Source organism: Lontra canadensis, unplaced genomic scaffold (assembly GCF_010015895.1).
Source record: "Lontra canadensis isolate GAN:19392208 unplaced genomic scaffold, GSC_riverotter_1.0 scaffold56, whole genome shotgun sequence".
In the NCBI taxonomy this organism is placed as follows: Eukaryota; Metazoa; Chordata; class Mammalia; order Carnivora; family Mustelidae; genus Lontra; species Lontra canadensis.
In genome coordinates this window covers 11,938,242-12,082,420 of record NW_022631050.1, presented here as the reverse complement: position 1 = coordinate 12,082,420, position 144,179 = coordinate 11,938,242, and positions in this window count along the sequence as shown.

Sequence of the window (144,179 nt, the reverse complement as noted above, 5' to 3'; positions counted from 1 at the left end):
CTAGTTTATTTTTCCCTCTTTGTTGTACAATAATAATTCAGCATATATCCTTTATTGACGTGTAGCACATGCATGTCTGTGGTGCACTTATGAAAAAAAATACAGAAAGAATTGAAACAATATGAAGAAAATCCCCCATATAGCCTCCTTTTCTTCTTTCAGTTTCAATGTTATAAATCTTTCTTTCTTTCTTTCTTTCTTTCTTTCTTTCTTTCTTTCTTTCTTTCTCCCTCTCCCTCTTTCTTTCTTTTTCTTTTCTATTTTGGTTATCCTTTACTTATACACACAAACATTATTATTATTTTTTTAATAACAAAATCTAGGGTATCTATCTTCTTCCTAGGAAAACATTGATATCCTTAGAATAATTTAGCACTATCCATTCCTCCTTTGTTTTTTATTATTTTCTATATTTTTACCTATACATTTTAAATACAAAGTTAGAGTTAATTTTATTATTCTTTGATCAGTTGTTTGTTATTGTAACCAACAGGCACTAATGATCATTTTGGTTTATCATCATTTCATGATTTTTAAAACATCTCTCTCAAGGGGCGCCTTGGTGGCTCAGTTGTTTGAGCATCCAACTCCTGATTTTGACTAAGGTCATGATCTCAGGGTTGTGGGACCGAGCCCCACACTGAGAAGGAAGTCTGCTTGAGATTCTCTCTCTTCTTCTCCATCTGCACCCCACCTCTTGTGCATGCTCTCTCTCTCAACCTAATTATTTAAAAAATAAAACATGTCAGTTTACTATTTTTTAGGCATTACATAATAATGATAATCATTCTTATATTTTTGTATGTCTAGAGATATTTATTTTGGAGGCCTAATTCTTGATTGATTGTTTAACATGAACAAAATGAAAAGATTTGGAATAGTTTCTCCACAAAAGTTGCAAATTTTACCTCAGTTTTTTTTTATATGAATAAGGTGAAATACATAATTCTAGATTTGCAGTGATTTTCTTCAATAGCACTGAGGCAATATTTCTGGGATTAATCAAATTTTACCATGATTTATTATGGTTTTTTTTTTCCCCATACATTCTCCACCTCTGTTAGCCAGAATCACAGCTAATAATTTTATGTGTTCATGCATGATTAAGAACGGGCTGTTACTGCACTTTCCTGTTGTCTTAGTCCATTTGGGCTGTTGTAACAGAATACCACAGACTGGTACTTGCAATTTTATAAACAGCAGAAACATATTTCTCCCAGTTCTGCAAACTGGGAAGTTCAAGAACAAATTGCTAACAGACCCAGTGTCTGGTGAGGACCTGCTTCTGGTTCACAAACAACTATCTTCCCACTATGTCCTCCCATGGTGAAAGGAATGAGGGAATTCTCTGGGGTCTCTTTCATAAGGGCACCAATCTCATTCATGGGGGCTCCACCCTCATGACCTATCAATTTGGTCTTCCACTTAGAAGGCTATGGATTAGAAGCTTTAAGATACTCTTCTTTGGGGCCATGAACTGTGGAGACGATTTGTAGCTGCTGATTGAACTATCTGGGTCACTCATGGATGGCCCCAAAAAAGCCCAGTTTTAGAGAAGGACTAGATCAAGCTGCTGAATGAATTTCCCTGCCCAGATTGCTATCTGGATCCATCATTTTATTAGACATGACAACACATTTACCCTCATAGACTGAGCACACATTACAGGAATCAGTATTTCTTTTTTTTTCTTTTTTTAAATAAAAATATTCTATTTTTATTTTATTTTTTTCATTATGATAAGCATACTCTTTAAATCCCCATCACCTATTTCCCTTATCCCCCCAACCCACCTCCTCTCTGGTAATCATCAGTGTTCTCTATAGTTAACTTGGTTTGTTACTTGGTTTGTCTTTCTCTCTTTCTTTCCTTTGCTGGGTTCTTTGTTTCTTAAATTCCACATATGAGTGAAATCCTATGGTATTTGTCTCTTATTTCACTTAACATTAAACTCTCTAGCTTTGTCTATGTTGTTGCAAGTGGCAAAATTTCGTTCTTTTTAATGGCTGAGTAATATTCCATTATATATGTGTGTATATGTGTGTATGTATAAAGTATATATGTGTGTGTGTGTGTGTCTTTATATATACAGATACACACACACACACAATATTCATCTGTTGATGGACATTTGGGCTGCTTCCATAGTTTGGCTATTGTAAATAATAATGAACATCAGGGTGCATGAATCCCTTTGAATGAGTGTTTTTATATTTTTGGAGTAAATACCCAGTAGTGCAATTACTGGATCATAGGGATCCAGTATTTCTAATGCAGAAGATCTCACTGCATGTGTTAGTTTTACCTGATCTCTCCATTTGATTTGTGGTTAAGAGAGGCAACCTTGCAGTAAAAGTGGCCCTTTCCTGGTTTCAAAAGACTGACTACATCATACCACTGATACTTTCTCAGGGCAGTGGGCAGTGCCTCACTGCGATACATCTTGCTGCTCCAGTTTGATCAGCTGATTCTAGCAATACTATTATGACCCTTGAAATTAGTCATTGTCAGATTTCTGGTTCTTCTACAGTCTGGCCATCTGTACCTTAAATTGCAAAAGCCACTCAAAAATGAACCTATACTAAGGGGAATTGATGTACCTTCCATTCTACCTACTATCTACTCACAGCCATCTGCTATGAATGAACATTGGAAGACCTTCCTCAAATGTAGACTAAAAAACATTTCTGATTGTGTCTTTCTCAACTGCTTATGATCAGTTTGGATCACTAAATATGGCTATTTCTCAGTGATCATTTATAGATCACTAAATATGGATCATTTCTTAGGGATCATCTTTTGCTCACTTTTTATTTTGAAAATTCTAGACCCTACCTGATCTATTCTTGGGCATAATGTTTCTTTCTTTCACCCAACAGCAATGCAGGCCAGATTGTCTAGTACAACCTTCAAGTGGCCATCCAACCAAAAGGGGGTTTAAGAATTCAAACCTAATTGTGGTTCAACCACTTATAACCTTTTGTTGGATTGACATGGGCCTAAATTAGAAGGATAATTACTATTTGGTTGCATAAGATGCTCACTTAAATATCCCTAAGTAACATAAGAGCCAAAGTAAGGGACATAATGGATCTCTGCTATGTTTTATAAAAATGCATTTGTCCTTCTCCACTTGACCTTTCTAGAAGTCTCATGCTCTATCAACAGACCTAGTTAGGGAGTTACGTACTTGACCTTTTTGGATGTCAGGTCTTAGGGTAAGCAGGGAATTGTTGGAAAGAAAAATTAGTGATTTACACCAATTTTGTGGCAATAGAGGTAGAATAATAACCCAGGCACCTGTGGAAGGAACAATGTAAACCCTCAGGGGTTCACCAGAAAGAGGTATATTAATGACCCTTTATCTTGAAGACCTACCTCTAGAGTATACCTCATAAAGAAAAATGGCCTCATATGACTCTTCCAAATTTCAATTCAATTGGAAGTGCTGATAAGAAATTTGTTCCTGACCTAAGCTGAAGTGATTGATGATGCCTCCTGTGGTCCATCTTTCTGCCTTTTACAGTGAGCAGAGGAAGTCAGACATATACAGGATGCACTGTATGATTTCATTTATATGAAGTTCAAGGACAAGCAAAACTAATCTATAATGCTAGAAGCCAGAATAATAGTTATCCCAGGAATAGGGGCTATATTAATTGAAAAGGACCACAAAGTTATTTTTGGGGGGTCATGGAAATGTTCTGTATTCTTATCTCTGCTGTGGTCAAATGCAAAATTCAAATATCTGTATGCTTTAGTTTTGTGAACTTGAATATATATAAGTTACCCTCAATTAAAAATATTTCTAAAAGATTTCAGGTGGAGAGCACTATTTTTCTCCCTTTTTACAAAGTGCCAAAAATAAGAAAGTCATTGTGATGTGTTTTTCATTCATCGTTACTCTCTGTAGAGTCCATTGAGGTCCCAGTTTTTATCAGATGGTTGCCAACTTGGGAGTTTCTCAAACTTCATCTTTTGCCCTTGCCTATATCACACATAGTCATCGAAGTGTTTTCTTAAAAGTGAGACAACACCCTCAGAGTGAAGACTGGCTGTGCAACCTTATGTTTCTCAGGGTTACTATTTTGTTTAGTCTACTCAACATACCCCTATTTTCATGTCACCTTAAAATCATCTTAGGAAATGTGTATGTACATGTGTGTGAGTGCACATGCATTTCAAACACCTTTTATCAAGCCTTATTATAGTTTTAATCAAGAGGGTAGCTGGCTATCTACTAGACTATAGGGAGGAAGTGACTCTCTTAGTTTCAATTTTGCTCTATGCTTTAGACATTTTTTTTAAGGCTAATTTTGAGGGAGAGGTTTGTGTCTGTGGTTTATTTTTCTCTTGCTCTTTGTACTCATTGTAACCAGTATAGTTATTTTGCAGGTGCACTCCTAGATCCTCATCTCTCAATCTAGAACCAGACATAATACTTAAAACTGGGTGCTGTTCTCCTGTGACAAAACTATGGAAAGACTTGTTCATTGAATGAATCCCTCCTGGCCTGACCCAGGTACTGTGTATATGGCTTTGTATTCTTTCTCTCACCATCTCAGATGCACAATTCCACTTAAGGAGTAATCCCAACAATTAGTCATAAATTCTAATCTTCTTTTACAGGTTAGAACAACCAATCTGGCTTCTGACTTAATATAATAAATATGTCACCTACCATGCATACATACCTATCCTCTAGTAGAGAAACTGATTGTCTCAGTCTGCTTCTGGTATCAGAATCTAGAAGTCTTTAGCTGAAACCAACAGTTGCCTCTACAAATTTTTGTTCTGGTTAAACATGAAGATGTTTCTGTCTGAAATGATATTTTCAAAAATCTGTCTTATCTGTCATTGCATTATTTAGAGAGAAGGGTGCAGCCAAAAGTATAATCTGACAATCTGTTACCTGAATTAAAATATCTGCCTCTGGATTTTTGTAACTGCTGATTCCTTTAATGAAATTCACAATAAACTGTGACTTATTCTTCAACACCCAAATTGAAACCTGTTTTGTGAAGCTTTTCTCCTCTCAATTTCCTAGGATGAATGAATAAGCCTTACCCTTAAGTCCTCACCACATTTTCCATGAGTCTTATTTAGAGCTGTCATATTATATTATTTCTTCAGACCTTCTCCCTATGAAATTTGAGCTCCCTGAGAGCAGGTATTATACCTTGTTCAAATCTGAATTATCAGTACATAACAATGTCCCTGCTAAATTAAGGGCTTAATGAATTATTAGAACTAAACAATTAATTAAACACCTCAGTTTAATTTCCAGGATTTTATAATCTGATTCCCAGAAGTCCTACTGCCTTTTTCCCCTTATTTTTTATACACCAGCTAAGCACATTCCCTCACGTTTCCCAAACATGCTGTGACATGCTCACTCTTGCTTTTGGGCTTTTCTCTTACTTGGAATGTTAGCTCCCTGCTTTGAAAATTGGCAGTGTACCTGTGGTATATTTAGCAAATCTCTATTTACAGCAGTATTTTTAAATCATGAAATACAAGGATCCATGTATATATTTTTAAAAGACATATCGACGAAAAACCTCAGAAAAAACTGCAAGGGCATCTAGGGGAAATGAAGCAAACCTAGGTGACGTTAAACACAAGTTCAAGTTTCATTTTGATTGCATTGGCCCTGATTTCACTGAACTGATATATGCCAGCGTTTTAATGAGCAACAGAGAAATGTGATGTTTGATGTGTATCATGTTGAAGTTTGTTTTCCAGAGGCTCCAGGCCTGATGATTTTATTTGGACTTTGTTGTTGTAAAACCACACAAATATGCTGATGGCAAAGCCTACAATTTGACTAAACTGAGCATTTAAAATACCATGTATATGTTCCATCCAAATATATTAAACAAATAGCACAAGTGCAACCCTGCATGTGTTAAGAGGAAATCATTGTGGTGTTTGGACTCATCCCATGCAGTTTTCAATTCACATCTTAGAAGTGTAGCAGGATACAACCCAAAATGGAATTTTGAAAGCTGAATCTCTTATTATTATGTGTTTTTCTGAATGACAGCCTTCAGATAGAGGAGGAATGGTCTCCTTTTCCTTTAGATATATCACATAGGAAATTCAGAGTGATCAAATTTATTTCTCATATTAATTTTAGCAGTTAAATTTATGAAAACCACACAAGAAATAAGATCATTTCTTTTTATTTATTTTAAGCTTGGCTTAAAATAATGGCTAGTAGGACATGTCTTAAAAGACAGGAAGATATGTGAATAAGATATGTGCTTAAATGACTGTTAATTATATACTTATAATTTAACTCACTATTAACTATCTATGTGTAAATGGGACATAATAGTTTAAGCCTACAAATTTTGGATATGTTTACCTGTATTTAAACTCCATCTTTATCAGTCAAGCCAAATTATTTAAGTATTCTCTGCCTCTGAAACCTCTTGCATAAAATCGATAGTTCATAGTATTTTTAAGTAAACACAGTATAGAATATATAAACTAATTGTATTCTCATACATATTCTCTAACAATACTATATAGGTGCATAAAATATTTACACATATATAATGTTGTTAGAAAATGAAATTGGTTAATTTATATAAATATAATATATATGAATTTATATACAATTTAACATAAAAATGTATACCGACATATACAGGAGTTCACATATATACATATACACAGTGCTTTGAACACCTTCTACTTGGTGAGTACCTGGTATATAGAGTAACTTGTTCATGATAAATGAACAGTAAGTACCTGGTTCATGATAAATAATGTATTGCCAATTGTCATCACTAGTATTGGTATTATTAATGATTGTCTATGCATTTAACCAAGGCCACCATCTTTTTGGACTGAATTTCATCCACAGTAGCCTATCCCAGTTCATGGTCTGCTTTTTCCCACTTCATCAGTTTTTCCTCCTCCCCCTCCCCCTCCCCTTCCTTCTTCTTCTTCTTCTTCTTCTTCTTCTTCTTCTTCTTCTTCTTCTTCTTCTTCTTTTTTAATTAATTTATTTATTTTAGAGAGGTAGAGAGGGTGTGAATGGGAGAAGGGGCAAAGGGAGAGGGAAAGAATCTCAAGCAGATTCCCCGTGAGCATGGAGCCTGAATCAGGGCTCCACTTGGGGTTCCATCCCATGACTCTGAGATCACCACCTGATCTGAAACCAAGAGTTAGACTCTTAACTGACTGAGCTACCCAGGCTCCCCATCCATTGTTTCTTCTCTCCTGAATTTTCCTAAAAACATTCAGACTGGCTGAGATTTGGCCCACCTTAACAAATCTTTCTTGACCCAGCCCTGGGGACAAGGTGTTTTTTTGTTCATTTTTTCCCCCCAATAAGTGATGTTGGGTCAGTTGGGTATCGATTTAGAAGTAATTTTGACCTGTATCTTATACTTTATATTTACCAATTCCAAATGGATTGTAGAAACAAATGTGAAAGATAAAAAAAACATATAATAGAGGAAAACAGGAGAATATCTTCATTATTTCAGGATAAAGGTCTTTTAAATAGGACACAATAAAGTTCCAGCCATTAAAGGAAACATTTAAAAATTGGACTTTGTTAAAATTTAAGGCTTCTGCTCATGAAAAGATACTACTAGAGTGAAAAGGAAAGCCATGAAGTCGGATAAGATATTTGAAATTCATATAACAAAGTTTATATTCAGAATATATTAAAAATTCCTGCCATTCAGTAAGAAAAAGACAGGACTGCCCAATACAAATCCTGGGCAAGCACTTTAGAGAAGGATTTTAAAATAGTTAGTAAAGTACTCAACTTAAAGAGTCATCCGAAAAATATAAATTAGAGTCAAAATAAAATACTACTCTACACTGACCAAAATGGATAAAAAGAAAAAGATAGATAATATCAACTGTTGGACAAGGGTGTGGAGCAACTGGAATTCTTATGAATGTGGGAGCATATGGTGATAACTACTTTCACAACTCTGGTAGTCTCAGCTGAAGCTGAACTTTATATATAGCGAATGTCTAGTGATTTACATACTGATTGCCATATATATTTTTCTAAAATTTAAACATGATAACAGAGGATTTTACCTGTTTTGTTCGCTTCTGAAACTTAAGTGCCTAGAGCATGATTTGGCTCATTATAAATGTTTAATGAACAACTTTCAATTCCTTTAGTAACATTGTAGGGAATTTTCTGAATGGAAGTGTTTTATTTGGTACACATTCTTTTTGCATTTATTATTAATTTTTCTTGTGATTGGTCAGGACAAAGAGGTTAATTCTATCCAAAAATATAATAAAGTTATAACAGTATAAAAAAGTACCATAAAATTTTATTTTAATTTTATTTTAAATAACTTCTTGGTCTCTCAAAATAAAAATAATAAAACAGCATTTTCAATCTGAAGTCTTTAACTCTGGGTCATAATTTTATTTTTATGGCACCTCAGTAACATGAAGTGGACAATGACAATTGTTTATTATCATTGAATCCAACTGTGACCTAAGTAGTTGATTCTGGAGACATTTAAAACAGAGCAGATTAAAATTATTATATAGATGGCAGAGAGGTAAATTAGTTGATGAATTTGGTAGGCTCAGAGAGAAAATGCTAACACTAGGAACACAAGATTTATATCAGAAATTAGAAAGTTCTAAAGCAATTAAGCCCTAAAATAGATTTTTGTTATGAAGAAGAAAACTTCCCTTAGAATTTTTAAGAAAACAGATAATAACAAATATTTGTAGAAGAGCAACAATATAGGTGGCTTAAAATGTAACCCCCCCCCTTAGATTGGGGTTAGAAAATGAGAATTTTGGAGTTTCCTTGGTTTAGAATTCTGATTTTATATCTGGCATGGCACATGGCCCTTAATACCAGTTGAATGGGAAATTTATCTAAACAATTTTCACAGTCTAGCACAAATCATGAATACTTCTTCAGATTTTGGAATTACCCAAATGCAAGTGTGCTTGGTATTAACTTAATTGTGAATTTAATTTTTGACATATAATCCTCTGTATTTTAAGATGTAACTACGTTCAATAATTTGGTAACTCTAAATTTCATGAAATATTTCCAGCCTTCTGAAGTAGTAGATAATCATTAGACAAATATACTTATTATTTAGAGACCTTATGAGGCCATTTATATCTCCTTAAGCCTTAACTTCTGGATCAAGATAATATGGAAAATGGCAATAACTATCTTGTAGTGTAGATCATATTTGTATAGATTTGGTTCTCAGCCTGGTATATGTAGCGTAGGATAAAAGTATATATTTAGATAATAATATATGTAAATATTATTATTGCAAATATTTATAGTCAGTATTTTAAATATTTTCTTAATGACCAGGGAAACCTTATAAAACAGTCCTTAAAAATAGTCCTGTTTTTAAAGAAAAATTTATAAAACCTAAAAAAGAAATAAATGAAAATATCATATATCAATGGATTTATAGTGACTACCCTAAGCACACCAAGAACACATGATTAAAAAAAAAAAAAGTGTTCTCTTTTCCCCAGGAAGCATTTTGGGCTAAATTAAACAGATATTTTAATATATTTATCTAAAATTTGTTGCTAGGGTCATGGACTGAAATAATTATAAATTAAATTGAGGGCATGCATTGTTATAAAATGTCCCTATTACCCACAACAACCTACAGATTTAATGCAATCTCTATCAAAATACCAACAGCATTTTTTCACAGAACTAGAACAAATAATTATTAAATTTGTATGGAACCATAAAAGACCCTGAATAGCCAAAGCAATCTTGAGAAAGAAAAACAAAGCTGGAGATATCACAGTCCCAGAATTCAAGATATACTACAAAGCTATACTAATCGCAAAAGAATGGTACAGGCACAAAAATATACTCATAGATCATGGAGCAGAATAGAAAACCCAGAAATAAACCCACACATATATGGTCAATTAATCCATGTCAGAGGAAGCAAGAATATGTAATGGAGAAAAAAAAATCTCTTCAACAAATGATGCTGAGAAAGCATGCAAAAGAATGATATTGGACCACCTTCTCATACCACACACAAAAATAAACTCAAAATGGATTTAAAATCTAAATGTGAGACCTGAAAGCCTAAAACCCCTAGAAAAAAACATAGGCAATCAATTTCTTTGACATCTGCCAAAGAAACTTTTTTCTAGATATGTCTCCTGAGGCAAGGGAAACAAAAGCAAAACTAAACTATTGGTACTACAGCAAAATAAAAAAGCTTTTGCACAGTGATGGAAACCATTAGAAAAATGACAAAGCAATCTACTGAATGGGAAAAGATATTGTCAAATGATTCATCTGATAAGGGGCTTATATCCAAAATATATAAAGAATTTATACAAGCGAACACTAACCCCCCCAAATAATCCAATTAAAAATGGGCAGAAGACATAAATAGAAATTTCTCCAAAGAATACACACAAATGCCAATAGACTCATGAAAAGATGTTCAATATCACTAATTATCAGGCAACTGCAAATCAAAACCAAAAGCTATCCTTTCCTACCTGTCAGAATGGCTAAAATCAAAACCACAAAAAGTAAGTGTGGGTGAGGATGTGGATAAAAAAAGAACCCTGTGTACTGTTAGTGGAAATGCAAACTAGCATAGCCACTGTAGAAAACAATATGGAATTTCCTCAAAAAATAAAATACAGAAATACCATATGTTCCAGTAATTCCACTACTGGATATTTACCCAAAGGAAATGAAAACAGTAAATTGAAAAGATACATGCACCCCTTCGTTTATTGCATCATTATTTACAAGAGCCAAGATATGGAGGCAGCCCAAGCATTCATTAAGAAATAAATGCATAAAGAAGATGTAGTATGTATATAAGATGAAATATTACTCAGCCATAAAAAGAATGAAACCTTGCCATTTGCAACAACACAGATGGAGCTAAAGGGTATATTGATAAGCGAAATAAGCCAGTCAGAGAAAAACAAATACCATATGATTTCACTCATGTATGGAATTTAAGAAACAAAACAAAAAAACAAACAAAAAAGCCCCTAGACTCTTAAATAGAGAGAACTGGTGGTTACCAGATAAAAGGTGGGTGAGACGATGGCTGAAATAGATAAAAGAGGTTACAAGTACACTTACGGTGATGAGCACTGGATATTGTCTAGGATTGTTGAGTCATTATATTGTACACCTGAAATTAATATAACACCGTATGTTAGTTATGCTTCAATGACAAATTGAGACTGCACAATAGAAAAAAATATTCATTTTCTAGAAGAATAGATAATATATCTTGTTAAGATCAAATTTTGGGGGAACCTGGGTGGCTCAATCAGTTAAGTGGCTTACTCTTGATTTGGGCTCAGGTCATATTTCAGGGTTGTGATATGGAGCCCTGTGTAGGGCTCTGCACTGGGCATGGAGCCTGCTTAAGATTCTTTTTCTCCCTCTCCCTCCCCTTACCTCTCTTCTTCTCTTCCCCTCTTAAAAAAAAAAAAAAATCAAATTTTGAAAACAAACTCTCAAGGACACAACAATTATAAGCATAAACTTTAAAAAGTGTTTTTATAATAAAAAATGTACTTGTATCTATTGTAAAAAGTGACATATTTAATAAGCAAAACGAACTAAAAGTTGTTGTATTATTTGTTTAATTTGCTTTGAATTGTTTTCAGATCAGCTAAAGATATTTAACTACTGATATTAAAAACAAATAACATAATAGAGCCATTTGAAAACTTCATTCGATTCTCTCAATTAAAAAGCAAAGTTTCCCTCACTTTTAAAATTTGCATTACTTTAACTTGGAGAAAATATAATGTCAAAGATTCTGCATCATCTGATCTATAGCAGACTACCCATTTCCTAGGAAAAAAGATATGAGCCTCTCATAAAAAAAAACTGACGGACATAATTGCAGTTCCTTAGTTATTCCTGGGAATGGTCACAGAGAGGGAAATTACTTGAACTGAAATCATATTTAGTTTTTAAGACTGTATTTATGACTTAGAGAAGAGCCAAGAAAAGGCAAAAAAAAAAAAAAATTAAACAGCTCTAAGGGGTTTTATGGAACCCAAATAAATAAATGGTTTCAATGGGAAGCCAAGTGTAAGCCCTCTGTTTCCTTGAAATAATACATTAAAAATGAAGACAACCATTATTGAAATACAATGACAAAGCAAATAAAAAATGATTTCCCAATTCTGAGGCCCTTCCAGAATTAGAGCATTATTTGTCTACTTGCTTTTTGATTGAATCCTTAATTTGACATTCAACTTTACATGAGGCTGTTAGTTCTCATATACCATTCTATGTTCTACTTTTATTATTGAACATGGTTCAAAATGTTACATATCCAGTAGCTCCTTTTCTCTACAAATTATATTCTAATAATCTACAATGATCTTATTTTGTTTGATTTCTTTAAATAATAAATTATTCAGTGTCTACATGTCAGATATTTATTAGGTTCTGTGAAAAATAGAATAATTAGATTTAGTCACTTTCCTGAAGGAAACTTACAACCAAACGGGAAGAAATAAATATAAAGATAAATTACATATATATAAATAGCTCAGTATGCAGGCATATAAAATACATGAATATCTGCATACTCTAGATAGAGATGGGAGAAAAAAAATTAAGTTGAAAAAAGTTATTAAGGAATAGAACTTCAAACAGTATCCTCTAAAACAGAAAGAAGGTGAAGAGAAAGAATTCTGAGGGATTTCTTGAACTCAGGATAAGAGATCTTATTACTAAGCTGGGATAGTAAAAGATGTGAGGCATGAGGAGAAGGTCTGTGCTTGTGCAAAACTATCTGAAGGATGCATACAATTCACTAAGGAATGGCAGAGGAAAAGAAACTTCTGGTAAACAGAATAGTGGGAGAAAAACATGGTTTCCCCCAAGAAAATGAACACATAAAAAAAACTTACTATACAATTGTAAATTGTATGTAAATGTAAAAAAAAAACATACTATACAATTGTTTTACATTCTAAAAACTTCAAAAATTGTAAGCGAACACTATTAGAAGAGCAGGGATTGAATATTTTTAAGAGTTACACATTTAAAAAACCTTTTTGAGTTTTTCAGTGAAATGTGTAGATGGAAGGAGGCTTTCCCTAACATTTGCAGGGTCTGGGGCAAATGTGCAAATGATTCTCAGATGCCATATATGGAAATATCCCATTACACTGATCTCGAAGGCAAGGTCGAAGCTTAGAATTATCTAATTGTTAGAAAATTGGCAATTCATGAAGAACTAGCCCTGGCTCAAGAAGAGTACACCCTGCCATTCTGTCCCTAATTCCATTGACCTGTACTGTGAGGGGCCATTTGCAAATGTGGACACCCCAGTCCACATATTCAGGTTATCTTTTTATATCCACCAAAAAGGCATCTAGTGGTGTGGTTCATTTTGGGAGGAAGGACTGCAAGGAGTCCCAGGTTCAATCAGGCAGTTTGAGCAAAGAATCCCAAGATCTTGAGTCCCCAGTCTATGGTCTGGAAGTTGGGCTGTGGTTCTGGTTAGTCATGTCTCTTAGCTTACTCAGATTCCTCACCTAGTAGGAGGAACACAGCCAGAGGAGGGCCAGAGTGGAGAACTTCTAAAGCATTGCTACTCTGAGAGTGGTACACCAACTAACACCATGAACTACTTATTATTGGTCCGTGATGAAAAAAGAACTAAACCAGATAGTAAATAAACAAGATCATTAAGCATGCTATTTTAGCTGATAGTTTTCTTCTTTCCCTGGAATGACTTGCTGAAGAAATCAATGTTAGCTTACACCCTGATGCAAGCTTTTTATCTTGCCCTGGATTCATTCATGAAGTGGTACTGATCTACAATATATGGCTAAAACCAGGGCCACTCCTGACCAAGTCCAGAAGTTAGAGTTACATAAGACCAATAAAAACAAACAATAAGAATCAAACATGCTTGATTTACAACATTTACTCAAACAGGTATTTTCGACATAGGGTTAAATATCTCCATTGTTCAAGATAGTCCCATCAGAGGTAGTAAATTCACATTATATTCTTCCTAGTGATAGCATCATGTAACTGTGGGATGTAAAAGACAAAATATGAAGACTCTAGATATTAAATACTTCAAAAAAATCCATAAGATATGTTCTTCAGATGTATCCTAACCATGTATTCTGTTTTCATTCTAGGCTACTGTTACTAGTCCTAATAAATTTCAATGACTTTATGAAAATAATCTTGATAATCTAATATAAAATCAGAGATTTGAAAAAAATTGACAGTTTTCAACTCAGTTTAATTAACTTACAGCTAAATGACAAAAAGTGATGCATTTTAAGAATATTTTAGACACTGCCTGAACTCTGCAACCAGAAGTTTTCTCTTTTTTAAAGTAGGCTCCAAGCCCAGCATGAAGCCCAACACAAGGCTTGAACTCATTACCCTGAGATCAAGACCTGAGCTGAGATTAAGAGTCAGATTTTAATGGACTGAACCACCCAGGTGCCCCTGAGACCAAATATTTTTATTTCACGATCGTAGAGAAGATTCATTCAGAGCAATTATAACAGATGTTCTAATAGCTTCTACTTTAAAGATGTCAGAAATATCAACATTCAAATTTATAGAGTTGATTACTTAGGAGTTGCCTCCCAATAATGAGAGATTTTCCCTTAAGAATTATTCTAAGGAAAGATGTTTAAAGATGTTTAATATATTTGCCTCTTTGTTTTAACAGATGTAACTACTTCACAGAGAGGCTGGCTATCAAAGAAACTTTGGCTTCAAAAATATTTCCCTTGAATATTAATCAGTAATAAAATGATCTAATCTTGAAAATTGCAATGTGATCCATTAGAAAATGGATTTAATTTATATACATTTATTTTGCACACTTTAGGACAGTTTTTTTATTTTACAGTAGCAGGATGCCACTGAAATATTAAATCTAGTAGACATTAAAAAAGAAAAATCATCAGGGTGAATGTAAGGAGATCATTTCAAAAAAAGTTAATTTGAGCTCAACAGCTGTAGAGTGCAATTTCTTCTTACATGGGCTCAAGTGTGCAGATCCAGGAAAGAGCAATTGAGACCTCTTTAAATCTAATCTAGTTCCTGGCTCTAAATCTCATTTGGCTCCAGGGATGATCCAGATGTTCAGGTTCCTTTTAGGTCAAGACTGAATGAAATCTAAGAATGGAATTAAAAAATGCCCTAACTACAAGAGGTCAGGAAGATTGGCTTGTCGATCACTTTCTTTTTATAGATATGGAAACTGAGTTCTGGAAAGGGAAAGTGACTTTTCATGAACTTCAGGGTAAGTAACTTCAGAATCACGGAAAAATGAAATTATTTTCCTCTATAAATCAGGATGCACCTTCTACCACTTCTGCCTCTGAAACCTATCTTATTAATTACCTTCTCTTAGTCATTCAAGCTTCCTAAGAATTATTTGTGATTTGTAAGAAGCACATTTTTTCTAGGATGGGCCATCCAATTTTTGATACATAGCCACATCATTTATTCTTTCAGCCAAATATATGCTGAGCAACTTCTATGTCCAAAGTACAGCTGGGCGTGATGAATCACAGAGGGATGGTTAAAATGTGTTTACCACCCTTAATTATCATCAAAAGTTCATCATCTAGTAAGAGGAGATAAGAAATAGATACAAATATCTGATGTGATATTTATGCTACAATTTTTGAAGGATCCATTTTATAGGTAATTAGTATAGATTATATCTCATGGAGTATATGGGAGTTTGAAGATCAAGCTTCGAAGATAAAATACTGGCTGGGATTCAAAGTGTCTCCCTGGGAAGGAGTAGAAACAGCAAGTTGCCAAGGCAAGCCGGCAGTTCAAGGATGGCGCGGAAGCGATTATAAGAAGCAGATACCAGAGCCTAGCTGAGAAAGACAGTTGACAAAGTACCTAACTAAGAGAAGGAAAAGGAAAAGAACCAGTTCACCACAGCTACAACCCAGGAATGTTACAGCTGAGATAGTGTCAGAATAAAAAACTTGATCCCAACCTTCTTTATTTGAAAATAAGTGACAGGCTCTATACCCTATTCTGGGTACTTATATTTGAAGTGGGGAGGCAGCATTCAGGGATCATCAAAGAAGTCTATACTTCTTTTTTCCATGATACAACAGACACACTGTACCATGCCTATCAAATCCAACTAATAATGAGGACAGACAGGTCCCATTTGGGCCCTATTTATTTGAGATTTTTTTTTCTAATGAAGTTTTCAAATTGAGAACAAATCACTGAGATATGATCCTAAGAATGAATTCTAAGGACAGCAATATTCTATCATATAATTTTTGTTCATTAAAGGTTTATTTATTTGAAAGAGAGGGAGAGAGAGTAGGGGTGGGGGCAGAGGGAGAGAGAGAATACTGAACCAGACTCCCCACTGATCCCCATGTGAAGCTTGATACCAAGACCTAGAGATCATGACCTGAGTCAAAATCAAGAGTTGGCTGCTAACCAGCTCAGCCACCCAGGCACCCCTATTGTATAATTTTATATAATCATCTTAATCATAGAGAATTTTTAGAAATATGTAAGAAATAATACAAGTAATAATCACTCATAACTTACCAACAAGGACCCAAATTGACTATTGCTAGAATTCTGGTTTTATGTGTAAACATATGTGTATATAGACATATAAATGTGATATGTGTATATGTTAGTGGTGATTAAATGCCCACTTTAAAAAAATATTTTTATTTTATGCCTTGGAAACTCATGAAAATAAACCTGTTAATAATAAAAAAATACATTTAAAAAGATGAAATTTTTCAACAAATTAGAAATGACACAGCTACATACAGAAGAATGAAACATGCCAATTCTCCTACACCATACACAAAGATAAACTCTAAATGGATGAAAGACCTCAATGTGAGACAGGAATCCATCAAAATTCTAAAGGACAACATAGGCAGTAATCTCTTTGACATCAGTTACAGTGACTTATTTAAAGACACATCTCCAAAGGCAAGGAAAACAAAAGTAAAATGAGTTTTTGGGACTTCATCAAGATAAAAAGTTTTTGCACAACAAAGGAAACAATCAACAAAACAAGAGGCAACCCATGGAATGGGAGAAGATATTTATAAATGACATCACAGATAAAGGGCAGGTATCTAAGACCTATAAAGAACTTCTCAAACTCAACACCCAAAAGACAAATAATGAAGTCAAAAAATGGGCAGAAGACATGAACAGACACTTCTCCAAAGATACAAATGGCTAACAGACATGAAAAAATGTTGAACATCATTAGCCATCAGGGAAATTCCAATCAAAACTTCATTGAAATACCAATTTACACCAGTTAGAATGGCAAAAATTAACAAGGCAGAAAACAACAAATGTTGGAGAGGTTGTGGAGAAAGGGGAACTCTCTTATACTGTTGGTAGGAATGCAAGTTGGTGCAGCCAGTTTGGAAAACAGTATGGATGTTCCTCAAAAAGTTAAAAATAGAGTACTCTATGACCCAGCAATTGTACTACTGAGTATTTACCACAAAGATACAGATGTAGTGAAAAGAAAGGCCATATGCACCCCAATGTTCATAATAACAATGTCCACAATAGCAAACTGTGGAGGGAGCTGAGATGCCCTTTAACAGATGAATGGGTGAAGAATATGTGGTCCATATATACAATGGAATATTACTCAGCCATTGGAAAGGATGGATACCCAGAATTTGCATCAACATGGATGGAAATGGAGGGGATTATTATTATTTTTTAAGATTTTATTTATTTATTTGGCAGAGAATGAGAGATCACAAGTAGGCAGAGGAGGCAGAGAGAGAAGAGGAAGCAGGCTCCCCGCCCAGCAGAGAGCCTAATATAGGGCTCAATCCCAGGACCCCGGGATCATGACCTGAGCTGAATGCAGAGGCCTAATCCACTGAGCCACCCAGGTACCCCTGGAGGGGATTATGTTAAATAAAATAAGTCGAGCAGAGAAAGACAATTATCATATGGCTTCAGTTATTTGTGGAACATAAGGAATAGCACAGAGGATATTAGGGGAAGGAAGGGAAAACTGAAGGGAGGGAAATCAGAGAGGGAGACAAACCATGAGAGACTATGGACTCCAGGAAACTATCTGAGGGTTTGGAGTGAGGAGGGGATGGGTTAGCCTGGTGATGGGTATTAAAGAGGGCATGTATTGTAATGAGAACTGGGTGTAATATACAGATAATGAATCATGGAACACTACATCTAAAATTAATAATGTACTGTATGGTAACTAACATAACATAACATGAAAAAAAATTGACACAATTAGTTTTCTAGTTGAACTGATGTTCTAGATAAAAGCAATTGAGAAAGGACCTACCTGTCACCATGTGGAAGTAAGCTGTCCCCAGGATCCTCAAATATCTTACTCACAAAGGAAAGAAATGATTGTTATTTTAAGCCACCAACCTTTGAGTTAATTATGCAGCATAGTTAACAGAAACAAGATTACCTCCCATGTAGTATGAAACATTAGTACCTCATAAGCTAGTTTTGAACTAGGGAATTAGTATCTAGAAACATAATTCAGTACCTAGAACTGGTCACTGAGAAAGGTCACTCTTTCAAAGGCAGATTCTCTAGACATGTAATGAAATGTCATTTTCTATATGTGTTATTTCTATATACACTACTTCTTAAAAGATTTTGACCATAAACTATTGTCTTATGTGCTATTTCTTATAACATTTTGCTTGTGTGGTATTGTCATGTTTATTAATAACATAATAGTGTGTTTTACTATTATGTTCTATTTCTGCACAGGATGTAAGGAGGGTCATTTAAAAAACTAAGTAAGCATTTGCAATGTATGGCAGTCTGGACACAAAGGTTTCCGGAGAAGAAATTTTGGACTGGAGGAAAAGATCCTAGTTCTCTCAATGATTTAAGGTTGTAGGCTAGTGCTTTGGCAAGTGTTGTACTCCTCTGAGTCCCTCATTCCTCATTTCCAAACAGAGAGGAGAGAGCTGTTGATGTGGAAATTGCCATCTAATCAAATCTTAAGAATCTGGACTTAAAGTACCAAACCACAATATTTAGACAATGTTTGTTGTAATTTAGCTCTTCAACATGTTCCATAACACAAAGAAGGATTATAAATAGGTCTTCGATTTCTAAAAGCTAATTGGTGTGATTTCAGATGATAGTTACTGGATAAAGCACTGTCATGACTGAGATCAGGTGATGAACTTCTTAGACCTAGAAATTAATTTTAAAGCCTAGAAATGAACCAGAGTTCTATGAATAAATCCACATTACAAGGCACCAAAATTCTGTTTTATTTTATACAAATATTTTAAGGCAACCTCGATAAAATATTCTTTAAAATTACAACAAGTATTTTAAAAAGATGAAAGTTAGGGTGCCTGGGTGTCTCAGTTGGTTAAGCATATGCCTTCGGCTCAGGTCATGATCCCAGGGTTCTGGGATGGAGCCCCATGTCTGGTTCCTTGCTCGGTGGGGAGTTTGCTTCTCCCTCTACCCTACCACTTGCTCACCACCTCTCTCTCTCTCACTCTCTGAAATAAATAAATGAAATCTTTAAAAAAAAAAGATGAAAATTAAACTGGGCACATGCAGGAAAGAATAATTAAGATGGTGAAGTACTTGACACCATGATGTTAGGTGAAAGAACTGGGATATTTATTCTGGGAAAGAGATTGAAGGAGGGTATGTAGCAAAGAAGATGGATTTTTCCTTGTGGCCCTTAGGGGAAGAACAAGAATGGATTAGTAGGACTAAAGAGAAGTATTTGACTCATTATCTGAAAGAACTTGTGAAACTGAATAGAGAAAATCTCATTTAAAATGGAGTCCAGAGGTCAGAAAGGGGAGTTCTCATGCCCTACAACCCTTCATCAGTTGCAGATGCAAACAGGAAGAGACATAACTTGCATTCCCAATCGGAAGAAACTTACTCTAGTACTCCAGCAAGAAGAAGGAAGAATTTCTCCTCACCCAGAAACAGCTCAGTCAATAATACGGCAACCCAGCCAGTGAGAAACTGGCATCACCCTGCTCTCACATTCCTCCAAATTCCAGCAGTTGTTCAAACAACTGCTGCCAATTCCACCCTCTTCTCTATAAAGCAATGCTCCCCTCCTTTGGTCTCCAAACTTGCTTATGGTTTGCCATAGCTTGCATGTCCCAAATTATAATTTCTCTGCTATTCCAAACTAACACATTTTTTTTTCACAAAACAAATGGCTGTTTTACAAGGTTGACATTCTTAAAATTCCCTCATAAAGGAGTCAAATAGATTATATTCACTTAAGAGAAATTCTTCCAAGTAAGCTCAAGAACTAGTTCCATTTTCTAGTTACTCCAAGAGCCTAGGTGATCAGTTAATATGATCAGTTAATATGCATAATATATGATTTAAAAAAGAAGTGTGGGCACAGACTATTCCTCCTGGACCTGGGGCAGGAGAAGGGCAAAGGCTCAAGGATGCCCTTTTGGGATAGTTAATATTGCAGATCTTTTCAGGGATGGTAGAATCAACTCCTAGGCAAATAGTCCCATCACAGGTCTGAAGCATTCCCAAGGTTAGCCGACCTTCAAAGACAAACACACATTTCTCTAAATGCTCCTGCACCAAAATTACATCAATGTGTTCTTTAATTCTTGTATTTTAAAACCCATGATTTTCTTGTGGTGAGTGCCTCAGAGCCATTGGAGACCTCGAGGATGAGGACTTGCCAAAGCCAGTTGTGGCCCGGGCACTTGTGCCAGCTGGATGGTCATGCTTAACTCTGGGTTTCTTATTTTCCTTCTTCTTGCAGCTTTGAGTAAAGGGCCTTTTCTTGGCTTTCTTGGGCCACAAATACTGGACTCTGGACTGAAGTCAGCTTTAGAACTAGCCTGTCATAGGGTACCTCTGAGGGTACCCAGAGAGAAAGTAAGCTTTATTTTCCTTTCTAAGGGATTTGACCAGAACCATTTTCCACCTGGGTGCTTCCACTAAAGAATTCAGAGCACCCTTTATCACTCTTCACATTTCTTAAAAGAAGAAAATCGTTTCCTTGCATATTTCATAGCTTGAATGCATGTCCTTATTAACACTATGGGCTCCTGCCATGTGCGTGTGCTTTCAGATTCCTGGATAAATTGCTGATCCACCGAAACACAAGCTACAATTATATGTAAGAAATGACCAGTATCAAAATGTTATTACCATTCTGGTTTTTCAGACTGGAATTTTATTACTATTGAGTTTTCTAGATTTCCCATCAAACAATGGTGGAGACAAGAGCTGACGAATGCAGTACAAATCCCCCAGTTTATAATTGAACAAATATTTCCCCTAAAATGTTGAGTGATTGATTGAACATACAAACAAGCCTCTTTATTCCTTGCCTGGGGCTCTACCAACCACACCCTGCTTATTCATAAGACATGTTCTCAGCTCCATGGAGTTCCAAAGGCCATGACTAAGTGTCTGGCTACTATAATAAAGGAGTCTCTTATAGAAGAAAGAGCCCAGAAATCAGAGTTAGTTGATTAAACTAGATACTAATACAAAGTTATATAGTAAATATTCCAATATAAGTTTCTTTCCTTCTAAAAATCTCAAATGGGAAAAATGCCAAAAAATTAAATTGTGTGTATTCATAGCATATAAGACAGGAAGACTAATTGCTTAAAGCATCTTGAAATATAGAAAAAATATAAGAAAATCTTGTTATATTCATTCTAAAGGTAGCATGGTAAGTGTGACTATGAGACATGAGGTCCCTCTTTATGGGTGCACATTATAAATCAGTTTGCATGCAAATGCATTAACTATGATTATCAGCTTCATTTTTTTGTTCTTAGATTTCTATATATTATGCATTGCTAACATTTAAGTGTTTAATAAGATTTTTGCTAGTTTTCTTTCAACTGATAGTGATATTGATCACTCTTTTGATTCACTTTCATGGCAAAAGTTGAATTGTTGATGGGGAATTTTAGCTCTTCATGACACCAACATGTGAGTTTAAGGAAATCTGCATTTCTTGTCTTTGGAAAACCAAGCCAATTCAATACACATTTATCTAGTGCTACTTTAGAATGTGCTACCTACACTTAGGGACAATTAAGGTTGTAAAGAAGAAAAATGCAGTAACATGTATGCAGATCATGTGTACGTGGCCTGGAAAATGCAAGAGGAGCTCAGGGATTTGTGACATCTTATGCCCAAAGTCTGTAAAGTGGTGGCAGGTGGTCTTATGTTAGAAGAGTGATTGAAGAGCTTGAATCTTATTCTATCCTATGAATCCTACTGCCTGTCTTCACCATCTTTAAAAATATATTAAAGGAGCTTTGGAAAAGATAAAACTCTGGAGGTAGATACCCTGGGTTCAAAATGTGATTTCTCTACTTCATATGTAACTTTGGACAAATACTTTTCTTACTATGCCTCTGGTTAGACAGTTGTCAAATGGGATAAAGATAATATAGGCTTCATTCAGTTCTTATGGGGAATATGTAATTAGTATGTTTATGTTGAGTAAGTGTTCTTACTCACATCATGGCTATTAACATAACATCTATTAGTACCAAATAAATTCATATTTTATTTTAGTGACTTTTAGTCTTATTTCTGGAAGAATTCTTTAATGTGAAACTTTTGATTTCAATACTATCATCTTTTGTGATTTAGTATTACTCTAAAGGAACTGGAGCTGTAGAGATAAGGTTATATTCTGAAAAGGAAAATAGGAACCAGCTTGATTAGGCCAGAATTTTGGCTCTACTAAGTATTTGACAACAAAGAAATAATTTAAATTCTCAGAGAATCATCTTCTTGTCTGTAGAGTGGGGATGATACTTGTCCTGCTTCACTGTTCTAGTTTCCTAGACTTTAGTCACTGTCATTGACTGAGACAAGAAAAGTAAGAAGGAAGCAGACCAGGTAAGGTCATGCAGATGGTGTTAAGATTTGGTCTTCATCCCACAGACAATGGAAAGCTATGTGAAGATTTTCCAGTAGGAGAGAGAATGACTAAATATTAGTTTTTCAAAGACCATGCTGACAAGCAATGTGGAGCATGTGTTGGAGGAAAGTAAAAGTAGATGAAGGATGCCATATCAGAGCCCATTACAGTAAACAACAACAGTGGCCTCATTAGAGGTACAGGCACTGGGAATTGAGCAATGTGTAGACTGAGAACTATCGTGGAGATAACACTAACTGGGGAAGCTGGTTAGGAGGAAAGAGAGTGGGAGGAGTCAAAGAGGATGAGTGAGTGTGGCTTTGAACAGGTGGTAGGAAGTGGAGTCAAAGGACTAAGCCACACTGAGCAGCACTAAATGAAGAGCAAGTGCTATTGGGAGAGGGGAAAGATACCAAGTGAGTTTTAAATGAGTATTGAGTTCATGGTGCCTATGAAGCATCTAAATATAGTTGTGAAATGGGTGGATAAATGGCCTAGGTCTTAAAAAAAAAAAAGAAAAAAAGTTTGGATTAGTGGTATAGATTTGTTATTCATTAAAATGTCAGTGGTCATTGAAACCAGAGGAGTGAAACTGGTGATACAGTCCTAGATAGAGGTTGGAGAATAGAGGATAGGAAGGCCTAGGACAGAGCCATAAAGAAATTTTACAGTTCAATAAAGAAAAATGAGACTTCAAGTAAGGCTACAATAGGCAGCCATGGAAAAGAAATCTAGAAGTTTCTAAGTTTTAGCAGCTAAAGGAACAAAATGTTTTCAGGAGGAGAAAGTGACCATTTTGGAGATGATGGAGTGATCTTAATAAGCTAAGGAATGAAAAGTTTCTCCTGGATTTGGTAAAATAGAAGACATTGAAAATAATGGTGAGGCAGTTTCGGTGGAACGTAAGGGGAGAATCAGACTGACAGGGGTGCGGTAATTCTCTGGCAGTGTTAAGACCGATGTTTGTGAATTTATAAGGAAATCCATCAGTCCAGCTGTGATTTTGTTTTATTCCTTCAATAGTGCATTGTACCTTGGGCACAGGCACAGAACAGTTGAGAATTCAAAAATCACATTGATCAGGGGATGCAGTTTGTTTGCAAAATGGAATGAAAGGGGAATGGACAGGGAATTTAGGAAAAAGAGTGGTGGCAGCAATGACCTAGTAGAAGGAGCATACAGAGCGGATAGATGGAAGCACGCAGGGGATTAGAATCAATAAATGATAACATTGAGGCTGAAGTTCAGCTGTTCTAAGGGTGAACGAACCAATAAGCTGGAATTTATAGGCAGAGACTGGTCAGAATCCGAGATTTCGTTATTATTTGTCTGACAGGCCGAATAGCTTAGGTGCTGACCAGAGAAGGTTTGCACGTTGGGAAATAGCTATTCATTTTCCTTGTTATGGACTGGCGGCCTGAGGCCTTGATGTCAAGTACCCATTTGTGCCTCCAAAAGTGACATAGTAGTATGACTGGTTGAGAGCTAATGTCTCAGGGGAGAATGCATAGCTGGAGAGCAGTGGGGCTAAACTCCAGGCAGGAAATTTGGAAAAATGGGTCTGGAGCTGAAAAGTGAGGTCTGAGTTGCCAGTACAGATGTGAGATCCATCCGAATATAGGAGATCAAATGAAATCTATGCAAGTTTCAAAATCTAATTTTTCAGATTTTGGAATAGTTTGCAGTTTAGGTCACAGAATGTAGTTTTCTGTTTATTTTGTTTTTTGTTTTACTATAAACAAAATATGTGTTAACAATGTTACAAATCATTAACAAGCCAAAAGGAGAAAATGAAAATAACATACAGTCCCACAACAGAATTAAACACTGTTACTATTTGACATCTATCTCAGGTCTCTCTCCTGGAGGCATTTGCATATCTCCTTAAGTTTTATAGAAACAAGCCAGGACGGCACATATTGTTTTATGGTATTTTTTTCATTAAGGTAGGTATCATTAATATTTTTGTCATTAAATATCTACAGTGTAGCTTCTCAGTCCCCAAAAGACAATATTTATCTGTCCAGCCCCAGATAGGATACAATATTCAAAGGACATATTCTAGTTTTCAATTCCACTTTGAAAGAGAGAAGTTTTCAAAGCACTGACTAGATGTGTGATTTGGGGTATGTCTCTTCTCTCTAAGCCAGGGTGTTGAAAGGATTGGATTAGTGGATCTGTAAAACATTTTACAGCTCTATAATTTCAGTTCTGTTCTATTTTATTCTCTTCTATTTTAAAACATTAACTGGTAACATCCTGCTAAATTCAGTATGTGGTTAATGTATTCATCTGATTATACTTAGAAGAAAACTGGGGCAGAGAACGTTAAGTGGCTAGCACTGATTTCTCAAGAGACTGAGAGCCAGGGCTGGGAACAGAGCCCCGAGTGCCTTGCTCCAGTATGTGGAGTTCGCTACTCAGCAGAACCCTGCTGGTCACCCCACCCTGCTACTCTGAAATACTGACTTACCCAGTTTGAACCTCCGAGGTTTCTGAGGTTTCAACATCATGAACAAGTTTCAACATCACTAATCCTCATGGGCCAAAGCCTGCTTTCCAATCCCAGTGTGGCTTCCTTCTGGACATCCCCCCCTTTCCAGGCCAGGATTCCAGCTCAGCATTTGCAATAAACCTCTGCATTCTGGATCCAGGAATTGTATCTTGCCTTGTTGTCAGATCCCATTTTAATCCTCAATGACTCTTCTGTTGGATCACGCTGCTGAAGCTGATTCCAATATTCTATTCATTTTAACGTTTCTTTTGGAGACAGTTTTTGCCACAGTGTAATTTGTTTGGGGGTAGATTGGAGTCTGTGATTACAGACTACCATTGCATTAGTCAGTGCAAACCTTGGCATTTACAGCAGTTTCTCTTTTGTGGTCCATTTTAAAGTTAACTTTTATTAAATTTTCATAAATATACAGTATTCATGTGCAGTCAATGATAAAGAAAGACAAATGGTTTATGGAATTCATGAGCAAAATAGAACTCAAATCAGGAAATCTAAGGTCAGTTTCCCTGATTAGCAGTTTATGTCAATATTAAGAATAAAAGGATATTAGGAGTCTACACTGAATGAATTTACTTGGGAAATTTTTTATATACATGTGCCATTCTTGATGCTAAACAGTCCTTATTTCAGAAAGTCCATCAAGGTAGCTATTTCACAGTCTCCCTGGATTATGGTGGAAATGGAGATATGTTTGAAAAAGTAGGATATCTTTAGGATCTGTTCTTTTATTTGTCCATGGGCAATATATACTCACATAGAAGCTGGACTTTTTATATAGAGTTGTCAAAATTTTTTAAAAATTTAAAAATTTTATTAAAAATTTAAAAATGTTAAAAGTTGCTTCAAAGTTGGGGGACTAAATTTATCCTCAATAAGCAATTGCCCTTAGAAGTTTCAATGATAGACATTCAAGAAGCCTGTTAGGAATAGTAAACATTCTACCTTCTAAAAATATGAGTAATATGGTAATAAACTAGTATTTATTTTTCTGGGGAAATTTTTTATTAAAGTTTTTTCTTAAATGATAAAGAAAATTCTTCAAATGCTCTCCTCAGCTGACACCCAATCTAATGTTCACACCTAAACTTCTTGAACATCTTTAGTCAGAGCACTTCAGTTACTTTACACTGAGTATATCTGAACCAAAATTTCATTTCCTCTCCTCAAAAATAAAATTATCTGTTTCCAGTCATAGTCAATGGTATCTCCCTTACTTTTTAAAAGTGTAAAGTTTTGACTTCTCTTAACAATTACATCTAATAAAAATCTGAGGAGGCCTCATCCCTCCACACCCCATAATTTTGCAAAAATTGATAACACATGTGTAAGACCTGTAAGATTCTTTGACATACCACAATTTTAAAGGAGTTATTTAGCCACACAGATTACTCCTTAGAAAGGACAGGGACAGGAAGACAGAGAGTGCTTTCCTCAAATTTTACACCTTATGCTTAAAAAATGGATATCCCTTGACCAACATCTGGGAATTTTCAAATATTGGTGCTATGTATAACATTCACAACATGAAGTGTTTTGTTTGTTATTCATTTTTCCCCAGGAGTTTTGATCTACCTATTACTTTATTGAAATATTTATCATAACTTTTTTGCATTATAAAAGCCCTTTTATTAAAAATTATTAAAACTTTTATTTTAAAGATTTATTCATATATTCTTAGAGAGAGAGTGCATGAGTGGGGGTTGGGCAGAGGAGGAGAGAGAGAAGGGAAGCAAACTCCCCTCTGAGCACAGAACCCAACATGGGGCTTGATCCCAGGACCCTGAGGTCATGACCTGAGCCAAAACCAAGAGTCTGATGCTTAACCTACACAGCCATGCAGGCACCACTTATTAAAACCATTTTAAAGTTAATATTCTGTTAAAAAGGATATAAGGAAATTAACTTGAAATATATCAAAATAACTTTTGAAAGAATGTTATGCTGAATGATAAAGGAAGTTTTCATATATGTTGTAGGGGCTGTGTTTGGGCGGGGGGAGTGCATAGGGAGTGCATAGGGAGAGTGAAAGAGACCGAATCTCAAGCAGACTCCCTGCTGGACCCAGAGCCTGATGCAGACCTCCATTATCAGGACCCTGAGATCATGACCTAAGCGAAAATCAAGAGTCAGATGCTTAACTGACTGAACCACCCAGGTGCTTCATTACCTGTATTTTAATATACAATAGAAAAAACCTATGAAACACTCAGAAGCAGTACTTCAATAAAGCCAATCAGGACTGGTTACATAGATAGGTATTATCTTAAGAATTAAAAATTATGCTAACAATGGATATTTGATGACATGAGAAAATGTTCATAATACAAAAGTTCATAAAAAATTATAATAATATGCACAAAACAGACTTGCTTTAACTAAAATAAATTTGTATGTGCTTCTTGGAAAAGACCTGAGAGATGTATGTCAAACAGCTTTACCAACAATACACCTAAAATTTTGTTATCTATCAGCTTATGTCTTTGCTCATATGTAATATAATTTCCAAGTAAGCTTCTGACTGATTTTGGTACCAGAGATATGCCAGTTCATAAAGAGAGATGGAAATGCACTCTATTTCTCTAGTTTCTAAAATTAAAAAAAAAAAGTGTATTCTAGGAATTTGTAATCAATGATAGAATTCACCAATGAAGTTATCTGGGCCTGGAGTTCTTTATATGGGAAATTTCATAATTATAAATTTAATTTATTTAACATATACAGGGTTATTCAGATTTTCTTATATTAGCTTTGGTAATTTGTTAACTAAAATAAAACATGCCTTGAGCAGAAGAGGGAGAAGAAAGAGAAGACAATTAAAAACACCCATATTCCTCTGACCAGTGATGGGAAGGGAGATAAAATAAGAGTCTAGAAATATGTATTTGCTATCATGTGTCATATAGTTTTTGTTTATTGAAAATTAAAAAAGCCATGAAAAATACCTAATCTGAAGTGAGCTAAATTATTCGCAATGTCTTAAACATTCAATTATTTCTGCATTTCTGATTTCCAGTATTGAATTAAACAACTGCAGTTCTTAAACATTAAAATGGAAATTAGCCTGTAAATAGTGGATTCTTATTACTTGCAACAAAGCACAATGAATCTACAAGTCATGCTATAAAACTGTAGAGAAAGGTTATTTTTATTGTCCACTTTTACTAAATTAAGTTGTATTTTAAAAATATATATGTCCTTCACAAATGTTACGTTTTACTTTTAAATATTGACACAAAAGACAAGTATATCTCCTTTTAAGAGACTTCCTTCTATATTAGAGTTCGTATAAATCCTACTAAGGATTAAGATGGATTAGAGAGAGAGAGATTTAAGAATCTAGATAAAACTGAAGAGAACATACTAGATTATATGTTAGTCCTAAAATTTAGATATAAACTAATGCAAAGGAAATTCACATATAAACATTTTTCATTAAAAAAATTCTCAATGCTCTGCAGTGCTGTAAGTGTTATAGGTGTTTTCACAAACACAACAAAAAATATGATAAATCAAACAAATGGAAAATGCAGGTCTGGATCAATACAGAAAATGAATGGGAGTCATAAAGCTTAGAAATGGCATTTATGGCAACATGATTGTCACAGTTTATGTGAACAATATATATCTTGGGTCCTAGAAGATAATCTTTGTAGTCTCCTCCAGCCTCAAGGTTCCTAGCTCAAAAATCAGCATTTTCATTGGAATAAAAGTTTGTCAATTTTGTGTTTATTAAGAGAAATAAAATCTAAAGTGATTATAAGAGAATGGTTTCCATGTTCTCATTTAACATTTATTGATCTCCACTATATGTAAATTACCAAGTCAGGGATGGGCAAGTAATCAGCCCAACAACTTTAGGCCCAGTTTTATAAATTGCCACACCTCTTGGCTCTGGCCATTGCTGTGACCATCAGATATATGCAGAAAGACCCTAACAGTGCCTCACTTCGGTGCACCATAGTCTCTTGGTGTTTGCCCTAGGGCTTCTCTGGTGTCTCCATGTAGTATGCTGTGGGAGCTGACACAGCCTTTCTCAAATAGCTAGAAAGGTCACATCCTGCTTAACTTGTGAGGAGGAGGAGTCAGGGGATAAGGGCCCCTCTTTTCAGTTTCTGGGGCTGACAGCTCTGGGACACATTTTTTGTGCTCTTCAGAAATTCTGCAGGGGAATTTAGTTCTGATTATAGCACAACGACTCAATGCACCTTTGGATTAGTCTTTCTTTCTTTTCCTACTTTGCTCTGTTCCTGTTCCCTGAGATCACTCCTACATGTAGAACTTCATCTAGAGCTCTGTTTTTTGGGAGAACCAAAACTAAACATTATTTAAGTATGTGTAAGGTACTCTTCCTACTACAAGAAACTCACGTTACATATAGTTTTAGTTTAACTACAAGAAATACTGTTAGAATTATATTATGCAAAATAATTTTGCATTAGTTTTGTCAGAAAACTTGTCCTTACAGCAAGTAAGTGGCAGAGCTGGAATTCAAAATTTGTTTATATCACCCTTTATGTCACAGTAAGAACAAAAGATCATGCTCAAATAAGGCAGTGCAGGAGATTTTAATAAATGAGACACTTCCCAAAGTGTAGATAGGGTTAAGAAAATTCAGAGAGGGATGGTAACCCTACCCTAGGATCAGGAACAGCAGGAAGCCATTACCACTCCTGAACTGAAGAGTGAGGGGAAGGAGTAACCAACAGGATCTGAGACTGTAGCTATAGGGAGAGAGCGACCTTTCAAAATCTGTGGCTTTGTGAACAGGGAAAAAGCTAAACCACCGCAGCCTAGCAGGGAGCAATCTAAGGGAAAGTTACCACACCACATACCATGCACAGGTGGGAGAAGTCCACTGGGTGAGGAAGTAAAGCCTGTCCTATCCAGAAGCCAGAGCTCCACCAGGCTAGAAGGTTGTTAATGGGAACAAATCCTGACAATGCTCCATTTACTAACCTGTAGTTGGGATTGGTGACGAAGGACAAGGGAACATTGTGGAGCTCAGCAGCAGCTGAAAAAGTCAAAAGAGGACTTTCCTACCTCACCTGAGTGACACTGAAGGAGTAGAAAAGAATGTGGGACAAGTGATGGGCAAAGGAATAATTTAATAGGGTCTACTCTATTAAATTGTTCTCTGGGACCCCTAGAGTCTGGGGTCCCAGAGAACAACAGACAGAAGAGTTCCCACCAGAGTAAAAAGAAAGCCCAGTTGATTCTGAGAATGCAAAGAACTTCCCCAATCTCCAGTGTGTGGGTAAAAATCTGCTTACATGGTCTTAATAGAGATAGTATTAATAGAGATACTATCTCTATTAGTATTAGTATTAGGACAGACCTTATTAAGACCATCTAAGTGGATTTTTGAATACAGAATAATGATTGTTGAATATCTCCTATTCTTTTCTTTTCTGAATCATAGCCTGTACAGTGATTATTATGTCCCTGGTTTTACACTATGCAAAACGTGTGGAGGGAACAGATGGCTAGTTTTATTACTAGGTAGGTTGTTGAAACAGGGGCCATGTTTGGATCTGAAGAAGACAGCAAGTCACCTGAAGATCTTGGGACTTTGAGTAGTAGATAGTGACAGGATAGGTCCTTGGGATGGTTTTCATGGGTATGTCGTCATAGAGGAGAAAATGGAAATTTGGTGGCTGTCACTATGGACTCTGGCACCACTAAGCCAATGCTAACCAATATCTGTGTTCTCTTTTTGGTTGGTCCATGGCTAGACTACATGCCCTAACCATGTAGCAGAGAGCTGTGACCAAGCAGTAGGTCCCATCAATGAAAGTGAATGGATATAATGAATGTCATCCCTGGGGAGTTAAGTACTTTTTACATCCTCTATTTTCTTTTAGCTAAAGCCTGGATACAAACATCCTGTGAGGACTCTGAAGCCTTATATTCTACATAATCAAAGGGGTTTGAGTATTGAAAATCAACTTACAGAATATAAGTTAATTAAATGTAAAGGGAGGGAAAAGTGGCCTTCTATACTGTGAATAGTTGACACACAGATTTTTTTATGGCATTATGACAGTCGTTCTTATATGATTAATATGAAGATAAAATATTTAAGTTGTATATTACATAAAATTGAAACAGGAAATTAAGAAATAGCAAAATAGAAAACAACTACAGAAAATGTAAGAGATTTCTTTGAGAGAAAATGAAATGTTTATGACAAGAAGAGAGACCCACTAAAAATATCAGGAATAAAAGGAGTAGAACTCTAGATTAAACATAGATAAAATAAGAGACACAATGAGCAACTGTATGTACCTGTTTTAAAATTTTAAACAAAATGAACACTTCTAGAGAATATAATTTACAAAAACTGAATCAAAAATAAAGAAAAAAATTAGTCATATTACCACTAAATAAACACACATGCACACTCTTAGATTATCCAGCTATTTTTAGAGTTCAAGTATGCCAAAGATTCAAGGAACAGAATTACAAACTTTTCCAGAGAACAAACTCTAAGTGATTTTGCCATACTTTTATGAGACTAGGATAACTTTAATGTCCAAACAAGATATGGAATAGGATAAACAATAATAACAAACTAATCTCACTTGTGAATATATATTCAAAAAAGAACAAATATGTAAAGCAATATATTTTTTAAAAATTTGATAAAATTATGTTTAATAATGTACATTGGATTCAATTTAGAAAAATCATTACAATAAATAAATCAAAAAACAAAAACTACATAATCATCTCCTTATATTTACAAATGTTTTGTTAAAACTAAATATTCATTAATGATGAAAACCACTGGTGTATTAGGACAGACCTTATTCTGAAAACAGAACACTATGAAATACTTTAAATTTCTAAAATACAGTCTTCATAGTAGGAGTAAGACAAAGATGCATACTATAACATTTATATTCAATATTGTAGTGGACACAAAAGACAAGAAAAAATATGGTATGTAGGTTGAAAAAAATATTTCATTAGCACAAATTAAACATTATTATTTCATGGAAATCCCCTCCTCCCTCCAAAAGAAACCCTGCATGTAAATTGTTAAAATTAATAGAGTGAAGGAAGGTAGCTGAATATAGGAATAAAATTCTGCTCCTGGGTATGCACTCCAAAGAAATTCTCAGAAGAATACAAGGATACAATGTTAGCAGATTATTGAATCAGTATTTGTGTCGGGTTTTGACACTTAACATGAGTTGTTACTCCTTAAGAGTAGAGTAAATAGTAAGATAGCAGAAGAGCATGTGGAGTGTTATGAGGCAATGCATAGACACAATATAACAAAATCTGGGAGATACAACTAATTTGGTGTTTTAAGAGAACTTTATAATCTTTAAATACTTATATTAATAAATAGGAGCATCTGAGTGGCTCAGTCAGTTAAACGTCTTCCTTTGGCTCAGGTCATGATCTCAGGGTCCTGGGATTGAGTCCTACTTCTGGCTCCCTACCCAATGGGGAATCTGCTTCTCCCTCTCTCTCCCTCTACCTCTCTTACCTGCTCCTTCCCTCTTTCACTCCAATAAATGAATAAAGTCTTTAAAAATAAATAAATAAAAATTTTAAATACTCTAAGCTCTTACCTTCAGAAGCAGGAAACCTAAATAGAAGAGGAGGAAAGTAATAAAGAGTAGAAATGAGAGAAATTGAAAATACACTAGCAAAAGAGAAACTTAGCAAAATCACATATTAGTTTTTTGAAAAGATAAAAAATTTGGATAAAATCATATCTATATAAATTAAGACAAAAAAGGAAAAATGCAGACTACCATGTTAGGAACAAAGGAGGGAACATCACTACTGATTCTACCTACAAATATTAAAATATAATAAGGCAATATTATGGACAATTCTCTACCACTAAATTTGAGAATTTAGATAGCAAATCTCTTGAAAGACCATGAACTATTAAAACAGATGCACAAAAGAATAGAAAATGTCAGTAACTTTATATCTATTAAACAATGCTAATTCATTGTTACAAATCTACTCACCATCAAAATTGTAGGCGCAGATAGCTTTGCTGATGGATCTTTTCAAATACTTAGGAAAGAGGTAATACCATTATTACAATACAAACTCATTCAGGAAACAACAGGGAAAGATTTTTCAACTTATTCTTGAAGACCTGACATCATGACAAGCACATTAAAGGAAAGGTTAATTATAGATCAATATCATTCATGAGCACAGACTTAAATAGCCTTAAAATTTTAGTAGAAACAACCCAGCAATAATTTTGATTAATTATGAAGAGATAATTGATAGTGATGGATTTAGGTACATCCCAAGAATTACAGCTGATTTGTGATGTGAAAATCAATTGGTATACTTGTGCTCATCAATAGGGGAAAAAAAAGACTAAAAATCACATGAGTACTTAAAAAAATGAAGATTATTTGTCAAAATTCAACACCCATTCAGGATAACAGCTCTCAACAAACCAGGAAGAGAAGGGAAATTTTTCAGCCCAGTAAAGGACATTTGTGAAAAATATCCAACTAGCATCTTAATTAATGGCAGAGGTCAGAATACTTTCCTCATAATTGGAACAATACAATGCTTGTTTTTAACCACTATTTTTATCCAGCATTTTAATGGAGATTCTGGCCAATTCAATAATAAAAGACAAAGACTGAAATGAAATTCACAGACAAGATGATTGTTTCTATAGAATAGCCTAATAAATTTGTAAAGAACTAGTAGAACATATGCCAAATTGAAGTCAGAAAGCTTGCTTTTGGGGGTGTTACTATGGAATGGTTGCTAGGATGCATGTAAGTGAATGTTGTGGAGGGATGGAAATGTTCCATATCTTGACAGGTGTGTGGGTTACTTAGTGTATGCATTTGTCAGAATACATTGAACTCTGTACTTAAGATCAGTGTATTTATAATGAAGGAAAAAGATAGTAATTTTACAGTGGAGAAACCTGGCAGACACTACCTTAACCAAGTGATAAATGTTAACATCAGTAAGAAAATATATTGATATGATACACTGAGAAGGACATAATATTACTTTTGTGTATTATTTTGTTAATGTGTAACTTCAATCTAATGATGAGAAAACATCAAACCTAAATTGAGAAATTATTTTTCAAAATAACTGAGCAGCACTCATTAAAATTTCAACATCATAAAAGACATGGAAAGATGAGAGAAGGGAGAAAGAGCCACAGACTAGAGAAGGTGGAGACACAACAAAGTACAATATGAGATCCTAAATGGGATCTGAAAATGAAAAGGACACTGAGGAGGGGGACTAGTTTAATATGAAAAAGGTCTGTTATTTAGTTAATAATGTCATAGCATTTTTAATTTCTTGTTTTGATCATTGTATTATGTTCATCAAAGATGTTATCATGGGAAACTGGCTGAAACATACATGAACTCTCTTCAACTCTTCTGCAAGTCTAGAATTATTTCAAAACAGAAAGCTTAAAAATCATTATGTATTTATTTATTTTATTTTATTTTTTTAAAGATTGTATTTATTTGACAGAGAGATCACAAGTAGGCAGAGAGGCAGGCAGAGAGAGAGGGAAACAGGCTCCCTGTTGATCAGAGAGCCTGATGTGAAGCTCAATCCCAGGGCCCTGAGATCATGACCTGAGCCGAAGGCAGAGGCCTAGCCCACTGAGCCACCCAGGTACCCCATTATGTATTTAAAAATAATTACAGTTCAGACTGTGTAAAATGGACACAAGGAAAGAATTCACAGACAAAAAACAGATCCAAGAATATAGGAGAAATTGATATAAGAAAAGAGCATTATTTCAGATCACTAGGGAAGTTATGAAAAATTTAATAAATGATTTGCCCATGTGCCTTTTAAGTGCAAACCAACCAACCCAGAGCCTACACCCAACTAACCTCTCCATTGGTTTCTCATACTCTGGGCCACTATTCACCTATAATAATCACACCAGGGTCAGGTACCAGACAACCAGAGAGATACCCCTGATCTCTCAGAGCCGTGGGAATTATTCAAACTAGCCAATCCTAAACCTGTTTAACCTGTCTTGCCGGCTCCTTCCTATGGAAACCACCAGAAAGGCTCTTGCCCACTATTGCCTCTTCTCTACCCCCTGACTGATGCTGGTGCTTCCTCCTGTGGCTTTGCACCGTGGTATGGTGTGCCCTTTCTCTTGGCATCTCTAAATAGCAAACTACCTTTTCAAGGGCAGCTCTCTCTGTTGGCCTTACTATAAATAATAACACATGTTAAAACAACATGATACTGCTAGACATATACATATAGGTATATATATACCTTCTCTGGTTTCTTACTTTAAGAAGGAGGAAAGTAATGAAATCTCCATATTTCATAGATAAAGACATGGGAATATACAGAGATGAAATAACTTTCCCAGAATTACAGAGCAGATAAGTGGCAACAATCCAAGAACTAAACTCAGATTTATGTAAAATTAAATTTCACATCCATTATTTAGGGGATATAAACAGGATTTGCCCCAAATTGTGTCAGTGCTCTTTTAGTTGACATTTATGTAATGTCATCAAATTTTAAAGATACTCTTCTAGCATTTCAACACTTCCACGTTTTTATGCTTAGTTTCTTGAATTACTATTGCTCTTTACTTCCTATCTATATTCTTTCAAGGGTATTTTAATGGAAATTTTGGAGAGAAGTTGGGGAAGGGGGCCTCAGGTTCTGTGAGTCAGTGTTTTACTTCTAAAATTTGTTTAATGTGCCTGTATTAAAACACACATGCACATCTAAATTAATTTGCTGGATTTTTAGTCTCCTAGCTAAGAACCCAAGAAAGGAATTATACACAGTTGTTTAATACATCTTGAAATCACTAGCTGTAGGGATTTAGACTACTTGTGGCCCAAAATCGGAGGTCTGTATTGAGTCAAAATTCTGATGTGCAGGCTATTCTGACCTGAATTTACTACTCCGTCAATCATAGCATCACTAAGAATAGATAACCAGACATTATAGATCTCCAAATATGATGCATGATAAAATAAGTAGCATCATTTAGAAGGTATTCTTTTAAAAAGAAATAAAATAATCCCAAATTTTACCGTATTTTTAGGGTCAAATTAATATATAAAAGATACTAGTAGTAGAGAAATTAAAATCACAAAATGAACAGCAAAGTAAGTTTAGAGGATAGGAAATATTAAATGACAACTGATCTGTGGTATCTTTATCAGATCTGCAGTTTGAAACAAATAGATAAAAGGAATGGATGACTGTTCTGGATACAAAGAGAGTTAAGCAACATAACAACCAATTGGAAGGTGTGGACCCTACTTGAAAAAATCAATTGGAAAAATAAATATTGTGAGACAATTGGGGGAATTTGGTTATATAGGAAAATATCCAGATTATTTTTTGAGAGGTATATATGTTGATGGATACAGGGGTAAAATAAAAAATCTGGGTTTTCCTTTAAAATAAGACAAAAAGGAAGAGTTAGTATAGATGAAATAAATGTCATAAGTCCTTAAAGAATCACATGTCATAGCATAAAGTCCCAAATAGATTCCCTTACAGAGATAAGGACAAGAGATTTAACCCAGGATTCACAGTTGGTGAATTATAATCTACTTCCTTTGCCACAATATGAAGGTAGAATATAGGGTTTTATTTTTAAGATTTATTTATTTATTTCAGAGAGAGAGAGAGAGGACATACACATGTGGGGGGAAGGCCAGAAGGAGAAAGAGAATCTCAAGCAGACTCCCTACTGAGCGGAGAGCCCCAGTGAGGCTAGATCTCAGGACCATGAGATCATGACCTGAGCTGAAAACTTAACCCACTGAGCCACTCAGGCATTCCAGGGAGAATACAGTTTTTAAAATTGTGCCCATTTTAAAGTTTTGTTACCCTTAAATTTGATGTATAATTCCTGAGGTTAGATTTTTTAAATTTTATTCCAGTTGGGAAACTGTAAACTTTAGAGAGAAAAATAATAATTTGATCAATTCCATGCATTTTTGTTCTTATAAATAATGTTTGGCTTTGGCAAGCACAGGGATCATGTAACAGATTGTCTTCCTGTAGTACAATAGTGAAATTTTATAATGTATGTGAATTAAAATGACATTCAAACATTTGAATGTTAATAAAATGATAGTCAAATATTAGCTTAAACTGTGTATAAAAATAAGCTGAATAAAAATGAAATAGTGTTTTCTACCTTAAACTCATTTCTTTTTCAGAACATCTCTCCAACTTTAGGAAATATCAGATCTCTAAATTCTTTATGTTTATGTTCTATATTTCTTTAATTACAGCATCTGTTATGGATAATAGTTTTTAGAGAGTTTAATGAGCAATTGTACAAATATATGCACAGAAAGTAATCTCAGATCTGCATCCTTCAAGCATTTGTAGCTAAGGACCTTCCAGTCCCACTGTCTTAACCTCATTTTGGAGAGAAGCAATGAGTTAAGGGATAAATGATTATGAGCCCCAGGTCCTGTGAATAGCTAATTGGTAGAATTTTTGTGTTCTGTTTAGCACAGTTCTCCTAGAATGTAGAGGATGTATGAGATATGGACATAGGTGCACTAGATTAACAATGGAATAGAATAGAATAAGGCTTTCCAGGAAGAAGAGATATTAAAAAACAATGTGAGTAGATTATTGACATGTTCTTTGAAGAATAGTTTTACTTGCATACCAGGTTTATATAGGAAAGCAGGAAATAATAATTTTGAAAAATATGACATAGCCATACGGGGCAGACCTCAAATTTTTTATTAACATATATAATCTCCAATTTAGAAATACCATGCACTCATTGGAAAGAAACTGGAGGAGGTGTTGCTTCTAGAAATATGCAACTGAAATTTGACTTGGTAAGAAACCTCATGCAATGGGGGAAAGGGGAAGTTGACATGACTAAGCTTTTGAAGCAGTGGCAATAGGAAAAAAAAATCACAGCTTATAACTAAGTTTAAGAATAGGTTTTCTCTGTTTATTCAAGTATAATTGTGCTAGATACCCTCTCATTTAAAAATGTAAATATTGATGACATGTCATATTTTTCCTGTACAATAAACTGTGATGTTCTGAAAAGAAATGTATTTCTCTAAACGGGTTCAAAATTGAATTTAACTAACATGGAAATTTAGTTCATGATCTGTGACCATCCAGAACACTCAGAATTTCTCTTCTGTGGTAGGCTACACCTGATAGGTCTAGAAAATTCATTAATTTGTCCATCCATGCATGCATGTATACATTCAACTGAATATAGGCATGGCTAGGTATTAGAGATATGGAAGTAACACATACTTCAGTATACCAAAATAAATTTCCTGAATAACTGGTTTCAGGAAATAAGGTCGCTGTTCATCTAGTTCCTTCTCAGTACTTTCTACTCAGTATTCAGTACTCCTGGGAATATATAAGTATAAACAATAAGCATAAAATGACTTTTTTCTTTAATTGCCTAGCATCCTTTTTTGTGATAACAGTAGTCTGGTTTTGCCTTGCTATAGGAATTGTTCCCCCACAGAACTGAGTCTGGTGAGAATATCAAAGTGTCCCATGCTTACTCACTCAGGATATAGGCATACAACTCAAAGTATACTGAATACTTTCTCTGGAATATGTCTCTTGAACAGAGGGCTCAAGTGCCTGAAAATTTTGGAACTGAACTACTGGCCTGTGTTTTCTACAAAAATTGTTCATCAGTTTCTACTAGCTAGACCACTGGGGCTGCCTTGGTTTTGTGCTTTGAGTCTCATTCTTAAGTTTTCCTTTTAGTTCATCTGTATAGAAATTCCCTTTCTTCTGTAGATGACCAGAGTCAATATCCAACAATGAAAAAAGTTTAAGAAATACAATGTGATGGTAACTATTCCACAAAATTGCCTTAATAGCAATTTAATTTATATTGAAGAATGTCATTTAATAAATAACTCATACTTCTTAAATTGTCCATTAATGACTATTTGTCTTTCTCTTTTTCAACCACAGAACTTAAAAATCAAACTATTTTCCTCTCTCCAAGAATCTCATTTGTGAACATTTCCTCCGGTCTTCTTTTGTTTTTTCTTTTCTCTTTTTTTTATTTTATTTCTTTTCAGTGTTCCAGAATTCATTGTTTACACCCCACACCCAGAGTTCCATGCAATACGAGCCCTCCATAATACCCACCACCAGGCTCACTCAACCCCCTTCAACTCATATAATACTGCTGTTTTCTACCATATGTGTTCAGTTTTATGCTTGACTTCCTGAACTGGTCTGAAATCTATGTGATGATAGATATCTAGGGAAATTGAAAAGAAAAAGCACAGTTCATATTTTCTTGCTGTCTTGTTCTCTGTTTTTGTTTGTTTTGCTTTGTTTTGTTTGGGGCCTGTTTCCCCTCACCCAAATAACTTTTAAAAGAATATTTAAAATCCTGGAATATCACCTATCCTGGTTGAGTGTAGACAGAGGAGAAGGTAGTTTTGTTTCTTCCAATATGATGAAATAACACTAAATATGATGTTTGTGTCTGTCATTCATCTAATAAATGTCTTTAAGAAAATTAAAATCTGTAAGATTCACTTATTATCTATAAACTGGGGCAAATAATAGCTGAAGTTTACTGAAGGAGTAGTGAGGTTTTATATATACATGGCACCAGTCAAAGTGGCTCAGAGTCCAAGCCACAGTACGCATAGCCTTTCAGCCCATAGTAGATGCTCTGCTAATGATCAGTAACAGGAAGATTAATGTGAGAAAAGGTAAATGAAGTCAAAGATAGGGAAGTGACTATTCTTTTAGGAATCAAGCATAGTAGCAAGATGGCTTTCATGCTAATAATCAGGAAGGCTGGGGCTACTGGGTGGCTCAGTGGGTTAAGCCTCTGCCTTTGGCTCAGGTCGTGGTCTCAGGGTCCTGGAATCGAGCCCCGCATTGGGCTGTCTGCTCAGCGGGGAGCCTGCTTCCTCCTCTTACTCTGCCTGCCTCTCTGCCTACTTGTGATCTGTCTGTCAGATAAATAAATAAAAATCTTTAAAAAAAATCAAGAAGGCTTTTGCTGGATACTCTCTTTTCCAGAAAAAGAAATAAGTTAATCTTTAAGGTCTTGAGCAACAGAAATGGAAATGATTAAATGAAAACAATATCATTATAATCAACTGAAAAAGAGAAAGAACACAAAGAGGTGGGAAAGTGGAGCCCAAACGAGGGAAATAGAATGACAAGAATTATTTCACAAAATTCTCCAGGAAGACCTGGAATTCCACATTTAATACATCTCTCCATAAACATTTTCTTTCTCCATTCAAGAGCAAACTTGGATGGGGCAGGGTGGGATGGGGAGAAAGAAACAACTCCAAAACCTATGAAGCTCCTGATGTGTTTTCCATTGCAAATGCCCTGAAATTTACCTACTTGTCAACATTTATATCAGTGCCTTTTCACAAAAAGAAAGACCAAAAACTAAACTCATTTGCAGTGTAGTCTGGCTTTTCCATTGACCATTGAGAACTATCACTAAAGAAAACAAACCTGACAGTGAAGCTCATTATTGTTCATTAGTATGCATTTCATCAGAAATGATCTCAGTTTACCTAAGCTCTTTCTTCTGAACCTTCTTTCCAATGGGTTAGGCAGTTAATTTACTCTGCAAGTCTGAGTAATCATTTTAAAAACACCAGGGACTTCAAATGTCATATATTAAATCTAAAGCAATTTTAAATGGCAAGCCAGAAGTTCTTTCAAATCCAAATATCACTAGGGTACACATTTGGGATCAATAGCTTGGAGACCTTTTTGCTATACATTTATATAAATATCTGAGTAGCAACTGCTTAATTGTCACAAATTTTTGTCAATGAGAAATAATCGGAAGAGAGTACAAATGAACAATAGTTACACTGTAGCTTTATCACAGTAGGCTTTAATGGAATTATTTTTAAAATGAAGACAATTAATTTATGTAGTTGAAACTTAAGAGTATCAAAATAAACTCCTTCCTTACCTATGTGTAATAGATTTAGATACTACTATTGGATTTAGATCTATTTATATAATTCGGAAGCAGAAACTAGGGAGAAGACAAACATAAAAATAAATTGCCTGCGTTAATAATATTACATTACATAAATTTTGGGAGTAGGAGTTTGAGGCATGTCAAAAAGCTAAAACTGTTGATTAGAAATTATTTTGCTCACTTACTGTCTTTTGGAAAGGGTTAACAACAGACATTACATTGTTCCAAGCCAAGGAGTTGATAGCAGAGACCAGACATTCAGATTCAGAATCCAGTAGTCTTACCACTTGTGAATTAAATCAAATTCTTTAACTTCAAATGGACCTTTCATTCAATTAGATAAGATGGGGATCTGTGGTCTGCAAGGCAGGGGCTGCTGTATTTCCTTAGTCATTCACAGGACTTCTGGACCTGCTGCTTAAATACCAACTCCTCATTTTATCTTTGATACTTGCAAAAGTAATCCTGCCTCAAACTCATTTAGAAAGTGTGCTAAGTTCATAAATTATTTTTATCCTTATTATATTAAATACTCCTTATAACTGCTCTATGAGGAAAGCAAGGAAGATTATCATTCCTGGTTCACTGAGGTTAAGTGATCTTCTCCATGTTGCAAAGAAACCAAGTTTCTTGTCTCTAATTCTGTGGTGTTTTCCAAAACCCCAAACTGCTGCAGGGACATCAAGATGGATGACCTGCTGCCACCAAGCTGACACATAGCCTATCTACCTCCACAAACTGGCACAGATGACAGAAAAGTTGGCAGCCTGAAATATACAGTGCCTTCTCTAAAGAATATAAACTGAATTACATAATAAATTACACGCTCATTTAAAATCTCATTAAAGTGTTTTGAATAATTTTGCTATTTCCAAAGAATATCAGTTTTAGCTGAGGAGAAGAAAGGAGAGAGATGATAAGAGTAATAGAGTCTGGCTCTTGGGTTCTGTGTCAGACAAATTCATCATAGAAGAATCAGATACACCCCTTACCCCTTTAGGGCCTCCTTATCCATCAAATGAAGCTAATCAAACTTGACTAATAACTTCATTCTCAAAGCACATTGATGAAGAATGGCAGACATCAACAAAGAGTCGGAGAGAACACATGTTGCTTTTTCCTGCGAAATAAGTGTCTTAACTATGTTAACCATATTCTCAGTAACTTGTCTTTCAGAAAAACTCCAATTTTATTTTTTAATGCATTCAGATTCATAACGCGTTTTACCTTATTTTTTAAGGTCCTAAAAGTATATTTCTAACATATCAGCTAAAATTTGAAAATATGTATTGTTCTATAAAAAGAATTCCACTTTTCTATTGATTTTGACTATTCCAGAAAGGCTGCTTCTGCATTTATTATGAAACAAAAATTGTCAGGGGGCTTCTGTGTCATATATTGTAATCTTCACTGAGCTTTCCCTTCTGAGAGATATGCTTATCTCAACTCAAACCTCAAAATAAAGTGAAAAGACAATTTGGGTAAAAAGAACAAGAATATGAATACACGTGATCTGCCAGATCGCCTTGATTTTTTATTTTTATTTTTCAAGTAATCTCTACACCCAACATGGGGTTCAAATTTACAACCCCAAGATCAAGGATTGCATGCCCTACTGACTGAGCCAGCCAGGTGCTCCTAAAAGGACAGTATTTTTTTTTTTTTAAGATTTTATTTATTCTTTTGAGAGAGAGAGAGAGAGAGAGCATGAGAGCTGAGAAGGTCAGAGGGAGAAGTGGACTCTCCATGGAGCTGGGAGCCTGATGTGGGACTCTGAGATCATGACCTGAGATAAAGGCAGTCGCTTAACCAACTGAACCACCCAAGTGCCTTTCTTTCTTTCTTTCTTTCTCTCTCTCTCTCTCTCTCTCCCTTCCTTCCTTCCTTCCTTCCTTCCTTCCTTCCTTCCTTTCTTTCTTTCTTTCTTTCTTTCTTTCTTTCTTTCTTTCTTTCTTTCTTTTTCTTTCTTTCTGTAGGGCTAGAACTCACAACCCTGAGATCAAGAGTCTAATGCTCTATTGACTGAGTCAGCCAGGAACCCCTCCTTGATTTTCAATGTAAGACTTATTATAGGTCAGGTTTTCTAAAGCAGCATCCTCCCCAAGAGTCTATTGGCAGAAGTTATAAAAAAAACAAAAGTAAGTACATTGTTTCAAAGATGCCATTTATTATGAATATAAGACTTGCTGAGGTTGGGTCACCCTATTTATATTTCAATATACATTTGATCTTTATTGTATTAATTTGGAAATATCATGATATAAGAGTTTTTCTTTTTCTTTCTTTCTCTCTTTTTTCTTTCTTTCTTTCTTTTTTTCTTTTTTTTTTTTTTTAGAGTTCTTCAATAGACTCCTGATACTTATTATTGAGCACCCAACAAATTCTCAGTAGGATAAATGAATGACTGAATAAAATCTTTTCATTTTTTTCTTAAAGAAGTGCCTTCTTACTCTGAGGGAGAAAATATGTTTTATGTCTCTTATTATATTTGCTTTCCGAAATAAATAAATACAAGTTATTTCATAGGTCCAGATGTCTGGATTTATGTTAGTGAGTGGACTCTAAAGACATTATAGCATTTCTGTTTCCTATTTCTCAAATTAGTAAAACAATACACTGTTTCAAGTCCATCAGGTATATTTCAGATACACAACGGAGGCCCAAAATACATGTAGAATTAATTCATCTCTAGGATCCATGGCAACATGGAAAAACATAGTTAAAAACAGTGCCATATTTAACAATATCTTCAGATATGAATCAACTTGAATTTTAAGATGACACTTTTTAAAAAGAACTCATTTATTTCAAATCTCCCTTTATTCAAAAGCAAATTTATGAAAACAGATGTTTCCCCTCAGCATTGCCTTTTTTTTTTTTTTTTTTAATCCTTTAACTCCTTATGACCAGTGCAGGGGATACATTATATCACCAGTAAATTCAAGTAGACTCCAAGATCAAATAAGGAGATTAGAGACCAATGCAAACTGCCAAACAGGGCATGTCACAGTGTTCCGTGAGCCTGCGATGGTGATAAAGCATATACTTGTCAACAAATAAACATTCTTACATCTGTAAAATGAGACAGGCATACCTTGTTCTCTCAGCTCTGTGTTCTCTCTACTCAAAGAAATTTTCCTGGCCAAGCAAAGACCTGGGTTCAAAGTCAAAGCCATGAATAAATTGTGGACACATTCTTTCTCAATATAGAGATACATAGTTCTAAACTATAAAATGTTATGATAAGGTCTTTTTCAGGTCTTAGATTCTGTGAGTCAGTGAATTAGAAATTAGATATTTTGAAGATCTACTGAAAAATATACCTAAATGAACCATAGTTTAAAACCTCAGGAAAGGAGCACCTGGGTGGCTCAGCCCTTAGGCATCTGCCTTCAGCTCAGGTCATGATCCCAGGGTCTTGGAATGGAGCCCCACATCAGGATCACTGTTCGACGGGAGGCCTGCTTCTCCCTCTCCCACTCCATCTGCTTGTATTCCATCTCCTGCTGTCTCTCTCTCTCTGTGTCAAATAAGTTAATAGTCTTTAAAATAAATAAATAAATAAATAAATAAATAAATAAATAAAAATTTTTAAAAAATCTAAAGAAATTGTTTGCTGGGCTCTCAAGATTTCAGACAATCTTACAAATACTATAGAATCTATGCAAGAAGATTTGACATTGGTCTTCCGTGATTATTTCATATATATCACCTTTCCCAAGTGGAAAGTTCTATTTTGTTTTTTTAACAAGAGCTGGACTTTCGGATTTTCAATAACTATTCCAACAAAACTAGGTTATGTACTCTTAATAAGGACCACTAGCTGGGAAATGCTCCTTTTTATTTATTTATTTATTTTTAAAATATTTTATTTTTTTATATGACAGAGAGAGAGAGGTCACAAGTAGGCAGAGAGGCAGGCAGAGAAAGAGGGGGAAGCAGGCTCCCTGCTTGATTCCAGGACTCTGAGATCATGACCTGAGCCGAAGTGAGAGGCTTAACCCACTGAGCCACCCAGGTGCCCAGAAATGCTCCTTTTTAAAGATAATAAAAAACTAAAATCTTTTCATATGGCAGAATTTTCTCAGTGTTCTTGAATGGGTAGAATGATTTCTCCAGGCTAACGATGTACTGATGTACCCAAGGAACCAAGACTTTAATAACAAAGGACCTGGCAGTCTAACTAATATTCTCATGTACATGGCCAGACTTAAGCAGTTGGGGGAAAGTTTTGTGTCCTGATCTTTTATAGATGAAAGTTGATGAAAAGTCTCCATCAGCTGTTTGTTGTTGTTGTTATAAATCTTATTTACTAGTAGCTGCATTTGCTTGCTAGCATTTTCAGAAATGGTTGTGTTTTACCCTATTAAATCTTTATCTTTATGAAGGACATTTGTGGTGTGCCTAAATCATTATAGGTTTCTTCCTAGTTCTCTTCTGAAAATCATTAAATCAATTGTGGAAGTTTAGATGTGATAATAGACCTATTTATTCAAGTAAGTATTCTTGGATATCATGTTTTAAATTAGAAGAATTGAAATAAGGTCTACCAACTATTCCCTGTGACATGTAATTTATTTGTTGACATCCAAAAATAATTACATAACATCCATTGTATTTAGTATTACGAATATGCTTGCTCTCAAGAAGCTCACATAGTATGGGAAATGAAGAAAAAATTATAAGAGTAAAATAAACGGAATGGCATGAAATTCCAAGGGAAGGATGAATATATTCTGCTACTTATGAATCACTGTACTATGGAGTCTTACTCAGAGCAATGTCTTCCACTTTATTTGTTACATTTCCTGTCTATAATAATTTTAGGATCAGCTAGTTGGTCCAAATCTGAATAGAGGGTTTTTCGTTTGAATGGTAAAATCTTACTTTGACCACTAACTTTTCTAACAGCCCAAGTGTGGGAAAAGATTGAAATTAGAGCCATATAGGGCCACATAGAAATGTGGCCGTACTAAAAAAGAGAAATGCCCAGTGCAGAGACAAAAGCCCTGGGCTAGGCGTCAGGAAACTTGGATTCTGCTCTTTATCTGGCAATAAGTCAATCTTAGGTAAATCATTCCTTAACTTTTGGGGTTAGTAGCAGTTTATATTCCATAAAAGGAGTCCTACCAAGATTATCTTAAGGATACTTTGAGCTCTACAACTATGAAATATCTTCTATAAGTCATAATACTCATGTTAAAAGGCCCATACCCTAAGTATAATTAATGATAGTATAATCAATATGTTTACTGAATGTCAGAAAATAAAACTCAATATCCTCAGTATTGTCAAGAGTTTCACACCTAGACAAAATTTTTTACAGTAACTTTTACAGTGGGTAAGAAAATGTCACGAAAATTAAACCATGCCACTATTATCATCCAGTGTGAACTATGATGTCCTGTTTCTCCAAGAGGAATTAGAAGCAACCCATCCTCACAGAGCCTCATCTGCATTACCTCCTTGTTTAGAAGAAAAGCATCTCCTCAGAAAAAGAAGAGACTGAGCTCCAACAGTCTGGCACTCAGAGGCTGAATAACCTCTCTCTGCTCTCCCTACCACCTGGGAGCTTCACAGATATTTGCACTTGACTGATGCATTAGGACAGCCCTGAAGAAGGACGAATTCAAGGTGGAACAACAGAATTGGAATTCTCTATAGAGGAAAAGCGCATGGCTAATGAACACTGGCCAGAAGGATCAAGAAGGAGTAACAGTCTTGTGCTCAAGAGAATGCTGACAGATAATGTCTGTCTCCGATGTCTTTGGAGAGTTTTTCCTGAATAATTCTATTTAATTCCTAAATAATAGTCATGTAGTAATTTCAAAGACTTACACCAGAGAAAGCTATAATACATAAGTACCCAAACACTTGTCCAAGCTTTGCTGGAAGACATTCAGGCAGATAAAAGGGTGAAATGTTTTCCTGTCACAAGAGCAACACAGGCTTCGCCACACTGGTAAGTATTTGCACTGCGAAAGCAAATCAGCCTGACAGACATTATGTAACCAGAATTGCTGGGATCGCATGTGGGCAGTTGATCAGTGTTTGAAACTTAGCTGTTCAACTCAACTCAAGGCTATCAGAGGAGAGGAGTACCGAATTCAGAGGCCAGTAGCATCTCACTAACAGTGAGAGATGACCAATACAGACATAAGCAACCTTGAATTTCATGGAATACTCACCAAGTCTAAATCCGTAGAACACTGGATTTCCTGAATGTAAAGTAGAAGGAAGCAAAGAGTCATAGCAAAATGGGCATTAATATAAGTGAGGTTATATTAGTAGTAGTGAAGCATGATCCATTCAGATTATATAGTGATTAGAATAAATGGGAAGTGGCAAAGAAGAATTATCATACATTAGATACCTAAAAAAAGACTGTAGGTAAAGATGGCATTGGACCAAGAAACTTAAAAAAAAAAAGGTAGGAAATTGACAGGAAGAAAGAAAGGAGACATAATAAGATAAAAGTCTTAAATAAGCAAAGGCTTAGACATGAAAAGCAGAAAAGACATTTGAGAATATCTGGAAGCCTCTTTGATTGTCAAAACTCATGGGTGGGATACATAGGGGTGGGGAGTATGCTATTGGTGTCCAATGGATAAAGACCTGTAATGCTGCTCAACATCCTACAATGCATAGGACAGTCCTCCACAGTAAATAAATATCTGGCCCAAAACATCAGTAGTGCTGATGTTGGGAAATCTGGCGCTAATGCATTCCCTTCCACTGGTATAATATACTAGTAGATGAGGGGGCAGTTTTAACAATTACACTGCTACTGTATGTCAGGGCTCCCTGTGTACTACCGACCACCAAGGATGGCATCATCATTACTATCTCGGCAGTGAGTCGTTGTATCCAGCTTTAAGATCCTACACCTAAGCCTGCTTTCTCAGATCACTTCTGATATTAACAGTCGCACCTTGGGTTCCCTGGGACACATGCTCTGATACTGAGATTAGTATGTGGGAGGCTCACTAGGAAGTGTTCCTGAGATCAACCTCCTAGATGGAAAGGAGAAGTAGGATTGAGCAGAGGGAGAAGATGAACTTTGATAGTCTCAACAGAAACAATAGCCAATGCTCAATTCTGAAGCTGGGATGAACATTCAGTTGTCCTGAGATGGATGTAAGGGAGGCAGAATTTGATACTCAACTGTTGACTGGTTATTGAAAAAACTATGCAAAGAAGGGCTCAGGACTTTGGGCTGGTTGACACTTTTCAGCCTAGGCAATCTCTTTAAGGTCTAGAGAATTTCTCCTGGCAGTATTTCCAGAAGTTGGAGGAATAAGTGCAACTTTCTTGAAGGGACATCAAGGCTGTGAATCATTATATTTATTGCAGTCATTGTCTTAGGTACCTTAGTAAGTAATGATACTATTTCCCTTTAAACTTGTTCTGAGACAAAGGAAAAATATTAAAACAACTTTTGTGATACTTAAGATGACATCATTGTCTTTCCTCAGTCTTTTTCCTTTCTTAAAGGCAGATCCTGTTCAACATGCCCTTCCTGCCTTCTATTTATTTTTCTCTCTCTTCCTCAGGCCAGGAAGGGGCCCACTTGGAGATTCCAGCCCTGTGCTGATTAATCATGTATTTCTGTTTCCATCTTTGAACCGTATCTTTGGTTCAAATTGACAAGCGGGTATCTCCAACTGTGTTGAGCTTTTTCATATTGGTGAAAGAAAGAAAGGAAGGAAGGAAGAAGAAAAGGAAAGAACGAAAGGAAGGAAGGAAGGAAGAAAGGAAGGAAGGAAGAAAGAAAAGAAAAGAAGAGAAGAAGAGGAAGGAAGGAAGGAAGGAAGGAAGGAAGGAAGGGAGGGAGGGACAGGGTGCCTGGGTTAAGTGGCTGATATGGAGGCTCCCCACTAACCATGCTATTCTCCTGTTAAATATAAGCAGTTTCACAGAATACAAATCCCAGAGAAGGGCACACTGAAACCATGATGGAATGAGAAAAAGCAAATTTACTTCATAATTTTGTACAAGTGCAAATAAAAATAAGGTCACTGTGCCACCTACAAAATGCCAACCTCTCCCTTTCTTGGTCTAAACGAATAACTGCTGCTGCTTTTCCCAGTCACAGTTTTATCAGTCTAGTTTCCTCTCCATGTAGATAAGATTTATTAAGATACACAATCCTAGAAGTATCCTGCTTTCCAGATGTTGTGGAGAATAAAAAGCAGACTGGTGAGAAACTAAGGGCACCTGGAGAAGTGGGAGAACTCAAGTTTATTTTAAGCCTCTGGACCCAAAAGAGCTCTTACTGGAAATTCTGGGCCTAGGGCACGGGATTATGGAGGTGTTACAGGGGATTTCAGGGGTCAGGTTACAAGGGCTAGTCTGTTACCAGCAGACTGCTGGTAGCTGGGTTTAAACTGGGTGGGGTGGGGGTGTTGCTTTAGGTGGAGAGCCTCTTTACAGAAGCAGAAACTGGCTGGCTCTCTCTCTCTTTTTTCCATTTTACTTTCTCAGTGTTCCAAGTGTCATTGTTTATGCACCACACCCAGTGCTCCATGCAATACGTGCCCTCCTTAATACCCACCATCAGGCTCACCTGACCCCCTCCCCCTCCCCTACAAAACTCTCAGTTTGCATCTCTTGCTCCCATTGGGGCTTCTGGTTATTTCTACCTATTGTTAGTAACTTCCCATCTACTGGGGTCTGAGGTCCTGGGCCTGCTATGGGTAATTTTCCTTTTAACTAAAACTCACACTTCTTCCAACTATTCCCCCAAATTCTCCTCCAAACCATACCCTAAACCCCATAATTTAAGATTTTTTCTACCACCATGGAAAATCATGGTGTGTATTCCCCTTCATGATAATTAATAATAAAAAACAATTTGTTCAATAAAAATATGTTCCTGGTAGCCTTTGTGTGAAGAGGGCGGATAATAAGTAATTTCCTTATGTCTACTAATGCCTAAATCTAAACTGATAATATGTGTCTTTAGAAGAGAGACTTTTGTATGATAGAAAGACCAGTGAAATTAAATTAGAAATTCTGGCTTTATGTCATTTGTCCAGTATTTTAGCCAGTTGTTAATTTTCTTTCATCGTTAGTACCTTAATCTATTCAAGGGTATAATATTACATGGAGAATAATGTGGTTAATCCATTATTCACTCAAGATTTATTGAGTCTACTATACGCCAGATTTTGTTCTAAATATTTGTGATAACATGGAGGAAAAAATAGATATGGATCTTCTTCCCCAAAGAATAAAATCTAATAGAAGAGACAGACATAACTTAATCACCAAAATCATGTGCAAAATTCCAGTTATGGTAGCTGGGTAGGTGAAGGAAAGACCAAAAAGGAATAAAATGTCTAATACAGAAACCCAACATGTAGACTGTTTCCCTGAAAAGAAATCTGACCTGGTATCCTATAGGTAATTAGGAGTTTACTGATGAAATGAGGTAGTGAAGAGGACTTTATTACAGTGAGGGAATAAAACATCTAAAGACCATACAGTGAGAGGAATTTGAGAAAGAAAAAAAAATGCCATTATTACTAAGGTTGAGAGCAATGTGGTGGGATCCAAAATGATGTCTGAAGAGTAGACAGCAGGGGAGGAATATGTAGACCATGTTAAAATTTTTGACCTCTACTATAATAAGTTTTAGGAGTTTCAAGTCATTGTGGGATACATAGTAGGTATTCAATAAATTATTACATTCTTTATTATGCAATCTATGCTTTCTAATTCAATTCAGTTCTGGAATGTATGCAGCAGTTGATAATCACACGCAAAGTCAACCTCTGAGAACACTACTTGGTAACGTTTCCACGAGCCTTTCCTCTGACTTATAAGGGCTTTTGAGTATGTGGTTCAACCAGAAAACCCCCAGCCATTGTATGCAAATGTTGAAATGGAATAATTTTCCTATCCATTCATGTTCATGAATTTAGAACAGTAAACTGGAATGAGTAATTTTATCCCTTACCATCCCACTCTCAATGTTAGAGTTGATAAATTCAATCTGAATATTCTGAATGTTTTCTGAAAGTGAGCTTAGCATTCTGCCACTGATTCACTGCTGGAAAGAAATGCATTGACCTTTAAGTGTATTTCAGATTCTCCTCTATTCTAGTAACTGTATAGATATCTACCATGAAGTCTTGGAAATTTGTACCACATGAAATGGCTAAAAAAATTTCAACAATGAAATAATAGAGGACTGTCCATACAAGGAGAAAGGGTGTGGCTGGCATTTTACCATATTCTCTTCCTTCCATCTTGACCATTTTTCATCAGTTCAACTTTGGTGTTTGTGGAGACAATTCTGCAATTCACTTTGGATCTCCTGTTCTTTTCCACAGCTAATTCGGTCCGTTACAGTAATGTGATATGCTTTTTTTCAGAGTAGCAAAAAGTAGCTTAGATGTTTTGCTCTTAACGTTCACAGCTTGTTCTCTCAGGATCTTAAATGTATATTGCATGCAACAAAGACTAAACTGTGTTAGAGTTGGCTGCTCTAATTATTTTGTTAAGAAGAAAACTTGAATGTTCCAAGTCCTTCAAACGTCCCAGCTGTTTACCTACTGTCTTCTGTCTTCCTTTCTCTTTTTATGTTGCTAGTTACGAACTCATCAAAACAGTAAACATGAACTTACCAAAAATTATCTTTCCCATATACTTTAATATGAACAACTAATACCTGTTATTTTTAACCTAGTATGTATCTTGGTAATTCCAAAAATGTTGTGTATCTGGAACTATCTAAATGGGTTAGTGGTTCTTAAATCTGGGGGCATTACTCTAGGGTGAAACCTACAGTGTTTTATGCTCCTGATGTGATTCTGATGTACAGAAAGTCATGGGAACCAATAGGCTGGAATACTTTTAGGTTCCTTTCCAGTTCTAAGTTTTTATGATCTTAAACTCTTAGCCTATGATAAAGTTTATTTTAAGATGTAAAATTATTCTCTGTGATATACCAGTTTGTGAGGTCCCTTTCAACAGGGGATAGCAAGCTTTTCTGGGTATTAAAGTATTTTGAAAGAAGTATTTCACAGTACTTATAAAGTATAAGTTTGAAAATACTAATTGGAAAGCTGTTCTGAAGTTTTTAGTCACTGTATCTAGTTAATGCTGTGATGGTTCATTTTAGTGAATACTTTCAAGGTTCATGTTCTTTATATTCATGGTGTTACACATTAGGAATGAGATGGGATAACCTGAAAAAGGACAAAAACAAAGTAATTTTCAGAATTTAGGGTTATTTTTTATATTTCTAATAATATGCAGATGTCTTAATCCAGCCACTGTAAATCAGTCTTCACCTGAATTTAATTTGTCCCTTTACAATAGTTATTTTATCTCACTGAAAATCCTGTACAATTAGGCATTTGAAAAAAAGCTTTTAAAGTATAATTCCAGTTCTGTCTGGAAACCACCGCTAATGTCCCCAGGGATGTGATTTCTCACTCAAAACTCTGGCAAGCCATAGTCTATACTTTTCTTTTGACACACTTACCACACCACAGTGCTTTACTGATACTGGTATAAATGATTTGAATTCTTCTACAGAATCAGTTCTTTAAATACTGAGATGAGGGGGGGTTATTTGTTTGTTTTTTAATCCCTGGGTTCAGTTACATTAAGTAGGAGCCAGGTTCTCATCTGAGTATCTGATTTCTATGAATCATAGAAGTTCATTTAATGTATCTCTGAGGCTCTCAGAAGTTCTTTTAATGTATCATTCCATGTGCTTTGTAAGCAACAGAAATTAAATAGGACTAATTTAGACTGAAAAAGGAAATGATAACAAGGTATTTTACAGCTCCAAGAAGACTGAAGATACAGTGATAGGCTTAAGGTGCTAAAACAAGCCTGAATTATGTTCTAGAATGGTTTTCATGAATATACTGAGAGAGACCACAGATTCTAAGATTAACTACCTTCAATACTGGACAAAGCATGTACTGTTGGAAGAATACGTCCCTTGCAAAAATGGATTCCTTATCTTTTAAAAACAATTAGTTCTTAAGTCTAGACTTGAATCAGTGTACAAGGTCAGGTACACATATTTTCATTTCTTTAATAAAAAGAAGCTGAGGAAATCAGTATTTGAGATTTTTTTGGCTTCTATGGCAGAACATCTCCATGTTATAAGAGGGAGGAAATAAGACTGGAAGGGATATATAATTCTGAGTAGAAAAAAAATAGTAAATATCCACTTTAGATATCCTTTTTTAATTGTCCAAAGTCAGTGTACATCCTTTTCCAAAACAATAAAAATATCCCATCTACCTTAATGTATCTATTCCTTATACAACAAACAATGGACTTATGCTCTATCATCAATCTAAATTACATTTTAAGTTAGGTTTCTTTTGGCTATGAACAACAAAGAACAGGACTCAATTGGCAAAAAAAAATAGGAATTTATAAATTTATACAATAATAAGTCTGGAGATAAAGTTGTTTGTTAATTAAGTAACACAATGATTTGGGAAAAAGAGAAAAGAGGACAGTTTCATGGCACTTATCTTCTTACCTCTTATTGGAAGAAAATTATTTTGTAGAACATTCCAACAGACTTTCCTTATAAATCATTGACCAGGACTATGTCTTCTGTATATATCCAAATAAATCATTGGCAAAGGAAATGGAATTATAAGGATTCCTATAGACCCACAGTCCCTCCTTGGGGCAGTAGAGAGGCTCATCTTTTCCCAGCATGTTGCTATCTGGTAAATGGGGGAAAAACAAGCAAAACAAAACAAAAACAGTTTGAAAGATAGAATTGCTGCTTTGTAGGCAGTATCTGCCACTTTTGAAATTTCATTTTTTAAAGTTTCTTACTTTAGTAAAGAAAAACCTGGTTTAAATTATCTCTAAGGCCTCTTAAATACTAATCTAAATAGACTAACTTAAGAAAAATACATAGATATTTTCTTTAAAGATCATTGAAATCTCTAACTCTAAGTCAAGGCAGAATAAATTAATTTATAGAGATACAAACTGCAATGGAATCATACCAAAGTGATATATTTCTTATATGTAGTAATTAATAAATATGGAACAAAAGTGAAAATTTATAGACAAAATATATTTCCATTAACAATAAAATATGAAAACCTTACAGGATACTAAAAATTATTGACTTGATTGATATTGAAAAAATGTTTTTATATATTCTGTATTTTGAATTTATATTTTGAATTTATAGAATAACAACAGATGGCAAGAATGATTTTTTTTTTTTGGACATAAGTCTTTTCCTTAAAATTTACATTTACACTGTCAAGAAATTCTTACCCATGTGACAGACTATTTACAATAAATTTGCCTTTACAGAGGTATATCATTTTTCATTTGCGTGTCAAAAAATTGCTAGAACTGATATAGGAATTCAGCAAAGTCACAGGAAATAAAATCAATGCACAGAAGTCTGCTGCATTTTTATATACCAACAACTAAGCTGCAAAAAGAGAAATCAAGGAATTGACCCTTTTACAATTGCACCGAAGGCCATAAGATACCTATGAATAAACTTAACCAAAAAGGTAAAAGATCTGTACTCTTAAAATGATAGAACACTTCTGGAAGAAATTGAAGAAGCCACAAAGAAATGGGAGACCATTCCACACTCACGGATTGGAAAAACAAATATTGTTAAAATGTCGATATTCCTGAAAGCAATCTACATGTTTAATTCAATCCCTACCAAATAACACCAGCATTTTTCATAGGGCTGGAATGAAAAATTCTAAAATTTGTATGGAACCAGAAGAGACCCCAAATAGCCAGAAGAATGTTGAAAAAGAAAACCAAACCTGGAGGCATCACAATTCCAGACTTCCAGCTTTATTACAAAGCTGTAATCATCAAGACAGTACTGCCACCAAAACAGACACATAGATCAGTGAAACAGAATAGAGAACCCAGAAATGGACCCCTAACGCTATGGTCAAGTAATCTTCAAAAAAGCAGAAAAGAATATCCAATGGGGAGGCAACAGTCTCTTCAATAAATGGTGCTGGGAAAATAGGACAGTCACATGCAGAATAATAAAACTTGACCACTTTCTTATACTACACACAAAAATAGACACAAAATGGATGAAGGACCTAAATGTGAGACAGGAATCCATAAAATTCCTTGAGGAGAAAACAGGTAGCAACTTCTTTGACCTTGGCCATGGCAGTTTTTTGCTAGACATGTCTCCAGAGGCAAGGGAAACAAAAGCAAAAAATGAACTATTGAGAATTCATCAGGATAAAAAGCTTTTGCTCAGCAAGGGAAACAATCGACAAAACTAAAAGGCAACCTACAGAATGGAAGAATATATTTGCAAATGACTTATCAGATTAAGGGCTAGTATCCAAAATCTATAAAGAACTTATCAAACTCAACACTCATAAAACAAATAATCCAGTAAAGAAATGGGCAGAAGACATGAACAGACATTTCAGCAAGGAAGACATGCAAATGGCTAACAGATATGAAAAAAATGCTCAATATCACCTGGCATCAGGGAAATAAACTTCAAAATCACAATGAGATAACACCTCACACTGGTCAGAATGGCTAAAATTAACAACTCAGGAATGAAAAGATGTTGGCAAGAATGCAGAGAAAGGGGATCCTCCCACACTGTTGGTGAGAATGCAAACTGGTGTAATTACTCTGGAAAACAGTATGGAAATTCCTCAAAATGTTAAAGATAAAACTACCCTACCCCCCAGCAACTGCACTACTAGGTATTTATCCAAAGGATATAAAAATAGTGGGCGGCTCAGTTAGTTGAGTATCTGCCTTCAGCTCAGGTCATGATCTCTGGGTCCTCAGATCAAGTCCTGTGTTGGGGGTTCCTGCTCAGTGCGGAGTCCACTTCACTCTCTCCCTCTCTCTCTTTCTCTCCCCCTGCCACTTTCTCCTGCGGATGAATCTAAAAAAAAAAAAAAAAAAAAAAAAGTGATTCAGAGCGGCATATGCATGCCAATGTTTATAGCAGCAATGTCCACAACAGCCAAACTACAGAAAAAGCCCAGGTGTCCATTGACAGAGGAATGGAGAAAGAAGATGTTGTGTGTACACATACACACAGATATTATTCAGCCATCAAAAAGAATGAAGTCTTGCCATTTTCAATGACATGAAATGAATCTAGATTGTATTATGCTAAGCAAAATAAGTCAAAGAAAGACAAATATCATAGGATTTCGTTCATATGTGGAATTTAAGAAATAAAACTGATGAATATAGGGGAAGGGAAGGAAAACTAAAATAGGATAAAAATAGAGAGGGAGACAAGGCATAAGAGATGCTGAACTCTAGGGAACAAAGAGGGTTGCTGGGGGAGAGGGGTGTGGGTGGGGTAACTGGGTGATGGACATTAAGGAGGGCATGTGATATAATGAGCACTGGGTGTTATATGCAACTGATGAATCACTAAATTCTACCCCCAAATTAATAATATACTATATGTTAACTTTGAAAATAAAATAAAAATATCAAATGGTTTCTAAGACTTTGGTTTAATTTCAAAAAAAATGACTTTATTCCTGAAAATTTTTCTAAAAGACTTCAGAGTTTAAAAATTGCTTTCCCATTTACTATATCATATAAGGCCCATAAGGTAACTCCTCCTTTGCCCTCCCTCTATTTATGAAGAGAGGACACTACAAATGAAGCCTAAGTTCAAATAACTGATAACTCACGTATCTCAATGATTAGAACCAAGCTCCACTGACTCTAAGTCTAATGCTTATTGTGCCTCATAAGTTGGATTTTTCCAAAAAGAAAGTGTGTTTAATTCCAAAGGCTTATATTCAATTAAACATTCAGAAACAGCTGCAATTGGATCGGACTTTGTCTTTCCTAATACAGTGTCCAAAAAATCAATTATCTATGTTTCACTTTAAAAATAAAGTAACCTTATAGACAATTTCCCTTGAAGGGAATGTTAAATGAGTTAAAATCTCGTTTAATGAAATATAACCTCTAAAACTAACCAAAGTGATTACTGGGATGGTTCTGTACTAGGAAAGAAAAATCTTGGTCTGGTTGGTAAAAGAATGGGGTTCATGCCAGATTCCTTCCTCTTACCATGTGACCCTCACAGAGGTAATTTTCTCTCCTTAGTTCTAGACAAGATTACCTTTTTGTTTTGTTTTGTTTTGTTTTAAGATTTTATTTATTTATTTGACAGAGAAAGACACAGCAAGAGAGGAAACACAAGCAGGGGGAGTAGAAGAGGAAGTAGGCTTCCTGTCAAACAGGGAGCCTGATGAGGGGCTTGATCCCAGGATCCTGGGATCATGACCTGAGATGAAGGCAGATGCTTAATGACTGAACCACCCAGGCACCCCTAGACAAGATTATCTTTAAGGTCTCTTCTAACCCTCATACACTGTTTCCTTACTATAAATTAAATAAAATGGATCAAACAGCCATAGATTCTTAAAACAGAAAGAGGTTTCCAAGATAATTTATTCTAATCATCTCTTTTGAAGATATTAGTCTGGAGAGGGGAAGTGGTTGACCCATAGTCACATGCAAAATTAAATTTATTCATCTTTTAATAGTTGGCAGAAGTAGTTGTTTCATAGGACTACTGGTTCTTCTAACTAGAGTAGATACCAAAGAGAGCAAAAACTTATCTAAAAGTTATTAACCTCATAGTTAGTGTTTACTCCTAGGAATAAGAGGCATAGATTTTATTTCAAAACAACTAACCAAGAGTATGGCCTTAATTACCTTGACTCCAACATCTTCATTTGTAAGAGAAGAGATTAAAATAGATGCACACATATTAAAATAATTTTATAAGAACTATATTTATTTATCTACTTATTTAATAAGAATATGAGTGCCTGAAACATGCCTCCACTGTTTTTACCTCTGTTCTAAGTATTGTGTTTGCAAAAGCAAACAAAATACACAAGTTTCTTGTCCACAAGGAAGATACAGTCTCCTCTAAAAGGAGAAGAATGACTTAAAGAAAACCAAAGGCAAATAAATAAGTAAATAATTTCAGAGCCTTATGCCAGATATTATGAGGGGCATCAAATGCATAAGCCAAAGATCTGTGACCTTGAAGATTTAAAATCTAGAGAAGAGAAGCTAAAAGCATGTTTTGCATGGCTTTTGTGGAACATTGCACTGTAGCCATCTAACATAGGCCTACAAATAGTAAGTACCAAATAAGAGTTTAACAAATGAATAAATGAAAGAGACAATAATATTTTAAATGTTTATGATCAAAGTTGTTATCTCTGTATTTATGATTCTTTTTATAAAAAGTGTGAAATTTGTGATGTGAAAGCATTAATAAGTCTATAAAAAAAGTTATTCTCATTGCTTGAGAAGTTGAAGTAGAAAAGTAGAAGTAAAATTTTTCATGTTCTTCTTTTAGATTCATATCAAGCTCCACATTTTATTCACCCCTTTCATCAGAAATATTAATGTTTTAGGAAAGGTAATTTGTTTTGTTGTTCCATGCCATTCTGTTTTGTCTTGGCAGAGGGGTAAGTGCCTTATGATGATTAAAGATATTAACTCAAAGCAAGAGTGAATCATTCACTCAAAGACCGTGATATTAACAGTTTAGGATATTTGTCATGCATATTTGCAAGGCAAAACATAGTTTCCTTTGTGAAAACCAAGAGTGCTATAGAGAAAACATTCTCTGCCATGGGATTATAAAAGTTTTGCATATGTGAAAAGTTTAAATGAGAACAATAAAGAGTTTTAAAAAATGGTAAAATGTAAGCACATAGCTATACTTGTTCTTTGGATTATGTGTAAATTACAAACCTCAAAACCAGAGATCAAGTAGCTCATAAGAAGGGGATATTTCAGAGATTTGCCATTGATATTTATCATTTAATACTTAATAATCTGAAGCATGTAAACTAAGACATGTATTTCCTAAGTACTATGCCTCTCACATTTTTATCAAAATGCAAAGTTCCTTCTATGAGTTTAAAGAATGTAAGTATCATAATTAGAATTTTTCAAAACACATACTTTTGATCAAATGCTAGCAAAGCATTTTAAAACAAGCTATAAGTGTGAACAATCTAATTTCATTCCTAATAAGACATGATTATCATCCCCATTTTAAAACATTTATTAAAATCATGGAACTCTTGGCCTAATTCTCTCAAGATCATAAATAGATATTTTTCCATATTTTAATTCAGTTTGATCATCTGTTACACAAAAGCATTATGGTAGGCAATGTGAAGGACATAGAATTAGTTTTCTGCTTTTCCTTACCTCACAGTATATTATTTCATACCTACATCTTTATCTCCTAAGCTGTCTCTTCTTTTTCTATTTCAACAGTTAATTTCATTGTATCTCCCTATTCTTTCAACTGGAAAAACAAGAATGTCTGTTACTCAACCCCAGGTTGAGAAAGATGTATCTTTGGACTTTGTTTTCTGTGTTGTGTTGTTTCGTGTTTATAACAAGATAAAACAAAACATAATACACATACACACACACAAACACAAAAGAGCCCTAAAGCTCAATACAGAGTGGGATTGCACACCCTTACAAAATTACAAGTAAACTGACCAGTACCGAGCAAACTCTATGAATTTAAAAATAAGGAAAAATCCATAAATAAAACATTAAAACTGTTTAGTATTTTTAAAAGTTCATAAAGTATTAATGGAAACTTCCACTTGAGCTATGATAGAACAACAGGGAACAGATTTATCTTTATACTTAAACAATAAACAATTGAACAGATTTTGTGAAGCAGCACAAGACTGTGATCCCTGAAAGAAGGGATCCAAGGTAAGCCATAAAATTTCACCAGCTTAATGCCTAGGCTAAATTCAAGAATAACTAAACAGACCCAGTGTTCCTAATGAATTAGGGACAGAATTCCATTTTCAAATGGAAGTCAAAGTTTAAAATGGTCAAAATTGTTAGACTTTGGGGGCAGAGTACCAGAGAAAGGGGAACGGCAAAAATGCACAGCTCAAGAGATTTTTTGAGAGGTCCTTTAAGTCTTCAGCTGAGTATTCTTTGTACACACGAAAGGAAACAACCAGAAGTTAGGAGAAAACCAACAGAAAAAACACAACAATAACAAGATCCCATAAATGGCTGGGAATAATTCAGTAATTCATCCTCCCACCAGACTGACACAAAGATTTTATACATGGAAATGGATAGTATCCTCAGGAGGGTGTCACCTTAGTAGTACAGCTAGGTACATTCAGACTAAAACCTTCTCTGGATCTCCCCCCAAGAAGGTTAAAAGTAAACATCAAAAAGTTTCCAATTTATTTCTAGTAACTTAACTAAGTGTCTGAAAAATCCAAGTTTTTAAAGGAATGGAGAAAAGTACAACCAACAACATATATAATGTCAGACATTGAACTGAAACTTAGCTGACATGCACAAAGTATGAAAATATTACTAAAATCACAATAAAAATAAATCAATAGAAAAAATTCAGAAATAGGCTTAATGAAATTCACAAACAAGGATGTTAAGATAGTGGTTATAAATATGCTCCAAATGTTTACACATGTAAAAGAACATAACTGTGGTTAGAAGAAAAAGTAAAGTTATCTTTAAAAACACAAAAGGAAACTACTGGAGAAGAAAAAAATATCTGATGTGACAGTTTATTAGACAGAATTAATAACAGCTTAAATATTATAAAAAATTGTTACACATACATATGCACATGGACATATGCACAGACAAAGCTGTCAAAGATAACACACACTCAGGATAAAAATATTTAAAAAAAAGAGGAAAAAAAAAGAGGAAAACAATGATTTTATGATTTATATAATATCATGTATTTCCCACTTACATCAATGGATAGATCATTCAGACAAAAACTGATAAAGGAAACTTTGGTCATAAACAACACATTAGACCAGATGGACTTAACAGATATTTACAGAAATTTCACCAAAATTCAAGAGAATATAATTTTTCTCAAGTGTACATGGAATATTCTCTTGGATAGCTCATATATCAGGTGACTAGTCTTAATAAATTTAAGAGGGCTAAAATAATATCAAGAATATTTCCTGACCATGATGTTATGAAGTTAGAATTACATGAAAAAAAACTGGAAAATTCACAAATATATGAAGATTAAAAACCAGACTGAACAACTGATTGGTCAAAGAAGAAATCAAAAGAGAAATAAAATACCTTGAAACCAATGAAAATGGAAATGTAACACACCACTAACATACCAAAATTTATGGGATGCAACAAAAGGGGTTCTAAGGGAGAAGTCCATGGTGATAAATGTCTATTTTAAGAAACAAGACAAGTCTCAAATAAGCAGCCTAACTTTATACCTCAAGTAACTAGAAAAAGAACAAAGGCCAAAGTTAGAAGGAGGAAAGAAATAACAAAGATTATTGTGGAAATAAATTAAATAGAGATTAAAAGGACAATAGGAAAATATCAATGAAACTAAGAGCTGATAAACAAAATTGACAAGCTTTTAGCTAGACTCACCAAGAAAAAAAAAAAAGAGCTCAAATAAAATCAGAAATTAAAGAGGTGATGTTACAACTGGTACCACAGAAATACAGAGGATCCTAAGTCACTGCTACATACAATATACAATTATGTCAACTAATTGGACACTCTTGAAGAAAAGATAAATTCTATAAACAAATATAAACAATTATAAACTACAAACAATTAAGTCAACAAATTGGACATTCTTGAAGAAATAATAAATTCCTAGAAACATACAATCTACCAATCTGAACAGCCTGAATACTAGAAAGGAAATTTCTGGGAGGTTTTTGATTATTGACCAAACTCTAGGAGCACGTGGCTTCACTATTGAATTCTACTGAACATTCAAAGAAAAATTAATATAAATCTTTTTCAAACTCTTCTGAAAAATAGAAGAGGAGGGAACTCTTCCAAATTAAGTTTACAAGGCCAGAATTACCCTGACACCAAAACCAAAGATACCACAAGAAAAGAAAATTATAGGCCAATATCCCTAATGAGCATAGTAGCAAAAAAATCCTCATTAAAATATCAGCAAACCAATTTCAACACACATTAAGAGGATCATGCATCATGATCAAGTAGGATTTATTCCAGGAATGCAAGGATGGTTCAACATCCACAAATCAGTCAATATTATGCACCACAATAATGAAATGAAGAATAGAAACATGATCATTTCAAATAAATGCAGTAAGTTCATTTAACAAAATTCAACATCTGTTTTTGATTAAAAAGTCTCAACAAAGCAGGAGTAGAGGGAATGTGTTTCAACATAATAAAGACAATGTATGACAAACCCACAGCTAACATTATACTCTATGATGAAAAGCAGAAAGCTTTTCCTACAAGATCAGGAATAGGACAAGGATGTCCATTCTTGCCACTTTTATTCAACATAGTGTTGGAATTCCTATCCAGAACAATTATAAAAGAAAAAGAAATGAAATGTATCCAAATTGAAAAGGAAGTATAATTGTCATTATTTCTAGATGATACAATATTATATATAGAAAACCCTAAAGATGCCATCAAAACTATTAGAATAAATAAATTTAATAAAGCTGCAAGACATAAAAATCAATATAAAATATATTTTGCATTTTTAAAAAGATCTTATTTATTTATTTGACAGAGGAAGAGACAGAGAGTGCACAAGCAGGGGGGAGTGGCAGGCAGACAGAGAGGAAGAAGCAGACTACCCACTGAGCAGGGATCCCAATGCTCTGCTCAATCCCAGGGTCCTGGATCATGCATGATCTGAGCCAAAGGCAGAGGGTTAACCAACTTAGCCATGTATGCACCCTATCTTTTGCATTTCTATACACTAATGATATATTATCCGAATGAGAATTTAAGAAAAGAATCCTATTTTCAATGGATTCAAAAAGAATAAAATATCTAGGAATAAATTTAGCCAAGGAGGTGAAAGACTTATAGTCTGAAATCTATAAGGCATTAAAGACACAAGTAAATGGAAATATATTCTGTGTTTGTAGATTGAAAGAAAATTGTTAAAATGTCCATATTATCCAAAATGATATATAGACTCAATGCTATACTTAACCAAAGTCCAATATAATTTTTCACAGAAATAAACAATCCCAAAATTTGTATGGAACTATAAAAGACCCAGAGTATCCAACAGAATCTTGAGAAAAACCAAGCTGAAGGCATCATGCTTCCTAATTTCAAACTATATTACAAAGATATAGTAACTAAAACATATAATACCAGCATAAAAACAGACATATAGATTGATAGAACAGAATAGAGAGCTCAGAAATAAACCCATGCATATATGGTCAATTAATTTATGACAAAGGAGCCTAGAATATACAATGGGGAAAGGAGAATGTTTCCAATAAAAAGTATTAGAAAAACTGGACAGCTGCATGCAAAAGAATGAAACTAAACCACTATCTGACACTATACATGAGAATCAACTAAAATAGATTAAAGAACTGAATGTAATACCAGAAACCATAAAACTCTTAGGAAAAAACACAGATGGTGAGCTCTTTGACATAGGTATTTTGTATCTGACACCAAAAGCAAAGCAACAAAATAAAAATAAATAGGTGGTACTATATCAAACTACAAAGGAAACCAACAAAATGCACATCAGAGGAAACCAACATGATCTGCCACTGAATAAGAGAAAATATTTGCAAGTCATACCTGATAAAGGACTAATATACAAAACTATAAAGAACTAATGAAAACTCAGTAGAAAATTTTGATTAAAAAATGGGCAGAAGATATGCATAGACATTTTTCCAAAGAAGATATAGAGATGGCAAACTGGTATGAAAAGATGGTCTACATCATTAATCATCAAGTAAATGCAAATCAAAATCAAAATGAAACATTACCTCACACCTGTTAGAATGGCTTTTATCACAAAGAAGAAATGACAAGAGTTGGCAAGGATGAGAAATAAAAGGAACCCTTGTGCGCTATTGGTGGGTTTGTAAGTTGGTGTAACCACTATGGAAATCAGTATGAAATTTCCGCAAAAAATTAAAACTAGAACTGTCATAGGATCTAACAATTTTACTTCTGAATATTTGTCTGAAGAAAACTAAAACACTAACTCATAAAGATACATGTGCCTTCACGTTTATTGCAGCATTATTTATGATAGCCAATATATTGAAACAACTTAAGTGTCCATCAGTGGATGCATAATGAAATTGCAGTATATATTATTCAGCCATATCCACTCCAATATTTGGAGTATTGTTCAGTCATAAAAAATTATTCAGTGATAAAAAAGTATGAAATCTTGCCATTTACAACAACATAGATGGACCTTAAGGCCATTATGCTAAGTGTAGTAAGTTAGGCAAGAAGCAAAAATACTGTATGATAGATGTGGACTCTAAAAATAAATACATCTTTTTTAAAAGCTCACAGATACAGAGAAAAAATTGGTGATTTCTGGAGATAGGGAGTGGGGAGGGGCATGGGAGAAATGGGTGAAGTGTTTTTGTTCTTAGTTTAAATAAATCAAATATAAATAATAATAAAGACAATGTATTCAATCTTTGTTGATGCCTGACCCAAAGTAAGCATCCGATAAAGCCTGCTATTTTACTATTAATAAGAAAAAATTAAATAAATGAAATATAGCTAATTGGACACCCAGAAGTATAAGAGTGGGAGGGAAAGAAAAAGTATTTAAAGAAATATTGGCCCCAAGTCTTCCAAATTTAATGAAAACTATAAGCTCAGAGATCAGAGCAGTTCAAGTAATCCCAAGTAAAAATAAACACAAAGAAACTCACTCCAAGGCATATAATGGTTTGATAAAAACCAGTGATACAGAGAAAATCATAAATGCAGCCAGAGAAAATGCATTACATACAGAAGAACAAATATAAGAATGATAGATGACTTTCATAAGAACTATGAAAGCCAGAAGAAAATATAGATATATCTTTGGAGTAATAAAGGAAAAATAAAACAGTAAAATATTAAAACCCGTGGTGAAATAACTTTTTCAGACACTGAGATAATTGTCATTATACCTGAATAAGGAAAAAAAAAAAGTTAAAGGAAGTTTTCCAGACAGAAGTAAAATGATACCATACCAGCTGGAAATTTAGATCTGTGCACACACATACGTGCACAGACACACACAATGAAAGGCATCAGAAATGGTAAATATGTACATAAATGTAAAAGATATCTTAGAGATTCCAAGAGATGATTAATCTCTTGGAAACATATACCTACAACAACCTATAAAAAATAGTAACAAGGAATTGTGGAGATTTTAACAGAAGTAAATTTTGTAAAAACAATAGCATAAGGAACAGAGGCGAAAATGGAAACATACTGATAGAAAATGTTTATATTATACATGATATAAAATATTATTGACTATAGACTCTGAGAAGATAAAGATGAATATCTTAATCCACAGAGGAACTACTTAAAAATAAAACAGTTATAGATAATTAGCCTGTAATGGGGATGAAGAGGGATCATTAAAAATACTCAATCCTAAAGGGGGTAGGAAAAAGAATAAAAAGAATGAATAGGAAAAACAGAAAGCAAGCAGTACAATGGTTGATAGAAGATTTGAACAACTTGACCTAAACGTCCTTCATAGATCACACTGTCCAAACTTCATAGGATATCAGGAATTTCATGTGCACGTGGAACATTCACTGAGTCAGATTTATTTCTGGCTACAAAAAAAAACATAGTAAATTGATGAGGCTTAAGTGATACAAAATATATTCTCTAACCACAGTGAAACTGAAGTAGAAATCTTTATCAGAAAGATATCTAGGATAGCTCCCAAATATTTGGAGATTAAACAATGACATTCTATATAATCCAGGAGTCAAAAAAAATCATCATTGGCACTATTAGAAAATATTAAATAAAAATAAAACAAAAATTTAGAGCATGAAAATAAAGAAGTACAGGGAAAACTATAGCATTAAAATACACTAGTTTTTTTTTTTTAAGTCTAAAATCAATGGTCAAAGGGTAATGGAAATCTATGTTCACACAAAGATTTCATTGAAATTCTCATTGCAGCTTTATTCATAATAATCTTAGACTGGAAACAATCCATTTATCTTATGAACTCACAGATGTATAAACAAATTGTGGGGTATACATGTAATAAAATACCACTGAACTTGAAAATAGGTTACTGATACATGCAACACCCCTTACTTTTAAAAGCCTTATGCTAAGTGAAAGAACCCGAACACAAACTATTATGTACTATATGTTTCCATTTATATGAGATTCCAGAACACTCAAAACTATAGTGACTAAAAACATATCAGTAGTTGCCATAAGCCATATATGAGAAAAGGGTATGGCTGAAAACAACTATAAAGGAATGTTTGGAGAGACTCTATAATAATTTGGGTGGTGGTTACAGGACTGAGAACATTTATCAAAATTCACTGAATTATATACTTAAAATTTCTGAGTTTTATTATAAGTTAGACCCCAGTAAAGCTAATTTTAAATTATGAAAAGCAATGCCAGAGAAAATACCTACCTGTGAACCTGTTAGAGATTCCACTCAAGGAACCAAGAACCATTTAAAGAAATATGCAAGAGAACCTTCTTTTTCAGGAAAAGTCTTCTTTAATTCTTAGTAGTGGAAGGTAATTCAGAGTGTTTATTTTTCATTATGAGTTGTGTTGCTGCTCCTAGAGCAAGTGATAAGTGTTTGACTTGCTTGATGTGCTCTAAGAGTTAGGCTAGAAAATCTGTATCAGAAAGTACAGCTGGGATGCCTCCTGCAGGTGTCTTTTTAGTTTATTTTCATGATCTAAATATGTTACCTAATTTTTTTAGCTTAACTGAATTCCCTTAGAAGCATGTATAATATTTCATATTTCTTTATACATTATATACTGTACCCTATTCTCTACCCAAACGACTTATTATTGAGGCTAGATTTGAAAATAAAGATATACACACCTTTATGAATCTGCATCATCTAGCTGGATTTCTTCATTTAAATTTATAAGGCCATAATGAAGAACTTTAAATATAAATGAGAAACAGAAGAAGGAATTACACAAGTAGGAAAGATTAGAAAATTCTTTACAGAATAGATGTCAGTGTTTCATTGTGGAAGGAGTGTAGTCTTTGAAATTGGAATATTATAGCTTCAGGAGAGCAGATTTCAAATTTTAGCTCTAGTCCTTACCACTTGAATGATCGTGAACAAGTCAATGAATATTGCTGAGCCTCATATCCACCAGCTTTGCAGGTTATTGTGAAGATCAAAGGAAATAATGTTCATTAAAATATGTTGGATACTATAAATTAATGTGCTGAACCTTTTTTTTTTAAATGAGCAAACAAATGGATCTTTATTTTTATGATTCAATCTCAAAGTTGGCTGGGATGTAAGGTAGTGAGGGGGGAAATGGAACTAGGACAGACAGACAGTGGTCTCACTGAGGAAATCCTTAAATGCTAGACTGAATAGTTTTATATTAATTCAAAGGCAATAGGTTCTTTGAGGAGAGGTGTAACAAGATCAACATTTGCATGAGAAAGTTTATTCTGACACTGTAGAAAGGACAGTGGAGAGAAAGGATGGAAAACCGCTTGTACGGATGCTGCTTTCATCAGATACAACATACTGGGGTTTAATCCCCTTCCCTCCCCACCACATGCACCACCATGTTTCTTTAGGACACCTGCAGATGCTTACAGAAGTCAGGGAAACCCCAACGCTTTGGGAAGTTGGTGGGGGGGGGACCACGGTGAAACTCTGTATTTATATAAAGAGCTAACCTCCCTAATAGAAAAGACTTTCACCTGACACCTTCCTAACCCAGCTGCCCTGTCATGTTACATCCCTATTTCAGCCTAAACAACAACAGGTATTTCATGGTACACTATTTTCCTGGGGCAGTTTGAAGCCATTTTTAAAGCACCTGTTGTTCTTTTTGTTGTCCTTTCTTAATCACTTTGTGAAGGACTTTGTAACCTTTGAAAATCAATTTATGGTCTTGTTAGGAAACTGTCCCTTTAAAAAATGGATGCAGTTATCCAACTGGACACACCACAGCAAGACAGACAATTCTCAAGAAATCACAAATATAGAGCAATTAGATCAGTTTAACTGTGTCTCCCAAATCTGACTACAGCTAAATTTAGAAGCTTTCCTTTTGAAGGCTGAAAGTTTTTTCTCAGCTATTTCCATGTTCCTGTCCAGCAAACTCCCATCTGTCCAACAATCCCCCCCATTAATATTTAAAGACAGCCCATAGTGATACACCCAGTATTTAGGTGGCATAGACAAAAGTGCTTCTCTTGTTTAGACAGTGTATTTGAGATTACATTGTAGGAAAACATAGCAAAGAAAATAATTCAATCTTTTGTTTCAGATGCTCATAGACCAAGTGCCATAATATTCTTCTAGGGAAAATTGTCACTGTAACTAACTTTATAAACAGCATCAGAGAGCCTCAAAAATGTATTCATTCGAAGTCCCACATTAGTAAATTATAGATCCGTAATTAGAATCCAGAGTCTTACTCCAGAGCTCTCATGCTGACTTGCCTTGGTATTCTGCTGAACACTGAAGTAGCTCTAAACTCTGTCCTAAATCGTACTTCTCTGTGCACTGAATTATAGTTAAATGTGTCTAGGTTTCTCTTTACAACATGCTGAGAGAGAGTGGCATTTAAAGAGATGACTTAGAGGGCCGCCTAGGTGGCTCAGTTAAGCCTCTACCTTCAGCTCAGGTCATGATCTCAGGGTCCTGAGATGGAGCCTCGCATCGGGCTCTCTGCTTAGCTGGGAGCCTGCTTACCCCTCTCTCTCTGCTTGCCTCTCTGCCTACTTGTGATCTCTCTCTCTCTCTGTCAAATAAATACATAAAATGTTAAAAAAAAATAAAGAACTGACTTAGAAAAGTGCCTCACTCTAAAAGTGAATTTAATAAATGAAAACTAATATTAATATAAATTAATAAAATAGAGGAAAAAAAGGCAAATTTCTGTCTGATGTTATCTATCTAGAAGAGACTAAAATCCTTAAATGCCAGGCTGACCTTCAAAGGTGAGAGGAATTTTGATAAGTGCTGTAATTTAGCAACCATAGTGTTAGGTGGTTGTACAGGAAAGGTTCAGAAGACAGGAGAGCCTTGAATATAGGTTCTAGCTCTACCTTGAAATCAGTTCTTTTATGAATTATTTATGATTATAAGAGCCAAATATAGCTAGAAGGGACACTAGAAATAATCTAATCTAATCTAATCTAATCTAATTTCAACTTCACTTGTAGGTGGACCCATTGAGACCATAAGTAATATTCAAAGAGGCTATAACTTCCCCCCAAGCTTGTAGGCAAGCTTTGGAATGTGTTAGTATATGTTGGTTGTTGTCTACCCACCTCCCCTAAGAAAAGTATCCTCAGTTTTTATGGTATTATAAGAATTAGAAACCATTTACCTGGGACAGCATATAAAAAGCTTGGTCCCATATAGAAAAGTGAGTATTTTCACACAGCTAGTCAGCGACAAAGCCAGAAGTAAAATGCATTTTTGTCTTTTTTTTCTTCAGTAAAAAATAATTTTAAAAATGCTGTTGTATTTAATGTTTGATCTAGTTTGCTCAACCAATGAAAAGGTGAACAGTGAACGTGAAATTTAAGGAGTCACAGGTTGCATTTACTTTATTTACAGTGTTCCAGTGCCAAGAACATACCCAACACACCGCAGGGTCTCAACAAATATTTGTTGAATGAATTAATGACATTAATTGTTCTGACTCAATGAATTGCTACCAGGCTAAATTTCTGAGAACAAATACATATTCCAACCACATGGTGGAGCCATTTTATAGTTTATTTGAAGAATTCACTTTAGAAGAAACCAGATAACCCAACACGCTACCTTTTTTTTTTTTTTTTTTTTTTTGATAAAGTGATTTAAATTCAGGACATGGAATTATTTAAATAACTTATCTGGCAAATCTACTTATTTAGAAATCATTAAAAGGTACAATGGCCAGAATCCTTGAATTACTGATAGAAGACAGAAATGCTGCGTATGAGCAGTTTTTACTTACATTGTTTTAGTTCAGAGAATGTCTTAATCCAAATGACATTTACTTGGTAGCTGGTAGGCACTATACTCCAGCTCTCTTTTGGTCAGTAAGCACCATTGGGACTGACAGAAGCATTCACAAAACAGCAAAATCAAGATGAAGATCCCACTTGGTCTATAAAGGTGTTGACATGTGAGCTACAAAGATCTCAGAAGGAGAAACAATAAAAGCTGGAGTTTTCCCAGATTTCTACATTTTATCACATATTAAGGTAAATCAAAGAACTGAAGACTAAGAGGTAGGAAATCAAACTTTGTAACGGGCTTAGGTGGTAGAGCTATAGGGAAGGACAGTTACGGAGTCTACTAGCGCCAGTTCTAAGAAGCAGGGGACTCTCATTTATTTTAGTTTTCACATTCAATAACAGGCAAGGGAAAATATAGGAGAGTCCCAGCAACCCTACTCAACACTATTTGAGAGGTGACTTTCTGGTTTTCTTCCTAATGTTTTCAAGCTCTCTCTGCACATTCACCCTACCTCCAATATACACATGTTCCTTTTACAAGCACACACACACACACACACACACCCCATACTTCCTTTCCTCAACTATGGTTACTGGCCTCAGTACCCTAGGTTTCATGTTACTATTGATATTTTGGCTACTAAAATATAGCTCCCCACATACATCTCTGTGTAAGTGACTTTTATCCACTTTTTCTTTCATTTAAGTTACCTGATAGAAAGCCCACTATTCTGAATTGTTCCAAGACAGATCTACCTTGAATTCCAAACCACCTGGGGTAGATCTTGAAACTGCATTCCCCTATAAACTATCTGTGGCAGGCAAGTGGAAAGAAACATAAAGACAGTCCCTGGACAGGTAATAGGGCATAGATTCCATTTTGGAGATTTTCTTTGGCTCTCTTTATTAGCCTCTTCTAAGTGCCAGTCATACATCCTTACTTCATCTTTTTATTTTTCTACCAAACCTTCAAAGTCCTCATGTAGCCTCCTTTTTTATTCAAATGTCTAAGGCACACATTCAAAAATCTTGCTGCATCAATCTAGTAAGTGATGCCTCAAATTAAAAAAAAAAATTCCTTTACCCAATCATATGAAAATAACATTTTCTCAATAACTCATAGTATTATGTTAGACCATCCATTCCATCAGTAAAATCCCTTTAACCTTCTCAAGGGTTTGCAAATTCAACAAATTCCATTTAGAGGAGAAATGAAGGGTGATGAGAAAGTTTGTGTGTGTGTGCATGTGCACAATTTGACATTGTTGAAATAAATTTCTCTCTTCTTTAAAAGTCTTACAAAAGCTTAGGAGAAGATTATCTATAGCCAAGATCTATATTTTTTAAATGGATAGTAGACGGGAGCATACATACAGAAGTAGTTGAAAAACCTGCTTCAAAGAACACCACATTAAGAGTTAGCCATGAAGACAGGATCTGACATTCCCTGCAAAACTCTTAGGAAGTTCCAGAGGTATGGCTTGACAAGGAGAAATAAAGAGGGGTAAAAAGGAAAAAAAGAAAAAAAATGGAATTTTTGGTTGTCAACAATGATTATAAGGTTGGTAGCTTTATGATTGATCAAAAGCTAAACTGTAGGCCAATTATCTTACCAGAAAGAACAATGGAAAAAGACAGTTAAGAAGAACCCTCCTATGGTCAGAACAAAACTTAAAGACCAGTCTCAAAATCGCCTCTGATCGGATTTTTTTGTATTAGGCTGTAATTCCACTTGTGCCTCTAGGGTATTATTGAAAATAATAGAGCCATCAGCAGGCAGTTAGAGGATGCTAAAATTGAGTGGGATATTAAAGTAAGCAGAAAATTTAACAGAGAGATCAGAGAACATTGGCCAGAGAGAAACCTGCTAAAATCACTGTCATCCCAGTGACTGTGTGCATGCCCAAATCTATACTCTTTGAGAAGTAATATCAGAGGGTTCATGCTGACAGAGAGAGAGCCCTCACTAAAATAAACTAACCAATTCACTAAACAAATTAATGAGCCCATACAACAAAACAAGCCCCAGAAAGGGATAAGGAGAATCAGCATCCAGGATTACTATATTACCTAAAATATCAAACTTCCAAAAAAATTATGAGACATGAAATAAAACAGGAAGTTATGACCCATAGATATACAAAAAAGCAGGCACCCAGGATAGGACAAGGAAAAGATGCAAATACGGAACTTAATGGACAAAGACTTCAAACTTCAAAGGCTACAATTACACCGAAATAACTAAAAGAAGCAATGCTTAAAGGAAGCTAAGATGACAGTATCTCATCAAATAGTGGATACTCATAAAGAGGTAGAAATTATTAAAAAAAGAAGCAAATAGAAATTATTGAGGTTATCAAATTAATTTCATGTATAGTTCAATAACCAAAATGAAATAGTTCTAAAAGTAGATTTAAGTAGAGTAGTTTTGAATTGGAAGAACATTCAGTGAAATGTAAGAACAAGGGGGAATATTGAATCTGAAAAAACAGCGGAAATAAAGAATGAAGAAAAATTAACAGAGCTTAAAAAAGTTAGAAAATATTTGGCTAAAATCTCCCAAATTTGATGACAATTAGGAAAGAATAGCCTTTTATAAAAGATGCCAGGATTACTAGATAGCCACATTCAAAAGAATTAATTTAGACCTTGAATGCACTATGCAAAATGAATCCAGTCACAAAAGACGACATCATTTTTGATCCCATTTATAAGAGATATCCAGAAGAGGCAAATCTCTAAGGTAGTAAAATTGTGGCTGTCTAAGGCTGGAGGGATTTGGGGAACGTAAAGAGGGCTGCCAGTAAGGTAGGGTTTCTTTTTGAGGTGATGAAGTGCTCTAAAATGTATTGAGGTTATGGTGGCATCATTCTATGAATAACTAAAACCGTAGGTTTTACACATTAAATCTGAGTTGTGTGGTATGTGATTTGTATCTCAAAAAAGCTGGTAGCTATTTTTTTTTAAAGTGACATGTACTCATGGAATTTCATGAAAATGAGAATAACAAACTTCTAAAAACTTTTAGAGGAAAAAGGATTAGTAGTCAGCATGATATTCAAAAAACTTAGGCACAGAGGAAAGAGTGAAGATTTCAAAATTCTGGAGAAAAGTTTAATTTTCCATTTGATTTCCATGCTAAAAATATTCTCATTCAAGTGTAAATAATGCATTAGTTTTCTAATGCTGCATAGCAAATTACCACAAACTTAGTTTAAAACCGTCTACACTGAGCAACTTCTCTGTGTCAGAAGCTCAGGTCCAGTTTAACTGGGTTCTCTGCTCAGGATCTCACACAGCAGCAATTAGGTATTGGCTAGAGCTCTAGGTCCTCTCCAAACTCACAGGGTTGTTGGAAGAATTGGGTTCCTCATGGTTATAGGATGAAGACCCCACTTTCTTTCTGCTTTCAAATGGCTAATTTTATCTCTTCCACACCCCTCAGATCTTGCCCTGTGACTCTCACAGAGCCTCTTACAACACAGCAGCCTGCTTCATCCAAGTCAGGATACTCTCCTCTCCAGTCATTTAAGGTGTCATCTTTTAGTCATGGGAGTGACTATCCCATCACCTTTGCTAGAAGTCAGTCACAGTTTCCCATCCACAAAGAAGGGGAGGGCACTATACAAGAATTTGACTCATTTGAAGGTCATTTAATTTTTTTTTTAAGATTTTGTTTATTTATTCGACACAGATTGAGAGAGAGAGTGACCGAGAGAGGGGGAAATACAAGCAAGGGGAGTGGGAGAGGGAGAAGCAGGCTTCCCACTGAGCATGGAGCCCTATGCAAGGCTAGATCCCAGGACCCTGGAATCATGACCTGAGCTGAAGGCAGATGCTTAACAGCTGAGTCACCCAGGCACCCCTGAAGGTCATCTTGGAATCCTTTCTACCATACAGGGTATAAGTTTCAGAAAGTTTATCCTTCTTATGCCTTTTCAGAGAAAGTGATGTCAGATACATTCTTACAAAAGATGGTTAAAAAAAAAAGAAGAGGGCGTTTTGATACAAGAAGGAGTGTACATCACATGTCGTTTTGATTGTGTTGCAATCAGTGAACTCTGGGGTAAGCTCATACCAGGCCACAAGAGCTGATTGTTAACATTTTAAGAAGTTTTCAGGCCAGTTGTTAAAAATGGTCAATATTAAAAATTAAATAAATATATAATTAAGTTATATTAAAAAACAGATAATACTCACTTCCTTATTATTTATTACATTTTCTTACTGCCTATGCCCAAGATTACTTACTTCTATTGTATCTTTATGGCAGGCATACTGGACAATAATGAACTATTACACATCTCTTTCCAACTCTGCCTTCAGTGACTTCAGGATGGTAGATTGAAATTAGCCATATAGAGAGAGCCACACCATGGAGCTTAGCAAATATTACAAATAAGGCCCAATCCCTTATTGCAGAGCTGGTTGTTAAATATTTAGTATATCATTAATTGTAGAAAGAAATTTTAGATTTCACTATGCCTTTTAGCAAAGCAACAAGATTTGGCTCTTTATAGCTATGCACTGTGAATGAAAAGATGACAGACAGTGAAAGATTTGGGGAGTTTGGGAGTGGGGAAAAGTATTCAGAGGACAGAATAAGGAATTCAGATATGGATATAATATAGGACCCTGAATCCACACCCCAACCTAAAACTTCCATTCCAAGGTACTTTGGAATAAGAATTTCTTAATACATTTGGTTAAGATGATTACTCATTGTAGTTCCTAGTTCTGAAAAATATTACTAGATGGGTTCTATAGTAAATTCTTCCCTCTGGCTGATCCTGTGGAATGATATGGAGAGTAAAAATGGCTAGCCTAGATGGAGCATACATTTATGAGATCATTAGTCCAGAGAACATAATATTCCTTTAAGCTTTGCCATTACTGAAGTATAAGATTATTGTGGGCAGAAGATCAATCCAGCTTGAAAACTTCTGGAGGTCAAGCACAGGCCTTGCACAGAATAGATGCTCAGTAAATACTGTATACAGATGTCATATTAAATTGAGTTGAGCTGAATTACCTGGCATAGAATTAAGTCCAGTACTTTACACTAAAAATGATTTAAGTATCAGAGATTATGTACTTAGAATAAAAGTTTATGAACAAAAGTAATTTGATGGCCTCATATTTGTGAACATACTCTCTAAATGTATTATATAGGAGGGATCCTACTGACACATATTTATACCTAAAATACAATTTTATTTATTTTATGGGAAATTAGAAGGCTCCAACTAAAAATTAAGAACACAACTCTTCCCAAATATAAAGTTTCTTTTCTTTATATGCATTTTGAGCATTTTACCTTTTGCTAGGGATGCTACCTGGTTAACACTGTTTGACTTTTACTTTTGAGGACGCTTTTTTTTTTTTTAATCAGAGAACATTCAAATTTTCATTAATTTTCTCATGGAGAAATATTTGAAGTGTTTCATTCTTCCATTACTTTCTCAATGAATTATTGAATCTGATATCTTACAAGTAGATATCCTTATGATTCTAATATTTCATTTTTCATTGTACAGGGTGAAGTTTCTAATGTTCTGGGACATGGCTTTCTTGGTCAAGACTCCAATTTGCAACGCTCTTTGTAACATCCACTAATTTCAATTTAGTGCTAAATTTTGAGCTTTGCAATACACAAGAACCCTAAACTTGATATCTGATTTCATTTCATTCAACATTTAATGACTGCTAACAGGTACACTTACAATAATTCCTAACCAATTCATGACCTCTACTCTTTAATGCCTTCACACTTTCATTATCCATCAGCCCCGTTTTATCTTCATTTTCCCTCATGACCAGCTCAGAATCCATATTTCACTACTATAAACAATTACTTTGAAAACACCCAGGATTCTGTTCTCCTTTCTGCCTCCATTATCCTTATAAGAATAATGCAACCACCCATCATTCCTATGAATATGCCAGAGTAGCTAGAAAGAGTCATGCAACCAGTAAGAACAGTATATTATTTCCTAGAACTGTTGCAACAAATCATTACAAATTTTTTGGTCTAAAACAACAGAAAATCATTCCCTCACAGTTCTGTAAGTCAGAAATCTGAAATCATTATCACTGGACTGAAATCAAGATGTTGTCAGGGCCATTCCCTTTCCAGAGTCTATTGTAGAGAATAGGTCCTTTGGCTTTTCCAGCTTCTAGTGACTGTTGGCATTATTTACCATGTGGCCGGCTACTTCAATTTCTATCTCTGGAATCACATTTCCTTCTTTTCTTCTGTGTATAAGGTTCCTTTGCTTCATTATTATGCCATCACTACCTGGCCATTCTGGAGTAATTTCCTTAACTCAACATCCTTAATCACATCTTGTAAAAACTTTACTATGTAAATAAACATTCACAGTTTCTAGGGTTGAGGATCTGATACATTTGGGGGAACATTTTTTAAACTACCACAAATAATTGCACTTTAAATTCACGATCTCAAAATTCAAGTAGATGCTAATATTGTCTAGCTGTCTTACTGTATCAACTGACTCTCCAAGGGAACTACATCTGCTCTCTCAACTCTTCCAAATGGTCTCTTCTAAACTTCTCTCTTAGCTTAAGACTGAGTCTACACATGAAGTTTTCATTTCTTAGCCCTCCAACCTCATTCCATGCCACTGTTTAATTGCTCACTATGCACCAGACACAGATTATTCAACACCTATAGCTCTTTCTTAATTTAGAGCATTTTACACACACCATTCCCTCTCAATATATTGCATTCCATTGTTTGTCTTTCTCTCATCTCTCCTCCAAACCAAAGCCAAGATGCTCCTTGCTTAATCCTGCTGTGTCATAAAATATCACTTAACGTGGGCATTTCAGGTAACCCTCTCTTGTTTTCAATTTCCACTATGTTCACCTTCTCCCTGCCATCTACATACTTTCTCTGTTTAATGTAAAGAACATGATTATTTATTCACCACTGTATAACTAGTATTTAGTCCAGCGTCTGGAACTTAAAAGGCACTCAAGGATTTTATAAATGAATTCTAAATGACAAACTGAACTGATACTAAGTAATGAAACTTCACAATTTCATAGTGAATGAAACTTCACAAGTTCATACTCTCAGCCATACACAATTAAAGTATGTGTACGGCTGAGAGTATGAACTTGGGAGTCAGAGAAACTTGTACTTGAATACTGTCTTCCTCATGTCTTAACTGGAAGAACTTAGACAAATTACATAATACCTTGATATTCTACTTAGCACTGATTAAAAAAATTGTCAAGTTACAACTCTACCTCTGACTACTTCTGTGATTATGGACCTTGTCAGACGTAAGTTCTTCATTTTTAAAATTGTGGACTTGGATTCAGTGAGGTCTAACATGCAAATCACGTCCAATATTCTATAACTCCTTTCGTGTAAGATTCTAAATAGGAAAATTCAATAGAACAAAAAATTTAAAATTTCTGACATTTATATAATTATGCTGAATATTTATGACTTTTTAAACTTTTCAATGTTTGTTTGTAAGTAAAACATAGTACCTGAAAATGTTGGTCATCGTAGTATCTATCTTTCCAGATTTTACTATGCTTGATTGAGGGCTTGACAAGCCCCAGTCTTTGTCAATAATTTTTCATTATGTGCATTTGACATACTAGAAAGCTGTGACAAAGAACTAATTTTGGTTCAGTTTGGGTTATTTGAAACATTCACAGAACTAGATGGATGTGGTCCATGTGAAACTGATGATAGTTTTGAACAACCCATCTGTGAGATGGATAGGTAAGAGAGTATGAGTTCACTAAAAATTTTTATTTTATATAATGTTAGAATATGGAGGGAAAAATAACCTCTTTGGTACAAGACAATATCATATTAGAAACTACTAGGTAATAATTAGAAAAAATATTTTAAAAATTTCAGGTCATCTTTAAGGCAATACTGATATGGATAATAGACTTTGACATCAGAATAAAGAAGGATAGTTAGGATATGCATGCACTGAATAACACAGAGGAAAAAAAACATGAGCTTGAATCAGGATTATCTGGATTCTAGTTTTGGTACTGCCATGAGCTTGCTTCATAACAATATATCATATAGAAGGTATAAGATGTGAAAGTGTTTTCTCCTGTACTAAGATATATTGACTCAAATATTTTTTGTCAACTCTCCACAATATGTATATTAGTTAAAATAATCTAATGCAAGTAGCAGAAGATGTATCTTGAAGAAATATACATAATAGAAATATTTATAATTTCATACAAGATGAAGTCTTATGATCAGGCATTTGATGGTTGTTTGATTCATTGAATCAACAACATCATGAAGGGTCCAGGTTCTTTTCATCTGGAAAGTCTCATCCCCTCCTAGTTATGTGATGGCTGCAGCATTTAAAAAATTAAGCTTTCATACACAATGCTCAAGAACCAAAATGATTTTCTGATGTCTTTTAAAAAATATAAGAATTGAGGGGTGCCTGGGTGGCTTAGCCATGAAGCATCTGCCTTCAACTCAGTCATGATCCCGTGGTCCTGGGATCCCGCCCTCATCAGTCTCCCTGCTCAGTGGGAGGATGCTTCTTGCTCTCACACTCCCCCTGCTTGTGTTCCATCTCTCACTGTCTCTGTCAAATAAATAATAAAATCTTTTAAAAATATACAAGAATTGAAAACATTTTTTATTAATATATATGTACAGAAAGAGGGAGAAGTACACACACACACACACACACACATACACACACATACAAATGTAAGAATATATTTGATACCTTAGAATACTTTGGTCAAACTGTGTATAATAAAATTGGTTGGTTACTCTTAATTGTGCTGGACAAAGTAGAAAAAGAAAAGGATAAGCCTGGGATTCCAAATCTCATCTCAAGCACTTCATAAAGGAACTGAAGGTTTCTGTGTCTGCCCTAAAAGAAACCCTTATCTCCTGCTACTGCAGAGCAGAAAATGTTGAAAACCAAACCCAGAGCCTAGTCCTGAGAGTGGCTGAATTATAATGTAAGTTGAATTCCCAATCTCCGAGGACTAATGTTAAAATAAGGGCACTGATGGGGGTAAAATATGATTCTCAAAATAGGAATGGAAACATGTGGGAAGTTCCTGATGTCGCTGGAGACATTAAACCCCTAAAATCTGGTGAATTGTCTTTGCCTGTGAAAACTACCAGTATATCCCCATCTAAGAAGATTAACCCTTCTTTGCCTGAAAAAAACTATAATGGTCTCCCCTGAAATAACTATAACGCTCCTAGTTCTTTTCAGGTTCCCCAGTCCCATGCTCTTAGTTTCTATACCTACAACTAGACTCAAGTCCTGGTAGGCCCTGCAAACTGAGTTACAAAGTGTGGCCTATGAAGAGGTGTTCTGTACTCCAAAATTACTACACTGAGGATATGGGATAATGGTAGAAGGGACATAAAATTTACTCAGGCTTAATTTATTGATATTAGCTCTTTAAGCAGGGAATCTGAATGTAATGTAATGTAGTATAGAGGGTTAAAAAAACTCTGTTTAGTTGGCTGAAACATAGACCAAAACGTGGCCTACCCTATATTAACTTGAAATGCCAATCTGCTTTGGTAAAAAGATACACGGGCTTAGGGAAATCAGAATGCTAAAGTGTATTTATCATGTAAGATCTTCTTCTCACCCTTGTAGGGTCCAGAGTTCGCTGCTTACAACATGACTATGAGAGATAAGTTTATTAGGGAAGCCCCAACATCCTTGAAGAGGTTTGTAGTCACTCTTCTCTAGCTTAGAAATTATACTGGAAGCTCCTACCACTAAATCAAGGAGACACAAAGAGGATAATTGGAATTCAGGGTGGCAGAGGCCAAGTGAAACTATTTAATCAAAGGCAAAGTAAGTGTGGTTGTCCTATGAAGAACAGAACCAAAGAAGCAATCAGAATAGTGTAACTAGAGGTGCCTGCGTGTCTCAGTTGGTTAAATGACTGCCTTCCACTTGGGTCATGATCCCAGGGTCCTGGAATCAAGCCCCACATCTGGCTCATTGCTCAGTGGGGAGCCTGCCTTTCCCCCTCCCTCCACCTGCTACTCTGCCTTGCTTATGCTCTTTCTCTCTGTCAAATAAATAAATAAATAAATAATCTTTTTTATTTTTTTTAAAGAATAGTGTAACTAGAATATATGATGGTGGCTAGTTAAGCATGGTTTTCCTAGGAGTCAATAGATGCACAGTCTATTAAATGCTTACTTGATTTGTATAAGCAGAAGAGACCTAGGTCAAGTGAACTAAAGTCTAACCTGAATAATTGAGTCATGGTCAATCAATTCTCAGATTTGAGTCAGTGCACAGATCCAGAAATTCATGAGTGAAGGGGAGGGTGGGTCCACTTGAGGAAGAACCCTCTTACACAGTAAAAAATTTGTACTGTTAATTTTTCTTTCAGCATTCTCCAAAGGTACCTCTAGCCTTTTACCAAAGTGACTGTACCTTAGGGAAAAGAAAAGAATCAAGGATTATTGGACACTGGCTCTGAACTGACACTAATTCAAGGAGACCTAAATTTCAGGATGTTGTACCACTCATAGGGCTTATGGAGATCAGGTCATTAATGGACTTCTTAGTTCAGATTTGTCACACAGTGAGTCCTGAAACTGATTTTGTAGTCTTCTTCCCAGTCCAGGAATCCATAACTGAATAGATGTACTCAGCAACTAGCACAACCCACACATCTCTTTCTTAACTCATGGAGTGAGGGGTATAATGGTAAGAAAGACCAAGTGGAAGCCACTAGAACTGCCTCTATCTAGGAAAATACTAAACCAAACCAATACTGCATTCTCAGGGGGATTGTAAACATTAGTGCTGTCATCAAAGACTTGAACATGATTTCCACCACATTTCTATTCAATATGCTTATTTAGCTTGTGCAGAAAACAGGTAGATCTTGGAGAACGACAATGGATGGTCATAAGCTTTACCAGGTGGTGACTCCAGTTGCTACTGTACCAGAAGCAGTTTCATTGCTTGATCAAATTAACACATACTCTGGTAGCTGGTATTCAACTATTAATAAAGAAAATGCTCCTTTTTATTATACCTGTCAGTATACCACCAGAAGCTATTTGATTTCAGCTAGCAATGCCAGCAATACATTCTCACGATCCTCCCTCAGGGGTCTACCCACTCTCCAGCCCTAGGTCATAATTTAGTTCACAGGGATCTTGGTTACCCTTTCCCTTTTACTGACCCATCATATTGATGACAGGATGATTGGACCTAGTAAACAAGAAGTAGAAACCACTGTAGACCTATTGGTAAGATACTTGTGTATCAAAGGGTGGGAAGTAAATTTGACAAAATTTCAGAGGCTTCTACCTCAGTGATATTTCTGGGGGACATGTGGGATATTTGTGTGGGACATGTGGAGATAACCTTTCTAAATAAATAATGAATTCTTGCATCTGCATCCTCCTACAACCAAAAAAGAAGCACATTGCCTAGTGGAACTCTTTGGATTTTGGAGCCAGCATTCCCCACTGGAGTATGCTACTCCAGTCCATTTACCTAGTGACCCAAAGATTGGCTTGTTTTGAACAGGACTCAAACAAGAGAAGGTTCTGTGACATGTTTAGGCTGCCGTGCCAGCTGTCTCACCAGCTGTGTTATATGGTCCAGCAAAGCTAGTGGTGTTTGAAGTGTCAGTGTCAGGTAGGGGTACTGTTTGTATCTTAGGTTAGCCCCTAGAGGTCAATCACAGTGCTGACCCTTAAGATTTTAAAGCAAAGCCCTAGCACTTTCTATGGATAACTGGATAATCAAGCATCTGGCTTGAAACAATGGTAGAATCATATTTTTTGAATACTTAGTTACCAGTCTGGGTGGCAATGTCTTGAGGGGCTGAAGCAAGGTTCTTCAGAAGGATGCATATGTGCTAAATCAGCACACAGTGCATGGTGTTATTTCTCCCATGGCCAGGAGTCATGGAAGTAGGAATCAAGGGGTAGAAATGGGAGTTTATACCATTCTCTATAACCTAGCAGCCCACCAAAATTTTTTATTCCTTTCTCATGACCTCATGCTCTGCTGCTTTAGAGGTCTTAGTTCTAAAGTGAAGAATGCTTCTACCAGGAGACACAACAGTGGTTTCAGTGAACTGGAAGTCAAGACTGACACATGGCTACTTTGGGTGGTTGATCTTGAATACTTGGAGAAAACTGAACTGCTGTTCCACAACAGGAGGTAAGAAAGTATGTCTGGAATAGAGGCTATCTCTGAGGACATTTGTTAGCAATATCATATCATGATTAAACTCAACGGAAAACTACAACAACCCAACTCAGGCAACATCATCAATGGCCTAGACCCACTTAGGGAACAAAGTTCGGGTCACCCTCTAGGTAAAGAATGATAACCAGCTCCGGTGCTTGCTGAGGACAAAGGGAATATGAACTATGCAACAGAAGGTACATACTAGCTCTAGTCATGTGACCAGTTACAGAACCAATGTCTATAATTTGTTGTGAGTATTTGTTCCTTATTTTGTTACATGTTCAGGTGTATATGTGTAGAAAATATATTTTCTTTCCTCTCTTACTCCCTCATATAAGATGTGTTGACCTTATACTATAGTATTAAAGTTACTGGATATCAAGAAGAGTGACATTGCCCAAGGCCTTCCCATCATCTTCTGGGGAAAAGGTTTGTTTTTGATTTATACACAGGAGAACTGTATCATATTAGGTGGAATTATGACTTTCTTACTGTCTTTATTTGGAGATTAAATATGATTTAAAGGGATATGGGAGCTAAGCTGACAAGAGGTAACCTGTGGTGGTTAATTTTATGTGTTAAATCAGCTAGAATATGGTATCCCATTGTTTGGTCAAACCTCAGTCTGGATATTGCTGTGAAAGTATTTTGTTAGATTAATGTTTAAATCAGTAGAACATGGGTAAAGTAAATTATCCCTATTAATGGGAGTGGGCCTATCCAATCAGTTGAAGGCCTTAAAAGACTTTGGTATCCCGAGGAAGAAAGAATACTGCCCTTGGAATCAAAACTGCAACATCAACTCTCTCCTGCGTCTCTAGCCTCCAGATTCTCCTCCCTGCAGATTTCAGACTTGCCACAGTTGTGTGACTTAAATCTTTAAATATCTCCCTCTCTATATATCCCATTAATCGTTTCTCTAGAGAACCCTAATACATATGATATATAGTTCAATAGATTTTCATAAAAATTTCTATGAAATCAGCTCGCAGCAAGCATGAAATCCACCTGCCCCATATCTACCTAATTATGATCATTCCCACAACCCTTAACTAGACCATTATTCTAACTTCTTTTTATTATTATTATTATTTTTTTTAATATTTTTTAATTTTTTTATAAACATATAATGTATTTTTATCCCCAGGGGTTCAGGTCTGTGAATCGCCAGGTTTACACAATTCACAGCACTCACCATAGCACATACCCTCCACAATGTCCATAATCCCACTTCCCTCTCCCTCCCCCATCCCCTCAGCAACCCTCAGTTTGTTTTGGGAGATTAAGAGTCACTTATGGTTTGTCACGATCCTGATCCCATCTTCTTTCATTTTTTCTTTTCCTACCCCCTAAGCCACCCACGTTGCATATCCACTTCCTCATATCAGGGAGATCATATGATAGTTGTCTTTCTCTGATTGACTTATTTCACTAAGCATGATACCCTCTAGTTCCATCCACGTTGTCACAAATGACAAGATTTCATTTCTTTCGATGGCTGCATAGTATTCCATTGTGTATATATACCACTTCTTCTTTATCCATTCATCTGTTGATGGGCCTCTAGGTTCTTTCCATAGTTTGGCTATTGTAGACATTGCTGCTATAAACATTCGGGTGCACGTGCCCCTTCAGATCACTACGTTTGTATCTTTAAGGTAAATACCCAGTAGTACAATTGCTGGGTCATAGGGTAGCTCTATTTTCAACTTTTTGAGGAACCTCCATGCTGTTTTCCAGAGTGGTTGCACTTGCATTCCCACCAACAGTGTAGGAAGGTTCTCCTTTCTCCACATCCTTGCCAGCATCTGTCATTTCCTGACTTGTTAATTTTAGCCATTCTGACTGGTGTGAGGTGATATCTTGTTGTGATTTTGATTTGTATTTCCCTGATGCCAAGTGATGTGGAGCACTTTTTCATGTGTCTATTGGCTATCTGGATGTCTTCTTTGCAGAAGTGTCTGTTCCTGTCCTCTGCCCATTTCTTGATTGGATTAGTTGTTCTTTGGGTGTTGAGTTTGCTAAGTTTTTTATAGATTTTGGACACTATTCCTTTATCTAATATGTCATTTGCAAATATCTTCTCCCATTCTGTCAGTTGTCTTTTGGTTTTATTGACTGTTTTCTTTGCTGTGCAAAAGCTTTTGATCTTGATGAAATCCCAATAGTTCATTTTTGCCCTTGTTTCCCTTCCTTTTGGCGATATTCCTAGGAAGAAGATGCTGTGGCTGAGGTCGAAGAGGTTGCTGCCTGTGTTCTCCTCAAGGATTTTGATGGATTCCTTTCTCACATTGAGGTCCTTCATCCATTTTGAGTCAAAACTATAAGATACCTAGGAATAAATCTAACCAAAGAGGCTAAGAATCTATACTCAGAAAACTATGAAAGAAATTGAGGAAGACACAAAGAAATGGAAAAATGTTCCATGCTCCTGGATTCGAAGAACAAATATTGTGAAAATGTCTATGCTACCTAAAGCAATCTACACATTTAATGCAATCCCTATCAAAATCCGACCCATTTTTTTCAAAGAAATGGAACAAATAATCCTAAAATTTATGTGGAACCAGAAAAGACCTCAAATAGCCAAAGGAATATTGAAAAAGAAAGCCAAAGTTGATGGCATCACAATTCCAGACTTCAAGCTCTATCACTATTCTAACTTCTAATAGCAAATATCAATTTGTTTTTTATAAATTAGTGTAGGGCTATATTTTATTTGGCTTATTTCACTCATCACTATATTAGTGAGATTCATCAATTTTCCATGTAGTTATAGTTCATTCTCATTTAGTATAATATTTTATTGTTTGAATATACTGATTTTTAAAATTCATTCTGCTGTTAATAGATATTTAAGTAGTTTAAAATTTTTTTTAATTAAATAATTTTGTTACAAAAATTTTAGGACATGTCTTTTGGTGAACAAATGCATATGTACTTGGTAAAATTGCTAGATAAAGTATATACATATCCAGTTTTAGTAGCTACAGCAAAAAAATATTTTGTTAATTTATATTCCTATCAACTGTGTGTAAGAATTCTAGCTGTTCTACATTCTTTTCCACACTTAGTATTTTCTCTTTTTAAACTTTATCCCTCTGGGGATGCCTGGGTGGCTCAGTTGGTTAAGCAGCTGCCTTCAGCTCAGGTCATGATCCCAGCGTCCTGGGATCTTGCTCAGCAGGGAGCCTGCTTCTCCCTCTGCCTCTGCCTGCCTGTGCTCACTTTCTCGCTCTCCCTCTCTCTGACAAATAAATAAATAAATAAATAAAAACTTAATCCCTCTGGTAAGTATGTGTTAGCATTCCATCATGACTAATAAGGCCAGACACTTTCTCATATACTACATAGATGCAACATAATATAAATATGGACAAAATATTTTAATTATATGTACATTTTATAAGATTTTGTAGATATAGATACAAGATTTTATATTTATAAATTATATACATATAAATATTTTGTTGTTTAATATCAAGACATACATTACTTCTTGTTTTTTTTTTTTTTTAGATTTTATTTTATTTATTTGACAGACAGAGACATTGAGAGAGGGAATAAAGGGGGAGTGGGAGAGGGAGAAGCAGCCTTCCTGCTGAGCAGGGAACGCAATGTGGGGCTCCATCCCAGAACATTGGGATCATGACCTGAGCCAAAGGCAGATGCTTAAGGATTGAGCCACCCAGGTGCCCATATTACTTCTAGTTTTTAAATAACTATCATGTTGTAAAGTGTGTGTTCAACATTCCCCTCCCTGCTCCTTGGGATTTTTTCTTTTTCTTTTCTTTTTTCCCCCTTTTTTTTTCTGTTTAGTCAGAAGGACTCTTTTGTATATTAAAATTGTTTTTTGTTTAAGGATATTTTAAATTGGGCACCTGGGTGGCTAAATGGGTTAAGCCTCTGCCTTCAGCTCAGGACATGATCTCAGGGTCCTGGGATCGAGTCCCGAATCAGGCTCTCTGCTCCGCAGGGAGCCTGCTTCCTCCTCTCTCTCTCTCTCTGCCTGCCTCTCTGCCTACTTGTGATCTCTCTGTCAAGCAAATAAATAAAAATTTGTGAAAAAAAATATATATTTTAAATATCTCCTCCATTTCTATGAACTATTTTTTCAGCCATCTTGCAATGATATCTGGTGAACATCTTTTAGAATGGTTCTTAATTTAATGTAGCTCAACTTACCAATTTTCCCTTCTCATTAGCATTACTTCATCCTTTAAGGCTTTTAAGGTTAGAAAACAAACAAACAACAAATGTTACCTTACACATTCCCACCAAATCACCTCTTCCATCTCACTGGCCAAAACTTCATCCTAGGTTTATTCTAAAACTATTAAATAACAAGAACAGAATTGACAGAGTTGGCCTAAACTAATAAAAATCAACATCCTTGGACCGGAGAGGGGTCCAGCTTCCATATGACTCTTCATCTGGCCTCTGGACATCAGAATACTATCTGTACAACAGCACTCAATAAATAAGTTCTTTCAATAAGGAAAATATAGAGGAAAATTATGCTGGATAATCAACTAAAAGTAACCAGGCAAAATTATATTTAATAAGTAGATTCTTTGGGGGACCTGGGTGGCTCAGTGGGTTGGGCCTCTGCCTTCAGCTCAGATCACGGAATTGAGCCCTGCATTGGGCTCTCTGCTTGGCGGGGAGCCTGCTTCCCTTCCTCTCTCTCTGCCTGCCTCTCTGCCTACTTGTGATCTCTGTCTGTCAAATAAATAAATAAAATCTTAAAAAAAAAAAAAGTGGATTACTTGTCTATCTCAATCAGTGCACTTTTGCTTTTTTATGAATCAATTGAATTTCTTGTCACAATCTAGAAACCTAAAGACTCATGAGATGTATTTTCATATATATGGATTTGACATTTTCTTTGAAAGATTTTATTTATTTATTTGAGAGAGAGCATTAACCCAAGCACGGGAGTGGCAGATAGAAGGAGAAGGAGAAGCAGGGTACTGCTGAGCAATGGGCCTGACACAGGGCTGGATTCTAGGACCCTGGGACCATGACCTGAGTTGAAGGCAGATGCCTAACCAACTGAGCCACCCAGGTGCCTCTGGATTTGACATTTTTTAGCAAATTGTACCACATACTTTTCCTTTCCACATTCTTTTTCCTCTATTCTCCCTGTGGATTGATGTTGTCATTACCTCATTTTTTAGGCTTTTTACAATAGTCTTTTCTCCTTGCACAGAAATCCCTCACTACAAAGAAATCTATTCCCTCATTTTCTTCCTAATGCATTGTTTTATTATATACTTCCTGCTTCCAATCTTTCAATGACTCCCAAATGGCAAAGATACTGTGAGGATTCATTTTACGTATCAACTTGATTGGGCCATTCAGTGCTCCACCCCCTACATTCCAGGAGTTTCTGTATTTGGGGATAATACTGACATTGAAATCTATAGACAGAGTAAAGCAGATTGCTCTTCCTCATGCAGTTAGTTGAAGGTCTGGCTAGAACAAGGATGATCAACCATTTCCCCAACCAATAAGATAATTTTTCTGTTTTAACTGTCTTCAAAGTAGAACATTGACTTTTTTCTGTCTTTGGATTCACTGAAAACATGGGCTCTTCTCAGGTTTGGAGCCTGCCAGCCTTTGCAATGAAAAGACCACAATAGACCTTCCTGGTTCTGAAGCTTTTGACTCAAACTAGAGCTCCATTATCAGCTTTCTTGGATCTCCGGCTTGCCGAGTCATACTCCAGATCCTGAGTTTGTCAGTCCCCACAATGGCATAAACCAATTCTTAGATCAAATCTCTTTCTCTCTCTTTCTTTATATATCCTATTGATTCTGTTTCTCTGGAAAACTCTAATACAAAGTCCAAAATCCTCATCAGAAATTCAGAACTATCACTACCCTCTCAATTTATTTCTAATAAACCATTTTCAATACTGTTTCTCACTACCCTCTCACCCCTGAGAGTTTTCCACTCTGATCAAAATATATATTTCACCATTATACACCCTGTGAGTTCTCTCTCATTCCTGCTGCTGCCGTCTCTGTTATAATGAAATACACTAACTCATCTTTATTTGCTGAAATGAAGCCCACTTTCTCTTTGAAACCTCCCTGTGTTTTTTTTTTTTTTTTTCTCTTCGGTACTTGTGAGGTATATGTTTGTGTATTCATCTTCATTGTTTGCTGTGCTTGTTATGAGTTGTTTTAGAAGTTTTTTACTTTTTTTCTTTCCCAATCAATGAAAGGCAAATTTTTATTGAGTAATCATCATGTGCCTGCTCCTACATAGAGTTTTGAATGCATTACTACTATAATTACCTTATGAGTTAGACACTATTATTATTGCTATTTTATAGATGAGTAATCTGAGGTTCAAGCCTGTCAAGTAATCTTTCTCCAAAGTGAACGGTGGAGCCAGGACTCAACTGCAATTATGCCTGACTCTAAAGCTCTTTCTCAATACCACCATTCTGTAGTAGGACTGATACTTTTACCTTAATTTACTATAGCTCTTGTATATAGCAGAAGCATAATAAATGTTCATTTCTTTCTTTTTTTTTTTTTTTTTTAGGATTTCTTTATCTTTTGGGAGGCAGTGCAAATGGAGAGAGAACCTTAAGCAGACTCCATGCTGAACTCAGAGCCCAACACAGGACCCAGTCTCAGGACCCTGAGATCACTACCTGTGCTGAAACCAAGAGTCAGGCGCTTAACTTACTACACCACCCAGGTGCCCCATAAATGTTAATTTCTTGATCATCAAAATAAGATTCTAGTTTAAAATGGCATCTGGTGAGCATTCCATGGTAGATTCTCCTAGCTTTGCTGCAAAATAACCCCAAAGACAAAAAAAACAGACGGAGCCCTCCAGAGCTTGGATACAAAGTCATGATATTACTATTGATCCCCCTAACTGTGAGAACTGTGAAGATGAATTGTGAATCATGATTTGCACCTTGAAGAAATGCTAATAATGTTAGGAAGGAAGTTGAGGTTGCTTATAGGTTTTCATTTTAACTTAGCATTGGTGTTAAACCTCCCAACATAGACTTCCCTATCTGTTAAAAGCTAGGGAAATAATAACTAATACTCACATAGCTCTTACTCTATGCCAGACTCTGTTTGAAATATTTCAAAGATATTAATTCACTTAATTCTCACACCATCTTTACGACGTGAGCACTAATCATATCCCCATATCAAAGTTGTGGGAACTGAAGCATAAGGATATATTAAACGACATTCTTTTTTTTTTTTTTAAGATTTTATTTATTTATTTGACAGAGAGAGAGAGATCACAAGCAGGCAGAGAGGCAGGTGGGGCGGGGTGGGGTGGGAAGCTGACTCCTGCTGAGCAGAGAGTCCAATGCGAGGCTGGATCCCAGGACCCTGAGATCATGACCTGAGCCGAACCAGAGGCTTTAACCCACTGAGCCACCCAGGTGGCCCTAAATGACATTCTTAAGCCCAGCCAGATAGTAAGTGGCAAGATGGATTTGGATTCAGAGTCCTAAAGATTGTTACATGCTAATCCTCACTATGCATACTAATAAGAGAGATGATTTCCTCCTATGCTGCCTGGCCTTACACTGCAAATGCTACTCCCTGGCTGCCTGTGCCAGTCCCATGTTCCTTGGAGCTCCTTGGTCACTCCAGGGAGCCAGCTGCAAAGGTATCCCTTTGGAGAGTGCAGGCAGCAAACTCTAACAGCATCCCTGCATGCCTCTCTGCTGGTACTCTGAACCTATGGACCTGGGGTCATGGTTACTTCCACCCAGCTTTCAAAGAGCAGAGCAGCCAATAGCCTTATAACCCAGTTTGGGGAGAACCCTGGGAGCAAGGCTGGCAGAGAGTCAACTGAAGGGCCAAACATCCAATCAAACATCCAGCCGAAGATAATTGTTCTTCCTCCTTAAGTTCTAGGCAGGGAATTTGCCCTGTTAGGTTTTAGACTTACTTGGGACCCATTACTCATTTTTTCTTTCCTTTTTCTCTCTTGTGAGATAGGAATGTTTATCCTGTACCTGTCCTACCATTGCATTTTGGAAGCACATTAACTTGTTTGGTTTCACAGATTGACAACTAGAAGGGAATTTGCCCCAGGATGGATTAATTATACCTTGGTTTCTCTTATATCTGATTTAGAAGATACTTTAAGTGAGACTTTGGACATAGACTTTAATGTTGACGGTGCAACAAGTTAAGATTTTAGAAGTTACTCAGAATGAATACATTTTGAATGTGGAAAGAAGATGAATTTTGGAGAATCAGAAGTGGAATACTATAGACTGAATGTTTGTCCCTCCACTCCCCACCCCCAAACTCATATGCTGGAACCTAATCCCCAAAGTGGTGTTATTTAGAGTTGAGACCTCTGGAGGTGATTAGGTCATGATAGTGGAATCCTCATAAACAAGATCCGTGCCTATTTAAAAGAGAACACACAAAGTTTCTTTGCCCCTTAAACCATGTGAAGACACAGAGGGAAGACAGCCATCTGTGAATCAAGAAGCAGCTCTCACCAGACACCAAATCTGCCAGTGTCTTGCTTGATCTTTGACTTCCCAGCCTCCAGAACTGAAAGAAATTAGTTTTGTTGTTATAAGCCAAACAATCTGCAGTATTCTGTTATTGCAACCCAAGTGGACTAAGACACAAGGCTCTGAGATGACTCTTCATACAGTACTCTTAAGTTTATATCTCCAACTGGACCTTTTTCAAATATATCCAACTGCCTATTTGATATCTTTACTTGAATATCTAATAAGCATATCAAACTTAACATATTAAAATTAACTTGATTGTTCTCTAAAACCCATCCTCTGGCCGTCCTCTTATCTTAAATAAGATTCTTCCATTTCCATTCAAGTCAAAAACCTTGTGATTAACCTTGATGTGCTTTGTTTTCTCGCTTAGTAGTTTCAATCCATTCCAAGTTACTTTTGGCATAACAATCAAATATTATGTGAACTCATATGAAATTGCTAACTTTTCAATATTTTTTTACCTATAAAAACAAATTTCAAATGGTTCAAAATAACATATATCCAGAGTCAAACCACCTCTATCTCTACCACTACTGTCTTGGTTCAAGTCACCATCATTTCCCATCTGAGTATTACAGTAGCCACTTGATAGGTTTCCAACTTAACTGCAATTTTCTAGGCCACAACCCTAGTGATCTGTGAAAAGTATATGTCAAATGTCTCAACTTTGTTTAGAATCCTCCAGTGGCTCCCCATCTCAGTTGGAGTAAAAGTTATAGTCCTTACAATGCCCTACAAGACTGTTGATGATCTTGCCCTCTGCTATATTTCTGCACACGGGCAGACCACATCCCTCACACCTCTGCCCTGTCTCTAAATCTCCTCCACCCATTCTAGCCTCCTCTTGTTCCTCAAAAACAGGAAACATGCTTCTTTTTGGCATGCCCAGTCTATTCCTTCTGTCTGCAATTCTCTTGTGCAGATATCTGCATGACTCCTTCCTTCCTTTCCATGGAATCTCTGCTCAAATGTCTCCTCAGCAGAAGGGCCTTTCCTGACCACTCTAAGATGGCATGATCCTAGTGCTTTCCTAGTAATTTCCTTCCATAATATTTGCACTAATATATTATGCATTTATAAGTTAGTTCATCTGCTTCTTGTCTACATTTATATGTTCTCTTAGGGAGGAAGTTTTTGTATTCATTGTTCTCTCTCCTGTCTAGCTCCTTATAAGTCAAAATAATATTTGTAAAAAAAGAGAGAGGGAAGGAGGAAGATTAAACCAGCAGCATCATTTGAAATAAAGGATATAAATTAGTGAGTGTATTTTCCTGATACCCGTCTTGCTCCTTCTTAGGAAACACACCCAAAGTTAAGCTGCCAATGCAGTCTGCTAAGCCTGGTATATTCAGTGGGATTACAGACAACAATATGTATTAGAAAGATCAATGTGACAGAAGCAAGACAATCCAGTTTTAAGTCCTTATTTAGTAGGTTGTGATCAGGTCATAGGACATAGAAAAACATGCAATGTTCTGTCTATCAGCATTCTCATTACCTGCTCTTCCTACTCCAGAAAATGGTCTGAGAATTAATACAGACACTGCATGCGAAAGCACATCATGTATTGTACTGTTCCAGGTAAATTCATGTAGCCAATATTACTTGAAATTTCACAACTAGAATATTAATAAAAATTTTCTACAGGGAAATAAAGAACAGATTATCCCTTCCATGTATTTATAATAAAACTATGCCTGAAATAATCAATTGAGTATGATATCATTTACCTCTATACAACCTCTATTTGAAGTGTTTGTGTGTATATATTTACATTTAAGAAAGGTAACCATGAAAATATTATAACACAAAAGTATTTATGTAGTTGTACTTCCTGGGTTCAGAGTTTTGTGTCAAACATAGTGATTTCATAAGAATAAGTGACTAGTAAACTTCTGTTGAAATGGCAAATTTTGTTATTGTTCCAAGTAGCCAAGAGAAATCAAGGATTCACAATGGCCTATATTTTTATATAAAAATTTTCATTAAAATATATATAAAATGAAATACCAAATTAGGTGTTTGGGTGTTTTCTCTCTTTCTAAAGTTTCTCAGGAAACCATGAGGGTATTTGGAAAAGATCCATTGCATTGGGAAGCTGGACATTGTATAACTGTGGTTTAAATGCCTTTGTGAACACTTTTCCCTTTTGGCATTTAGAAGCACCTAAAAACTAGAGGACTTTGTTAGGACCTTCCTCTGTTTGTTCTGGAAGACACCATTTAATATCTCTATTGGTGTTACTCTCAATGTAGCTTCAACCTTTCAATTGTGTCTTTGGAGCTCTGTTCATTTCTTTTATTTTATAAAACTCTCTCCCATTTTGTTTTAACATGAAATTCTTTGGGTGTAATGAATACCAAGAATAAAACCATGAATTTACCCTTGAGGCTAAACTTTCCCCTGAACACCCCCCCCAACACATTTTTTTTTAAACATTACCAGTGCATTCACCCTTATTTGAATAGAAATTTCTTACCCCCTACACAGCCATTGGCAATGACAGCCTCTGCGTACCTCAGCTTTTGAGGTTTGTGTTTATTTCAAATCAATTCCTTCAAGAAAGTAAAAATAGCGTTCTGATGCTGGAAAAGCTGGAGGGATTTGAGATACTGATTTAAATATTGCCTGTCCGATGGTATTTCTTTTATTCTAGAGAAACTTATGTGCACTGGGTGAGAATGTCAAAATTCCTCATCCCAAAGATGGAGTGAGGAATCTGGCTTTCCTCTTTGGAGCTGGAGCCACAGGCAAGGGCATCAATATGCTGCAGGCAAAACACTCTCAAATAGCCTACTCCTGCCCAGTTTTTCTAAGCTTACTTTAAGTATTAATTAGCAAATGAACCAATCCAAAACCACTTAAATGTTGGCTATTTACACACTCATTCCTGTTTTGTGAAGAAAAGGGATAGGCTAAATTACCTTTAAAAAAAAAAGTGCGGTGGTGCCAACATACTTAGTTGTTTAATTTATATTTAACAAAAAAAAAAAAAAAGAAAGAAAGAAAAGAAAAACTAATTGTCTCTATATTCCCCCTCCCTACAACACACTCCATGCTTCATACTCTCTTTTGACTTTGCATAGGATTATTAAAAGGGAAAGAATTTTCATAGAAAAACTATTGCTATAATGTGCTGATTGTTACATTAATTTTTCCCCCAGCTCTATTGCTTGGCAGGAATTTTGGACTTTACTCAGGAACTGCTTAGTGAGCTTGTTGGTGGATGGGATTAGTTTAATCTCCTCTCAGAAGCTTCCAAACACTGGGAAAGGCTGGGGTGGAGGAGGAGCAGTGGTGAAATGGGGCAGGCAGGAAAAGAAAGGTTGCTGATGACCAACGCCAAGGTTGATTTCATCTCAGAACTAAATTTGAATAGTGAGGAAAAGGGGGGATGGGGAGGGAAGGGGGAGCACAGTGATGATGAATAAGAGTTAACCTGGAGTGACGGTGGTGATCTTGATTTCACTGGACTTGGAGGGTCTCCAAGCTCTGGGGGCAGGCACAAATGAGAGGGAAAGAAAGTGAGGGGCAGGCTGGGGAAAGAAGGGTGATTGGAATCCACAAATGTGGAACACAGAGAAGGAGAAAATAGAGGAGCTTCTAGATTAGAAGAGAGCAGAGGGCCTGATTTGAGATTTGACTCACTTGCATTAGTATACCTTATCCACCCTGAAGATGACCTCTGTGGGGATCACTGTAAAATTTTTACACAGAATTCCTAATTTCTCCTCCCTTCTTTATCAAGATTAAATAAATTGGACTAGACAATGTTTGGGACACAAAACCTAGGACATAAAAGAACTCTACTGTGCCAGAGATACATATAGTATTATCATTGCCACCACTGTATCCGGACATACATGAGACAGATCTGGTTTATATACTTAGAGTAAATTCATTGATTTAAAATTTTGATATATAATTATACCAAAATCTAATATATATAAAATTTATGTATTTTATAATTTTAATGTATATAAATTTTTGTTTTTTCCTGCCCTAAACAATAAATGATGGAAGTTTTCTAGTGAAGGAGGCATGCTTTCTTTTATAGACAATAGGTCTTGGCAATTTTTAAAACACTCTGCAGTATTCAATTTTGAACCTGGATAAAAGTAAATACACTAAAAAGACTGAGCTTTATTCTCAGTCTGAAAAAAGTAATAAGATACTCTCCCAAGATGATGTAACACTAAAGAGGGTACAAAATGGAGATGTTTATGGAATTTTGTCTTCTAAATTTTCCTATTAATTGTAAGTCATACACTTATGCTTTATGTGTACAATTGCTAAAGGTTTAAATAAAACTTTGTAAACAGTGGTATTTTGCATAATTTTCCTGCATATTTTTGGTTTCTTTTTTTTGTTAAGATTTTATTTATTTATTTGATAGATGGAGATCACAAGTAGGCAGAGAGGCAGGCAGAGAGAGAGAGAGAGAGAGGGGAAGCAGGCTTCCTATTGAGCAGAGAATCTGATGCGGGGCTCCATCCCAGGACCCTGAGATCATGACCTGAGCCTAAGGCAGAGGCTTTAACCCACTGAGCTACCCAGGTGCCCCATATTTTTGGTTTCTTAATAAATTAGTTCATTAGAAAAAAGATTAATTCATAGCTTATGAGATCTAGTTAATATCCATTAAAGGGATGAACTATTGGAAATATTGAATATGCTTTTGTAACTGTTTAAGAAGCTAAATGTTTTCGCTTTTTTAGGATTTATTCCTTGATCAGAGGTAAAGCAACAAATGATTTGCCAATCTGATTTTTCTTCTTCATGTCTATTTTCAGAGTTTTGTCAATTGTATAAGTTTTTCCCAAGAAATCACTTTATTTGTTCACTTTCTTAAATGTAGACTAGTTCTCTAATTCATTTTCTTTTATCTTTATTATTTTGTTTATTCTTTTTTTCAGTCTATTTATCTTGAATGCATAGCTTACTAATATTTAGCCTTTTCTCCCCAAAACTAATTATTTAAACTTCACATTTTTCCTTTACATTTCTCCTTCCACAATACTGCTTTGTTTCTACAGGTTTCATTAGTCTTGATTATCATTCAGTTTTAAGCACTCTTTAATCTTAATGTCTATTAATTGATCCACTGGTTACTTAAAATATTTTTTTTAAGTTCCAAATATACTTTTTGGTATATTACTGGTATATGTTGATGTATTTGGTTTATTATTGGCATATATTGATGAATTTGTCTTTGATATTTTATATTTCTAACTTAATTTTGTAGAATGTGAGCTCCATGATATTTTTATAAAAGCTTGCTTTATGGCCCATTTGGTCATCCATTTTTATAGAATGTTCTATATTTGCCTTAAATTAAATGTACTTTCACTGATTGCTCAGTTTAAGACAATATATGTGAATAATAAAATAGGTTAATTTATTGCTTTTATAATATTTATTTTTTTTAAATGCATAACCTATCAAATTCTGTGAGATAGGTGATATAAGCTTCACTGTCATGCTCCCCTTGCTTACTCAGCCAAATTAGATCTCTTGAATTTCATTTTTTAATATAAATTATTTAAGATTTTACTTATTTATTTGACAGAGAGAGTGGGAAAGAAAGAACACAAGCAGGAGGAGGAAGAGGGAGAAGCCAGCTCCCTGCTATGCAGAGAGCCTGATGCTGGGCTCATCCTAGGACCCTGGGATCATGACCCAAGCCAGAAACAAAGGCTTAACTGACTGAGTCACCCAGCAGCCTACATTTCTTAAACACTCTGCACACGATCAAAAGTTAAGGTCTTTGTTTCTGAAGTAGCTTGAAGTGCTTTTGTCCCCAGGTTCTGTATAGCTTGTTCCCTCACTTGCTTTAGGTTCCTTGTAAGTAAGAACTTACAACTTCCTTGTAAGTTCCTTGTAGTAAGAACCATTATGTTAGAATCAAGTGGAAGTTCCTGAAACCAGCTCCCCCAGCCCTTGTTCTCTAGCCAAAATAGTAAAACAGAAGCAATATATCCTGGAATAATTGAAGATATTAGTTCCACAAAGACTTAAAGGAAACAGGTGTTGGAGTTCTTATTATTCCCTATTCAATTTACCTGTTTACTCCTACAAAAACCAGGTGGTTTTTGTGGTAGATCATGGTAAATTACTATATATTTAACTGAAAGTCTCAAATGCGGCTGCTCTGATAGATGTGGTGTTCTTCACTGAAACGGAGCTACAAAATATTTGAGACTTGGTCTGTGACTGTGGGTCTGGGGAAAGCATTATTCTCAGTATTCATCAGCAAAGAAGCTCAAATATAGTTTATGTGGACTGTTGGTAGGAACGCAAGCTGGTACAGTCACTCTGGAAAACAGTATGGAGGTTCCTCAAAAAGCTGAAAATAGAGCTACCCTACAACCCAGCAATTGCACTACTGGGTATTTACCCTAAAGATACTGATGTACTGATCCAAGGGGGCACATGCACCCGAATGTTTATAGTAGCCATGTCCACAATAGCTAAACTATGGAAATAACCTAGATGTCCATCAACAGATGAATGGATAAAGAAGATGTGATATCTCTATATATAGATAGATAGATATACCATGGAATACTATGCAGCCATCAAAAGAAATGAAATCTTGCCATTTGCAATGGTGTGTGTGTGGAATAGAGGGTATTATGCTAAATGAAAAAGTCAATCAGAGAAAGACAATTATCATATGATCTCTCTGATATGAGGAATTTGAGAGGCAGGTCAGGGGGTCCTGGGTGGTAGGAAGGGAAAAAAGTGAAACAAGATGGGATCGGGAGGGAGACAAACCATAAGAGACTCTTAATCTCATGAAACAAACTGAGGGTTGCTGGGAGGTGGGGGGTTGGGATAGGGTGGCTGAATTATGGACATTAGGGAGGGTATGTGCTATGGTGAGTGCTGTAAATGTGTAAGGCTGATGATTCACAGACCTGTACCCCTGGGGCAAATAATACATTACTTGTTAATAAAAATAGTTGATGTGAGGAAAAAAGGGATATACAGTAATTATTTTGCTTCCTGTTGTCACACCATACTAGTCTGCAGAGATTTGGGTTATGTTGGCTTTCTACAAAATGTTATGCTGTACAACTATATTAATGCTATCTCAATCAGACTTTGCATACAATATTCTAGAAGCCTTTGCAAGTCACGTATGGGTAGGAGATACTCTCCATGAAGACTCAAATGTCTGTCATATCAGGAAGTATTTAGGGGTCCAATGACCTGATGTCCATTGGGACAAATTTATTTGGATTCTAGAAGAAGCATATATTACATTTGGTATTATGGTTGTAACTAAGTATTGAGTGACTTGGCTTACTTTTTTTGAGTAGAGTGAAGAGCCGTGTTCCCCAGGCTGTAATGAAACCTGCCCTTTCCGTTGGGCCATATGACCCAGCATATCCCATCATACTACATAAGGATTATTTATGGAGGCTCTAGAGAGCCCCAATAAGAGATTACAGTACAGACTCTGGGTTTCTGGAACAAGCATGACTCTGTAACAGAGGACAATTTGTCATTGGACACAAGCTATGGGTATGTTGCCAGGCCCTACAGAAATTGAGCAACTGATTGTAGAAGTAGACCAGTCTTGATGAGCAACACTATCAGACCCGTCATGATATAAGGTCAAGTGAATGTTACAACAATGCACTGTTGAATGGAAATAGTGCATTTGAAATTAGGTCTGAGTATATCCAGAGGGTCCAGACTCCCATATTCTTTACCTCTGTTGCCTCAGGTTATTCCCTCAACTTATCCTTGTGACTTCATTGGTGACTCCCTATATGTAATTAACAGAAAATATTTATGCCTGGTTCACAGATTGATTGCATTTATAGTGTTGGCCTTAAGAGAAAATCTTCTCAGACAGAACTGTGAGTTGTACACTTATTCAACTTTAAGGACTCCACTGGTTTAGAAGTTCTCTTTGCTAGGGAAAGGGAAAGAGGCGGTGCTTTTACCAGAGGATATAGCAAGGTTCCACTGATCTTATAAACCTGCCTATTATACATTCAACATTTGGAGTTTCTTATGCCTACAGAACAACAGGTAAAAAGAGGTTACCATCCTGTCAGAGATGATTGACCTAGATTATACAAGGGTGCTGGGTTTGTTGCTATACAAGTAGTGAGAAAGGAGTGAGCCTAGAAATTCACTGGGAGTATCTCTTGGTGCCTCCTTGACAATTATAATTGTGTGCATATGTGTGTCTTCTTTTTAAATCATAAATAGGTTTGAGCTATACCCGATTAATAACATTGATGACAAAATTTTTTTCAAAAATTAAGCCTACCTTAAACTGAAACAAACTTCTCTTGGTTAAACTCTTACCTTCCATTGTATACTCATGGATTTATTTTTTTAAGTTTTTAAAAGTTTAAGTTTTCTTCTACTGAAGTATAACATACAAATCTATACAAATACACAAAAGTATACAAATATACGAAATTTACAGACCATGAATGAAGCTATTATCCAATTTTCATACATACCTTTCGGTGCATGGATGCACTCATTTCTATTGTGTTTATACATAATTGTAGAATGATTAAATCCTAGGGCATTATATACTTGGAATTAATAAATACTACTTAAAGATATTCAAGATGGATGTATCCATTAAAGTTCACAACAGAAAAGTATGAGAATTCTATTTGCTTTACATCCTTTATACCCATCTTAACCTTGGTGTCTTTTTTTTTTTTTTTTTAATCTAAATCATTGCCACTGTAATGGGAGGGTAGTAGTAGCTTACTGTAGTTTTTTTTTTTTTTTTCTTAAAGGTTTTTATTTATTTACTTGAGAGAGAGAGAGAAAGAGAGAGCACAGAGGGAGAAGCAGACTCTCCACTGAGCAGAGACCTCCAATGCAGGGCTCCATCCCAAGACCCTGAGATAATGACCTGTGCTACAGGCAGACTGCTTAACCAGCTGAGCCACCCAGGTATCCCAGCTTATTGTAGTTCTAATTTGCGTTTTCCTGATAACTGAAGATTTGAAGACATTTTTATATACTTACCAGGCATTTGTATATCCAGTTTTCTGAAGTGACTATTTAGTATTTTGCCCACTCCTTAAATGAGTTTTAGATCCTCTTGTTATTTGTAGGGGTTTGTTTTGATACAAGTAAGACATGTATACCACAAATATTTTCCCAGTCTTTCAACTGATTTTCCTCACCCTTAATATCTTTTGATGAATCACAATTCTCAGTTCTAACAAAGCCTAATTTGTTAATAATTTATGGTTAGTGATTAAGAAATCTGTTTAAGACTTTGACTACTCCAAAGACATGAGTTTCTCTTCTGTGTTATCTTCTAGAAGACTTTTTCTTGTTTTATGGCTTACTTTTAGATCTACAATTTTTCTGGAGTTGAATTTTAAGGATAGTATGAGGTGATGATCAATATTCATGTATTTTAAAAATATGGTATTCAGGGTAGCCTAGGTCATTCAGTAATTTAAGCATCCAACTCTTGATTTTAGCTCAGGACATGATCTCAGGGGCTTGGGACTGAAACCCTTGTCAGGCTCTGTACTCAGCAAGGAAACTGCGTGAGATTCTCCCTCTCCCTCTGCTCCTCTTCCATGCTCTCTTTCTCTGTAAAATAAATAAATAAAATCTTAAACAAACAAACACGGGTATTCAATTGAACCAGCATCATGTATGGAAAGACCATATCTCTCCTCACTGTTTTTGCATTGTCATGCACACACACACACAGTCTTATATTTAGTAAATATTTATTTTATATTGTTTAGTACATTTTGTTTTTTATCAAGATTTTTTGGGCTATTTTTCCCTTAATTTCCATATATATTTTGGAATCACTTCTCAATTTCTAAGAGAAACACAAGAAAAATTTTTCTGGCATTTGGATTGGGATTAAGTCTATAGATGAATTTGAATAGAAAGGATATCTTTATGATATTGAGTCTTTCAATCAATGGATATAGCATACCTTCTTGTCATTTAGACTCCTAATTTCTCTCAAAATTGAATCTTTGTACAGATCTTAGACATTTTTTCTTCACCTTAAACATTTTATTTTGCTTGTCACTGCAGCCACTTTTGCATTTTAGTTCTGCCCTCTAATAATTCCATTTAAGTTATTATTAGAAATATTGAACAGGGCAGAAGCAAACATAGATTACCAGGAATACTGTTAGGGAAGCTTCCTGCAGGTTAATGTCAAGACTCAATTGCCACTTCCTGAATAAGTTCACTCATTAATCATTGATTCATCATATGAATTTTCATATAGCCCTCATTTCTCTAGCTTGTCTCAAGTATAACATGAAATGTTTACCAAATTTTGGACAGATTATGACTAATCATTCCTTTGCCAGAAGTAGATGAGAACTTTTAAAGCATTTGCACATGAACATTCAGGAATAGGCAGAAGCTGTGCCAGGCTATCTGAGAGAATTATCTCGGCAGCCTTTTCTATAAGGAAATTATCTCCACTCTCTTCCCACTAGCTTTAATCTCCACTCTCACAGGTTTCTGGGAATACATTTATTCTTCAATTTGACATTTTATTTATTTATTTATTTTTTACAGACTGGAACATCTTTGTTCATTTGATGTTGTTAAAGCTTCCAGATATAACACCTGTTCGGTCAACATCTTAAATGATAATCCACCTGGATTCCTCGTTAGGCCTAACATTCTACATTTCCATTCTGTCCCAGATCTTCAAAGTTGAAAATCCTATGAGAAAAACTGAAATTTAGCTGGTACAACTAATGTATCCCTTGTTCCTTTTCATTATCACAATTTCCTAATTCTGGGAAATATCATGCTATCCTGTTACGAATTTCCTTTCTATAATCCTAACAAAGATCAATTTCAAGTTCACATTGGTAGTTTGTGGGATCTATATATTGCATCTATACATAACAATAGAGTACTCTGTCTTCTTAACCTGCTCTTTTTCACTTCAAATATATATCATGAACATCATTTGTGGGTGAAATAACTGATGACCACCAATCTTTCTTTCCCGATTTTCTCTTCTAAGATAAATCTCCTAATGGCTCTGAATTGAGAGGATTTAATGAGCCATAGAACAAAGACAGCAACCACTTACTAAAGAGATTCAATTTGGAGACATCCAGTGGAGTTAAAGACAACTTATTAAAGAGAAAGTAGAATGGTGGTTGCAAGGGTTTGGGAGGTGGCTAATAGGGAGATGTTGGTGAAAGGGTACAAACTTCCAGTTATAAAGCAAACAAGTTCTTGGAATCGAATATGCAGCATGACAATTGTAGTTAATAACACTGTATTATATACATGAAAGTTGCTAAGGGAGTAAAGTAAACCTTAAATGTTCTCCCCACCAGAGAAGAAAAGAAAAGAAAAGAAAAGAAAAGAAAAGAAAAGAAAAGAAAAGAAAAGAAAAGTAAAGAAATGATAATTATATGATATGATGGAGGTGTTAGTTAACCCTATGTCGGTAGTTATTTTGCAATATATAAATATATCAGATAATACCTTAAATTTACACAACACTCTATGTTAATTATATCTCAAAGCTGGCGGGAAAAGTTGTTCAGCTGATCCCTGAAGTCCATAGAGTGATTCTTGGACACAAAGCCCTGTGAACTCTACCAGTCCTGATTCTCTGGCCCAGAACAAAATCATCAACTGAAAAATAATTCTAGCTTCTCAGATGTCTCTACCAAGTGTACAAATTTGTGGTTATAACTTATTCTTTGGGGCAATTTAGGATTTAGAACCCATTCTCAAAGAAATTCTATAGTGTCCTAGGTTTTATAACAAAGGGCAGAGAGCAGGTCCTCTCCTTAACCAAGGCAATCATTTGCTTTCCCAATTCCATTAAACACTGAAATTTTGAATGATAAATTTGTCACTTATATAATTTGTCAATTATAGATGAAAATTCTAAAAACTTAAAGTCACAAAAGTCTATTTCCACAGATTCTGCTGTTTCTAGCACATTCTATCTGCCACCCCATATTGGCTTCTTTTCCTTGAAAATCTGCGTAACTTAAAATCTTCAAAGCTTACAGATACATTATAAAGTTAGAAAAGTAACTTGGAAACCTTTAGCTTGCCAATCCTATTTTATAGAAGGGAGTCCAAGACAGAGAAGTGATATAAATGGGAATGACATGTAATTTCACATTTTATATGTTGTTTAAATATGTATATTTAACACACATATACATTAAATATATGTTTGTTACATATATACACATATGCATCTTTATATAAACTTAGGTATGTAATACATTCTCTGAATTGGTCATCATCTTGAATGTTTTATTATCTCTCTGGGTCCTAAAATATGATCTTATGTGTAGATCAGATGTATTGAATTGATATAAAGAAGACCTTTGCAAAACTCTACAGAGACCTCCAGACTATAAATAGATAATATCTGCCAATCATTCTTGGAAAATAGAATATTATTAAATGTAATGTCCTCCTTCAAACTCTTTCTTCTTTCTTTTTAATCAGGCTAGAAAATAAGAAATTCTAATAGAACAAGCTGAGGTTTAATAGTATTGATCCTGTTCAAAGTTATGTAGAATAGTGTAAAGGGTCCAAGGGAAAGAAAAGACACATTCTAGCTCCAAGCATGTCTAGGTGGTTTGTCAATGTGCGGTTAAATCCCCCTCTGAATAGAAACTTTAAAAATTCTTCCCACTGTGTCTTTAAAAAAGCCTCTTGTGTGTTAGTCTGGACGCTGCTGCCAGGCCTCACTGGGACATTCCTCATCTCTCACCACTAAGATTCTCTAAATGTCTGTCAGCCAGTTGTGGCACTTGCTGAATAGGTCAGCGTTACTTCATGCTCACAGAAAAGGTGGCAAAACAAGCTGGTTGTCTGTTCCCTCTGCTTATTATTTATTTTAGGCAAATGTGAGTCCTTAGGCTTGAGACAGAGTGCTGGTGGTAACTAGAGCACAGAATAATAGCTTCAGAGATGTGAAGGGGAGGGGTTGGCAGTTGGGGAAGCCTGAGGAGGTAGAGTTTGGGGTGAGCAGGGGGAGAAACGTGAGTTAAAAGAAAAGTCCAAGTGTGCGTCTGGAATCCTGAAACGGACGCAGAATACTGACTAGTTAGGCAAATTAAGTCCTTTCAGGGAGGTCCAGATAAATGATTGGTTTGCATTCAAGCAGAAAATAGAATTATTTCTGGCTTCGAGTGGTATACGTTAGAGAAAGGAGAGGACAACTCCTCCTCTATAACCTGAATGTTTTGAAAGAGAGAAGAAACATGCAAGAAAGTGAAGAAGTACAGCTTTTTTTCTTTTTCCTAGAGGAAAGAGATTCTGTTGAGGGAGAGTTTTTTAAAAGATCAAATTCATGAAAAGTGAAAAGACATACATTCTGTAGAACATCCAGCCTAAACTGCATTGGAAGTCATGGTAAAGAACACCAATGTCTTCAAGTGATGACTTCTGTGTCCTCCTGCAGTCTCCGCTGTACAGGGGCAGCTAGCTGGTGTGGGCTCCCGGTACTTAGGATCCACCACAGTCAGGGTTTTGATATTTTATTTGAACTAGAACCTCCTTTGGTCATCTGAATCCAAACAATCTCAGTGAAAATCCCCTTCAACAATCTGAATCTCTGACATAAGAACAAAATGTTGAAAGGAGATAGTTACATGTTTGTGAAGAAACTCATTTCTCATTAAGTTGTAATAGGTGGTGACAGAAATGGAGAGAGATTTCCTTTGACTCCTGGTGAAAAAAACCACAGAAGAATAAAAGCAAGTATATATAATCCACATTAACTTAGTATGTTAAAATGTCAGTGTTAGTTTTTAAAATACAATACTTGTATGTGTACTGGCTTTTAGAGTCGAGATTGAAAGGAAAAGAGTCATTTTTAATTTTAAGTAGACTACGGTTTATGTTCTTAAAAGTTTGTAAGAGCAATTTTTTCCTTATACCTTATATTCTGTGAGACAAAGCATTCTATGAAATTTAGAGTGACTTAATCACAGATATACATATTAAAGTTGAATATTCATTTGTATGAATTATGTTTAAAATGATGTGATGTACAGCATGGTGACTATAGTTAATAATACTATATTGCATTTCTGGGAGTTGCTAAAACAATAAATTTTAAAAGCTCTCAAAATGTGTGTGTATTGGGGGCCTATGTATGGTGATAGAGATTAACTAGACTTACTGTGATCATCTCATGACGTGTGTACATAGCAAATCAGTATGTTGTATGCCTGAGACTAATATCCTAGCCAATTATACCACAATAAAGAGGTTTTGGTGTGAAAGATGAGCTGAAACGAATATATAAACACGTATCTATTCATTTAATAGATGTATGGTGTGGAATGCACACATGTCTATATTTAAATACAGAAACAGCAGTATACTGTGGAACTGGATTTAAATCTTAGTGTTATCGTATATAGTTGTGTGTTTGGACTAATTAGTGTCTCTAAGTTACAATCTCCTATGTAAAGTAAGTATAATAATTCTTACCTCAGGCTTACTTAAATGCTTAAATGATATCATATAAAGGGTTCAGCACTGCATTGTGAACATAAATGCTCAATTGGTTTTTGATACTTTGAGGCTGGTTCACTGTGTTTTTGGCTGACTGTCTCTCTTAATTAAAAATCCCTATATTAACAACAAAAGGAGTCACTGAAGAGGATAAAAGGTCTTTACCAGTACAGACATTCATAGGAAAAGACTGAAAGAGCTTGATCAAACACATGTTGAATGTTGTATTAATATTCGTGCATGAGAATAAATAAATGGAGGTGAGAATGGGGATGTCTATATAAGTCTGTTTTAATGGCTACAAAGGGACTAGATTGGGTTAAATGTTCACAAATACACATGCCTTTTCATTTTTGCCCTCTTTTATTTATCCGAGTACAAATTTGGGCCAGGCTTATGTTTTAGTTGTCAGAGAACACTATACCCATCATATACACACCAAGACCGAGATATTGCCATGGCAATGGGGAAGGCTGGCCTGGATTCCTTACAGTGTGAATGCTTCAAAACAAACAAACTTGCACCATGGACCCAGGCAGCCTATTTTAATCAGCATTCATGGCTCTGACAACCAGAGGCTCCTTTATCCGCTTCGTTTGCAACAACTTGCTAATGATAATTAAAAATGCTTGGTGTTTGCCAACAATGCCAGAACCACCTTCCTTGATTTAAAAAAACAAAAACAAAAACAAAAAAAAAAACACAAAAAAAAAAAACAAGAGCAAGGGGAAATCTAAGAAGAGAATCCATATAAGAAATTTTTGTGTGATGAGTTCAGAGAAGTTTGGAAGGGCTGGTGCAGAGGGATAACATGGTTTAGGATTCTGAGGATGGAAGTGTATTACATCAACTTCAAAACCCAACCTGTTGCTGGGAAAGAAAAAAATATTTATAAATAAAACTAGGAGTTGGCATGGAATCTTTGTAGAAATCAGCATGTTCATTAAATGATATAACTGATGTGGAAGTATTACATTATTTAAAGCTGTATCTGGGATTCCTAATCTATAATTCACAGAAAATGAAATGGATCCAGGAAGCCTATCTGCCTCTGAAATTTCAGACAATATTGTAGGTTCAAGCCCATCTGAAACACTTTTTTTCTGAATGGAAGATCCATAGCTCAGAAGTTTTTAACATGGTTAGTTACCATGGTTAACCATAATGGTTAATATTATGGTCATTATTTTTCAGTTTTTGCATTTTGCTAGGTAGTTGAATTTTGAAGTTATTACGTTGGAAAGTGATATTAAAATACATTTCAGGGGAGATTAAAAACTATACTCAGGAATTTATCTTAAGAATCAAATATAAAAATAAATCAACAAACAAGTATGTATCAGAAAGTTTTTAGTGGCCTCAAAAACTAGCTTTAGGAAAAAAATATTTGTCAGGGCACCTGGGTAGCTCAGTCAGTTAAGTGTTTGCCTTTGGCTCAGGTCATGATCTCAGGGTCCGAGGATGGAGCAGCACATTGGGTTCCCTGCTTAGCAGGGAGTCTGCTTCTCTCTCTCACTTCTCACTCTCTCTCTGGGCTCTCCCTCTTTCTCTCTTTGAAATAAATAAATATTTTTTTTTAAAAAGAAAAAGAATATTTTTCATCTCACATTACATTAAATATAAAGCCAAGAGTTGCATAGTTCATTAATTCAGTAATTAACTTATTGCTGCCTCTACTTCTCAGCTTTGATTCTCCATATATTCACTTAACACTTCAGGTTGGTTTCCCCAGGTATCAGGATGCCTGTAGTAGCTCCAGGGAATCACATGTAGGTGTAGTAATGCCTAAAGCAGAAAGGAAAGGATTCTCATCATGCATCTTTATTTAAACCCAGAAAACTTCCCAGAATTCCCTCATATCCCCCTTCCCTCTCATTGGCCAGAATTGTGCTACACTCCTTTGCTTACAACAATCATTGGCAAAAAAAAAAAAAAAAAAAAAATCATTAAATTCATTCCCTACAGATAGGGAGAGTCTCAGCCCACCTGAAGGAAAAGATTGCTTGGAGAAGGCTGAAAAAAATTAGAGATCTATTAGATAGAAAGAAGATGAGGGAATGGCCATTGCACACACAAATATCAGTACTGACCACAGTGAAATCCCTAGGGAATTTCTTTTATTCGAAAGTTTGTGGGGTTTTTTTATGGTTAAATATTTTACACATATGGACAAGAATTGATAGTAGCATAGCTAACATCTATGACCCAATCACTCAGCTTATGTACTAACATTTGCTCAGATTTTCATGGAAGGAGAAAACTATGTATTTGTGATCCCCTCAGTACACGGCCTTGATTATAGTTCCTTCTCTTCTTCCCCATCTATGACTACTAACTGGAATTCCTTATTTCTTTTCTCATGCTTAACTTCATATTTATGCTACATATTTATGTACTTTAAGGAGCTCTAAAATTCATTTGTGATTTTCCTCCCTTAATAAAGAAAATAGAAAAGCATTAAGCTTGTAGGGAAAAGACAAATAATAATATTATATTTCCAAGAATTTCTGACTACAAGGTTTTGGTTTCTTGTGGTCCTAATTCACTTCATCAAGCTTCATTAGGCAAAACCAAAACAAACAAAAACAAACAAACAAAAAAAACCAGTAAAAATTAGAATTGCATTTTACTAGAAATTATTTTTCAGAAGCAAATAGTCAATGATAAATAATCTTCTACTTGGGATCTTAAAAATTTAAAGAAATACTTCAGTGAATGACATGTCCCTATTGCATGTGGCAGCATCAGGAATAATAGATCAATGAAGTCAAATTTTGTTATATAGAACACTGCCATCAGGATGATGCTTTGAAATCCAACTGAATTCTTATGCTTTTCCTTTTACATATGCAACTGAAAATGGGGACTCAGTAGCATATGGTCCAGGAGAAAGCCTTCATATTGTCTCTATCGCCAGCTATTTTTATTCCTTAGGAGAACTCCTAGACTGTAAGTGTACTGCATGAATGAGCAGGGAGTTGGTGCCCCTATTTGTTGTGCTGTCTGCACCATCCAAAAAAAACCCAAATACTCAACTGGCTACCATGCATAAGGTAGAGAGTTTGGGGCTAAGCACAATGCCTCCTGTCCATAAACTGATTTAACTTGCTTAGGTGCCAAGTAGAGCATGTCTTGTTCATCCACTTTATGCAATTTATATAAGTAGTCAACGAACGATCCAAGATGAATGAAAAAAAAATCAAAACAACTCACATATTAAGGACGTCACTCTCTTTGGGTATAAACAATGGTCATAAGATGTGATAAGTGCTCCCTTGGGTGAATATAACAGGGTGATCACATATTAGACAGAAGTTAGGGTCCACTGTGGGGATCTGAGGATGTTTCGTAGAGAAAGGTTTAAGATCATTCTTGAAGAATAAATAAGAGGTAAAGTAGAGAGGAAGAAAATGCCAGACAAATGAAATATAATGTGTTTCAAATAGGAAGCCCAATTCCCTTTGGCTCCTGGCCTCTTGAATGTCCTCTCTTATAAAGCTCTTTTACTAGATCCTCTTACTTGGCTCTTAACAGACTGCAGATCTGCTCCCATTTTGAGCAAATGTTCTCAGTTCAGCTCCCGGCCTTCTGAAGCTCCTTTTCGGTCATGCGTTTCATTTATTTCTTCATTCCATCTTCTGACCTTCTTTTGCTTTCCTTTTTGTTTCAGAGATAATTCTCTTCTCAAACCTAATACTCTTATTAATTTTTCATAATAGACCTTTGTAGTTCACTGGGACCAGAGTATGAATACATAGTAACTAGAAATTCATTTTCCCATCTTTAAGCCCAACATACATTTAATCTTCAACCCTTCATCAAAGCTAAAGGAAAAATCTTGCATCTCAAAGAATGGGAAAAGATAAAATAATATCCATGGTAAACCATCCGAATGTGCATATCACACATGGAACCCATCTCTTTCTCTCTCTCTCTCCCCTTCTCTCTCAGTGTTTTTTAACCATTTAAAATAATTCATTTCCTCCGTAAAGAGTCTTTTTAGATTTTTTCAAGTTGTCCTCCACGAAATTGTAAAACCATAGATACATTGTATATCTACTCATACTGTATGTATATCTATCTAAGTTTATTAAAAAGTAAGATTTTTCTTTATCCCTTAAAAATTAGTTTTTATCCACTGGGGGAGAGTTGAGATATTGCCCTGTTGAGAATTCATGAACGTTAGATCGATTGATCGATCTATCTATCTATCATCAATCTATTCTTCCATTTATACATCTTTCACTTTCTTCCAAAAGAAAAAAAAACACTAAACTTTGATGAACTTTAGGCATCAAATTTATAAAAGGTGAAATTACTCTAATTTGCAGAGATATTATTATAAGACATTATGACTTACACAAGTGTAAGATTATACAGATTGCATTTTGAAGAAATGTGGCCTGAATGAACACAAGCTTTGGCCACTATCTTGGCAGCTTTATGCCTCTAGCATTTTCTCTATGACCTTCTCTGAATAATGTTTCATTTCCCTACCAGTCCTTTATGGAGGACTGTATGTATGTATGTGAGTGGATGAACAAGTATATTTTGCTCATAGTTCATACAAATATTTTAATTATGGACTTATTTCTAGTCACCTAGTTGGATTATGTAAGAAATCATTGCTTGTCTGTACAATCCTAGTTCAAAAACTGAGATGCAGAATCTCTTTGGGTAGAAGATTTAGAATTGATGAGTAAAGAGCCCCTTCTCAATTCTACGTAAGTGAGGGAATTTCTGAGGAGTGTTCTTATACTAAATGGTTCTTTGGTTACCTCTAACTTGATTATTTCTGAAATATATTTTTTTAAGATTTTATTATTTATTTATTTGACAGATAGAGATCACAAGTAGGCAGAAAGGCAGGCAGAGAGAGAGAGGAGGAAAGCAGGCTCCCCGCTGAGCAGAGAGCCCGATGCGGGGCTTGATCCCAGCTGGGATCGTGACCTGAGCCGAAGGCAGAGGCTTTAACCTACTGAGCCACCCAGGTGCCCCCTGAAATATTTTCTTAAAAACCCTCTACCAAACACGTACTAAGTAATCAGATGCTACCAGATAATGTTATTTTGTTGATTAAGTGTTAAAAAGAATAACTCCATGAAAAAAGGTAAGACAAATTTCATTTTCTTAAATGCTAAGCAATTAAATGTGTAAAATCTGGTTTCCACTCTAATGCAGTCTCTGCATTCAAATATTACAAAGCGGTTCTAATATGGAAAGAATTCAAGGAAGAGTCTCATTCAGGATAAATTTATTTCCATACAATTTTCCCTTTAAAATGGACTGATTCTGTTTGTCTGTCAATGGTCATACCCTATGTTCAGTGGACAATAACACACTTTGGAGCCATGTGCCGTGGCTTGAATCTTATACCTAGTTTAAATGATTGTATGCTTGGGGCAAATGATTCTGTCTCTTTGAACTTTAGTTTCTTCATTTGAAATAATGGAGATAACAGTATATATTTCTAAGATCTGGTGGAAGATTAATGAGATAATGGGTCTAGCACAAAAGAGACACTAAAAAAAAAGTGAATCTGTGTAATTTTTCAAGCCGTATTTTCCTCCAAGTGTAGAGATCATACCTGATAAAGATTCGTGAATAGACACCCGTGAACCACTTTCTCTATTCGAAATACCAAATCCTTGGGGGTTTTAGGAGATTGATAAATAGTAGAAAGAAGAAAACAGTCATTATCATTATTATTAATAACATTATCATATCATAATAATATCATTATCAAGTATTTCCAAAATATATATACTATAGGTCAAGCTTCATTTAGGCCCTGTGAAGATTTTAGGAATTAATAAAGCCAAGAGTTCACTAAAAAGTGAATTGGACAGACATAAAAAGCAAACAACCTTAAAAGGCAAGGCTTGATAATCTACTACTACAAGGGTTCAAAAAAAAAAAAAATGCCATGAGAGCACATAGAAGGGTATGTAAAAATGTGTCTGCAGGAATATTCCCTATTACCAAAAGAAAAAGCAAAGAATCCAAAAACAGTGTCCTATTTAGGGACAGACTTATGTCACAGAGGCTACCTTCCCCAGAGTCCTGACCCACAGAGACTTTGCATTTGAAAGTATTTACATTCCTCATTTCATGTGCTGGTGTTATACACCACTGCTGCTTTCACTTTTATCCTACCTGTATGGGCATCCAGGAACTATAAAACCGACTTTTGCCAGATGTCTAGTAAGGCAGATTAGCTAAGGATGTTAAGGAGCAACTGACACAAGCATTCCTCAAAAATGGCTTGCACTTGGGTTTGGGGAGCACAATTTGCCAAAAGGGAAATTTGTGGGTGCTAAATTTAGAAGTGAATAGAAAACTTGTGGACTACACAATCCCATTTGGCTCCTAAGCCAGACACAACTTCAGAACTGTGTGGGGCTTTTTCTCCTTTTTTTTTTTCTTTTTTTCTTTTTCTGTTTTATTTCCATGGCAGTCTTAGAAGAAGGAGCAAGAATTCCTTTCAAGCAAGAATGTTTATTGCCTGCATGATGCAGTCTTCTATTTAGTTAGAAAAACATGTTTTTCAATTAACTTTCCCTTGATAAACAATGATTTAATTTAAAGGGATGGCTGTTTTGCAAATTGCAATAAAATAGATTTTATGTAGGATAAAACCTTGCTTTTTTTTTTTTTTTAAAGGGATGATTGGGTGCCAAAGTTTCTAGAAGCAGAGACTAATTTTTTGGCTTTTGCTTCTTCTCATGCCACAGTATTTTTAGTAGTGTACCTGCAGTGCAAAAGCCTGAATAATCTCACTTGAAGCGTCCAAGTGAAAATGGATTTCATCCAATGTAATCCATTTGATTTTCATTGGTTTGCCTTTTGGTGAACGGATTCTCTTTGCTGATAACAATTTGCTTTAAGACTGACAGCAGATCTTGGCTTAGTTGAAAATGAATGCCTCATTGTTTTCCATCACATCTTCACCTTTAATTCTCTTGCTCACTCTTTCTCTTTCTCTCTCTCATTCCATCCCCCATGCTCTTTGCCATATTTAATGTCTAGGTACATGAGGATTATAGAATATGTGTTCCTTCATTGACTTACCAAGCCAAGTAATACAAATGTAAATCTCTTGAATCCCACTTAGTAATCAGCGTATACAGATTTTTAGGTCCTCATATATGTAAAACATATGAAAGGAAAAAAAAACCACACACACAAACAAAAAGTGTTAACCTGAATGTAAACCATTGCTTAAAAACTTACAGTAAGTCTGTCCATAAAGCCAAATGGAAAGTGTACTGATTTTATGAGTGACAGCCATCATGACGACAATAACAGCAATAACAATTAACTAAAAAGCAAGTTTTGTCCTCAAACATCCCTCCCTTCCTCATCACCAGCAGAAGCTATGAGAGTAATGAAGTCTTATCTAACAACTTAACCTCTTATTAAGTGGCATTTTAAAATCTTTAGCTTGGTGTTTTCACAACTAAAATAGAAATCATCAGGTAGTATTTGGCCCAGGAAAAAGCTTATTTCTTAATTCTGGCATAAGTGTGCAACTTGATAATAGGAAGGGTGAAAGAATTGCACAATTTTTAAAATAATTATATGAAATGCCAACTTTATTGTGATGCAAATGGTCTTACATACTTGGGGGACTTTAGAGAAAATGTTTTCCACAAAATATGTTTAGATACTATTTTTATATGTCTTTGAGAAATGAAGAACATGTACCTAAGTCTATATGTGTTTATAAGGGATCAAGTGGGTTACCTGGTGAACATGAAGAAACCCAAAGCTGTGTACAGTTCACACAGCCAAAAGGACCAGACTTGATGTGTTCACGCTTGCTCTGGAATGCTCTCCAAGTCTTAGGGTAGCTAAGCAACCTCACAACCTTAAACTATTTTCTGGGTCTAGGAATGCCAAAAGCTACCACGGACTGTTCTAGTGACATTCATGGAGTGTGTTCCTTAATGAATAATGCAACTAAAGAAAGAAGAATGGGTCCTAGAGGGAAACCAATTCTATTGGGTGCATAGTAGGCTTCCTTCAAAAATGAGGAAGACTGGGGAGCCTGGGTGGCTCAGTAGTTTAAGTGTCAGACTCTCGATTTGGTTTCAGGTCATGATCTCAGGGTCCTGAGATGGAGCCCCAAGTTGGGCCCTGCACTCAGCAGAGTCTGCTTGTCCCTATTCCTCCTGCTTGTGTGTGTGCTCTCTTTCTCTGAAAAATAAATAAAATATTTTTTAAAATGAGGAAGATTTATAAAGTGAAAGTCAGAAACAGTTGTGAGTTTGGATTCTTTACAAATGGTAAGTATCTGAAGTGAGATCAAGACAGCTATGAGATTTCCCTAGTAAAAAAATCCCCCTTGAAAATTTTCATTCTGATTATGGTAAAGTCAAATACAGTGCAATTATAATTGTTAACCTCATTTATGTGATTTAGCTATCCCAACCATTCAGCAAAATTTAGTATACCTACGCAACAGCATGTGACGGTTTTGTGGAGGAAAGATGCCTGTGCAGAGGGAGAAGCCATTTATGTCAGTGATTATATTAGTGAGTTTAAAATAATTAAGAGAAGTGATGTGGTTAGTAAACCCCACAATGCTGAGAAGCAACTGTCAGCTGGATGACTATAAATTTCCACTGAATCTTTGCCAATACATGACAAAAGAATATGACCCTTAAAGGGGAGGAAAAAACTGACCCTTGAGTTAAACTAAAAATAGCAAACACTTCATATTTCATATGCGTTGGGTACTCTGAAAATATGATGTCATTTCACAATCCTGTATTAAAAATAAAAAGCCTATAACTTGAAGAGAAGGCATGATGTTCCCTAGTTTGTACAGCTTCATGGTAACAGATCCAGGATTCCAATTCTACCTTTATTGAATCTACAGTATGACTGGCAAGATATTCTGGCTTACCATTTCAATTTTCTTTTGAAAATATTTGCATTATAAATATTAAAAACTATAGACAGCTTGAATAAAGCAATTGAAATCTACCAATTTCAACATTTATTTTATTTGATATCTTTAGGATTTAATTTTTAAAGAAAGGAACCACTTCAGATAGTTCTGAAATCTGTTGGTAAACTTCACTGACTGATTCCATTAATGTCCCTCTTTCTAGAAGGAACCAGTGTCCTGAAGTTGAAATCTATCATTCCCATCAGTGTTTTCATATATCATATTATATATAATATATATGAATTGAACTATACATGTGGAAGAATACATTGCACATAAGTATAATATACATATATGTGTATGCACAGTTTTGATTGTTTTAACTATAGTCAGTGGGTTAAGCCTCTGCCTTCGGCTCAGGTCATGATCTCAGGGTCCTGGGATGGAGCCCCACATCGGGCTCTCTGCTCAGCGGGGAGCCTGCTTTGCCCTCTCTCTGCCTGTCTCTCTGCCTGCTTGTGATCTCTCTGTCAAATAAATAAATAAAATCTTTTAAAAATATGTGGACAATTTTTTGACACACCTGTAAAAGATGGAGCTTAATTTTCTTCCTCTTGAGTGTGTGGTGTAGACTCTGTGACCCACGTATAACTGATAGAAAAAGAAAAAAAGAAAATTATGCTGCTTCAGAGACCAAGCATAAAAGTCACTGTGGCTTCCTGCCTATATGCTGGGCATGGGGGAGTGCAGAGCCACATCATGAGTACACCCAAGCAACCTATGAAAAAGTCTGGGTAGTAGGAAACTGAGGCCTCTTGACTACAGGCAGCAAACAACTGACACCCCCTGCCAACAACTAGCAAGGAACTAAGGCCATCTTCCGAGAGTGAGCCATCTTGGAAATGGTCCTTCTAGATCCAGTCAACCTTCTAAATCCTTGGCTGATATCTTGCCTTAGACCTCATGAGAAACACTGAGCCAGAACCACCCATCTAACCCACTCTCAAACTCTAGACCAAGCAGTAATGTTTTTATTGCTTTAACAAACTAAGTTTTGGGGCGCCTGGGTGGCTCAGTGGGTTGAGCCTCTGCCTTCAGCTCAGGTCATGATCCCAAGGTCCTGGGATCGAGCCCCGCATCGGGCTCTCTGCTCAGTGGGGAGCCTGCTTCCCTCCTCTCCTTCTGCCTGCCTCTCTGCCTACTTGTGGTCGCTGTCTGTCAAATAAATAAACAAAATCTTAAAAAAAAATAAAAACCTAAGTTTTGAGGTAATTTGATGTGCACCAATACAGCTTTTGAAGCATCATCAGAGATTTTTTTAGTTTTTACTCTTTCTCGACTTTATATTAGATTATTTTTCTTTCTCTAATTGATTTTCTGAAGTTTTTCCATCTACTTTAGATACTAGTGCAAATAACTTTTCCCGTCTGAATTTCTTTCCAAGTTTTCTTATGGATTACTTTGTCATATAAAAGGTACAGATTTTAATGCATTCAAATATATCAATAATTTCCCTTATTATTAATGGCTTTTAAATCTACTATAAGAAAACTTCCATGGAATAATTAATGATGAGTACCTTTTAATTTCCTTTTAAATGCTTAAATTTTTGTTTTTAATATACAGCTACTTAATATATTTTAGAAGTGTATGTGTGTGTGTGTGTGTGTGTGTGTGTGTGTGGTACATGGTATAAATCTATTTTTTTTAGTATGAATAGCAAATTTTTCCCAAAATTACATATTCTCTTCCCCTTCCCCTTAGCCTAAAAATGACACTTCTATCATATGTCATATATATATATATATATGTAGATATATATATGTAGATATATATATGAATATATTTCTGGTTGTTGTATTTTCTTCCAATGTTTATTTTCTATATTTGTACCAATAGCTCACACTATTTTATTTTACAAAATATTATAAAACTTCCTTGCATCATTTTTGTTACTTGAAATTTTCCCGACACATGCTGACCTTTTCTCCTCCATATAAATTCCATTAATATTCTTTTTTATAACTTACTGAATTTATAAATTATCTTAAAAGAATCAACATAATATTATGGAATGAAGTTTTCTCATCCATGAACATGATATACTTTATTGAGGTGTTATTTTGTTTCAATTAGATTATATCAATAAATATTTTGAGTATCTTTTGGTAAGATTTATTCCTAAGAAGTTTATAATTTTTTTATTACTCTTTGAAATGTTTCTTACTTTATTATATCTTTTTTATTACATTTTCCAATGGATTATTGATTTGGGTGAGTTGATATAGTTTTGAACAATCTTGCTAAACTCTGCTATTTATTACCTTATCCCCATTACTGTATACTTTCTTGTTTTTATAGAGCTCCTTATACCCATTTCAAATAAGTTTACTTTTATTTCTATCTCTGCAATTATTATTGCTTTATGAATTGTGATCTCCTACAGTAAAACTGAAGGAAGGTGGGAAGCACAGTGGGTGACCTTGTCTTTGAAATAAATGTTCTAAAGTTTTACTACTACGTGTTTGTTGTGCTTTTTTTTTCTTTGATAGATTCTTTTGTCATATTAAAGAAATTCCCTTCTATTTTAAGTTTGTAATGTGATTTGTTCAATTAAAATTTATTACTGCATAGATAGTATGGGATATTATTTCTACATATCTGTTAGAGACTCAATCTTGCTTACATGTTTCTTAAAAAGGTCTGTTTTCTATAATCTCTCTTATCTTTGCTTTGTGGGTAAATTCTTTGGTGTTATAGCCTGCTTCTTCAATCTGCTCAACTACTGTATCCATTTCAGAGTTTATTCTATCAATCATTTTTTTAAGGGAATCAGTATGTTTTTTAAATTTTTTCATCTTCTTTTTTTTCATTTGTGGTTCTTTTTGTTTCATAATATCTTATTCAATTTTTGGTATTATTATTTCATTATTTATTCAAAGCACCCAACCATATAATTTTATAGTTATTTTCATATTGTGGTAGTATTTTCATATCATTTATAGTAAACCTATCTCTAATTATTGATTTTTAGAAATAGCTTTAGTGTACTGGGTAGGTATTGGCATGTTGATTCTAAGGCTCATTTTGAATGGGAGGTCTCTCAGTCTCTCTGTCCCGACATTTTTCCTAATAGTGTTGTTGTACTGTGTTGTTATTAGGTAGCCTCTAATCTAGAACATCATCTTCCACGTGGATCCCAAATCCTCTCCTGAGATGGTAATGGACAATCTCTCAGACTTGCCCCAGGTTCTCTACCTGAGCCCGTGTCGCTGCCTCCTGCAACCCATAGCACACATCTCCACGTGAGCCCCAAAGGGCTCCAACAGATGTTTTTTTTCAGTTTCTTGAATGGGAGAGTTTTGCAGAACTCCTAGCTTTAAACTGTGTCCTGGGTGTCAGTGCCACACCTCAAGTATAGAACTTTTATTCCTCTGAGGACAAAAATTCTGGTTGAGGGGCACCTGGGTGTCTCAGCGGGTTAAAGCCTCTGCCTTCAGCTCAGGTCATGATTTCAGGGTCTTGGGATCGAGCCCCACATCGGGCTCTCTGCTCGTCAGGGAGCCTGCTTCCTCCTCACTCTCTTCCTGTCTTTCTGTCTACTCGTGATCTCTCTGTCAAATAAATAAATAAAATCTTTAAAAAAAAAATTCTGGTTGATTCTGATTTTTGACCTAGACCAGGGAAAGCTTCAACTGTACTGATTTGTGTCATAGAACATTTATAGTTTCTAATGTGACCATATCTTTTTAAAGTTTCATTTTACATTTTATATATCCTTGCTATGTATTTAAAATTTGAAGAGTGAGGAAATGGCTATAAACCAAAAAATAAAAACTTGACTAGAAGTCTATTTGATTTATACAATTATATACAATTATATTAATCTTTATTAAGTCAACCGAAAAAGAAAGAAACTGAAACAACAAATGTACCATATGCTAAATATTAGTTACATGTTATTTAAACTTATAGTTTACATGTCGTTTAATATTAAATGTATAACAATTTGCTGAGGTAAATTTTATCGCATTTTATAAATAGGTGATCCAGTAATTCCACTACTGGGTATTGACCCAAAGAAAATGAAAACACTAATTCAAAAAACATGCATTCCTATGTTTAGAGGGTGGCTGAGATATAGATGTAACCCAAGTGCCCATTGATAGGTGAATGGATAAAGAAAGTGAGATTTTATACACACACACATATATAGACATAGAGGGTGTTATTCTGAGTGAAATAAGTCAGACAGAGAAAGACAAATATCGTGTATTATTACTTTTATGTATAATCCAAACAAAGCAAATGAATAAAAAGCAAACAAAAGGCGGAAACAGGCCCACAAATACAGATAATAAACTGATGGCTCTCAGAGGGAGGGGCTGGGGGATGGGCAAAATGGATGAAGAGGAGTGGGTGGTACAGGCTCCTAATTATGGGATGAATAAGTAATGGGGATAAAAGATACAGCATAAGAGTATAATCATTTGTATTGTAATAGCATTGTATGGTAACAGGTGATAACTACACAGGTCGGGAACATAGCATAAGATGTAGACAAGTCAAAGTACTATGTTATATACTTGAAACTAATGTACATTGTGTGTCACTTACACTTCAGTAAATAAATAAATAAATACATAACTGAAAAGATTTCAGATTTGAGTTCAGTTTTCTGTGTTTTAAAACTAAATGAATGTTTCCCTACTATCCCATGAGTCAATCAGATAATTTTGTTTGCTTTACTTGAATGTAACAATACCTATTAATAAGGAAGATCCAATCCATGGACACATTTTTCTATTAGACATAGCCAGATAAAGAAGTAAGAAAAAAGTCATAAAGAAATATAGAAATACACACATAAAAAAGGAGAAAATACAAAAACCCTAACATTTGTACAGTTTTGTAGGTTATGGTGAGCTTTTGCTTAAATACCCCACCTGATGATGCTTTTACCAACCCTGTGTGAACTGGTACCCCATTTCACAAGTAAGGTAACTAAGACTCAGAGCAGTAAGGAAACCTGATGAGATCACGCAAGTGGTGAGTAGAAGAACTGCATTGAGGACATAGATCTCTTAATTCCAGATCTTATCCTCTTTCTGCTATATCACACATGTTTTTTTTTTTTTCTTTCTGATATAACCTGATTTGTTTTCCTTGTCTTCCCTTATGTCAGGAAATTTCAGTGATTTACCAGGGTACTCATTAAAATTTCAAGGAATATTTTTGAATTTTTTTTATTATTTTATGCTTCTGTGCTGTATTTTTATGCTTCTATGATGTAACCACAGTACGAACATGAAATACATTTATAATATATAATAATTTAGGGGTGAGCTGCTGGAGAGGTGTGAAATGCGGAGGCAAAAAACATTATGAGGCTACCTTGTGGAGATTATTCTTGATAAAATGGGTTAGATTAAAAAATTTTTAGTGTTTCTAAGTACACAACTTCCACTTTTAAATGTTTTCTTTACCCCTTCAAACCCTTCCTTCCTTTTTCTGTGAATCGAATGCCCAAACGTCCTTACTCTTATTCACAGGCTTTTTACCATATTCTTAGGGCTTCCAGAGTTTAGAACCTACTGCTACATACAGAGAGTCTCAGAATAAAGAAGTGCCCTTTAAATAACAGGTCAGCCCTATTTTAGAGTGGCTACCTTAGTCGATGAGAGTTTTATGGTCACTGAAGGTGTACAAGAAACGGGGGAAAGAATCAGTTTTCCTCCAACCTCTTTAAATTTTTTTTGTAAAGATCAAGCTCTAGAAAGGGTCAGAGGAAAAGCACATTGCCCCCACCTGGTGGAGATCGAGGATGGTTACCAGCTTGACTCTGTGTCATGCATGTAACCTTCCTGGACAATTTTCTAGGAGTTTGGGAATCTTATACCTATGCCCTGAGCTCAGCATAAGCCAGAGTCCGGCCAGGTGCTACAGACTGTTCTTTCCTCATTCCATCATTCTGGTAGAATGATGGGTCAATATGATGACCAGTATATAAAGTTCTGCACTCCTGGAGGGGCCTCCCTAGATTGGGTGCTACTGGTGTTAATATCTTTAGACTTATCCATCCTTCTTAGAATCAAGACTCTTCCAAATGAAGTCTGAGGGGAGCATAACACAGACTTTGGGTTTCTGAAGTTGTCCCTACTCTGTTTAATTAAAACTGCCTTAAGGCCTTCTAATCCAATTTTTTTTCTTGGATTCACAATATATTACTAAAATCAGCTGACTGTTTATATTTTAGTAAAGAACTTCTCTTGCCTCAGGGAAATAACTTAAGTACCAATGTATTTGGACAACCTGTAAAGACTTTTCTTATTTGAATTGAGAATACTTGTTTCATCTAAGATAGTGGCCTAATAATATGATGGAAAATGAAAATTTACTTCAAGAAAATTTAACTTATCCTTCAACTCTGTAAAAGATAAATCAGTAATAGATTGCTATTCCCTGTATGGGGATGAAATTAAATTTCAGATACTACACAAGTATTATCAGAAATTTGATCCTGATGGGGATGTGGAAACCAAGATAAAATTATTGATAAGACTTGATCCGGTGTACATGACTTTGAAGCAGGATGGTGATTGTCTAAATTCCAGTTAGATGGTATGAAGACTCAGGCTTTATTCATTGCACCATGCAACCTTATGTACCATGATACTGTCAAGAAAGGTGTTTGTTTTACTCTTGGATAGAAAACAAATCCCTCTTTCCCAATGTAATATATTAAATTTATCACAAATGCTTAAGAAACTTGAAGGACTAGTACAAGATAAGGAATGGAACAGTCAGTGTGGAACAGCCCCTCTCCCTCCCCAAACCCCAGCTATGTGTCTTTTTAGTCATAGGGTCCTAGACAAAACCTGGAGCTAAATCTTTGATTCAGGGTGTTTAGCTTTTCCAACTGCCTTTATGCGCAAATTTAGCTACCTTTAATATCTGATCTTTTTAAAGATTTATTGATTTTAGGGGGAAAGAGAGAGTGAGCTGGGAGCAGGGGCAGAGGGAGCGAGAAACTTAAGCATACTTACAGAGCCCAACATAGGTCTTGATCTCATGTTCCTGAAATCATGACATGACCCAAAACCAAGAGCTGGACACTTAATGGACTGCACCACCTAACCAGATGTTAGGTGTCCCGAACACCTTTAAAACAAAGATGTAAATCATATGTTTTTAAATAAACTAAACACATTTCCCAGGGTCAGAAGTTATTTATCATAGAAAATAGTCATGGGCAAAAGATGATAAAGCTGTTTAACAGTTATATAGACATGAAAATTTTTTTAAGATTTCATTTATTTATTTGACAGAAAGAAAGAGATCACAAGTAGGCAGAGAGGCAGGCAGAGAGAGAGGGAGAAGCAGGTTCCTTGCTGAGCAGAGAGCCCAATGTGGGGCTGGATCCCAAGACCCTAAGATCATGATCTGAGCCAAAGGCAGACACTTAACCCACTGAGCCACCCAGGTGCCCCAAGACATGAAATTTTTATGAGTGTATCTATGTGTGTTTTTAAAAACTGAACTCAAACTGGAGATAATCTTGGTAGCCTTATTATGACTATTTCTCCAGAATCACCTTCTGTTTTAAATTATGAAGAAAAAATATAAAATATTATTATGGTACAAAGTATAGCATGTTCTACAAAAAGTATGCACTATAATGTAGTAGGTTAAAGATGAAAAAAGCCTGGCTCTGTCACTCACTAGCTGTAATGATCTTGGATAAGTTACTTAAACTTCATGTGCTCCTGTTTCCTCATAGGTAAATATGTAGATAATAATATCTTCCTCATGGGAATGTTATAGGCATGGAATGAATAAATACACATTAAAGTATTAAGACTGTGTCTACATATAAAAAGCATTAATAACCAGTAACTCCTGGATACTATATCTATACATTGTATATCTGTATGTATGTAGTTTAGAAGAGAATCTGAGTGGGAAGAGTCTCTTGTAAACTGTTACTGGAGGACCTATATCTTGTTCTCTAGGGCTGTGAGCCATGGGGGCTGGGGAAAGAGTGCTTGTTTCTCTCCACATATTCTGATTTGCTAATAAATTGACCGTTCTTCACAATTTTCTTTTCCCAAATCTATACTCTGGATTAAATAATCACGAGGGGAAAATTATACTCTGGACTTTAGCTTCATAAAATGGAATAACATGTTAGGTGGATTTGGAATACAGAAACACACCCATGAACTCAAGTACATGTACATGTGTGTGCACACACGCAACACACATACAGGTCATATATGCTATATTTAAATATAATCCTTATGGTCTAAAATATTTTAAAAGATATTATGGCATCATTGAGTAATGAAAACAAGGAGAACCATTTTACTACTGTGTGAGAATACAAATCTTTCTCTTAAAATTTAAAAGAGAGTGATGGGTTTCCTGGGTGGTGCAGTCAGTTAAGCAATTGACCCTTGGTTTCAGCTCAGGTCGTGATCTCAGGGTTGTGAGATCAAGCCTCATGTCAAGTTCTCCACTCAGGGTGGAGTCTACTTGAGATTCTCTCTCTCCATTTGTCCCTCCCACTTGTGCTCTCTCTCTCTCTCTCTCTCAGATAAATAAGAAATCTTTCTTAAAAAGAGAGAGTGATAGTTTTACTTTCCTCAAATGCACAAGACTCGAACTTTAATTGAAGCAATCACATGGACTATCAGCGCAACAATCACGTGATGGATAATTCTGCTGTGAACTGACAGCTAATACATCACCTGTGAGGGTTTGCATAAGACACCTGCTGTTTCAGGCAGATGAACAAATGGCTATGCTAATATGCCTGTAGACTCCAAGTTTCATTCCTATACTGTAAAACCATTAGAATTGGAACTGAACCATTTAGGCCCCTTGATCTCAATCCCTAGGGGGGAAAAGATATCTTTGCGCCTTCAGCCTATACAGATGGTTTGGATCAGAATTATTCTCTCAATCCAGCTGCTACATAGGACAAAAAAGCCATTACTCACTCCATCCCATATACAAGAGATCTTTAGATATAGTCTAGTTTGTATTTGGTTATAAGAAAAACACATTTATTACGATGAAGGTCTTACCTTTCCTTCTCTATCTAACAAGAAAAATATTTAAATGGTTTTCTTTTTTTTTCTTCAGTTCCCAGTAATTAAAGATTAATCATACAAAAGTCATTTCAGGTGCTTAATAATTTCATTAAAAAGTTCTTACTTTTTTTTTCATATAATCCTTCTGTTTCACAATTTATCATTATTTTTTCTTCTTTTTAATTGGATAAGTTCTTTGGATATTGGTGGTACATAAATTCTAAAGAGAGTCAGAGATTTCAACATTTTGCTTTAATTTGTGACATTTCAAAATCATGCTGAAAAAGGTGAAATGTCTCATTTGGAAATGAATACTAAGATAATAATTGAAAATTCATAATCTCCTCTTTAGTTTAATTAAATATGTAGAAGGTAAATTCTCTTCTGCCCCAAAATATCTTCAAGACCTGTGGCATTTTTTATGAATTTTTTTTTGTGTTTTTTTTTCTTTTTTGAATGTGTTAATTAGGTATATGATACCTGAATTTAAACCCTTGATTTTCCATGATTGGGTTGAAGAAGTTCAAACAATTTTGAGTGCCAGATGGATATGAATTCAAGTTAGGAAAATGTGGCTTTTGTTTACTGACACATTTTACTTAATTTGTGTAAAAGTTTGGCACTGAAAGAATACTAGTACTCCCTCCTTCCTCTTGCTAATTATAAACTCCTCAAACTTTGCACACTATTAAACTAAAACATCACTTTTCTAGGTTATGAATGGTATTATTAGTTATCCACCACTGTGTAACACATTGCCCCAAAACTTAATGGATTAAAACAACAAACATTTGGGGCACCTGGGTGGCTCAGTGAGTTAAGCCTTTGTCTTTGGCTCAGATCATGATCTCAGGGTCCTGGGATCAAGCCCCGCATCCCCCATTGGGCTCTCTGCTCAGCAGGGGTCCTGCTTCCTTCTCTCTCTCTTTGCCTGCTGCTCTGCCTACTTGTTATCTCTCTCTCTCTCTCTCTCTCTGTCAAATAAATAAATAACATCTTAAAAACAACAACAAACATTTACTATATCATAGTTTCTGTGAGTCAGGAATTTGGAAGTGCTTTTTGGCAAGAGGTCTCTTGTGAGGTTGCAAAATGGATGTAGGCCACTATTGTAATTATCTGAAGATCTGACTAGGGCTACAGGATCCATTTAGTGCTCATTCATGTGACTATGAAAAGTAGTCTCACTTTCTTGCTGGCCGTTGGGCAGAGGCCTCAGTTCACCATGAAGCCCGTCCCATAGGGCAGTCTGATTGCTCACAGTATGATAGCTGACTTCCCCCAGTATGAGCCATCCAAGAGAGAAGCTGACTTCACAATGTCTTTAATGACCTAACTTATACACAGCTTCTACCACATGCTATTAGTAAGAAATGAGTCATTAAATCCAGCTGACACTCAAGAGGAATATGTTGAACTTTGCCCTTTGAAAGGAGCAATATCAAATAATTTGTAGACACAATTTTGTGGATGCAAATTTGTTGACTACAATTTACCTTCTGGTTATAAATTGTTAACGTTCATCTTACATGAAAGATAAACATATGCCCCCTCATGATCGCCCCTTTCCCCCACCAAAGTCCTATCCTTTTACAGCATTAGTTCAAAGCTTAAATTCTGTCAAGGTGGAGAAGATATTCTTTGGGTACAGCTCCTACAATAGAGTTTTTTTGCAAATGAAAAACTGTGAGATAAATAGACAAAAGTGCCCCATGACCAGTATATCATGATGTAGACATTCGTGTTTGAAAGGAGGTATCTCAGGGCACCTGGGTGGCTCAGTCAGTTAAGCAGCTGCTTTTGACTCAGGTCATGATCCCAGGGTCCTGAAACAGAGCCCTTCATCGGGATTCCTGTTCAGTGGGGAGCCTGCTTTCCCTCTCCCTCTGCCTGCTGCTCCCCTGCTTATGAGCTCTCTCTGTGTCAAATAAATAAATAAATTTAAAAAAAAATAAATAAAAATAAAAAGGAGGGTGTGTCTATCTCTATACCAGGAAGAGAAAGATGATTCTAAGTCTTTAGAAACTTATCAATGAAGAAGGCAAGGTCTTCGGTCTTCATAACAACCTTACCCTTGTTACTGTGCTTTTCCCCCTTAACCTCCCACAACTGAATACCCACCTCCAACATCTTCTTTGTCCTTAGCTGGAGATGTTATTTAAGGTGTGCCTTGGGCCATTTCTGGCAGTTATTCAGTTTTCCTGGGTATCTCCCCTGTATATACATGTTATTAAACTTCTGTTTTTCTCCTGTTAATCTATCTTTTATTACAGAGGGATTTCAGTCAAGAACCTAGAAGGGTAAAGGAAAAAGTATTTTTTCTCCTCCATAAAACCCTGGTTTATTATAGCATAAAACCCTGTTGTCTTTCTGCTACACCAGTTCTGACATAGCCCAAATCACCATCTCTTCATGCAAATATTCTCATTTGAGCACCAATGCTTTACAAAGAATCCTTTCTTTCCCAGGTCACTATGCTTTGAAAGTTGGTTTAAAGAGAGTTAAATAAGAAAGAGTGATATTAAGATAGGGCACCAGATTTACTTCCAATTTGCATTTTTTTCATCTCTTAGGAGCCTCATTTGTCCATTTACTACTCTTTGACCACACAGTGTTCCAGGCTTGATAAAGTTTGTTAAGTATTGAATGAACTAATTCATTAATCTAGCTACTTTCCCGCCCTACCAGCCTATAAATCTATCATCATACTGAGAAGGATTAAAAACAAAACTAAACCTCAGAATAAGAAAAAAAGTAGACACTACAAGAATGCCTGAACAGTGAAGGGGCTTTAAAAAATGTTTCCTGTGAATTTACATCTTTAAGAGGATTACCTCTGGAGGGATATTGGTGCCTTTTTTTCCCAGAGTAAGCAGTTGTGGGGCAGTTTGGGCTCACCTTTTAGCCTTTGTTTCATTAAGAGCTCAGCTCCCTGGGTGGAGAACCAGCTGGGCTGTTTGGCACCTGAATGAGAAGAGCTTTATTATACTGTGGAAAGGGAGGAGCCATGTACAACCTTGACCATGAAGCTTTGGACACTAAAAATCCTCAAAAAGCTTTCTAGTGGTTGTTGTTCTTTAAAATAAATTTTATTAAGATAAAATTTAGAAAGAACCGTTTTAAGGGTAGAGTTTGGGCAAATATTTGCATCTTTGGCATAAATTCCAAGCAAGATATATCATATTTGCAACATCCTAAACAGTTTTTTTCATGCTGCTTTGCAGTCGACCCTCACTCCAAACCCAAAATAACCATTGATCTACTTTTGATCACAATAGTTTAGTTTTATATTTTCTAGGATTACATATGAATAGAACTATCCAGTATATACTCTGTGCCTGGCTATTTTTCTAAACATAATGTTTTGTGATTCCTGTATGTGGTTCCATGTAGTAATAGTTCATTGTTCATTTGTTTTCACGGTGAGGACTATTCCTTTATGTATATACAACAATTTGCTTAGCTGATGACTTGGCTTCTAATACTTGGTCATTCCCAATTTTGGCTATTAAATAAAGTTGCCATGTACATTTATGTGTGGGTCTTTGAGGGGACTTATTAAGTCTTTTTTTGGGTCAAAACAGAGGAAAGGAATTGCTAGGTTATACACTATGTGTATCTTTTCTTTCTTTTTCTTTTTTGACTTTTTTGAGAGATAGTGTGCTTTGGCTCACACACACACACCAGCAGGGGGTGAGGGAAGGGCTGAGAGAAAGGGAAAGAGGAAAGCAGTCCCCACACCCAGTGCAGAGCTTGATGCAGGGCTCATCTCATGACTAAGATCACACTTAAGCCAAAATCAAGAGTCGGATACTTAACCAACTGAGCCATCCAGGCACCCCTCAGTTTGTGTATTTCTCACTTAATAAGTGATTACCAAACTATTTTCCAAATTTGTTGTATAATTTAGCAGTTCCACTGGAAATATAGGAGTATACACTTGCATATATTGAGATGAGTCTATGTTTTTTCTTCCTTTTTTCTGTCATTATTTAAATAGCATTGATTTATTTCTGAATGTTAAACCAGGTCTGCATTTTTGGATTAAACTTCAGTTATCTTGTTTATTTATTCTGGGATATCAGTTTATAGTTTTCTTTTGTGGTAATGTTTTTGTCTCATTTTGGGATCATAAGATGACTTGGGATATTTCCATTCCTCCCCCATTTTCTGAAAGAATTTGTAAAGGATTTGTATTTTTTCTACCCTAAAAGATTAATAGAATTCACCAATGATGCCATTTGGGCCTGAAATATATTTATATTTTTTATTATGAACCGGGTTTCTTTAATTGAGTTGTACTATATAGGTTTTCTAAACCTTTTTATGTTATATATATATACACACACACACACACACACACACACATACATATATTTGAGATCTCTTCAGGGTTTAGGCTATGATCTTCTTACCTCACGTGATAGAAAAAGAAGGTAAGATCTCTCTGGGTTCCCTCTCACAAAGTCGATAATTCCATTCATAAGGGCTCAAAGTGGTTGACATGACCACCACCTAAATGACCCACTTTCTAATATGATCACATTGGGGAATGAGAATTTCAACATATGAATCTGGGGGGACACAAATATTCAGTCCATTGTAGTTATCAAATCTACTGACATAAAGATGTTCTTAATGTTCTCTTGCTATCCTCATGTCTGAGAATCTATAGTGATATACATCAGTCATTCCTAGTATTGGTAACCTGAGCTTCTCTAGTTTCCTTATCAGTCTCCCTAAACATATGTCAATTTCATATCTCTTTAAAAAGAAACCAGATTTTATTTGATTGATTTTTTCCATGTTCTCTTTGAATAATTTCTACTATTATCTTTATTATTTTTTCTTCTTCGATTTACTTTCAGTTTAATTAGGTCTTCATCCAACTGCTTAAGGTGGAAGCTGAGATCACTGTTTTTCTATCTTTCTTTCTTTCTTTTTTTTGCTAGGTTATTTTCATTTTCATTCAGTTCCAAATGTTGTATTTTCTAATTTTTAAGTTGGAGGATTTTTTATTTAATGTTTTTCTTTTGTTGATTCTAAACTGAATTTTGATTGGAGAACATACCCTTTTAAATGTATTGATTTTTGTTTGTTTGTTTTTTGTTTGTTTTGTTTTGTCTATCATGATGAATGTTTGATGTGGACTTCAAAAGAATGAATTCTGCATTATTTCTTGATAATTGCATGGAGAAGTTTAAATAAAAACATAAAAACTTCCTAATAAAGCAAAATTAAGGAACTTCTTTGTTGGTTAGCAACCCATCCAGAAATGACTAAAAAGAATTTTAAGTTTTACAGTGAAATAGAACATTTTTTTCTCTAACTTATTTTTAGCAGCTAGTTCTGGGTACAGAAATATTTTTATATAATTATAGCAGAGTGTTTGCCTGAATTAAGAAAAGAAGATAGATAAATATTGATCCACGATTCACCACTATTTACCCTTGGGATGTCGGTCTCACTCAGGATAGAATTGTAGACACTTCTCTTGTTCCTAAAATCAGTACCGTATTCAGTAATAGGAGGGCATATCAATCCAAATGATGCCTTACTCTACTTCATCAGTAGCCAGTACAATGTGGAGATTAATAGCAAGGAAGCAACATCCAGGCTACCTATTATTCATTTTTCATAGTTCTTCTTCAGAAAATAGCTCTGTGAAACTGTAATGCTTCATATAAATGATTAATCACATATAAATTCTAGGAAGATGAGTGACATCATCAAGATGACAACATAGGTCTCTGACTTCAGTCCCTCTAAGACTAACTAGCAACCGCTCATAGATTAAGAACCACTGTGAAGATCCCAGAAACTGGAGAAGAAGCTGAAGCATTTCTTGGGCCACAAGGACAGAGAAGGACACTATTAGAAGGGTTAGAGAAGTGGCTATACTCTGATCATATCACTCCCCTCACCCCCAGGCCAGTGTAGCACTGACCAAGAAGCCCCTCTGAAAACTCTGGTTTATCCAGACTGGACATCCAGTTCCCCCAGAATTGTGGGATGCTTTCCAGGAAGCCCAATTAGGTCTTACTCCATGTGAATTAGGGAATCTGTGGGGTTTGACCAGTGGGGATCAGATAGAGATGGAGAAGGGAGATGGGCTTATAGCATTCAGGGCTCAGATCTTGGCCTAATTCATTCCTGCTTACAGCAGCAGTTCCTAAGAGTGAATCTGCCCATTTTCAGAGTCAAACTGGTAATCCTATCTGGCCAGACAGCAAGATTGATAGTCTTATTTGGGTCTTCAGCTAACAAGCTGAATTAGCCATGGAGCCTGTACTATGGCTTACCTGGGTAGGGAAGCAAACTTGCCCCTCCATTTAACTGTCCAGTATAGTCTTTAGTCCTTCCCAACAAGAAAGCCTGGCCAGAGAACACAGGCAGCCACAGAACCCATCCTAAAGCCCCAGTTGGGCAAAAAGCCAAGCCAGCAGCCGTACCCAACTGTTAGGTATAGCCTCTGGCTTTGCATTAGCAAATAGCTTGAATCATGACCCTGGGTAGCCTCAGAGCCCAGCCTATGATCCTGCCCAGTATCAGAACCCAGGCTGTGGTCTTGTTCAGTTGCTGAACAAAGCCTATTGTCTCTTCATGATGGGTGGAGTCACTGGCTGGGCTCCTCAACTGAAGAGCTCAGCCAGTGACTCCACCCATCATGAAGCATCACCTGCAGCTCCACCCACTGAGAGAGGCTGGGTAATGGCCTTTTGGGAATGCAGAGCACAGTCCCTAGCTCCACCCTACTGCAAGATAGAGCTGAAGGCCCCTCCATACCAGAAAGTCTAGCCAATTACCTTGCCCAGTAGTGAAACACAGAGATCTACTTAATCATGAAGCCCAACCTGTAGCCCCACCCAATTTCTAAACACAGAGTCTAGCCACAGAGCTGCCTGAAACCCCATCTGACCAGCAGCAATTGTGGAGCTCAGCACACAGCCCCCACCCAATAGCAGAGTCCAACTAGTGTACTACCCTGTGAGGGAACACAGCCTGTGATCAAGATGTGACTAAAGGTGAATGTAGTATCCAGCTAGTGACTCCACCTGGCCATAGGACACAGCCAACAGCCCTACTTGAATGTGAAGCCCAGTCAGAAACACCCCTCCTGACTTCAGAGCAGTCAGCAACCTCATCTACTAGCGACCCCAGTAGCAAGCCCAATCTACCCATGGACACTATCAACCCATCCAGTACCCCAAGCTGAACTGACAGCCTTTCATTATAGTATTTTCTTAATCATGAAAGTCTTGTATTATGTGATTTTCTGTGATCTGTCTTCCTTCCTTCCATCCATAGCTTCCCACATAAATGTTTGAAGCTCAAGTTAAGGATTTATTTACTTAAGAGCTCTTTTATCACAACAAAGATGGGTTGAAAGAGGAGACTTTTTGGCCAGATAAAAATATTTACCTTTTTATGACTTTATTCACACTCCTCTATTGAATATTTCTGAGCACTTTTTTTTTTTTTTTTCTTCTGAGTACTTATTAAGAACAAAAACTACTTAAGTCCTCTATTTTTGTTATCTGGCTTTTTTTTTTTTTTTTTTTTTTTTGACACACAAGAATGAGGTCCAGCTTTGAGCTACTACAAATTCCCCGGTATTAATTCTGTGAAAGTCCATGCACAAAGGGGCACAAAAGATGCAGGTGAGACAGTTTATGAAGCTTATAATAGTGTGCTCCAGGGCAAGCTATTAGGGTAACCAGCTCCTTAGCAAGCTGCTTGCAAAAGTGAGAATGCGGTGACTGCTATCAGAAAAATCTCCTGGAAAGCGACGAAAGGTTTCCAAACAGAAAGTGATCTGAGCTTCTTATTTAAACCAGAAAATGCAGTGTCTTTTGACCTAAGGTATTAATCAATAAAGCAAAGTAAAAATACCTTGAGAACCAATAAACTGGCTAAGTAAGGGCACCTGGGTGGCTCAGTGGGTTAAAGACTCTGCCTTCCGCTTGGGTCATGGTCCCAGGGTCCTGGAATCGAGCCCCACATCGGGTTCTCTGCTCGGCAGGGAGCCTGCTTTCCCCCTCTCTCTCTATCTGCCTCTCTGCCTACTTGTGATCTCTGTCTGTCAAATAAATAAATAAAATCTTAAAAAAAAATAAACTGGCTAAGTTTAAGCAGTAGATCACTAACAATTTTTATTTTTGTTTTTTAATTTTTTTAAAGATATATTTATTTTATTTGAAAGAGAGAGAGGCACCTGGGTGGCTCAGAGGTTTAAGCCTCTGCCTTCAGCTCAGGAGATGGTCTCAGGGTCCGAGGATCAAGCCCTTGTCAGGCTCTCTGCTCAGCAAGAAGCCTGCTTCCCCCCTCTCAATGCCTGCCTCTGTGCCTACTTGTGATCTCTCTGTGTCAAATAAATAAATCTTTAAAAAACAAAACAAAACAAAAAACTTATGAAAGAGAGAAAGTAAGAACAGGAGAGGCAGAGAGTGTTAAACAGATTCCATGCTGAGCACAGAGCCAGACACAGGGGCTGGGTTTCAGGATCCTGAGACCACAACCTGAGTAGAAACCAAGGGTCCGGCTCTTAACCAAATGTACTCCCCAGGCACTCCATCACTAACAGTTTTTAGACAGAAAACAAAAAGTGGGGATGTGTGGGTGACTTAGTCAGTTAAGCATTTGCCTTTAGCTCAGGTCATGATCCCAGGGTCCTGGGATCAATTCCCACATTGGGCTCCTTGCTCAGTAGGAAGCCTGTCTCTCTGCCTTCTTCTCCTTCTGCCTACCTCTCACCCTGCTTTTCCTCTCTCTCTCTGACAAATAAATAAATAAAATCTTTAAAAAAAAACAAAACAAAACTGAATTTAAAAAAGCTCACTCTCCTTTTCTCAGAATTAACACGAGGCTGGTCATTGCAGCCTTGGGGTAATTATAAGTTCGCATGAGTCAGAATTCTCTAGAAAAACAGAACCAGTAGGAGATTATATGTATATTTACAATTTTATTATTTAAAATATATATGCATATATATTTGGTTTTTATTAAGTGGCTCATGAATTGAGAAACATTCCATCTAACAAGTAGACAGGAGCTCCAAGGAGTCGTACCAAATGGAAGGTTTTTATGGGAAGGAAGATGGGGCAAGAAGTTATGAGCAAAAGAAACAAAGGCTTGCTCCAGGCAAGGTCACCTTCCCTTATAGGAAAGAGCAGGGCTCTTTTTATGCAGATTACCTTGTCTTCCTTTGGGTGGTAGAGAGGGTCACTGTGACAGATGACCTAATTGAGCTTGATCAGAAAATTCCTGACTGACTAGTTTTTTTGCAGGAGGTTGAAAATGCATTTAGGTTAGATATTAAGTCCCGATTTGGTGACTTGGCTTAAGTGATGCCTTTGGAACCTGTGCTTGCCTTTTCACACACACACACACACACACACACACACACACACAGAGAAAAGTTGTAGATTATTTTTGAATATCAGTATTTCTTAAAATAATATACAGTTAGTGGTCAATTTCAAATTTTAACCAATGACATCTCCTTGCAATTTAGTGAAAATATCATATATGATTTAAAATAAATACAGACCCAATAAATTTTAGCTTGGATTACTGTTCATAAAATTCACTGTGGTCTGTCTTTAATAAGTATTTTCAGTTCATTTATTCTCTCACTAATTAATTCACTTGTTCTAAATTCTAATGTACTAGGCAAGTGTAATAATTCCTCCTACTATAATAAGATGACCCTAAAGTGTCCTTTGTTCTTGGTTGCTCCCATTCAATCATACAACAATTAAAGATTTATAATTGTAATTAATAATCCAATGTTTCAATAGACAGTGGTATGCAAAGTCAATTAAGATGTGCTTCCCATCTTTATTAAATATTTAAAAATAAAGAGTAGAGAGAATAGCAAAATACATTTTCATTAGACACAATGCATGATTGATTTTGAGTATATATCATTTTGAGTATATACCAGTCTTGTGGTATCTTGTACCTGGCCAAAAATGCACTGTTATACACACACACATTTAGACACACCATGCATATAATTTAACAAACATCATACAACATATAACATAGGTAAAACCATATGCATTATATAACAAATAAATTATAGTAAGTTTTGATATTATAATATTGGTTTTGCCTATGGAAATCAGTATCAAATTAACATTAATGGTACTTCCACAAAGTCTTAATAGGCAGCATTATTCAAATAAAAGACAAAATAAAACATAAAAAATAATTAAAAACACAGTTTTATATATGTTCATGTAAAAAGCATTCAAGCTGACAGATTATTTTAGTAACATAACAGAATATTCATCTTTTAAAAAAATCGTTCATGGAATTCTTGAGTGTAGAGGACATGAGAGATTTAATGAAAGGTTAACTATTAGAAATAACTTATTTCTATCACTTCCAGATTATCACCTTCACAAAACACTAAAAATTAATTATCTAAGTTTATAACATACTATGTCATCAAAAGATTGAGAAAGTTATACCTTTACCTGAGGAAAATTTTTTTATGAAATAAAAGATTTTTAATTAGTTATTACTCTAAAGCCAGTTCTTTGATTTCTATTATTCTATCTGTAAAACCAACAAAAGGCTAATTTGGGGGAACAGAGATCAAGATCAGTTGAAGACTGATGCAATGCAAACCACTTGGATTTATTAACATTATGATCATGTTATTAATCTCTTGCTAGTGAAAAATACTTAATATTTTTTAGATTTAGAATAGATTCTTTGTTAACCTTTGTTTTGGAGTTCCAAAAAGCCAATAGTTAACAATGGTATTTAAGCTGAAATGACTATGTTTCATGATTATGCTTTACTACAGTTTACTTTCACCAACTCAGATATTTCAGAGGGGATTAAGACGCAGAAAGGAAGCTAAATCACGATGAACCCAGACCAGAAAACTTACAGACTGTCATCTTACAACTTCATTACATTGTTTGTTCAAACTTATATTTACAATTATAAAAATCAGCATAGATGTTTGAATACACTTGCCAATAGATCAAAATAATTTATATTTCTTTTAGTTCTAGAAACACTTTGAGACCCTTTTAAACAATATATGCAACCAGTAATTATCGTAAATAATATAAATATGAATTAGGTGTTTAATCATTTGACTTTCTAATTAAGGCAAATGGCCATGGCCAACAGGGCGGGAGTAGCACCGAAAGCCGTAATCTGTTCCCTTCACACAAATAGCTGCTGAAAGGCAGATGGAGGTGCCAGTTGTGTGGGACGCAGGTGATTACTGCCCAGCCTGCACGCCACCAGGTTGTTTTTCTCTCCACCAGAAAACTGTCCATTAGCTTTCCTAAGAGCCAAAAGCAAAAGGAGAGGAATTTACGAAGTCGCTAGCCCATATGGCTGGTAGTGAGTTAATCTGTGTCTGAGCAGCAGGTAGCATGAGCCAGTCTGTCTGTTGGGGCTGTTCGTAACCCAGGGGCAGATCAGAAAACAGCAGGGAAGGGGATCAACTCAGGCTGCAAATACAGTCAGGAATGTGGCAGGAAATTATTTCTGAAAACACACTTTGCAGCATAAGGGCAGCCATCAGATGCTACATGATAATCTATCTGCATTTCATACACTTCGGTAATTATATAGAACTGTACATATAGGAGTAAATATAACACAAAGTTATAGATACACAATTATCATGAGATTTTATTTTATATAGCTTCTTGCATTAAAATAATTATTTCAAGTGCTCCTCAAAATGAGATACGGAGGCATTGAGATTTTTAAAATTTTGGAAAAAATGAGAAATTGCTCTAGATTAGTGATATTAGGAAAATAAATGGATATATTCAAGAGGTGACTGCTCTGATACATGACCAGGAGAAAACTAGGATTAGATAATATCCTGTGGATGAAATAGCAAAATAAGGAAGGAAAAAATCAAAATACTTTAAGAACTGTTTGAAAACACTAAAGGAAGGCTGAGACATGGGGACAATTAAGTACTAAAATTTAAGTAAGGAACCATGGAATTGATAGAGTGATTGAATGATGGTCTTTAGTTCCTTCCTTCCTTCCTTCCTGCCTGCCTTCCTTCCTTCCTTCCTTCCTTCCTTCTTTCCATGTATCTATTATCTCTCTATGTATCAATCTATCTACCTATCATCTATTTACCTGCTGTCTATCTATGTATGGTAATGTGAAGACTAATGTTAAGATTAGGTATATTCTTGTATTCACAGTGTTAAAATGAAGGCATTTACAAAAATAAACTAAAGCAAGGAATATGCTTACATATAGTCTTTTGTTTCTTACTCATGAAAATATAGCTACAAATTTGTTCAGATATACTTCCATTAAAAAACAAGAACACTGTTGTCATTCTTTAAATATTGAAGAGGTCAAATACATAAGTTATTCATAGAGGAAAAGGAAAAGCTGAATTAGAGTGCTATGCCCTCCAAAAAAAGGACTGTATCTCTTAATTAGATTATTTTAAGAACATTTATAATAATTTCAAATTCCCTTTATCAGTATCCCTATTTTAATGAGTGATTATAGGAATTAGAGTCAGGGTTGGAATGTCAAGTTATAGAAGAGTCAGGTTTGGAAATCAAGATACAGAAGAAGAATATTTTATTTCTTTTTTCTCCTTCTATTAAGAAAGAACACATAACATGTATAGTGTAATGTTCCCAAGCAAATACTATAAGAGACACAGAGATAATCATAGATAGTACTAGCCATTGTATAATTCATGGGTAAAGAAAAATGTGTTTTTCTATGATGTTCACAATTAATACTGAATGTGATTACTAGGAAGAAATATTTCCAGAACACTAAAACTGCTATTTGTTTTTAATAATTAACCTCTTTGATGCCATATGCTCAAACTCAGAATACATTCCATGGGTGTGAAAATTCAATTATGCAAGATGATTAAATTCTAGAGATTTGCTATACAATATTGCATCTGTAGTTAACAATACTATATTATACACTAAAAAATTTGAGAGCATAGTTTTCATATAAAATAAAATATTCTCCAGACAAGGAAAGAATTGATTAAGAAGGGGCAAATCTATGCCCTGTGACCCAAATGCAGGGCTGTCTCCCTTTTTTCTGAGATCTTGAAACCTTAGTTTCAATGAACTGCACCTCATCTTCTATTACATCATAGTTAAAATATGTTTTAGTTAAAACTGAAATTTAATTTTAGTTAAAACTAAAATATTTATGGGCACCTGAGTGGCTCAGTCAGTTAAGTAGCTGCCTTTAGCTAAGGTCATGATCTCATGGGTCCAGGGATAGAGCCCCACATCAGGCTCCCTACTCAGTGGGGAGTCTGCTTCTCCATCTCCCCCTACCCCCACCCATGTTCTCTCTCTCTCAATAAATAAATAAAATATCTTTTAAAAAGCTAAAATATTTACTATTTTTATGGCTCTATGACCTGACCCTAATCAAAATGTTTGGCTGTTTCCACCATGAGGCATATTCTACTTTTCTTAGAAGAAACCTGGAAAGTGAAATAGTGTTACTCCTGGCACATAATAGTTGCTCTGAGATATTTGTTGAATGAATGAATGAATGAATGAATGAATTATGAGGAATAAATGATACCTCATAACTGTCCTCTGACACTTATGTAGTTGGGAGTACTCCCAGGCATGGACCTCAGAGACCAAATCAGATTTTCTTCTCTCATTTTAAATTTGAACAAACCTCCAAACAAATTTATTAGTGTGGTCAAGGAAAGCATTGTGAGCAAAAATGTCATCTGACCTGGGCCTTAGAGTTTTGGGATAACAAGAATGGAGGGAAATAGATATTCCAGGTCAGTACATATTTTTAAGTGACATGGCATAAAGGAGAAAAATACCAGGATGTGTCCAGGGGTACAATGCAGAATGGCATGATAACCAATTTTGTTTATAAATCCTTTCTGAAATTACAACATAGAGGGTCCCTGAAACATAAATGTCAAATTAGTGATAATTCCAGAAGGATTTTTGAGTGAGAGAGCAACAAATCCTGGAAGTGATGATTTGGAAGAAGCTGGATGATTTCTGATGATGAAAGAAAAGGATAAGAATAACAATCAGAAAGATGTACCCATCACCAATAGGTTTTATGTTAATATTTATATATGTATGTTTGTAGTAATATTTAGTGGTATGCATCTAAGTTTCCTAGAAAAACGTTGAAGGAGTTTATATTTTATTAAAGGGGAACAGTTTGACTTTTGTTTGTCAATACACACACACACACACACACACACACACACACACATATATATATGTATATATATGGAAGCACAGGTTGTATAGCAATATCATATTCACTACATTTTATTTCTACAATAATAATCTTCCTGAAATTATGACTCTCTAATAAATTCCATTTTATTATAAAAGAGCAGAATTGCATTTTATAAAAACAGCAAAAACTGAAGTTTTTCACCCATGCGATCTCTTTGAAATACATCAGTGTTCATTGATTTTTAAATTTACCATCAAAGATAAACTCAAAATGGATGAAAGACCTCAATGTGAGGCAGGAATCTATCAAAGTCCTAGAGGAGAACATAGGCAGTAATCTCTTTGAATTGGCCACAGCAGATTCTTTCAAGACACTTCTCCAAAGGCAAAGGAAACAAAAGTGAAAATGAACTTTTAGGACTTCATCAAGATCAAAAGCTTCTGCACAGCAAAGGAAACACTCAACAAAACAAAGAGGCAACCCACAGAATGGGAGAAGATATTGGCAAATGACACTACAGACAAACGGCTGATATTCAAGATCTATAAAGAACTTCTCAAACTCAATACCCCCAAAACAGATAATTATGTCAAAAAATGGGCAGAAGACATGGATAAATAGTTCTCCAAAGAAGACATACAAATGGCTAACAGACACATGAAAAAATGTTCATCATCATTAGCCATCAGAGATATTCAAATCAAAACCACATTGAGATACCACCTTACACCAGTTAGAATGGACAAAATTAACAGGACAGGAAACAACAAGTGTTGGAGAGGATGTGGAGAAAGGAGAACCCTCTTATACTGTTGGTGGGAATGCAAGTTGGTGCAGCCACTTTGGAAAACAGTGTGGAGATTCCTTAAGAAATTAAAAATAGAGCTACCCTATGACCCTGCAATTGCACTACTGGGTATTTACCCCAAAGATACAGATGTAGTGAAAAGAAGGGCCCTCTGTAACCCAATGTTCATAGCAGCAATGGCCACAGTCACCAAACTCTGGAAAGAACCAAGATGCCCTTCAATGGACGAATGGATAAAGAAGATACGGTCCACATGTACAATGGAGTATTATGCCTCCATCAAGAAAGGATGAATATCCAACTTTTGTATCAACATGGATTGGACTGGAGGAGATTATGGTAAGTGAAATAAGTCAAGCAGAGAAGGTCAATTATCATATGCTTTCACTTAGTTGTGGAGCATAAGGAATAACATAAAGGACCTTAGGAGAAGGAAAGGAAAAGTGAATTGGGGTAAATTGGAGGAGGGGACGAAGCACGAGAGACTGTAGACTATGAGAAACAAACTGAGGGTTTTGGAGGGGAGGGGGTGGGGGGATGGGTAAGCCTGGTGCTAGGTATTATGGAGGGCACGTATTGCATGTGTGGTGCATAAACAACGAATCTTGGAACACTGAAAAAAAATTAAATTAAAAAATAAAATAAAATAAAACAAATACAGTTACCATCAAAGTAGCATATAGGCATGATTAAAAGCAACACCGCTCACCCATTCCCAATCCTAATTTCTAAAGGCAATGACTTATTTAATTTTGTTATTATATGAACTACCTCTGTATCTCTAAATAATATGCATGTACAACTATTCTTTGACTTATGAAAATATATTTATTGTCTATTGTCTTCCTGGTGTGACCAAAAGAAGTTAGTACATTTAAATTACTTTCTCATTTCTTCTTTCCATGCACTGCCAATATGGCTATATCACTATTTTTACGTTTTCCTTTTGCTACATTTTTATCTCTATCACCTATTTTATCACTTATAACCTACAAGGGAAAAAAGACTGTAAATTAATATAAAAATATGAATGTGGCCACCTCTCAGCTTCATAAATGAAGTATTGCCATTATTTTTTTTAAAGATTTTATTTATTTGACAGAGAGAGAGAGAGAGATCACAAGCAGGCAGAGAGGCAGGCAGAGAGAGAAGGGGAAGCAGGCTTCCTGCTGAGCAGAGAGCCCAATGTGGGGTTTGATCTCAGGACCCTGAGATCATGACCTAAGCAGAAGGCAGAGGCTTAACCCACTGAGCTACCCAGGCACCTCAAAGTATTGCCATTATATTGAGGTTTTTCTGCCTAAAGTTCCCCTCTTAAATTTGGCATTTGTAATCCCCATACAATTCTTTATTTTTCTGTGTCTGGCCATCACCTCTTATTCAAACCCTATGTGGTCATATGTATTTTGGAAATCAGAAGTTTTGAGATTTAAGAAAAGTGTTACTTTATAGATATTGTATATTCCATTACACCCCTGTCATGGTCTAGAGAAGACCCCACAAATAAAATCTTTTACTGTATTTCTACAGCAAAAAGTATGGATATCCACAACAAATGGGATAAACAATATTTATGAATAGTTTCATGTTATTTTAATCATATCTTGCTATATTTTATCACCAAATGAGTAAGATCAGGTAAACTTTTGCAGCCAATTTATTTAAGAGAAAACAAATTCCTGATTTTCAGAGCTCTTAGGATTTTGGAATTATAGATAATAAATTGTGGGATTGTATTAAAGAATGTATTTCTTCTTTATTGTCATCACAGAAATCATTCCACACCCCACTCTGAAACAAGATTACCAGCATCCCTCCACTACTGGTACTTTTCTCAACCTTGCACTTCTCTTATCCTCTCTGGTCTGATAATACTTGTATTTTGTATCATCTTAAGTGTGATTTCTTTTCTACATCTATAGGTTGATTCTGAAGACTCAATGTTGATATAATACTTAGATGACTTTGATTGTTTGAATATGGGTCATGCAGAGCCAGTGATCACATCCACGTTAGTTTTAATTCTATTTTGTTTGCTTCACTGCATTATTTCCAAGATATATATCTCTAACTTCATCCAAACTTCTCCTGCAAGTATGTTTCCCAATCAGCTTCTCCAGAGAGTCCTGAATCTTTCTGGGATTCTTCATTAAAAAGTGATTCCCTTCAAAAAAAAAAAAAAAAGTGATTCCCTTCTTGTTGCCATTGCCCTCTGTGTGTGAGAAAAACTTATACATGCAATTTAACCTTTTGTTACCAATTTCACATGATGTCCATAACCACTCTTTCATCTGCATTTTATTATTTGGAAATTCATTGAACTATTTGAAATGTGTAATTTGCTAATGACTTTCCTATTTATGTCAAAAGTGTACATAGATATGTGTCCATACATTTGTGAGTGTATAGTGTGGTCTCAGGAAGGAGAATAAGTAAGTTTATATTGCTAAGTTACCATTTCTTCTAGTGAATTTATAAACAAAATTCCCAAACAATAATAACTACAAAGGACCATATTACCTAAGAATAAGATGCTGAAGTACAGAACTCAAAACAATAATTCTTATTTTAAAGTGCTAAGAAATTCAGTACAGAAAGCAATAAAAAGTCTAATAAAAATTAAGATGCACTTAAAAATATGAGTAAATGAAAACAATTTCCTATTTTTTCATAAAAAAGCAAAACTTGAAACCGATTCTAGAGTTCATGTCTATTGTCTCATTTTTACACAATTGGAAGAAAACACAAATAATAAGAAAAATAAAATGATAAAACAAACTGATTCAGTAAAACAGATCCTTGTTACACATTTCCATTGGTGATTTGAAGTGAGTCTAGAATTTCTGAGTTCTCAACTACATGGCTAAGTTCATTTAGTTGGGGAAATTACAGGAGTCTATTCAGAAAATATTAAGGAAGTAAAGCAGCTGCTCTTGACACCCCATTCATATTCCCTTTTCTTTACCACTGCAGTATACCTGCCCCCCTTCTAGTACTTGCACTTCTTTCTCCAATTGCTAAAGCTCTTTTGTTAACCCATATGGTAGTCTAGAAGTGCTGGAAGTGATGGGAATTGATATATAAATTCCTCAGCTCCTGATAAGAGACTGCATGTCTGTGTCCTTCCAAAATTCGTATGTTGAAGGCCAAAACACCAATGTGACATATTTGGAGACAGAACCTGTGGAGAGGTGATAGAAGTTAAATGAAGTCATAGGTGTGGGGATCTAATCCAATATGGTGGTGTTATAATGAAAAGAGGAAGAGCTCCAGAGAACGCTCTCAGCTTGTGCTCAGAGGAAAGACCATATGAGAACACTGGAGCCAACTTCAAGCTAGGAAGAAAGCTCTCACCAGAAATAAGATCCTGCCTGAACCTTGGTATTGGCCTCTCCAGTCTCCAGAGCTGTGAGAAGTAAATTTCTAATGTTTATACCACCAACCTAGGTATCTGCATTATCAGTCTGAAACAGTCCTTTGGGTGGGATAACTCTGAATTGTGTGTTCCTCACATGTCAGTTCTGGTTATCCACTCTGAGACTGACCTTTAGTCATGTGCCTACAAAGGACTTGAAGATTTATCCTTTGTTGGTTGAAGTCTCTTCTCTATCTTACTTCCCAGCTCCTATCAATGTTTTCTTCAATTTACACTTTCATTCTATCCTTTATCTAAGTTTCCACTTTTGGAGTAACCCAAACTTGGACAAGAAACATACTCTTGGCCCAGGTCTTTTGAACTTAATATTTGTTGTGTATGAATGGAGAACTGGGGGCTGTGCATGGACAGAAGAGGGAGGGAGAAGCACTTGATTTTAGCTTACTTTTTCTAATGCCTTATTTCCAAAGGATTCATAAGTAAATAATATTTTTTCACATACTTAGCCAATTACTCTCCAAAATGCAATCTTTAATAAGGATTTTATTTATTTCTCAGAGGGAAGAGAGAGACTACAAGCCCGGGGAGGGGCAGAGGGAGAGGAAGAAACAGATTCCTTGCTGAGGAGGGAGCCCAAGGTAGGGCTCAATCCCAGACCCCAAGATCATGACCTGAAGCCCCTTAACCGACTGAGCCACCCAGGTGCCCTCAAAATGCAATTCTTAAGGAGTAAATGATCTTTCTCCCCTTCATCCTCCTCCTCCTCCTCCATCTTCAGTGCTTTGGAAAGAAAAGTTCAAGAAGTTCAACACAGTTATTTGACAGGAAGAGTGGAAAATAACCATATTTAATTAGAATATACACTGTCTAATTAAACAATGGGGCTGCTACATTTGTTATGTGATATTCACAGAGAAAGGCAGTTTTGGAGGTAAATAAAATATAATTTTATTAATGCCAGAAGCATTGTAATGCTGGGGCTTTAAAAAAAGACCTTTGATTGACTTTATGCCAATGAACTGCCTGGATAAATTCTGTTAAAAAATAAGTCACTGAGTGGAACCACTAATTGTCCCCTCAGTGTAGCAACCAATTTATCCCAATGCTGATAAGAAAGGGCCCAAGTATACAATGTAGCCAATACATTTGTGACTACCGTTCTAACCAAAATCGAGGCCTTATTTCTTGTCTTCTTAACATATCTGTATCTCTATACCTTCTTAGTCTTTCTAAGAAAAGCATCTTTTTTTTTTTTTTTTTTTTTTTTTTTTCCTTACTCTCTTTTGCCTTTTCCATTACCCTTTCTTTCCTATTGTATCCTTCAGAATCAGTGCTGGATTATTCCTGTTTGAGGGTTAAATGGAAACTTTACTCTGTGGGACTCCAAGTGCTTTTTTTTCTTTGTTTTCCATTAAAATCATCCAAGTTCTTTATAATTACATTGGTTAGAGGGTTGTATTTGATAAAATACCACTATTCAAAAGCAGCAAATAGAAGGTAGGCTGCTTTGCTGGTTATTGACAGCAAGAGCCTGTTGTCTGTGTTCAAGATTGAGTAATAAACTATTGTTACAGAGTTTATTAATTCCACTAAAGCCTTTAATATAAGCTCATATTAATTGTATCTTTAAGCTTCATTCCTCAGCTTAGCAATGCTGAAATTTCCTAATTGGAATCTGGACTGTAATTATAACTTACTTAGCAGGAATTTACAAAGTATGCTGCCTCTTATAACTCTTAAAGTTGAATCCCAAGTCAAGACTTTTGAAAAAGAGGCATGAAAGGGCCTGACCTATATTTATAAAATGTTGTCATTTTACACACAATATTCTCTCTTAAAGTATGGTCATTTACACCCCTGCAATACTGTGTGGGTAAATGTTCCTTTTTGATTTTTTGAAGAAAAAAAGTTTTATGAATTATGTAAATAAAGTTGAGAGGATCCTTAAAAATGTTGAAAAAAGGAGCATCTGAGTGGCTCAGACATTAAGTGTCTGC